The 144,179-nt window shown below is 43.2% G+C and overlaps 3 protein-coding genes across 7 annotated transcripts; 1 reads left to right on the forward strand and 2 right to left on the reverse strand.

Moving 5' to 3' along the window:
- Positions 1-13,569: 13,569 nt before the first annotated feature.
- Positions 13,570-98,729, reverse strand: LOC113922266 (solute carrier family 2, facilitated glucose transporter member 3). Of its 4 annotated transcripts, none has more exons than XM_035729150.1 (11): positions 98,532-98,729; positions 96,867-96,944; positions 25,739-25,831; positions 25,049-25,209; positions 22,796-23,036; positions 22,196-22,358; positions 21,691-21,878; positions 19,112-19,216; positions 18,642-18,743; positions 17,973-18,176; positions 13,570-16,051 (listed from the first exon to the last, which is right to left on the reverse strand). In XM_035729150.1, exons 2-11 carry the CDS (start codon positions 96,885-96,887, stop codon positions 15,836-15,838), a joined length of 1,494 nt encoding a protein of 497 aa, XP_035585043.1. In that variant the 5' UTR covers positions 96,888-96,944; positions 98,532-98,729; the 3' UTR covers positions 13,570-15,835. The 4 variants fall into 4 exon arrangements, with proteins under 4 accessions (XP_035585043.1, XP_035585044.1, XP_035585045.1 ...); XM_035729151.1 differs by having other exon boundaries at positions 15,543-16,051; positions 98,569-98,583; XM_035729152.1 differs by lacking the exons at positions 96,867-96,944; positions 98,532-98,729 and adding an exon at positions 27,428-27,606 and having other exon boundaries at positions 15,543-16,051.
- A 12,479-nt stretch (positions 98,730-111,208) lies between these two features.
- FOXJ2 (forkhead box J2) lies at positions 111,209-130,674 on the forward strand. 2 transcript variants are annotated; one of them, XM_027594356.2, is made up of 11 exons: positions 111,209-112,386; positions 118,312-118,658; positions 119,974-120,048; positions 120,993-121,061; positions 121,235-121,375; positions 121,834-122,032; positions 124,399-124,839; positions 125,216-125,317; positions 125,876-126,085; positions 126,690-126,788; positions 127,926-130,674. In XM_027594356.2, exons 2-11 carry the CDS (start codon positions 118,326-118,328, stop codon positions 128,012-128,014), a joined length of 1,758 nt encoding a protein of 585 aa, XP_027450157.1. In that variant the 5' UTR covers positions 111,209-112,386; positions 118,312-118,325; the 3' UTR covers positions 128,015-130,674. The 2 variants fall into 2 exon arrangements, with proteins under 2 accessions (XP_027450157.1, XP_027450158.1); XM_027594357.2 differs by lacking the exon at positions 111,209-112,386 and adding an exon at positions 117,993-118,086.
- A 735-nt stretch (positions 130,675-131,409) lies between these two features.
- Positions 131,410-139,745, reverse strand: C3AR1 (complement C3a receptor 1). The gene is made up of 2 exons (XM_027591626.2): positions 139,596-139,745; positions 131,410-134,932 (listed from the first exon to the last, which is right to left on the reverse strand). Exon 2 carries the CDS (start codon positions 134,920-134,922, stop codon positions 133,468-133,470), a length of 1,455 nt encoding a protein of 484 aa, XP_027447427.1. The 5' UTR covers positions 134,923-134,932; positions 139,596-139,745; the 3' UTR covers positions 131,410-133,467.
- Between the last annotated feature and the right edge of the window lie 4,434 nt (positions 139,746-144,179).

Consider the following 144,179-nt stretch of genomic DNA (forward strand, 5'->3'; position numbering starts at 1 on the left):
ACCTTGGTCCTGTTCAATAAGTATTTTTGTCCTAGTTTGGAGGAATTCAAGAAACTTGACCTCCAATTACCTGGGGTGATGTTCCTACAATTAATCAAAATAAGAAATGATGAGGGGGCTAGGTTCTTTGACATGACCCCAGTTGGGGACCAAAAGGCATATGCACATAAATAGGTAAAATAGTCATTGAGTGGAGAAGTAACATTTCTAGGATTCTTGACGTGGGCAGCCCCATGCACTGTGGTTCTAAAATCTGCTGCTGAAGTCCTAATGGGGGCTACAGTTCGGTTCGGAGGATATAAGAATTCAAAGGATGAGATTAAGGTGAAAATTTGGAAAGAAATTGGTACGTTTGAAGAGGCGTTATGTGCAAGGGTTGGGTCTCCTTCACCTGAATATATTGATAGGAATGGATATTGCATCTGCCTGGGAAATGCTTCCCCAACTTAGCATTGAAAAACAGAAGGCATGCAAATCCACCCTTCCACCCATATTGATTGGATACACCGGTGGACTAAAATAGTACTTTTTAAAGATTTTATTTTTTATTTATTTGACAGAGAGAGACACAGCAGAAGAGGGAACACAAGCAGGGGGAGCGGGAGAGGGAGAAGCAGGCTTCCCGCCGAGCAGGGAGCCTGACGCGGGGCTCGATCCCAAGACACTGAGATCATGACCTGAACTGAAGGCAGATGCTTAACGACTGAGCCACCCAGGTGCCCCTAAAAGATACTTTTTAAATAAAGATTGAATGATTGATTGATTTTTGAGAGAGAGATAAGAGAGGAGCACGAGTGGAAGGGGCAGAGTAAGAGGGAAAGAGAATCTAAAGCAGACTCTGTGCTGAGCGTGGAGTCCATCTCAGGACTTGATCTCATGACCCCAATCTCAGGACGTGGGCGTAAAGCAAGAGTCCCATGCTCAAGTTACTGTGCCACCCACGCACTCCTAAAATATTATTTTAGGTTTGTTTTTTTTTTAAGATTTTTAATTTATTTATTGAGAGAGAGAGAATGAGAGCACAGAGGGAGAGTCAGAGGGAGCAGATTCCCCACTAAGCAGAGAGTCTGATGTGGGGCTCGATCCCAGGACCAAGGTCATGACCTTAGCTGAAGGCAGATGCTTAACTAGCTGAGCTACCCAGGTGCCCCTAAAATAGTATTTTATTTATTTATTTTTATTTGTTAACATATAATGTACTATTTGTCTCAGGGGTACAGGTCTGATTCATCAGTCTTACATAATTCACAGCACTCACCACAGCACCTACCCTCCCCAATGTCCATCACCCAGCCACCCCATCCCTCCCACCCCCTACCACTCCAGCAACCCTCAGTTTGTTTTCTGAGGTGAAGAGTCTCTCATGGTTTGTCCCCCTCTCTGGTTTTGTCTTGTTTCATTTTCCCTCCCTTCCCTATGATCCTCTGTCTTGTTTCTCAAATTCCTCATATCAGTGAGATCATATGATAATTGTCTTTCTCTCATTGACTTATTTCGCTTAGCATAATACCCTCTAGTTCCATCCACGTCGTTATAAATGGCAAGATTTCATTTTTGATGGCTACATAATATTTCTCTGCGCGCGCGCATGCGTGCACGTGTGTGTGTATCACATCTTCTTTATCCATTCATCTGTTGATGGACATCTAGGCTCTTTCCATAGTTTGACTATTGTAGACATTGCTGCTATAATGGGGTGCAAGTGCCCCTTCAGATCACTACATTTGTATCTTCAGGGTAAATACCAAGTAGTGCAATTGCTGGATCATAGGGTAGCTTAAAATAGTATTTTATTTTATTTTATTTTAAAGATTTTATATATTTATTTGACAGAGAGAGACATAGCAAGAGAGGGAACAGAAGCAGGGGGAATGGGAGAGGGAGAAGCAGGCTTCCTGCAGAGCAGGGAGCCCGATGAGGGGCTCGATCTCAGGACGCTGGGATCATGACCTGAGCTGAAGGCAGACTCCTAACGACTGAGCCACCCAGGGGCCCCTAAAGTAGTATTTTAAAGAGTTCATTACATAAAACATTGCTGAGATACTCTTGCAGTGATGGAATTTATTCCAGTGTTTTAATTTCCAGGCTCTATTAAACCTATTTTTCAATACTAAAGATGCCATTTGCAAAAAGCACCAATAAAAAATGATATGAAATATCTGCTAAGTATTTTATTTGAGAAGTTCTATGAATGATACTATAAAACTCTTCTGAGGGGGCTGCCTGGGTGGCTCAGTTGGTTAAGTATCTGACTCTTGATTTAGGCTCAGGTCATCATCTCAGGGTCCTGGGATCAAGCCCCTAGTCTCGCTCGCTGCTCCTCGCTCCGTGTAGAGTCTGCCTCAGTTTCTCTCTCTCCCCCTCTGCCCCTCCCCTTGCTTGCACTCTCTTTCTCAAATAAATAAAATCTTAAAAAACAAAAGAAAACCCAAAACTCTTCTGAGGAATATACAGGTAGGAAAACTTAATATTGTAAAAATGTTAGTGCCCCTCAAATGAATTTATATTCAATGTTATCCCAATTAAAATACTAGAAGGATGGGTTTCTATTTTTTATTTATAGAAATAAGAAGACTTTTTTTAAAGATTTTTTATTTATTCATCTGAGAGAGACAGAGCGAGTGAGAACACAAGCAGGTGGGAGGGTCAGAGGGAGAAGGAGAAGCAGGCTCCCCGCTGAGCAGGGTGCCTTATATGGGGCTTGATCCCAGGACCCTGGGATCACGTCCCAAGCCAAAGGCAGACAGTCAACAGACTGAGCCACCCAGGCACGCCGGGTTTCTTTTTGGAAGTTGAAAAACTTAATCTGGAAAATTCCAAAAACAGAAAATGAGAAGGGAGTAGCCCAGCAGATATTTTTGAAATATGTAAGCAATTTGGTGCTGCAGAAAAATAGATCAATGAGACAAAGATGGCCCAAAATAGCCACAAATACATATGAAAATTTAATATACAGTAAAATTGGCATTTCAAATCAAAGAATAAAAGGTGGGTTGTTGAGTAAATGATATTGGCTAGTACTGAGGAAAAAACCACAAAGATGAATCCTTATTTCACAGCATACCCACAAATAAATCCATAGAAATCAAAGATTTGAACATAAATGAAAGCTATAAAATTACTAGAAGAAACATTGATAAATATTTTTAATATTTAATACTTATAATACTGGGATGAAAAAGTCTTTTTTAAAGAAGGAATTAATACACAAAGTTTATAAAGGAAAAGATTGTTAAATTTGATTAATAATTTTTAAAAATATATATATTTAAAAATATACGACAAACAGGGGCGCCTGGGTGGCTCAGTAAGTTAGGTGTCTGCCTTCAGCTCAGGTCACGATCCCAGGGTCCTGGAATTGAGCCCCGCATCGGGCTCCCTGCTTGGTGGGAAGCCTGCTTCTCCCTCTCCCACTCCCCCTGCTTGTGTTCCCTCTCTCGCTGTGTCTCTCTCTGTCAAATAAATAAATAAAATCTTTAAAAAATATATATATGACAAACAAAATGTTAATTTCTTTCATATACAGAGAAGAAGGAGAGTCCATGGTAAAGAATTTGAGTATGCAGGTTTTGTATCTGCTTAACCTATGGTTAATTGAAATTGACATGTTGAATTCTCCAACTGTTACGGTTGATTTGCTAATTTTATCAGTTTTGCTTTAGATATATATATATATATATATTTTTTTTTTTAAGAGTTTATTTATTTGTCAGAGAGAGAGAGGGCACAAGCAGGGGGAGCAGCAGGCAGAGGGAGTGGGAGAAGCAGGCTCCCACCTGAGCAAGGAGCCCGATGTGGGACTCGATCCCAGGACCCTGGGATCATGACCTGAGCCTCCTGAGCAGATGCTTAACTGAGTGAGCCACCCAGGTGTCCCTGCTTTATATATTTTGATACCATTTTATTTGTTTTATACATATTTAAAACTTATATGTTCATGGTGAATTGGGTCTTTTGTCTTAATGAAGTGATCTTCCTCTAATCTTCATTATGATTTTGGTCTTAAGGTCTATTTTGGTTATCAAGGTAAGTTAAATAACTCCTTCTTTTTTTTCTTTTTTAAGATTTTATTTTTAAGTATCTCTGTACCCAATGTGGAGCTTAAACTCACAACCCCAAGATCAAGAGTCCCATGTTCCACGGAGTGAGCCAGACTGGCGCCCCTAAATAACTCTCTTTAATTAAAGTTTGCCTGGCATATATTTTTTGATTCCTTTTCTTGTGGGTTTCCAGATTTTAGACTTGAGGTACATCTCTCATTAAAGCCCCCATAAAAATTAGCTGTTTCCAAATTCTTCCAGCTCCACTGGTGCCAAGCCATAGTCACCTGGATAATTGCAGTAGCTTCTAACTGTCCCTCTACATCTATCCTTGCCTAAATTTCTTTCAGGTATATGACTAAGGATGGAATTATCAGAACATTAAGTAGCTGTATTTTACCAGTTACCTTTTTACTTATACAGCCCCCAACTTCACTAGCTTAAAATAACAATTATCATTATTATTATTATTAAAGATTTTATTTATTTATTTGACAGAAAGAGACACAGCGAGAGAGGGAACACAAGCAGGGGAGTGGGAGAGGGAGAAGCAGGCTTCCCATGGAGCAGGGAGTCCAATGTGGGGCTCGATCCCAGGACCCTGGGCTCATGACCCGAGCTGAAGGCAGACGCTTAACGACTGAGCCACCCAGGTGCCCCAAAAATAACAATTATTTATTATCACTCCTGTATCTGTGAATAGGCTAGGAGGGGTCAGCAGATCCAGGCTGGGTTTGGCTAAGCCTCAAGCTACAGATCAAGCTGAGTGAGGCTTCTCTCTGAGGTTTGGACTAAGATATCTCTGCCTGTTTATTTCGGAGGCCTGTCTGAGTTTGCAGCCGTTACCCAGGGAAGTTCTTTCCTGACAATGGCAAATATGCCAGAGGGCAAATGGTAATTGGCATGACCTCTTAAGGCCTGGGCTCAGAACTGACACAGTACTTCTTCTGCCTTATTTTATTGGCCAAGTCATATCATACGGTTGAATCTAAAGTTAAAGGGAAGCATAATAAATAAATAAATAAATAAATAAATAAATAAATAAATAAATAGGGGCATCTTGGTGGCTCAGTCGTTAAGTGTCTGCTTTGGCTTCAGGTCATGATCCCAGGGTCCTGGGATCGAGCCCCATGTCCGGCTCCCTGCTTGGCGGGAAGCATGCTTCTCCCTCTCCCACTCCCCCTGCTTGTGTTCCCTCTCTCACTGTGTCTCTCTGTGTCAAATAAATAAATAAAAATCTTTTATAAAAGAAAGGAAGGGAGCGAGGGAGGGAGGGAGGAAGGAAAGAAAGAGAGAGAGAGAAAGAAAGAGAAAAAGCAAGAAAGAAAGAAAAAAGAAAAGAAAATAGAGGAAAAGAAAAGATGGGTGCCTGGCTGGCTCAGTGGAAGTACCTGCACCTCTTGATTTCGAGTTCAGACCCCAAGTTGGGTGTAGAGAATATAAACAAACAAACAAATAAATGGTAGCAGACCCCTCTCTTTTAGTAGAAGGAACTCATCTTAGTCTGTTTGGGTTGCTATAACAAAAATACCATACTAGGTGACTTATAAAGAATAGGAATTTATTTCTTACCGTTCTGGAGGTTGGGAGGTCCAAGATCAAGCCATCAGCAGCTTCAATATCTGATGAGAGCCAGCTTCCTGGTGCATGGACTGCCACCTTTTTGCTGTAATCTCACATAAGGGAAGGAGCAAGAAAGCTCAGGGGGTGGGGAGCCTCTCTAAGGGCACTAATCCCATTCATGAGAGCTCCACCCTCATGATCGAATCATTTCCCAAAGGCCACAGCTCCTGATGCCATCACCGTGGGGGTTAGGAGTTCAACATAGGAATCTGGGATGGGGGGACACAAACATTCAGACCAAAACAAAACTACAAAACCACTTGGCAGACAACATGGAATTGGGGGCGGGGTGGGGTAGATGAAGAACTCGGGCTATGCACATTCAACTTTCCTAGAAAGCCACTGCTATATAAAGTGGTGGTACAGTTTTATACTCTTCCTAGCAGTTAAGACAGTTTCCATTTCTGCATTCCCACCCAGATTTTGTGTTTACAGATATATAAAGTTTTGCCAGTCTAGTAGGCATGAACAACAAAAAATAGATGACTTAAACTGAGTCAAATTAAAAGCATCTTAACTGCTATACTGTGAGTGTTTGTGTCCCCCTGAATTTATATGTTAAAATCCTAACACCGAATGTGACGGTATTAGTTGTGGGGTCTTTGGGAGATGATAAGGTCTTGAGGACAGAGCCCTCATGAATGAGATTAATGCTCTTAGAAAAGGAGTCCAACGGGGGCCTGGGTGGCTCAGTTGTTAAGCGTCTGCCTTCGGCTCAGGTCATGATCCCGGGGTCCTGGGATCGAGCCCTGCATAGGGCTCCCCGCTCTGTGGGAAGCCTGCTTCTCCCTCTCCACTCCCCCTGCTTGTGTTCCTTCTCTCACTGTGTCTCTGTCAAATAAATAAATAAAATCTTAAAAAAAAAAGTTACCATATGACCCAGCACGTCCTCTCCTAGATACATTACCCAAGAAAAATGAAAACATATGTTCACACACAAAAAAACATTTGTTCACAAATGTTCATAAGCAGCATTATTCACAATAATCCCAAATTGGCAACAACCCATATAGCCATAGACAGCTGAACGGATAATGAAAATGTGGTATGTCCACACCAGGCAATATTTGGCCATAAAAAAGGAGTCAAGTACTAAATAAATGCTATAATATAGATGAACCTTGAAAACATTCTAATTTGTATGAAGCCAGTCTCAAAAGATCACATATTACATGATTCAATTTAGATGAAATTTTAAACATAGGCAAATCTATAGAGAAGAAAGTAGATAAGTGGTTGCCTAGAACCAAGAGGAGGAAAATCAAAGAGGGTAGGGACAGAGGAATAGGGAATGACTTCTAATGGGTACAAGTTTCTTTCTAGGGTGATTTCAGTAGTAGTTGAACAAATCTGTGAAAATCATTGAATTGTACCCTTTCAATGAGTGAACTTTATAATATATGAATTATGGTTTAAGAGACTGGCTTAAAAAACGGTTTAATAAAAAGAAAATGAGGGTCACCTGGGTGGCTCAATCAGACTCTTGACTTTGGCTCAGGTCATGATCTCAGGGTCATGAGATCTAACCCCAAGTTGGGCTCTTCACTCAGTAGGGTGTCTGCTTCTCTCCCTCTCCCACTCCCTCTCCCTCTCCCTCTGCCTCTCCCCACCCCACCCTACTCTCAGAGACACATTCTCTCTCTCTAAAATAAATAAATCTTTTTAAAACGTTAAAGAAATTTGAGACATCCTTAATGGATTATTAGGCAGATATCCAACATAATTCAATAGGTAGATATTTGATTTGTATTTCCCTAAGGATTAATGATGCTGAATTTCTTTTTATGTGCTTATTGGCCATTTGTTTTTTTTTAAGATTTTATTGGTTTATTTGAGAGAGAGAATGAGAAAGAGAGAGCACGAGAGCGGGGAGGGTCAGAGGGAAAATTAGACTGCCCGCTGAGCACGGAGCCCGATGGGGACTCCATCCCAGGACTCCAGGATCATGACCTGAGCCGAAGGTAGTTGCTCAAACAACTGAGCGCCCTGTGCTTATTGGCCATTTGCATATCTTCTTTAGTGAAATGTTTACTGAAGTCTTTGCCTGTGTATTAATTGGATCACTTGAGTTTTAATTTTTTAGTACTTTTATTGCATTATAAGAGTTCTTTAAACAGTCCAGATAGGAATCTCTTACCAGATTTATGATTTGCAAATCCCATTCTGTACGTTGTTTTTTCACTTGATAATGTGCTTTGAAGCACAAAAGTTTTTAATTTTGTTTGTGGGCTTGTAAAATAGTATAACCACTATGGAAAGTAGTATGGAGGTTCCCCCAAAATTTTAAAATACAACAGTATATGATCCAGCAATCTGAGTTATGATATATATCCAAAAGAACTGAAAACAGGTTCTTGAAGAGATTTTTGCATACCCATGTTCATTAGCAGCAGTATTCAGAAAAGCCAATAAGCAGAAGTAACCCAAATATCCATCAATGGCTCAATAGATAAACAGAATGTGGTATATATATCCGAGGGAATATTATTCAGCCTTAAAAAGGAAGGGAATCCTATCATAGCCTGCATCATGGATGAACTGTGAGGACATTATGCTAAGTGACATAAGCCAGGCACAAAAAGACAAATACTGTATGATTCTACTTGTAAGAGGTATCTAAAGTAGTAGAATACAGGGCGCCTAGGTGGCTCAGTGGGTTAAGCATCTGACTTTGCTCTTTTGTTTTTTAACATATTTATTTATTTGACAGAGAGAGACATAGTGAGAGAGGGAACACAAGCAGGGGGAGTGGAAGAGGGAGAAGCTGTCTTCCCACCAAGCACGGAGACAGACGGGGCTCCATCCCAGGACCGTGCGATCCTGACCTGAGCCGAAGGCAGACCCTTAACGACTGAGCTATCCAGGCGCCCCATATGGTAACTATTTTACTTATAAACTCTACTTTTATTTATTTTGTCTTGTTTCTTCGTCAAAACATGTTCTTTTCCAAAATAGTTTTCCTCTGATACATACAAACGGTTTACAGATAAGGAAATGCAAAGAGCTCCTAACACGCAAAAAAATGCTCAATGTCATAATACAAAGTAAACTTAGAAGTATAGGATCCCTTTCTCACTTCAGATTGATAAAGATTAAATACTTGTTGGGGTGCCTGACTAGCTAGCTAAGTGAGTCAGGGGTCAGCCTTCAGCCCAGGTCATGATCCCAGGGTCCTGGGGTGGAGCAGCCATAGTACCGCTGCCGCCCACACCCCAGCAGGAGCCTGCTTCTCCCCCTCCCACTGCCCCTCTCCCCGCCCATGCTCTCTCTTCTCAAATAAATAAATAAAATCTTAAAAAAAAAAAATTAAACACCTTTGGGACGCCTGGGTGGCTCAGTCGGTTAAGCGTCTGCCTTCGGCTCAGGTCATGATCCCAGGGTCCTGGGATCCAGTCCCACATTGGGCTCCTTGCTCAGGGGGAAGCCTGCTTCTCCCTCTGCCTGCCACTCCCCCTGCTTGTGCTTTCTCTCTCCTTAATAACTACATAAAATCTTTTTTTAAAAAAAGATTAAACACCTTTTAATAAAATATTTTGGTAAATATACGTAGAAACTGGCACCTTACACCTTACTGGCTACTTTATTCCAGTTCTTGAGTATAAAGACACAGAGGTACCATGCCAGCTCCAGTTTTGCCAATTCATTCATTGGTCTCAACTTCCTCATTTAAAAAAATGAGATTTGGATTTAAATTCTGAAATATATCTCATGTAACTCACATGATTCAGTTTTATCAATTAACTCACTAAGCCGAGAGTAATCCAGGAAAGGTAGTTAGATCCACTTCATAATAATACAGGTGAGAAACACCTGCATTGGAAGGTTGGCTGGGTTATGATCCGCACTAGAACCAGAAATCGTTGCGAGGATCTTGAACAAAACGCAGTACAGACGACGGGTTTGCGGCCGTCCGCGCCTGCGTAGTGAACGCGCGGCCGAAGCCCCGCCTCCCGCGGGGTCTGCGGTTTCCCGGGCGCCAGGCGGGCCTCCAGCCACGCCGCAGGGGAGGGCTGGGGAAAGGGCGGAGGAAGTGAGCGGTGGGGGCCGCAGGGCCACGCCTGGGGCTGGAGAGGCTCAGGCCGGAAACCTGCGTGCTGGGTGCTCGCTGCGGGCTGCTGTCACGGAGGGAGCGGGGCGGCGACACGAGGGAGGAAGGTGGGCGCTTGGCGCGACCGTGGTCGCCCCTGTGCCGCCGCAACCAGGGCCCGGATCCAGGACACAGAGTTGATACGAGGGGATTCGTTGGGGTCACTCTGGGAGTCGACACTGAAGGAGTTCTCCCTGGTGATAGGATGGCGTAAGGAAGCCCCGGAACGGAGAGCCAGAGCTGGGGGACTGGGGCTCGTCTGCGGCCTGGTCCCCACCTGCGGCCTGGTCCTCAGCATCTCGCAGCGCCAGGCTCCAGGCCCAGGGGCACTCCTTCTACTTCTCCCCTCCTCCCTTTCCCTTTCCTGGCCGGCGGCCCCTAGCCCTTCTTAAGCCGCAGCCATCCAGGTGGAACCTTGGCGAAAGGTTTGGCAACAAACACTTTACGCTCAAAAGAAAAAGAAAGTGGTACGTTTCAACTTGAATTTTATCGAAAGCGCAGGTAGGCTTTGGGAGGTGTGGAAAGAGTAGTTTCTCGCAACCCGGGACCACTTCAGCCAGCCAGCCACCTAACTTTTATTGCGTCAGTTACTGATTTTTTGCCTCTCGGCTCCAAATTCATCCTTCAGTACCTTTTGATAATGGATTCCTTTAAATCATTTCTTCTTGAGTGTTAAGCACAGTGAAGTTTTCTCAGTAGATGGTGCTGTCAGGATACTGTAGGAAGAAGGGGGCGTGTCCTGCTCTTTCCAATGGCCACACCATAGATGACAAAGCATCTGGTGGCACCCTGCCACAGGCATGCACCCAGAAGGCTAGCTCCATCAGTCACCTCACAGCCCCAGCCCATGTCTGGCAATCACCTCCCACAAGGCCCCAAGTACGGCACCCCTTTCCCCCCCATATTGGTGCCCCGACTCCCTCTGTACACTCACATAGCTGGCCACCAGCTGTGGCTCACCTGCACTTGTCTCCTGCTCCCCAGACCACAGCAGCTCTGGCTTGTGCAATCCAGCAAATTTCTCTGTTATCCGGTAGGCTGCAACTATGCCTTTTCCAATAAGATCTGAACGACAGGGGCACCTGGGTGGCTCAGTCGGTAAAGCATCCGCCTTCAGCTGGGGTCATGATCTTGGGGTCCAGGGACTGAGCCCTGCATTGGGCCACCTGATCAGGAGGAGCCTGCCTCTCCCTCTCCTTCTGCTGCTGGCACTCTTTCTCACTATCTCTCCCTCTCAAATAAATAAAATCTTAAAAAAAAAAAAGAAAAGAAAAAGAACTGAGCCTCAGTTTTGGGGAGGTGGCCTTTCTTCCAAGTGTGTCTCTCCTTGGATACTCTCCCTCAGCTGTAGGATACCATATTGAGTTCTCCTATTATTTTCCTTTTTTTTTTTTAATAAACACGATTTTTTTAAAGTAGGCTCCATGCCCAAAGTAGGGCTACAAATCATAACCCCAAGATCAAGAGTCACAAGCTCTTCTGAGTCAGCCAGGTGCCCCAGCTTGACATTCTTTATGTTTCACTTTCTCCGTTTAAACCATTGTGTAGTTTGTCTTTTTTTTTTTTTTTAAAGATTTTATTTATTTGAGAGAGAGAGATACAGTGAGAGAGGGAACACAAGCAGGGTGAGTGGGAGAGGGAGAAGCAGACCTCCCGGTGAGCAGGGAGCCCGACGCGGGGCTCGATCCCAGGACCCTGGGATCATGACCCAAGCCAAAGGCAGACGCTTAACGACTGAGCCACCCTGCGCCCATAGTTTCTGTCTTCTGATGGGAACCAGCCGGACTGATGACAATCAATTGTATGTCCAGCAGTGTTCGAGGCAGGAGTGAAACAGCCAGGGTACTTGCTTTTGAGCTTACATTCTACAGAGGTTGTTAACTAAGACCTAACTCACAAGATAGACTGAGCCATACAAAATTTTGAGGTAGAATATTCTAAACACAAGGGGACAAGTGCAAAGAACCTATTGATAATGAACTTGATATATTTGAGAAACAGCAGGCCCAGTGAGATAGACTTCTGTGAGCAACGAGTAATGAGAGATGAAGTTGAAGAAGCAAACCTTTTAGGTAGAGGAACCAGAAGGTATTTTTAGAGGGGTTTTGATAATGAAAGCAGTGTACACCAGGGTAATAGGAGTCATCTGGGATGTATGGTTACCGAATTTACAGGCCACAGTAAAGGAGTCTGGATGCTATTTTAAGTGTGACAAGATGTATTCGGAAGTCTTTAAGCAGGGGAGTGACATGATATTTTTGACTACTCTGGTTATTGGAGAATGGATTAAAAAAAACAAAAATGGAAAAAGGGATCTAATATCCCCAGAGTTAAGGAGAATATGGTGCAGTCACCAAGCTCTTTCAGGACATTCGGGTTTCATTGTCATTCCTAACATAAGAGTACCAGGGTGAGGATTGTTTGCCCATATGGAAGGCTTTATGAAGCTCATGCCTGTGCTAAATAGAAATAAAAAGTAGCCGCTTTTGGCTTTCAACTCGGGGAGCCAAAGGTGCAACTTTCTTCGGTCGTCCCGAATCCGGGTTCTTACGACACCAGCCACCTCTGCCATGCCGCCTAAGTTTGACCCCAGTGAGATCAGTCGTGTACCTGAGGTGTCCCCGTGGCGAAGTCGGTGCCACGTCTGCCCTGGTCCCGAAGATCAGCCCGCTGGGTCGGTCTCCAAAAAAGGTTGGTGATGACATCACCACGGCAACCGGTGATTGGAGGGGTCTAAGGATTACAGTGAAACTGACCCCTCAGAACAGACAGGCCCAGATCGAAGTGGGACCTTCTGCCTCTGCCCTGATTATCAAAGCCCTCGAGGAACCACCAAGAGACAGAAAGAAGCAGAAAAACATTAAGGACAGTGAAACTGTCACTTTTGATGAGATCGTCAGTATTGCCCGACAGACGCGACACCGATCTTTAGACAGAGAACTCTCTGGAACCATTAAAGAAATCCTGGGGACTGCCCAGTCTGTGGGCTGCAATGTTGATGGCCACCACCCTCATGACATCACAGATGACATCAACAGTGGTACGGTGGAATGCCCAGCTAGTCAACTACAAAGGAAAATGTTTCAATAAAGGATCATTTGATAACCAAAAAATAAAATTAAAAAATACCATTCAAATAGCTTTAGTAAAGATAGGGAGACGTAGGGGAGGGAATATCAGAAGTCCATAAATGTAAAGTCCATAAATGAAGGCATGAAGGTGTTAAGGAGTGATGAAGTGGGTGTGGGTGTTTTCTTGTCTAAACGGGAGCTAAGAAATGATAAACTTAAAAAGGTAACAGGGAACTTGTCCTGGGGTGGGGTGTGGGTGTGAGATCGGTAGGGGGCTTAAGTTTTATTTTCTGTAGTTGAGTGGAAGCTACTGAAGGATCTTAAGTAGGATGGTGATATCAGTGTATGATGGGGGCACCTGGCTGGCTCAGTTGGAGGGATGTGCAGCTCTTGATCTTGGGGTTGTAGGTTCCAGCCCTACGTCGGGTGTAGAGATTACTCAAAAATAAAATCTTAAATACATGTAATATGGATATCCTGACATCAGCATAGGATGAGTTTCAGAGAGCAAAGACCAGAGGGGTAAGGAAGTGAGAGAAAAGAATTCTCACTGGGGAAAGAAAGCAACACACTAAGGCTGTTCATCTCATCTGCATCATGAACAAGTACCACTATTTTCGTATGTATTAGACTTAGGAAGCTTACTCCAGGTAACAACCCAAACCAGGATTTAAAGCTGATTTTGTTGTTACAGGAAGGACAAAACAAACAAACAAACAAACAAACCCAAATCAGCAAGCCCATGATGTCATATGTACATTCAGAATTTTTATTTCAAAACAAAGAACCACAGTAACATTAATAGAAAACCCATTTGGAAATATTCAATCTGGTCACTGAGAAATGGGAAAACTTCCACACAGCATTACTGCCGACCCACTGGTTTTGAGGAACCAGAAGTAGAGGTGCAGTTAAAGTTAGCTGTTGAACCAAGCCCCATTCCATATAAGCTGTTTTTTTCCCCAAAACGCTCAATGACCAGGCGGAACAGTGAGAACTGGTAACTAAAATACTGTCATAGGCAAGGGTTTGGCTAAAGGGTCTGAAGTATGTAAGCACCAAGGAGAGAAAGGGTGATCAAGCAACATATGAAGGAAGACAGAGTAGGTGTCATGGGGCCCAATCTCCATTTATAAAAATACTGGGAAACTAGATGATTGTACAGGTGTCCATGACCTGGGCCAAGTGTACATCCCTCCACCTCATCCGGCTCTCTAAAATGCTCCCGAGTTAGAAGTCTTCAGTTTGTTTCTCACCCCTTAAAAGAAAGGCTCCTTCTCCCCTATGACTCCCCTCCAGGAGGCCACATGTTCTGATCTCACATTCTCCTTTCATACTGCCATTGTCTGGGTCTAGGGGGAGGCAGAGTCCTCCACCCTCAATCTGAAGATTTAAGAAGTTCTCCCCCTAGTTGTCCAACAAGGAAAGGTAGCCAGATGCTTCTGAACTCTGAAGTCTGGAATGAAACTGTAGATGTAAATTCCATCCAGCAGAGGCAGTGTTCTTTATATAGAGAGAGATGAGTTTGAACACATTCTATTCAAAAGGGGGCTGTAGGTACATAAAGGACACAAGTTACCAGTCATCTACTTCCACCAGAGCAAAGTGACAGTGCACATACATTCATACTCTCTCAAGTGTGGGCTACACTGCACATTTACTCGTATTATGCCAAATGTATGGTCCCCTAAGGGCACTTGACGTCATACTATGCAAATATGGCAACAGAACAAGCATGCGATGACCCTTAGCGACAACATACTTCAACTAGATAATAATCGTTCAGGAAAAATCCTCTCCCAGAGCTGAGGTTACAAATTCCAAGTTAGTTGATGAACATTCTCCTCTGAATTCTTTTAAAGCTATGGCTTAAAACAAAATATCAACCACTAAAATCTCCTAAAGAACAAAATGGAGAAATACAGAACCTCTACCAAGAACCACTATTTTGGGTTCCTCATTTGGAAGGTTCTCCCACCAGGCGGGTATTAGGAATACTTTAACCCCCACCCCCCACAGTGAGTCCACTATAAGGGGAAGAAGTTGTTTTGTCCAGTGAGGGGAGAAAGGATATCTAGAAATAACCTTCCCTTCTCTGGACTCCAACCAAAACTAGAACCCATCCACCACCATTAGCTATAATGCCCATCTTAATAACCCTAGATTTCAAGTAACACTACTTATAATTTTAAACAAAGAAAAAAGTTCTAAAGGTAACCAGTAGCTTCTTAAAACAGGCACATCACTTTTCTGAGAAATTAAACTTGAGAGTTTCCACCTGAAGGTTAAGAGGCAATGTGCAAACTTCACACACCCCATCATGTACCCTCTGAGAACACATTATACTTCTCCCTGAATCTTCCCCTTATTGCACCACGACTGCTCCAGTATCAAATCTTCTACCCTAGATCCTCTCTTCAAGCGCCTCCCTCTATCCTCAATTTCGTTCTGTTTTCATTATTTGGTAAAATTATTTTACACTTAAAAAAATAAATATTTATGCAATAATACCAGAAGATAAAATAAATAAAACTCAAGTTAATTTGCTCTGCAGAGCTGTATGGAAGCGAGGGAGGTGCTCTTATGTAATCCCTCTCTGCCCTCCACACTCATAGATCTGCTTCCTGGGAAGTCGGGGGTCGGGGAAACTGCACCTCACTCTTACTCCCCTCCCCTATTGGCCCTGGTGAGGCCCTATTAGAACCCAAGGGAGGAAGAGACGACAATGCTGTCAGATGGCAAGTGGCCAATTCCTCCTGAAATGAAGGTAGGTTCGCTTGGTCTCTCCTAAACAGAAGAGAATGTCCAAGAAATAAAATGTTTCGAAAGCCATTGAAAATACAACTAACTCCTGCACTGGGTTCCTCTGAGTGCGCATGGAGTGTGTGGGATGAGAAAGGAATCAAGTAGCAGCATTCAGAAACAGTCCTGGGTTATAAGCTGATGAGGTCTCTCCCTCATCTGGGGAGAGGTTGCTTTTCCATGTTGGGAGGGAGGCGGGAAGGAGGCATGGCTTAGACGGTGGCAGTTTCCTTCGTGGGCTCGATGCTGTTCATCTCCACGATGGGGCCTTTCTCAGCTCTGTTAGCCTCCCGAGCCTGCCCCTCGAAGGCTCGTGTGATTTCCTCAAAAGTCCGGCCACGAGTCTCAGGGACTTTGAAGAAGGTGAACACCAAGAAGAGAATGAGGAAGCCAGTGAAGATGATAAAAACATAGGCTCCTAAATAGAACTAGTGAAAAGATAAAGAAGAAGGAGTGTCAGTGTAAATTCTGGTCATTGCCAAACCCCCTCCCTTCCCATCCATTTCTAGTAAGCTTCGGGACACAACCCTTCCACACTTAACAAGAACATGTAGTCATCCTCGGTATTTTTTTTTTTAAGATTTTATTTATTTATTTCAGAGAGAGAATGAGAGATAGAAAGCACTAAGAGGGAAGAGGGTCAGAGGGAGAAGCAGACTTCCCTGCTGAGCAGGAAGCCCGATGTGGGACTCGATCCCGGGACTCCAGGATCATGACCTGAGCCAAAGGCAGTCGCTTAACCAACTGAGCCACCCAGGCACCCCATCCTTGATATTTTTTTAAAAAAGATTTCATTTATTTATTTGACAGAGAGACAGAGAGAGGGAACACAAGCAGGGGGAGTGGGAGAGGGAGAGGCAGGCGTCCCTCTGGGCAGGAAGTCTGAGGCTGGGCTCGATCCCAGGACCCTGGGATCATGACCAGAGCCGAAGGCAGACACCTAAGGACTGAACCACCCAGGCGCCCCTTCCTCAGATGTTTAGGATGCCACTGCTCACTTACTATTTTCCCTGCAATTCTGCATCATTCCTTTTCCTATTCGTTAAAGATCCCTGCTTCCAAATACCTATTGAGTATTTTAGGAATTTTTTTTTCCTTTATTTTATTTATTTGTCACAGATAGAGCACAAGCAGGGGAAGAAACATGCTCCCCGCTGAACAAGGAACCACCACATGTGGGGCTCGATCCCAGGACCCCAGGATCAAGACCTGAGCTGAAGGCAGACGCTTAAGTGAGTGAGCCACCCAGGTGCCCCTAGGAGTTTTGATGATTATTTTTAATATCCAGGTTTCTGAAAGACTCACAGAAATAGGAAATGCATTCTAAAAGTCCACTGCAAGTGCCTTTATTTAAGGAACCAGCTCCAGGTCATTTTATAATAGGACCTACCTCACTCATTCATTAACATCCTATGATTATTAGTGAGCCTTAAGGTCATGAAGTCACTAATGCCAGCTCATTCAAATTGTGGATTTTAAATATTGGTCTGGCATCCTTTGGCATTCATCAGGATCAGTGTATCTAGGCAGAACTATGCCTGTATAATCACCTCAGACCAGTGGTCTTTTAAAAGTTCCCAGTATTGGGGTATCTGGCTGCCTCAGTCAGTAGAACATGCGACCCCTCATCTCCTCCAGGTCTTGAGTTTGAGCCCCATGTTGGGGGTAGAGTTTACTTTAAAAAAATAAAAGTTCCAAATGTTGCCCTCCTGCTTCAATCTTTTTTTTTTTTGCTACTGTTCCTTCTTTTTCTATATGCCACTGAAAATAAAAAAAAAATCTGGTTTAAAACACTTGGTATCTGGGGGGGCGCCTGGGTGGCTCAGTTGGTTGAGCGTCTGCCTTCAGCTCAGTTCATAATCCCGGGGTCCTGAGATCGAGCCCCGCATCCAGCTCTCTGCTCAACGGGGAGCCTGCTTCTCCCTCTCCTGCCTGCCACTCCTCTGCCTACTTGTGCTTGCACTCTCTATCTCTCTCTTTCTGCCAAATAAATAAGTAAAATCCTTAAAAAAAAAATAAAAAAGAACACTTGATATCTGGGGCGCCTGGGTGGCTGTTGGTTGAGCGTCCGACTCTTGGTTTCGGCTCAGGAGATCAAGCCGTGGGTCAAGTTCCGTGCTTAGCGCAGTGTCCGCTTGAGATTCTCTCTCTCCCTCTGCTCCTCCCCCTGTCACATTCAATCTCTTTCTCTCTCTAAAGTAAGTAAAATCTTTAAAAAAAAAAAACCACAAAAACAATCTCCACTTGATATCTAACCCTCTGTGGTGTCAGTTACCAAATTTTAAACCTGTCGGCTTAAGTGAGCTGCTTTTGAGATGGACTCGGTGAGTTTTGTTTGAATTTACTTACTGCAGCTGAAGGGAACAGGAGCCCGACCAGGAAGTTGGAGGTCCAGTTGGAACAACCAGCCACGGCCATCGCGGCCGGGCGGGGTCCTTGGCTGAAGAGTTCGGCCACGATAAACCAGGGAATGGGGCCTGGGCCAATTTCAAAGAAGGCCACAAAGACCAAGATAGCTCCAATACAAACAAAGCTCATCCAATTATAGTTATCCTAAATGAGGAGGAACAAAGGAAAGTTAGTAGTCAAGACAGCTTGACCTGGATAGATCTAGCCTCCCAGCGATGAGGACTGACTGATAACGGAAGCTCCCTCTGTCTGGGGTACAATGGAGTTCTTTGACTTAAGAGTCAAAAGGCCTGGGTTTTTGAATCGTAGCCTTGCGCTCACACCATCTGTCATTTTGCACCAAGATCATTTCATCACCTGTAAAATGGGACTAATTCCCTCAAGAATACTTGAAGAATTAAATTACATAAGGTATTTTACAAGCTCTATGTTATACAGATGTTAAGAATTACAGCAGTTTAGTTACCGATCTCTGAGGATTCATTTTTCTTAAATCTCTGGGCATGGGACTTTACGGGTCTCCCACTCACCTCTCCCACCCACGTCAGAGTCACCTGTGACCTATTCTCCCTCCTTCCCCTCCGTTTCCTTCACTCAAAGAGCACGCACCTTTAGTAACAATGAGATGGTCATAAAGATGGAACAAACAGCCATCCCTCCAAGGCCAGTCATATGGAGAGTCCTCCTCCCTGCCCTTTCCACCAGAAACAGCTAAAAGAAGAATAATATAACATAAAATTTCTGCTTTCCCTTTCCTGAAAACTGTATGAACTACCGGAATGTGCCGTACCAATGGCAGGATACTTGGTAGAGTCACACGTGCCCTTTTAGTTGAGTTTCAAGCATCCTACAAATCCCTTTTATACCTCTCTCTTTCCCACCCACTTCATATTTGCTTGAGAGTGAAGACTACTCATACCCATCATTCAATCGCTCTTCTTTCCCAAAGAAGAGTGAAACAACCACAACTGTTTAAATGACGGTAGGGAGGGAGATGGAAGGACACAAACCCCATCTTTGAACATGTGTAGGAAGAACGCCCCTCCCCTGCCCCCAAACTATCACACCATCCAACTTACAGAGACAACAGTGAAGATGGTATTAACTACACCCGCGCCGATGGTGGCATAGATTGGCTCCTGAACACCTGCATCTTTGAAGATTCCTGTTGAATAATAGAACACCTAATAGGAAACAAAAGATGATGCAACTCTGAAACAGCAGCTGGGCACCGCAGTTAAAGAGAACCCTCGGAAAAGTACAAAGTCCCAGGAGGTTAAGGAGTCCTTTCTGGGTTTTTCATTCAATCAGTGTCTTTTCTGCAAAGAAATCTTCTCTATCTTATCTCTATTCTCTTCTTAGTTCTCAGTTCTACCTACTGTTTCCGCTTCTTCTTCAATGTTTATTCCTCCTGTTCATTGAAGTCTCCTCCTTACATCTATTCTATTAACTTAGATATAAAGATTAAGTTTTTTCGGTTTGTTGTAAAGTTTGGTGGTGGTTTTTTGTTTTTTTTTTTTTTTAAAGTACTCTCTACACCCAACATGGGGCTGGAACTCAAGACCCCAAGATCAAGAGTCACGTGATCTTCCAACAAAGCCAGCCAGCAGCAAGTTCCTCAATTAAGCTTCTTCAATGGACAATTCCTCTAACCTTAAAACAGTGATAGGCACACACCGATATCCTACTTCGACAGCGAAGCCAACTGAGGAGGAACCTCAGCCTGCTCATGTTATTAGAAACAGAACTTGGGCTGGAATCCCTAGCCCCAGGTCCTCTCCAAGTGTTCTAGGAAATGACAGCCGCTATCATCTTAATGTAATATGTACTATTAAGTAAGCTACTGTTTATACTATTTTTTATTATTTGCTCGTCAGCATGCTGACATGTAGGGTTGCTACAGCTACCACAGTCAAAGGGATGTCAAAATATTGAACTCAGACCTCAAGGTAATAAGGGAACAGGATCTAGATCCTCTAGGTTCAGTTCCTCAGGTTTGGGTCAAGAGTTTATTATTTCATCCAGAGTGTTTGCCTCTACAGCCGTATTCATCAGACTTTTTGATCAATATATGCGTCGACTCTGGGTTACGTTCTCAAGAAACAACTCTTCAGATACCTACAACCTCGGATAGAAACGATGGATACTTCTGTTTTCTAAAATAAGACTAATAAGGCTGTGCTTTTTCTGGTTTAAAATTATTTTTGGGGTGCCTGGGCTGCTCATTTGGTTAAGCGTCTACCTTCGGCTCAGGTCATGATCCCGGGGTCCCGGTATAGAGCCCCACATTGGGCTCCCTGCTCAATGAGGAGTCTGCTTCTCCCTCTCCTTCTGCCCCCACCCCCGCTCGTGTTCTGTCTCAAATGAATACATGAGATTTTTTATTTTTAAGTAATCCCTATACCCAATGTGGGGATCGAACTCACAACCCCAAGATCAAGAGTCGCATGCTCTCTTGACTAAGCCAGCTAGGCACCCCACAGTGATTCTTAAAATGACAAAATTGGAAACTGGGATCCATCAAAATCATCTCAGAGGTTTCTTTTGAAAACTATTTTTCCTCCCAATTTCTGATATCATAGCCTCTAACCCTTTATGAAAAGCACTGCTTTTTCAAATACAAATAACCTTCTTGTGTGTTAGGGAGAAATGGCCAAGGACCAACTTACTATTTTGAGCATCAAGTGTGTTTGGCAAATGCTTTGCTACAGAATGACCTAATCGTATTGATCAAGACTGATGAAAAACCCTCTGGGCATGAATCAGAACAAGAGTATGCTTCATATCCAAAAATTTTATCTGCAAATGCACAGGAGGTATAGGAATATCCTCTCTTACCACCACTAGAATCCAAAAGCTGGAAGGTAATATCTGCATAGAATTCAAGCTACCTGCCAAATGTCACCTTCCATTTTGCTCCCCACTTCCAACTATCAGAGTCACTATTCCGGTTGTAACAACACAGACAGACTAGGAAGGCCTGCTCTATCTCAAGTTCCCAGTGTATCGTCAGACCTCTTGAATTCATAGCCTACTTATTCCCCAGGGCTTTATAATGATATTTTTTAGGCTGTGAAGTCCTGGAAAAAAGCCACAGCATGTAAATTCTTGGATCGACTTTAGTTGTATGGCCTGCCTTATCACTGATGACATCAGAGAAGACTGATCAGATTTGTAAAAGACAACTGGAAATAAAAAATGAGTGGTCAGAAGGAGGATTAATGAAAAGCAGATAAATGTGTCGTGTCCTACATACTGAAAAAAATTTGAAAGAGGACAATGTTAACCATAAGGTCCAAGACAAAAGGTGATGAATCTTTCATTTTATCATTTATTTTCTCATTTTCCACATAGAAAACATGTACTGCAGATAGAAATTTAAAGAAATAAAAACAGGGGTACCCGTCTGGCTCAGTAGGAAGAGCATGCGACTCTTGATCTCGGGGTTGTGAGTCCGAGCCCCAGGTTGCGTGTAGAGATTATGTAAATAAACTTAAAATACGAAACCAAGTCAAAACCTGGATAATCAGTATTTCTGGAGTGGCTGCTGCGGGGCGAGCATCGTGGGGACTCTGCAGGTGTAAGGAGGTGAGCAGGCCCCTCGGGCAGGTGTGTGAACTGTGTGCGGGACCCCCTGGGACACAGAGTAGCTACTCACAGCATTGATTCCAGACAGCTGCTGGGACAGCTGGAGCATGATGGAAATCATAATGGGCTGCTGGTAGCTGCGTGACCTGAAGAGCTCCAGCACCGTGGCTTGCTTCTCTTGTGCCATCCTGGTGCTCTCATCTTTCATCTCCTGGATGTCCTGAGTCACGTCCTGGGTGCCCCACAATCGCTGGAGGACTGGTCAAACAGACAGACAAACAAAGGAGAAAGATAAGGTGCTGTCCCAACTTCATTTTCCCTATAACACAGCTGGGAAGAAGCCACACTTAGATGAGCCCCGGATATGGCTCATCCATTAGCATCTGTGCCTTAACCTGCTTCTCATTCCACTCTTTAGGGCTGGAACGTTTCTGACTCCAAAGGAATCAGGAGAGTCTCCAGCTTAGATCCAGAGGGGCCAGGAAAGGAGTGGACAGAACACAGATCCAATGCCCTCACCCTGAAACAAACCACAACCCCCAAATTCCCACAGCGAAGGTGTGAAGGATACTCACTGTCCCTAGCACTCTCCTCTTCCTTTCTGTTGATGAGCAAAAATCTAGGACTCTCGGGGCAGAACGGAAGGGCTGCGCTTTGCAGGACAGCTGGAATGATGGTGAAGCCCAAAAGCAGGGGCCAAAGCTCTTCAGTCCCCATGATGACTTTCAGACCAAAGATCTAGAAACCAGATAAAGACGATACTTTATAAAGCTCATACTTTATATAAGCCACAAGTCACTTTAAAAAAACTGGGGGGCTCAGTCGGTTATGCATCTGCCGTTGGCTCAGGTCAGGATCCCAGGGTCCTGGGATCCAGTCTGCACTGGGCTCTCTGCTCAGCAGGGCGTCTGCTTCTCCCTCCACCCCTAGCCCTCCTCCCCTTATGTGTGCTGTCTCTCTCTTGCAAAAATAAATCAGAAAAAATTTTCAGAAAATCATCCCTTCTTTTACCACAGGAAAAGATAAATTCTGTTTCTTCTCCTTTCTCTACCCTGCCTGCTTCTTTAGCCACCTGTGAGCTATAGTAATAATACCTGAAACTGACATATACTTGAATATAGGTCAGATGTTCCTGCCCAGAAACTGACACGCATTCAGTATGAGGTCTAGAGTACCTGAGCCACCAGGATCCCGATGACGATGCCCAGCTGGTTGAGAGTGCCAAAGGCCCCCCGCAGGGCAGTGGGAGAGACCTCGCCGATGTACATGGGCACAAAACCCGTGCAGAGGCCACAGAAGATGCCAATAACCAAGCGGCCCAGGATCAGCATTTCAACCGACCGGGCTATTTTGCAGAACCCCATAAGGCAGCCACCAGCAACAGCCAAGAGGTTGACAATGAGCATTGAATTGCGCCTGAAAAGGTTAAAAAACAAGAGAAGTTAGCAAAATAGGCCAGGCCGAAACTTCTCTCTTTCCTGATCTCTCTACCCTTCTCCAGGCTCATGTTATCTGCTCTTCCGGTTTTAAGTTCCCCTCTTTCTGTTATCAGAACATTTCTAGTTGGGCTAAGATCAATGGTTATTCAACCTCTGTAGGCATAAAACTCACCTAGAGAACTTGTTGAAGATTCTTTTAATTCCCAGCGGTAGCCAGGATTGTAGCAAGCACAAAGGCCAGTACTTCTCAAAGTTGTCCACAAACTAACAGCATCAACTAGAAATCGGCAAGATTAAAACTTTCCCACCCCATCCCAATTTAGTAAATCATTAGGTTTGACTCTGGGACGGAGCCCAGCAATCTGTTCCCAAAAGCGGTCCGGGTGATCTGATTCTGAGGTCCGAGAACCACTGCCCTGGGCAATTGTCATACAGCTGGTCCACGAACACACTCATGAGAAATTTCTGGACCCGTGCTGAAATTTTGATGCTTCTTACTGCATTTTGTTGTAATGTAGTTGCTTAGATGGCACAAACATACTAATGAAAACAGATTTCAGACAGAAGTTTTCTATGCGCAGAAAGGTAGACAGCTTCAGCTCTCCGGCTCTCGGCTACCCTGTGGTGAAGGGCACTTACAATAAGTACTGATAGCCAGTAGAAAATAATAAAAGACTGCGTCTATGTGTTAAACGTGGGAGGCAAAGCCACGGAAACAACTAGAGGAAGACGGAAGAGATTAACAGTGAAAAATCACTGGAGATGTTTGGAAGATACTTCTGGGACTCAGCCCTTGGGTGGCCTGCTGGAATTAGCCGGGGAGTTCTGAAACGCTAGTACTTTTTTTTTTAAATTATGTTATGTTAATCACCATACATTACATCATTAGTTTTTGATGTAGTGTTCCATGATTCATCATTTGCGTATAACACTCAGTGCTCTTTGCAGAACGTGCCCTCTTTAATACCCATCACCAGGCTAACCCATCCTCCCACCCCCCCTCCCCTCTAGAACCCTCAGTATGTTTTTCAGAGTCCATCAGTCTCTCATGGTTCATCTCCCCCTCCGATTCCCCCCCTTCATTCTTCCCCTCCTTTTATTTTCTTCTTTTTTAACATAGAGTGTATTATTTGTGAAACGCTGGTACTTTTAAAAGCTCCCTGGGAGATCCTAAACGTGAAGCCAAAGGAGAGAACCTGGTGTTAAGAGAAAAATTTCATCCCTCATGCTCACTTTTACCCTTCTCTGCATTCCTTTCCTGGTTTCCCTACTTCCTGTATCAGGGTTTTTGCTAATAAAACAAAGATAGGGAGAAAGGTATTGAATTATGGGAGGGCCACATTAAAGTTTCAATTACGTTAGTAGACACAAGTTGGCCTCAAAAATGCAAACACAACAAACACCAAAGATTATCAAGTAAAATGGGTTGCTTTTAAATTTTTTTAGACGTTGAATTCTATTTGTGTTTCCAGAACGTCTAAATTAGCAAATGAAATCGTTTTTTCACCAGTCATTACTGAAAGTATTCTGCTAAGACATTTTATTAAGTCAGCAAGAATGAGAAGACTCAATTTTCTTCTGGGGGGAAAAATGTCAGTTATTTGACCATTATCCACATTTCCCACAGGCCAAGGATTATAAAATGTTTCCTCCCAATCCTGCTTTGTAAACACAAGCATGAAATCCCAAATTTTTCAAGAAAAGCAAACAACTTCTGACCTCATAAATCCAGTAGGCTTCTGAGAAATTCCATAGTGCACTTTATTGCAGAGAGAACTGAATTAGCTTCAGCTGCACTCAAAGGTAATCTCTTGATGGGCAGCCGAGCTCCAAGCAGCCCTGTTCAGTACCAGTTGGCCCAAATTTGCCTCCATGGGAATTTGGGGCGCTCTCATTCAAATGCATCATCACCTCTCCATCCTAATTCCCAATACCTGTTCTCAATGCAACCAGCATAGCCCCCCTCCTTGCCCAGTTTCTGGTCGATACCTGCCAAAGCGGTTGACAAAGAGTCCAACGGAGAAGGAGCCAATCATACCACCAACGGAGAAGATGGCCACAGACAAGGACCAGAGGGAAGTGAGTAACACTTCAGTGGGACGGTCGCTCAACGTCTCCTCCAGGGTGTAATTGAGAAAGTCCTTTATGATCTGCCAATTAAAATGACTGGTGGGCAGACTGTTACAGCTGAATGAGAAGGGGCAAATATCGGGGATCTTCCCCTCCCTAAGAAAACAGCATTACAATGACTGGTAGAGAATCAAGTAAATGAACGGGTGGGGATGGAAGAGATAGAGAACCTTTGGAGGTTCGTGGTAGCTCTGAAAAGAACAATTTTGATTTGTCCTGAAAATCCCAGTAGGTGGTTAGCACTGATGTTCAGTGACTACCCCAGTCCTCCCCTAAGACCCTCCCACCCTCCTTGTAACTAACCCCTGAGGCATAATAAAGGAAGTGTATCAGGATAGCGTGAGGGGAAGCATGGATACAGTCCAGTCAAGGGTATGGGGAGCAAGTGAGCTTTTTGCTTTAATGATTCACTTAGACTTCCCCACCAATGTTATTCTGCCTCTTCAGCCTTCACCAAGCGAGATACCAAGTTTGTCTGAAATTCTTCGTTCTTGAAACCCTACCTAATTTACCTATTCCAAATTCTAACTCTGGTCACCTGGCACTCACCATCTCAGGAGCATTGATGACTCCGGTGTTGTAGCCAAACTGGAAAGAGCCTATTGTAGCAATGGAGATGGCAAAGATCAGAGGCGCTGTGACCTGGGGTTGGGGGGGAGAAGGGAAGAAACAGTCCTTAAAGCTCTCGGCTGATGATTGTCTCTTATTAATTAAGGAGAGATATTAGGAGCACTCGCCCTATGAGTGGTATGAAAAGAACAAAAACTTAACGAAATTTAGGTAACGAATGGGGGAACACAAAAGAACAGGTTATACTGAAGAACTTCTCCGGAGATATACAGACAACCACGTAAACTTGGGAAAAGCGGCACGAAAATTTGGGAAGAAAGTTAAGAGGAACTGGGGTAAGTCGTTTCAAACTTAAAAAAAAGTTGCCCCATGTAAAAGCAAGCTTAGAACTGCAGGGAAAGGGAGCCTTGGGATTCCTAAAAATGGATTCTTTTGGATACAGCTAGATCCAGTGCTGTCTCCTCCTGTACCCCAGATCCCACTGAAGCCCAGAGTGGTGGTGGTGGTCTCTGCACCACTGGGCTGTTGTAGCGCTCTGGATAATGTAATCTACAAAATCTACCCAGGGTATCCTGGTCCCATTTGAAATTCTTCCTGTTTACTTCGTTTTGTACCACTACCCTCACCCACCAGGGGGAGAGCACAAGGTCACTCCCAACCTAACAGACTGGAGATGTGGGGAGAAGGGAGTCATTTCTCACCTTGCTGGGAGTAATTCAAGTGTGTGTTTATCTTAGATTTCCAGCTCAAGGTAAGCTCAAATTTTACGGCTGAGGACATCCTTCCTTACCTTAAACTCCCTCCCCCTTTTAGGTTAGACGGACTGGCCAGCCAGAAGTTTCAGTTCTCCATGTTGACCTCCCACCCCAGACAACTTGGCCTTAAGTACCCGAGTGGCCCCCGCCTGCACACAGCTCTTTCTGTTTAATCCCTTTCTCATCAGTAATGACCTCTTCCTTCTGCCTCGCCTCATCCTTTACTATTCTTGAGGGCCTTTTTCTCCTCCATGTTTTTTCATCCCTTCTCTTACCTTCCTTCATTTTCAAGTAAGCTGACCTTGGTGACAAATGACTTTCTCCCAGCAAATACACTGCATACGTAACACACAGTAACACATTAATGTATCGTGCACTCACAATCACAACCACAATTGGTACAACTGGGATTCTCTCTTAGGCTCCACAGACTTGTATACGTTATAGAATAGATGGCTGGACACTGGCCCATTCCCTCAAACAAATCCCAGGTCCTTTCAAGGTTTAATGCTTCCAGAGGAATCTTCCTGCAGGCTCACGAGACCCACACTTGTAATCAACACAGCCAAGCAGCCTGGAACACTCAACCATCTCACCCCCAGATCCTCAGTAGCATGTGATTATGCTAAAAAACAAAACAAAACCACCAACAACCCTGAGAAACACACCAAACTTCTCCAGGTGACTCTCCCTGTGACAGGAAGGTGAGTGGGACTTGGAGAAGTCCTTTATAGGCTGTGACATCCAAAGAAAACTGGAGGAACCACGGCATCACAGGCTGGAGAAGAAATGAGAAGGCCTGATGGTGGCTAGATGACTTAGAATAAAACAGAGCGCAGCAATCTCCATTAAGATCAGCCTTTCTGAGTGTACCCCAAACAAGCAAAAATAACTGGAATTGTATTACTCTTACCTTCTGTGTCCCCATGGCCCTAAACAAAGATCTACGAGTGGGAATCCCAGAGACACCCCTTCCAGTCAACAAAGCTTCCAAAATGTCCTTCTCGACAGCAAGTTTTATTCCCGGTGCCCAGGACCAACGCACATCTCACGCTCACTCTCCGTTACTGCGCTGGAGCCACGCATTTATAATCTCTGCAAAGGGTGGAGCCTGCAAGGGAGACAAGCCCCCCCCTCCAACCCCACCCTACACCGGCTGGAAGGATCCCGTGAGCTCTCGGAATTTTGTGACCTCAAACTCTGCCCCCGCCCTAGGCAACAACTCCCTCCCCGCCCCCCCCCACCCCCTTTTCAAAACCACATCCTATACCCTGCCCACTCTGGTTTTTTGTTGTTTTTTTTTTTAAACTCGTCCTCCTTCCCTCTTGTAATAGGCGCGATAGCCTCTTAGTTTCACAGATAAAATGCTACCAGAAAAGCTTGGAGGGAGGGCAAATTCACTTCAATTTTGCTCTCGCATCAGCTGGGAATTAAGGCAATCTATAAAGAGATGAGACTAAATGCTGTTTATATAAGATAAAGTTGACTGGGTGCTACTCTCTGAGAGTTAAGATTGTTTGAAGGAGTATAAGCAGAAAGATTCACAATGCTATGAATTATCAGGTGCTTTTTGATTATAGGCTGGGTCTACAATCTTGAAGGGAAAGGAACGGCAGTCTGGAGAAGAAAAGCTAGCAAGGGAAGAATTGGGCCAGTTTTTGGCTCTCCTTGTCCTCTGATGAGCACAGTCTCTCCTGGGAGGAAGAAAACCTCAGTATCTGGGAACCGGACCAACTCCCCTGGATTGCAGGAAGGAGAGAATCAACTGCTTATGGGATACAATTCAAACTCCTTAATATGGCATTCACCCTACCACCTCTTCTGAATCCTACCCATTCTGCAATATTTTGCCTCTAGTCTCAGGTTTATAGCATCTAGAGATGGAACCATGACCAAATTCAGTTAAACCGGTGTTTGCTGCGTGCACACTACATGTCAGTTACTCTCCATGAAGTTGGGAATTCATCAGTAGGTCGGACAAAAAATGTCCTGGCTTTTAGGGAATGCATAGCATTTCCCTTTTATTCTGTTAGGAGTTAGTTGGACAGTTAGGTGATCAGGGTCCCCAATAAGAAAATATGGGGTCAGGGCAGCTAAAATAAAATTGCACTGACATCTTGTTCTGCAGCTTAGACAGAACTACACTATTTTCCTTTGCAGCCTTTGCAGAAATGACTTCTGCAAAACGTCCTAAAATGACAATTAACCACAAAGCACTTGTCCCTATCACGGGCAAGGGACAGTTAAGACATAAGCCCCCAGACATTAAAAAAGACTATCAGCATAGAGACCTTAACCTAATAGGTAGACAGATTTCCTGATCATAGCCTAACTGGCACGACTCAGCACACCCTGATTGCTTAAGATAATTCCGCAAAAGAGCTTACAAAAACCCCTAAACTTAGAAACTCTGGGGGCAACCCATTCAGGGCCCAGCCCCTTCCCTCCCTGGGAGGTTTATACTCTTACTCAATAAACGTTTCTTTGCTGCCCACCAGTCTTTATCTTCGAACCTGCATGACCAAGGACCTCAGGCACTGAGGGGACAAAAATCCTGTAACACTTCTTACAAAATCAAAAAGGGACAAGCCCAACTGATTTTTAACACAACTGGAGAGAATGATCAATAGCCAATTAATTACGGGCTGTGAATTTCTTGAAAGAAGTGTGAGATAAGTATTTGATTACTCAGCCTTAGAAGAAGATTGAGCAAGATGAGTAGGAAAAACAGGTAAGAAAAATGTGAACTGAGGAAGATGAAGGATAATGAAAGGAGAGAGAGGGAGAAGGCCCCAGGGTGAGAGTAAATGAAGAAAACAATTTAGTTCTGATTAAAGATTTGGAAGTGAGAGATAGTATCAAGGCTTTGCTGGGGGGGCGCGGGAGGTGGCCAGGGTTGGGGGAGTGGAGGCAGGGGGAGGGAATTTCAATGGTCAATTTCCTAACGTCATTAATTTGTAGCGTAGCAACAACTTCACTATGTGGCAAGAGGATGAGCAGCGACCCAGCACAGAAATGGGACCGAATTTTCCTAGTCGGTAAACTGGTGGAAGTGCATTTTTCTTTTTGGGTTTGGTTGTGGGCCTAAAGTTCAAACTGATGCTACCGGACCTGAAACAAACCAGATTATGTTGTCTCTCTCTCTTTTTTTAAAAAAATGAGAATATTTTCTCAATCTGTTAGTTGCAAGAACCAAGTATGAGTGAAACGTGACATCCAAGAAAACCTTCCCTGAGGTCACACCTCCCCTCCCCCACCTCATTCCTGTCCTTCCAGGACACACTGAGCCTAGAGGCCCCTTAGTTACCACAGCAACTGAATTTAGCCGCCAAAGGACAAGGAATATCCTGTATGGCTGTGAGGTCCAATAGAAATATAATCCAAGCTATTTATGTAATATAAAATGTGCTAGTAGCCACATTAAAAATTTTAAAAGAAACAAGAGAGGTTAGTTTAAATAATTATTTTATTTGACCCACTAAAGCCCAAATAATATCATTTCAGTATGACATCAATATAACAATTATGACTAAGGTAGTTTATTCGCCCCTTACTAAGTCTTTGAAATTCAGTGTATATTTCACATTTATTAACACATCTCCATTTTTAGACTTTAAGTTTTCTACAGTTAAATATGGCATCTATCAAAACAACAAAGTTGTGTTTGATGGGAAAATATTTTAAATTGCTCTGATTTTAAATTAATAAAAACCAACAATTCAGTTTCTCAGTGGTACTAACCCCATGTAAGTACTCAACAGTCACATGAGCCTTGTGGCTGGACCTTGCTTAGAGTAAGAAGACCATGATGCTCTGTTTTCCTCCAGTCTTTTCTAGGTCCTTTCTTATCTTTGCTTTTATTTATGACTTGTCTCACAGTGTCACTCTTGACTCTAAATCACTTTATCTTTTCTTCCTCCCTCTTCCTAGGTTTAGTAGAATTAGTCTTTATGGTTTGCAAGAGCAAATTACACGAGTAAAAGTACAAAGTTGGTCTGTATTACCCCCTTCATTTACTCAGAGCAGGCTCCAATGTAATTCCAGAACACAGTATCTGCCCCAGTAATTATTCGCCCAAATTAATTTGTGTAAAACAGGATGGAGAAAGACAACACTGAAGGTTAAGTTTTAGATGTGTCAATTCTGTCGGATATTTTCTTGGTGAAAAAGGAGGGAGGGCGAAAGGGAGACAGATCTGAAAGATATTTTGTCTGGCCAACTCAGCCTGAGAAAATTACCTTTCAAACAGTTAAGCAAGTTAATAGGGACAGCATTCTACTTCTAGCAATATATGTACTTTTAAAGGTTACAACTGGAATTCAACTTTGAATCTCAAGCATCTAAAAGCATGCTGAATGTGGTGCGATAAATCCTTCTTGAGTTAAGAGGGATCTGATAAAGTGCTGACCAGAAACCAGTCAGTGCTGGGCTTATCCCCAGAATAAGAGACGCCCAAGTTAAGCAATCCTCACCCTGGGCAATATGTAACAGTTGTGCAATACAACTGATGTTTTAGGGAGATCAGTTGGTTGATTGGGGTCTTCGAGGCACTTTGAGAGCAGGTCTCACTAGAATCCCGGCTCCAGTCAGCCTGGGATTACAACTCTGGTGATTAATCTGGTGATTATGCTACGGGAAGGCCAGCAAGGTAAAGGTCCTACAACATGGGGGTCCTGTATCATTTGAGTCCGGTGAGTTGTTCTTCCATCTTTACTGAAAACAAAAGAAGAAATGTGGTGGATACATTCAAAAATGGAATAGATTGGGAAGAAATGTTATGAAATTCCCACCTAATAGTTTAATGTAGGTTTGCTAAGAAAAAAAGTCATGAATGAATAATGGTCTGAAATCTCTTAGGTCCAAACACAGGTATCTGCAGACCATACATCTCAATCCTAGCTTCTTGCTGCTCTGTGGGAGGATGTTTGCTACTGTGATAACTGAGTAGGAAAACAAACCAAAAATTCCCGAAATCAAGGAATACAGGACTTTAAACACGGAGAGTTAAAGACAGAAAACTGCCTCTTTCATAGAACACTGTAATGGCATTTCAAGGCACACACAAAAAAGCTCATACCTACTTTAAAAATTGCCAGAGTTAATTCTACTCTTTGCTCGCATTTGTAATTTTTCTCATAAAGAACAACTTTTGCTGCATGTTATTTACTAATCTTCCTCTACTGGTTTTGGCGTAGTCAAAATTCATCTTGAATGTGAAAACACCAGGGTAAAGAAAGAAAAAATTTGAGAAATGTTGATTTTCCTGTCTAATTTGGGTTTCAACTGTTCATCACTCCAGTTGATCCTGAAGCTCTCAGACCCGTATCACTTTCTAAGGGGCTCTCCCTCCTCCAATTTCCTTCAAAAATCAATCTATCACGTACCAGTGCTAGATGAATTACATTACATCAAAATCACTATCATATCATTCTCCTACTCATATATCTTCAATGGTTATTGAATAAAGTCTACATCAGTGCCGTCCAACAGAAACGTGAGCCACATAAGAAATTTAAAATTTTCCAGTAGTCCCATTTCAAAAGAGTGAAAAGAAATGAGTTCATTTCAATATTATATTTTATTTAAACTAATATATGCCAAATATTGTCCTTTCAACCTGTACATAATATAAAATTTATTAATTAGAGATTTCTCTCTCTGTCTCTCTCTCTCTCTCTCTTTTTTTTTTTTTTTTGGTACTAGATCTCAAAATTCCAATCTGTATTTTATACTTACAGCACCTCTTAACTGGGACACTAAATTTTCAACATTTAAGATGAAATGTAGTCTGATTAAAACAATGAAGTTGTGTTTAACAAAAACACTTTATAGTACTTCTAATTTTTTTACACTGCTTCAATTTTTTTAAATCACTTCTGTCATTTTCCTTCTCTTTCCTCCTTCCTTCTTCTTTCTTTCCTTTCCTCCTTCGCCCACGTCCTCCTACCTCCCTCTTTCCCTTCCTTCTTCTCTTTCTCTCTCTCCCTCTCTTCCTTCCTTCCTTCCTTTCTTCTTTATGTAAGCTCTATGCCCAACATGGAACTTGAATTTAATACCCCACGATCAAGAGTCGCATGCTCTACCGACGGAGCCAGCCAGGTGCCCCAACACTGCTTCAATTTTTAAAGTGAATAAATTAAAACAAACTAAATGAATTAAAATGGGATGCAATTTATTTATTTATTTATTTTTAAAGATTTTATTTATTTATTTGAGAGAGAGAGAGAATGAGAGATAGAAAGCACGAGAGGGAAGAGGGTCAGAGGGAGAAGCAGACTCCCTGCTGAGCAGGGAGCCCGATGTGGGACTCGATCCCGGGACTCCAGGATCATGACCTGAGCCGCAGGTAAGTCGCTTAACCAACTGAGCCACCCAGGCGCCCCTGGGATGCAATTTATAATTAAACTCCTCAGTCACACTAGTCACATTTTAGGTATATCTCTCTCCTTTGTCCAAGCCGAACTAAAGCAATTGTCAGTGTTCAAACACTGTGCTCAAAGAGCCCTATGTACCTCTACATCTGTACCCTTTATTATATCCTTTATAATAAACTCAGAAATGTGAGTAGTGTTTCTTTGAGTTCTGTCAGCTGCTCTAGCAAATTAATCAAACCCCAGGACAGGGTTGTTGGAACCTCTAATCTCCAGTGGTTGATAACCTGGGCTTGCCACTGGCCGCTGAAGTGGAGGGAGAGGGAGGCAGTCTTGTGGGGCTGGGCCCTTAACCTGAGACACCTGATGCTATCTCAGGGTAGATAGAATTGAGTTGAATTGAGAGGGTATTCGGTTCTCACCAGCTGAGAACTGAGGAATTGCTTGGTGGTGTGAAAAAACACACACTGAAGGCCGCCATAACAATACACCACAGACTGGATGGCTTAAACAACAGAAATTTATTTTCTTAACAATGCTGGAGTCTGGGCATCCAAGATCAAGGTGTTGGCAGGTTTGGTTTCTCCTAAGGATTTTCTCCTTGACTTAGAGATGGTCTTTTTCTCTGTGTGCCTGCATCCCTGGTGTCTCTTGAATAAGGACATCAGTAGGATTGGATTAGGGCCCACCTAAAGGCCTCATTTTAACTTCATCACTTCTTTAAAGGCCCTGTCTCCTAATACAATCACATTCTGAGGAACTGGGCATTAAGCCTCCCATAGGAATTTTGGGGGAACACAAGTCAGCCCATAATACCATTTTATTAAAGACTCATTCTTTTGTACTCTTTCATCTTGAATATCCTTCCCAGCGGACTAACTCCTAGTCATACATACAATAACCACTATCTCTTCCCCTTTGTGAAACATTCCTAGATAAAGCTAAGAAGGTATGGTTTCCTTTGGGCCACAGCGTATCTCAAACATACCTATATTATACATACTTACTAAATCCCATAGCAATTATTTGTTTTGTTTTGTTTTTAAGATTATTTATTTATTTATTTGAAACACACACTGAGAGAGCACAAGTAGGCAGAGTAGAGGGCAGAGGAAGAGGGAGAAGCAGGCTTCCTGCTGAGCAGGGAGCCTGATGTGGGGCTCCATCCCAGGACCCTGGGATTATGACCCGAGCCGAAGACAGACGCTTAACCGACTGAGCTACCCAGGTGCCCCAATAGCAATTATTTGTTTACATATTTGCCTAGCTTTCTAAATTCTGAGCACTCTGAGGGCAGAGATTTTATCATATCCATAGTGCCCAACAAATAGGTGAACAAAAAATGTTGGTTAAATTAGCAGAATAAGGGCGACGGGTGGCTCAGTTGGTTAAAGGACTGCCTTCAGCTCAGGTCATGATCCTGGAGTCCTGGGATAGAGTCCCACATTGGGCTCCCTGCTCAGTGGGGAGTCTGCTTCTCCCTCTGACCCTTCCCCCCTCATGCTCTGTCTCATTCTCTCTCAAATAAATAAATAATCTTTAAAAAAAATTAGCTGAGAGGCGCCTGGGTGGCTCAGTTGGTTGAGCGACTGCCTTTGGTTCAGGTCATGATCCCAGGTTCCTGGGATCAAGCCCTGCATCGGGCTCCGTGCTCGGCCAGAAGCCTGCTTCTCCCTCTCTCAGTACCCCTGCTTGTGTTCCCTTTCACGCTGTCCCTCTCTCTCTCTCTCTCTGTCAATTAAATAAATAAATAAAATCTTTAAAAAAAAATTAGCTGAATAAAACATGTCCAAAGCATATCCTTCGGGCTGTTGAGTATCTAAACAATATATAACCTAATTAGTAATTGTGTAAGTTTTTTTTTTTATATATAATCTCTACACCCAACATGGGGCTCAAACTGACAACCCTGACATCAAGAATCGAATTTTCCACTGACCGAGTCAGCCAGGCACCTTCCTAATTAGTAAATTGTACAACATGATTATAGAAATGATTTGTTAATAAAGGTAGTGATTTGTAGACGTCTGAAAAAAGGTTCCTTAGAAAATGAACTTCTTTTAGGGATATACATGGATGTGGCTTGATAACTTGATGAAGGTGATACAGTTTCCTTTATTTCCCAATAATCGTTCTTTAATGTATTCAAAGATTATAAGTATACTAGCATTCCTGAAGCTTTATTTTTCATTGGTAAAACATAAAGCCAATTTAAAGAAATGTACAATCAGTCTTATGTCTGTTTCCTTGGCACCAGCCATCTCTGAAGCTCTGCCTACTCGGTCCGCTAATAAGCCCTCTGATTGACATTAAAACAAAACAAAACATAAAAACCTCTAGTAGGGGCGCCTGGGTGACTCAGTCGTTGGGCGTCTGCCTTCGGCTCAGGTCATGATTCCAGGCTCCTGGGATCAAGCCCCGTGTCAGGCTCGGTGCTCGGCGGGAAGACTGCTTCTCCCTCTCCCACTCCCCTGCTTGTGTTCCTGCTCTCACTAACTCTCTCTGTCAAATAAATCAATAAAATCTTTAAAAAAAAAAAAACCCTCTAGTACTAGTCTAGACGATGACCAGGTCATTTGTAAGCACACACTGTTGAGGACTGGTTATCCTTAGTCTTTAATACCCCAGGCTATACTCCTAATCTAACTAGGTCTCTTGAAATGGTCAATATCATATCTGTAAGAACATCTAATTTTATGTTTAGGTCTGTTGCCAGTTTCAATGTGGATACTTTCTAAATGTACTTAGCAGAGACAAATCTATTACCATACAATATTATTGTGTATATTATTTAAAAAATGCTGTGCTATTACTAGTTTACAAATTTATTCCCCCAAATACACTGTGAGCTTCCTGAAAACAGTGCCTATACTTTATTTGCTTCAATATTCTGAAGAGTTGATACACTGTTAAGTTATAAGTAAATGTTTTTGAGAGAACTGAAGAAATGAATGGTGATCAGAGAGTCATTTCTCAGGAATCAAATAGAACTGAACATAGTCATTTTGTTTTGTTTTGTTTTGTTAAAGGTTTTATTTTTAAGGACGCATAGGTTGGTCAGTTGTTTAAGCGACTGCCTTCGGCTCAGGTCATAATCCTGGAGTCCTGGAATTGAGTCCTGCATCGGGCTCCCTGCTCAGCGAGGAGCCTGCTTCTCCCTCTAACCCTCCCCTCTCTCATGTACTCTCTCTCTGATTCTCACTCTCTCAAAATAGATAAATAAATCTTTAAAAAAAAAGATTTTATTTTTAAGTAATCTCTACATCCAAAGTGAGACTCAAACTCACAACCTCAAGATCAAGAGTCACATGCTCTACTGACTGAAGCAAGCAGACATCCCGAACGTAGTTTAAATTGTATTTATATCCTGGCCATCTCTCAAAAGATTTTTTTTTATGGGGGGGTACAGTAAGAGAGGGAGAGAGAGAATCTTAAGCAGGCTCTCTGGCCAGCATGTAGCTCAGTGCAGGGGTAGATCTCAGAATCCTGAGATCATGACTTCAGCCGAAATCAAGAGTCTGAACCTTAACCTACTGAGCCACCCAGGCGTCACTCTAAAAAGAATGTGTTAACAAACAAAAGAATAGTGGCCTGTATTCCTTTTCTTTTAGTTTTTTAAGTAGGTTCCATGCTTGGCAATGTGGGGCTTGAACTCACAACCCTGAGGTCAAGACCTGAGGTGATATCCAGAGTCAGACACTTAAGTGACTGAGTCACCCAGGCACCCCACTGGTCTGCATTTGTTTTTTTATCCCCCTATTTTTTAAAAAAATTTATTCATTGGGATGTCTGGGTGGTTCTGTCAGTTAAGCATCTGCCTTTGACTCAGGTCATGATCCCAGAGTCCTGGGATCAAGTTCTGTGTCAGGCTCCTTGCTCAGCAGAGAGTCTGTTTCTCCCTCTCCCTGCTGCTCCCCCTGCCTGTGCATGCTCTCTCTCTCTCTGGCAAATAAATAAATAAAATATTTAAAAACATTTATTTCCTAATCCATCCTAGAGGGAGAGAGAGAGTGTGTGCACAAGCAGGGGAGGGGCGGAAGGGGAAGGGGAGGGACAAGCAGACTCCACGATGAGCACAGAACCCAGTGGGGTGCTCAACCTCATGACCCTGAGATCACTACCCAAGCAGAAACCAAGAGTCAGATGTTCAACTGACCAAGCCACCCAGGCACCCCAGTGGTCTGTATTTCTTAAACAAAAATACTCATTTGATTGTTAATATTTTATATTACCCACCATTAGGATGATTAACGAATTCCCTCTTAACTCGCTCTTTAAGTACAGCATTACCCTCATACCAAAACCAGACCAAAGACATTACAAGACAACTACGGACCAATATCTCTCATGAACATAGATACAAAAGTCCTTAAGAACCTATTAGCAAATATAATACAACAATAAATAAAAAGAATGATTATACATCATCACCAATTGGGATTTATTACAGGTATGCAAGGCCTGTTCAATATTTGAAAATCAATTAATGTAATCCATCATATCAGCAAGTTAAAAAGAAAACTCACATGGTTGTGTCAATAAATGCAGAAAAATTTGACAAAATCCAACACTTTTTTATGATTAAAAATGCTCAGTAAACTAGGAATATAGAGGAGCTTCCTTGATAAAGAAAAAACCTACAACTAATAACATACTGAAATGGTGAAAAATCCAAAGCTTTCCCACTAAAATCAGGAACATGGTAGAAATGTTCGCTCACTACTTCTTTTTAACATTAGCTAGAAGAACTAGCTAATGTAATAAGATAGGAAATGGAAATAAAAGGCATACAGAGGGGCGCCCAGGTGGTTCAGCCGTTAAGAGTCTGCCTTCAGCTCAGGTCATGATTCCAGGGTCCTGGGATCAAGCCCCACATTGGACTCCCTGCTCCACAGGAAGCCTGCTTCTCCCTTTCCCACTCCCCTTGCTTGTGTTTCCTCTCTTGACGTGTCTCTGTCAAATAAATAAAATCTTTTAAAAAATAAAATAAAATTAAATTAAATTAAAGGCATACAGATTAGGAAGAAATAAAACAGTTTGAACATGACAGGATTGTGTATGAGAATAAAATCCAAAGGAATTGACAAAAAATTCCTATAACTAATAAATTATTATAGTAGCAAGGTTGCAAGATACAAAGTTCATATATAAAAGTCAATCACAGTTCTATATACCAGCAAAAAAGGTAGAACTTGATATTAAAAACGCAATACCATTTATATTAACATCCCAAAAGGGAGATGTTTAGATATAAATCTAACAAAATATGTACAAGAGCTACATGAGGAAAATTACAGAATTCTTTTTTTTTTTAAGATTTTATTTATTTATTTGCTAGAGAGAAAGAGAGCATGGGCGAGAGAGAGTGAGCTAGAGTACAAGCCGGGGGAGCTGCAGGCAGAGGGAGAAGCAGGCTCCCTGCTGATCAGGGAGCCCAATGTGGGACTCGATCCCAGGACCCTGGGATCATGACCTGAGCTGAAGACAGCCACTTAACTGACTGAGCTACCCAGGCGTCCCATAAAATTACAAAAGTCTTATGAATAAAATCAGTAGAACTAAATAAATGGAGAGGTAGTCTATGCTTATGGATAGAAAGACTAAATATTTTTAAGATGTTAGTCTTTCCAACGTGAAATATAGATTCAATGCAATCCCATTCAATGTCCCAGTAAGTTACTTTGTGGATATCAAAAAACTGATTCTTGGGGCGCCTGGGTGACTCAGTCGGTTGAGAGTCTGCCTTCAGCTCAGGTCATGATCCCAGTGTCCGGGGATCGAGCCCTGTGTTGCGCTCCCTGCTCAGAGGGGAGCCTGCTTCTCCCTCTCCCGCTCCCCCTGCTTGTGCTCTCTCTGTCAAAAAAAATAAATAAAATCTTAAAAAAAACCAAAAACTGATTCTAAAGTTTATATGAGGTGGCATAAGACCCAGAATAGCCAACACAATACTGAAGGAGAACAACAAATTTGTAGAACTGATATTACCTACCAGACTTTGAGACTTACTATAAAGTCTCAGTAATCAAGACGTGGTATTGATGAAAACAATAGACAAACAGATCAATGGGACAGAATGGAGAGCCCAGAAAGACCCACATGAATACAGCCGACTGTGTTTTTACAAAGAAACAAAGGCAACACAGTGGAGTAGAGATAGTCCCCTTCTCAACAAATGGTGGCAGAACAACAGGACGTATGCCGGCAGAAAAAAAAGAACGAACAAATGAGCAAATGAAAGAAAGAAAGAAAGAAAGAAAGGAAGGAAGGAAGGAAGGAAGAAAAGAAAGAAAGAAGGAAAAAGAATCCAGTAACAGATCTTATACCTTTCATAAAAATTAACTCAAAATGGATCATAGATCTAAATGTAAAACACAAAGATAATAAACTCCTAGAAGAAAAACTAGACTCCCCTGGGTATGGCAATGACTTTTTTAGATGGAACACGAAAGGCACCACCCACGAAAATAATATTTGGTAAGTTGAACTTTATTAAACTTCTGGATTGCCTGGGTGGCTCAGTTGGTTAAGCGACTGCCTTCAGCTCAGGTCATAATCTCAGGGTCCTGGGATCGAGCCCTGCATCGGGCTCCCTGCTCAGTGGGGAGCCTGCTTCTCCCTCTGCCCTCCCCCTGCTTGTACTCTCTCTCTGTCAAATAAATAAAATCTTTAAAAAAAATTAAATTAAATTAAATTTTCTGCTCTGCAAAAGACACTTTCAAGAGAATAAGAGGACAAACCACAGACTGGAAGAAAATATCGGATAAAGGACCATTATCCAAAATATACAAAGAGCTGGTAAAATTGAACAATAAAAAAAAAACGAACCTGATTAAAAAATAGGCCAAGGACCTCAGCAGAAACACTGCCCCAAATAAGATTTATGTATGACAAATAAGCATATGAAAAGTTGCTCCACATCAAATGTCATAAGAGAAATGCAAATTAAAACAACAACAAGGGGCACCTGGGCGGCTCAGTTGGTTGAGGATCTACTTTCAGCTCAGGTGATGATCTTGGGGTCCTGATATCGAGCCCCACATCTGGCTCCCTACTCAGCAGGGCGTCTGCTTCTCCTTCCCTCTCTGCTCCTCCCCCTCTTGTGCACTCACTCTGGCTCTCTCTCAAAATCGTTAAAAAACAAAAAACAACGAGATACCACTTCACACCTATTAGAATGGCCAACATCTGGAACACTGACAATACCAAATGCTGATGAGGATGTGGTGCAACAAGAAATCTCATACATTGCTAGCGGGATTGCAAAAATGGTACAGCCACTTTGGAAGACAGTTTGGTGGTTTCTTACGAAACTAAACATACACCTACCATACAATCCAGCAATCCTGCTCCTTGGTATTTACTCAAATGAGTTGAAAATTTATGTCCACACAAAAACTTGCACACAGATATTTATAGGTTTATTCGTAATTGCCAAATCTTGGAAGAAACCAAGATATCTTTGAATAAGGGAATGTATAAACAAAAGTGTGGTACAATCAAACAATGGAGGGCGCCTGGGTGGCTCAGTTGGTTGGGCGACTGCCTTTGGCTCAGGTCATGACCCTGGAGTCCCTGGATCGAGTCCCGCATCGGGCTCTCTGCTCGGTAGGGAGTCTGCTTGTCCCTCTGACCCTCTTCCCTCTTGTGCTCTCTGTCTCTCATTCTCTCCCTCTCAAATAAATAAATAAAATCTTAAAAAACCCCCAAAACAATGGAATAGTATTCAGTGCTAAAAAGAAATGAGCTATTGAGCTATGAAAAGACATGGAGGACCCTTAAATGCATATTACTAAGTGACAGAAACCAATCTGAAAAAACTACACACTGTATGGTTTCAAGTATGTCACATTCTGCAAAAGGCAAAACTATGGAGATAGTACAAAGATCACTGGTTGCCAGGGACTTGGGGTGGGGGAGGGAGGAGAGATAAATAGGTAGAGCACACAGGATTATTAGGGCAATGCAACAATTCCATATGATGCTGAAATGATGGATACATGTTCTTATACATGTGTCCAAAATCATAAAATGTACAAAGCCAAGAGTGAATCCTACTGTAAAAGTACGGACTTTGGGTGATTATGATGTGTCAATGTACCTTCATCAACTGTAACAAGTGTGCCACTCTGGTGGGAGATGTTTATAATGGGGAATGCTATGCATGTGTGGGGGCAACAGGTATATGGGAAATCTCTGTACCTTCCTCTTAATTTTGCTATGAACCAAAACTGTTCTAAAAATAATAAAATCAGGCACCAGGGTGGAATCGGGTGATTCCACTTAGAGGAGGTATCTAAAGTAGCCTCATTCATAGAAACAGACACTAGATTAGTAACCTGGAGCTCGAGGGAAGGAGAAAAGGGGAGTAGCACTTTAATGGGTATAATGTTTCAGTTTTGCAAGATGAAAAAATTCTGGATATTTGTTTCATAACAATATGAATATTCCTAACACTACTGAACTGTACATTTACAAATAGTTAAGACGGGGCACCTGGGTGGCTCAGTCGTTAGGCGACTGCCTTCGGCTCAGGTCATGATCCCAGGGTCCCAGCATCCAGTCCCGCACCGGGCTCCCTGCTCGGCAGGCAGTCTGCTTCTCCCTCTATCCTCCCCACCTCTCATGCTCTCTCTCAAATAAATAAATAAATAAAATATTTTTTTAAATGGTTAAGATGGTAAATTTTATATTATGTGCTTTAAACCACAATAAGAAAGAATGAAAAAAAACGAATGGGATTTACCTTGCTATGTTTCAGACTTGTTTGGTACTTGTCATCCCTTTCTTCTTTCCAATTTCTCCCCAGGAAAGAGAATGTCTGACACCTGTCCCACTATTGTAGTTTGGAAGCACATAACTTGTTTGGTTTCACAGGTTCATATCTGGAGAGAAATTCTGCCTTAGGATGAATGTATTTGTGTTTTCAAAAAAGTGTTTGCTGTTGAATAGAGGAGATGTCGGCGGAGAGCAAGAGGGGAAACCCATTAGGAAGCTACTGGGCCAGGGTTCCTGGGTGGCTCAGTTGGTTAAGCAACTGCCTTCGGCTCAGGTCATGATCCTGGAGTCTTGGGATCGAGTCCCACATCAGGCTTCCGGCTTGGCGGGAAGTCTGCTTCTACCTCTGACCCTCTCCCCTCTCATGCTGTTTCTCTCTCTCTCTCAAATAAATAAATAAATAAATAAATAAATAAATAAATAAAATCTTAAAAAAAAAAAAAAAAAAGGAAGCTACTGGGCCAGGTGAGAAATGATGAGGACGTGAAGTTGGTAGGACGTGAAGGAGGGTAGTAGTAGTAGTGGAAGCAGTAAGTTGTTGGATTTGAAAGGTATTTTCCAGATAGGGCCAACCAGGGGGCGCCTGGGTGGCTCAGTTGGTTAAGCATAGGACATCGGCTCAGGTCATGATCTCAGGGTCCTAGAATCGAGCCTGGTTTCAAAGCCCAGCAGTGGGCTCTGGGCTCAGCGGGGAGAGTGCATGCCTTTCTGCCCCCACCCCACTCATGCCCTCTCTCTCTCTCTCCCTCACTGAAATAAATAAATAAAAATCTTAAAAACAAAAAATCTAGGCGCACCTGGGTGGCTCAGTTGTTAAGCATCTGCCTTCGGCTCAGGTCATGATCCCAGGGTCCTGGGATCGAGCCCCGCGTTGGGCTCCCTGCTCAACGGGAACCTGCTTCTCCCTCTCCCGCTCCGCCTGCTTGTATTCCCTCTCTTGCTGTGTCTCTCTCCGTCAAATAAATAAATAAAATCTTAAAAAAAAAAAATCTAGATCCAACAGGGTTAACTGATAGTCTACGTGTTGGGTATGAGAGAGGAAAAAAAGGAGTAAAAAATGATCTTCAGGGTTTTGCCTGATCAACTGGGGAATTGGGGTTGCCAATTACTCAATTAGGAAGGCACAGAGAGGAGCAGGTTTGAGGAGTCAAATCAAGAGTTTGTTTTAGACATGTGAAGTCCGAGATATTTTTTTCCTTAAAGATTTTATTTATTTGTCAGAGAGAGAGGGCACACATGCAGGGGGAGCGGCCGGCAGAGGGAGAAGCAGGCTCCCCGCTGAGCAAGGAGCCCAACGTGGGGCTCGATCCCAGAACCCCGCATCACGACCCGAGCCGAAGGCAGACACCTAACCTACTGAGCCACCCAGGCGTCCCTGAAGTCTGAGATATTGTTAAAAATATCTAACAATAGGGCACTCTCCTCTCAGCCTAACATGCTGGGGTTATGAGGACACAAAAGATAGGGTTTCTGTCTTTAAGGTCCCATGGGAGGGGGTGGAGAGAAACCTATAAACCAGTGTTTGGGGGCTTTATTATTAATGTTATTATTAATAGACTTTATTATAGGGAGAGCAATTTTAAATTTACAGATAAACAGAGAAGAAAGTACATACAGGGGCACCTGGTGGCTCAGCCGGTTAAGCGTCTGCCTTCAGCTCAGGTCATGATCCCAGCGTCCTGGGATGGAGCCCTACATAGGGCTCCCTGCTCAGTGGGAAGCCTGCTTCTCCCTCTGCCCCTCCCCCCTGCCCATGCTCTCTGTCTCTGTCTCTCTCTCTCTCTCTCTCTTTGGGGGGAAAAAACTACATAGAGTTCCCATATACCATAGGAGCTTTACTATTATTAACATCTTGCACGAGTGTAGTAATATTTGTACAACTGATAAACCTACACTAACACCTCAGAGTTACCCAGAGTCCACACTTTACATTAAGGTTCACTCGTGGTATTGTAAATTTTATGGGTTTGGACAAAGGTATAATGACATGTGTCCATCATTGCACTAGCATAATGAATAATTTCACTGTCCTAAAAAAACCTCTGTGCTCTGTCTGTTCATGCATCCTCCCTCCAACACCCCAACCCCCGGCAACCAGTGTCTCCATAGTTTTGCCTTTTGCAGAATGCCATATATAGGCATACCTCAGTGGTACTGCAGGTTTGGTTCCAGAACACTGCAATAAAGCAATTATCATAATAAATCAACTCAAATGAATTTTTTTTGGTTTCCTGGTACACAAAAAGTTATGTGTACACTATACTGTAGTCTATTAAATGTGCAATAGGGGTGCCTTATTACTCAGTCCGTTAAGCACTGGACTCTTGATTTTGGCTCAGGTCATGGTTTCAGGGTCCTGGGATGAAGTCCCCTGTCCAGTTCCACAGTCAGCATGGTGTCTGTCTACTTGAGATTCTCTCTCTCTGCCCCTCCCCTGGCTCACACTCTCTCTCTAAAATGAATAAATAAATCTTTAAATGTGCAATAACACTATGTGTAAAAAACAATGTACATCCCTTAATTAAAAAAATATTGCTGAAAAATGCTAACCATTATCTGAGCGTTCAGTGAGTGGTACTCTTTTTGCTGGTGGCGTGTCTTGCCTTGATGTTGATGGCTGATGACTGATTAGGGCAGTGGTTGCTAAACACTGGGGTGGTTGTGGCAACTTCTTTGCTTCTTTCTTCCTTCCTTCCTTCCTTTCTTTCTCTCTCTCTCTCTCTCTCTTTCTTTCTTCAGTAAGCTCTAGGCCCAACATGGGGCTTGAACCCAAGACCCCAGATCAAGAGTCCCATGCTCTACCAACTGTGCCAGCCAGGCACCCAGGACAATTTCTTAAAATAAGAAAACAGTGAAGTCTGCCCCCCTTTGATTGACTTTTCTTTCACAAATGATTTCTCTGCAGTGCGCAATGCTGTTCAATAGCATTTCACTCACAGTAGAACTTCGTTCAAAATTGGAAGTCAATCGAGGTGCCTGGGTGGCTCAGTTGGTTAAGCATCTGCCTTCGGCTTAGGTCATGATCCCGGGGTCCTGGGATAGAGCTCCGCATCAGGCTCCCTGCTCGGCGGGGAGGCTGCTTCTCCCTCTCCCTCTGCCTGCCTCTCTGCCTACTTGTTCTCTCTCTCTATCTCTCTCTGTCAAATAAATAGATAAAATCTTTAAAAAAAATAATTGGAGTCAATCCTCTCAAACCCTGCTGCTGTCTTATCAGCTATGATTATGTAATATTCTAAATCCTTTGATGTCCTTTCTACAATCTTCACAGCATCTTCAGCAGGAGTAGATTCCATCTCAAGAAACCACTTTCTTTGCTCCTCCATAAGAAACAAGTCCTCATCTGTTCAAGTTTGATCATGTGATTGGAGCAATTCAGTCACATCTTTAGGTTCTACTTCCAACTGCAATTCTCTTGCTGTTTCCATCCCATCTGCAGTTCCTTCTCCACTGAAATCGGGAACTTCTCAAAGTCATCAATGAGAGCTGGAATCACCTTCTTCCAAACCCCTGTTCATGTCGATACTGTGACCTCTTCCCATGAATCACGAATGTTCTTAATGGCATCTAAAATGGTGAATCCCTTCCAGAAGGTTTTTGATTTACTTTGCCCAGATGCATCAGAGAAATCACTATCTATGTTAGCTATAGCCTCACAAAATATATTTTTTAAATAATAAAACTTGAAGTAGACTTCTTCTTTGAGCCACAGGCTACAGAATGGATGGTGTATTAGCAGTAATGAAAACAGTGTGAATCTCACCGGACATCGCCATCCGAGCTCTTGGGTGATCAGATGCATTGTCAATGAGCAGTCATATTTGAAAGGAATCTATTCTTCTGGGCAGGAGGTCTCCTCAGTGGGCTTAAAATACTCAGTAAACCATGTTGTAAACAGATGTGCTGTCATCCAGGCTTTGCTGTTCCATTTAGAGAGCACAGGCAGAGTAGACTTAGCAAAATTCTTGAGCATTGTTTTTTCAGATGGTGAATGAGCACTGGCTTCAGCATACTCACCAGCTGCATTACCCTTACAAGAGAGTCAGCCTGTCCTCTGAAACTTTGAAACGAGGCACTGACTTCTCCTTTCTAGCTATGAAAGTCCTAGCTTTTAAAGAAGACACCTTCTTTCAACAGAAAGCCATCGGTCTACATTGAACATCTGTTGGTTAGTGTGGTCACCTTCATTAATGATCTGAGCTCGATCTTCTGGAGAACTTGCTGCAGGTTCTTCTTCTTCCTTTTATTTATTTATTTATTTATTTATTTATTTATTTATTTATTTATTTGACCTTCATGACTTGCTGCGGCTTCTATATCAGCACTTGCTCTTCACCTTGCACTTGTATGTTGTAGAGACAGTTTCTTTCCTTTAACCCCATGAACCAACATCCATTTAGCTTCAGACTTTTCTTCTGCAGCTTTCTCACCTCTTAGCCTCCATAGAATTAAGGAGAGTTGTGGTCTCGTTCTGGATTAGGCTTTGGCGCAAGGGAATATTGTAGCTGGTTTGATCTTCTATCCAGATCACTAAAATGTTTTCTATATCAGTAATAAGGCTGTTTCACTTTCTTTCTTTCTTCCTTCTTTTCTTTTCTTTTTTTTAAAGATTTTATTCATTTGGGAGAGAGAGAGAGCATGTGCAAAAGCAGGGGTAGTGGCAGAGGGAGAGGCAGAACCAGGCTCCCTGCTGTGGGATTCCATCCCAGGACCCTGGGACCATCACCTGAGCCCAAGGCAGACGCTTAACCAACTGAGCCACCCAGGTGCCCCCCATTTCACTTTCTTATCATTTCCTTGTTCACTGGAATAATACTTGCATTTCCTTCAAGAACTTTGCCTTTGTACTCATAATTTGGGTAACTGGTGCAAGAGACATGGCTTTCAGGCCAGTTTGGTTCTCAACATGCCTTCTTCACTAAACGTATTCATTTGTAGCTTTCAAACTAAAGTGAGGGACATATGACGCTTCCTTTCACTTGAACACTTAGAGGTCATTGCAAGGTTATTAAGTGGCCTAATTTCAATATTGGTGGTCCCCTGGAAAAGGGAGGTCTGCGGAGAGAGTAAGCAGAATGAATGGCCAGCTGGTAGAGCAATCAGAACACACACAACATTTATCAAGTTTGCCATCTGGTATAGGTGTGGTTTGTGGCACCTGAAAACAATTAGGATAGTAATAATCAGGGGCGGGCAGTTGGGTGCCTCGGTTAAACGTCCAAGTCTTCATTTCGGCTCAGGTCATGATCTCAGGGTCATGAGATCAAGCCCCACCTCGGGCTCTGTGCTGGGCGTGGAGGTGTGGAGCCTGCTCAAGATTTTCTCTCTTGCTCACTCTACCCCTCCCCACTCACACTTGTGCTCTCTCACTCTAATAGAATAATGATAATAAGAAAAAGAAAAATAGTAACAGCAGAGATCACCGATCACAGATCACCATAACAAATGTACCATCTATGAATAAGTTTGAAATACTGTGAGAATAACTGAAATGTGACATAGACGCCAAATGAGCGAATGGTTGCCAATAGACTTGACTGACCCAGGATTGCTACAATTTGTAAAAAAAAAATGCAGTATCTGTGAAGAGCAATGAAGGAAAGATCAAGAAAATAAAGTATGCCTGTCGTTGGAGTCATAGAGTATGCAGCCTTTTCAGATTGGCTACTTTTACTTAGTAATATGCATTTAAAGTTCCTCCATGTCTTTTCGTGGCTGATACATCATTTCTTTTTTTTTCTTTTCTTTCCTTTTCTTTTAAGATTTTATTTATTTATTTGAGAGAGAGAGAATGAGAGATAGAGAACACGAGAGGGAAGAGGGTCAGAGGGAGAAGCCAACTCCCCGCCGAACAGGGATCCCAATGCAGGACTTGATCCCGGGACTCCAGGATCATGACCTGAGCCAAAGGTCGCTTAACCAACTGAGCCACCCAGGCGCCCTCCTTTTCTTTTTAATAACTCATTTCTTTCTTTCTTTCTTTTTTTTAAAGATTTTATTTATTTATTTGATAGAGAAAGAGACACACACACAGTGAGAAAGGGAACACAAGCAGGGGAACTGGGAGAGGGAGAAGCAGGCTTCCCGCTGAGCAGGGAGCCCGATGTGGGGCTCGATCCCAGGACCCGAGCCAAAGGCAGACGCTTAATAGCTCATTTCTTTTTAGCACTGTATAATATTCCACTGGACGTACCACATCTTGTTATCTATTTACCTACTGAAGGACATCTTGGTTGCTTCCAAGTTTGGGCAATTGTGAATAAAGCCGCTATAAACATTCATGCACAGGTGTGTGGGTGGATGTCAACTTTCAGTTCATTTGGGTAAATAACAAGGAGTGTGACTGCTGGATCATAAACAAGTATTTTACATGCAAACTTCTAATCAATTGTTGATAGAGAACATAGACATTTGTTTGCAAGAAGCACAGAGCTTTCTTTAAGTTCCTTGTTTACTCTGACAGTGCTCTACCATAAATGTCCTTCGTTGTGTTTTTGTGGCTATTAGTCTGACACTATCACCAGGATACCCCTGTCTGGCTCATTTACAGGAAGACAGCTACAGACTACTGATAACTGAACTGACTCATATCCACCCTTTAAAAAAACCATAAGCAAGTGCCAATCTCTGGATGACGATATGGGCAATGCCACTACCGTTCAATACAATGTTTCATATTTAGAGGTTTGCGTTCTTTTAGTAGAGCACTTCCCCAACTTTGGCGACCCTCCCGCCCAGAACAAGCCACCTCCTCAGAAAAAAAAAAACCCATCAAATTCTCTAGGAAAAGGCTGTTGAAGCTCTAGGGTGGTGTTTATTAATATGGGGTTCTAAGATGGACTAGACAGGACACAGATGCCCTGAGAGTCAATGCAAATGTTGTCTTTCATGTGCTCTTCTGCGGGGGCAGGGGGACCACAAGCTCTTGTCACAGTCTCAGAAAGGAGCACAGGACCCAGAAAACAGCCCAAGGGGCTGTCAAAGCTTGGGTGTGGTAGGAAGGGGGAGGAGAAAGAATCTGACCTCTCCGGCGTCATCAGTGGAATTATAGTATGGAAACCGCAGGAGTGGTCGGCCTTCAAGTTAGTTCCCCACCCACTGTTAGCCAGGGTCTGAGCTCCAGGTGCCATCACAAAGAACCAGCCCTTTTGAAGCCAGAGGCTCTAATTCCCTCCCAGCAGGGGGGAGGTTAAGAGGCAGCATTCACAGAGCCATTTATTAGTAGGGGACTTTAGTGAGAAGTACAGCCAACTTCATCACAGGACAGAGTTGGAGGAGACTAAAATTCTTTTTTTTTTAAGATTTTATTTATTTGACACAGAGAGACACAGCGAGAGAGGGAACACAAGCGGGGGAGTGGGAGAGGGAGAAACAGCCCCCCCCCCCAGCAGGGAGCCTGATGAGTGGCTCGATCCCAGGATCTTGGGACCATGACCCGAGCTGAAGGCAGACGCTTAACGAACTGAGCCACCCAGGCGCCCCGAGGGTAAAATTCTTCACCCTAACTCATCCAAATGGCCACTGTGATATTTTAGCTTTTTGCCTTTAGCCACTGGAAAGGGAAGAGATGTGAAGCAGAGCAGATAAAACTCTCTGGAGGTAAACAGAACCGTGTTTCTCCTTATTAAAACTGTCCATGTACTATGTGCACTGGACACATTTTGTCCTGTGTCTTTTATGTGCTATACAGTCTTCTAGCCACTGTACTTATAATCATTTTATGTCTCCTATACATGCTTCATTTACAAGTGCATTGTAATCTTTCTTTAGTGAAAAATCAGCTTCCCTAACTTACATATCTTTTTTTTTTTTTTTTTTTACAAATAGTCGAGGCCGTTGGCCTTGTTTTCAGCCTCAAATTGAATCAGGAAGTCACTGAAATATTTGGATGAGGCGGGCCCAGAAACCCAAGAATCTCCTCTCCTCTGTGCTACCCGGTAGCTTAAGCCCCGCCTGCCTGCGTTTTTAGGAGGCTACGTCAGCGAGTGAGGACGTGCTTTGTAGACCGTCTGCCAAATCTCCAAAGTGACTAGTTCCATCACTCAGGCCGACCAAAGGTTCCTCTTCTGTACTCTTCTGCTTCTCCCCTCCTCCCGCGTAATTTATTTTCATGCTGATGCTACCCAGGGACGCAGGCAATATCTGTATCTCCCTTACTGTCCTGTTTTTTCCTCCTTTTTGGTTGTCCTCCATTTGACGTGAATCTGCACAATCTCATGGGTGTGTAAAACCCTGAATTCTTCTTGAATGGGTGGATGCAGATTTACTGAACGAATCTGTACCTATTTAAAAAATGTGTGGAAGGAATGTTGACTTTGATAGTCTGTCCCTATAATACTGTAAGTTTTTATGTTCAAATGTGGGAGAGGTACTCTGACTAAAATCACAATCTAAAGTTCTTAAATATTAGGTTCCAGGGGGCTTTTTAACCCAATTTGATTCCAATTAAATGTAGATGGCTATTTTAAGATAATTGGAAATCAACAACTTTACACACATTTTTTACAAAATTAAAGGAAAAGAGGTAGTCCATTCAATGTCATCCTCTTGACTTGTGGCCCTTTAAGGGCTTTGGGCCTTAACTTGCTATTCTCTGGCTTTCTCCCCCCTAATACTATGAATAAGCAACAACAGATAAACACACTGACAGCAAGAGTGAAGAAGAAAGACAAATGCCTGGAAAATCGACAATGGGATATGGGTCTGGATTAATTCATTTATTCATTCATACAGATCTACTATGTTGCCAGGCCCAGTTTTAGATATTGGGGATACTGTGGTGAAGGTGGTAGGAGAACTCCATTTTTTGCTTTCAAGGAGCTCAAATTCAAGTGCAGTGGAGTGATGCACATATTTTTACTTTTTATGTCTATGCCTTAAAATATTTTCTTTCTTTTTTTAATATTTTAGTCTTAAGTAATCTCTACACCCAACATAGGGCTCCAACCCATAACCCCAAGATCAAGGGTCACATGCTCCACCGACTGAGTCAGCCAGGCATCCCTAAAAAATTATTTTAAAGCAAGCATAGCTAAGACCACAGATTCTGGACTCAGACATCCTGGGTTTGAGTCCTCGCTCTGCTTGCTACTTAACGCTGTGTGATCTTGGGAAAGTCTTTTAGTGTCACTGTGCTTCCATTTCCTTATATGTAATATGAAGGTAATAAGAGAGTCTACTTCATAAGATTTGTTATGAGGATTAAATTAAATCAGTTAATATGTGTAAAGCACTTAGAATAGTTCCCAGTATTGTCATATAAGTGTCTGTCTAAAAAGAAAAAAGGAACAGACATATCTACCTATTTTCACAGTTGAATATATATGCTCAGAGATAAATTACTGTAGGTCTTGTGTTAATGTCTAGATTCCTGGGGCGCCTAGGTGGTTGAGTGGGTTAAGTGTCTGACTTCAGCTAGGGTTATGATCTCAGGGTCCTGGAATTGAGTCTCCACACTGGGCCCCAGCTCCCCATTCAGCAGGGAGTCTGCTTGTTCCTCCTGCACCTTCCAGCCAGCTGTGTTTGCACGCACTCTTTCTCACATAAACAAATAAAATTTTTTTTTTTTTAAAAGTCTAGATTCTGGGCGCCTGGGTGGCTCAGTCATTAAGCGTCCGCCTTTGGCTCAGGTCATGATCCAAGGGTCCTGGGATTGAGTCCCGCATTGGGCTTCCTGCTCAGTGGGGAGCCTGCTTCTCCCTCTCCAACTCCCTCTGCTTGTGTTCCCTGTCTCTCTGTGTCTCTCTCTCTGAAATAAATAAAATCTTTGAAAAAGAAAAAAAAGTTGGATGCTTAACCAACTGCGCCACTGAGGCGCCCTGTCATCACTTAAAAAAAAGGGGGGGGCGCTTGGATAGCCAGGTCGTTAAGCATCTGCCTTCAGCTCAGGTCATGATCCCAGCGTCCTGGGATTGAGTCCCGCATTGGGCTCCCTGCTCGGCGGGAAGCCTGCGTCTCCCTCTCCCATTCCCCCTTGCTTGTGTTCCCTCTCCCGCTGTGTCTCTCTCTGTCAAATAAATTAAAAAAAAAAAAAAAAAGGCTAGATTCTCATTCTTTTTAAGAACCTAAAGACCTTCCAAAGATTCTCCAGTTGCATGTGAGGAACTCGAATAAATATTCTTCTCTGTAATAACTGAAGCTGTATTTATTAAGTGCCAGGTTCTTATCATGTTTCCTCATTTACAATTCAGAACAGTACTTTAAATTTAGTATTACCATTCTGATTTCCCAAGAGAAATCTGTAAGTAATTAGCTTACCTTACACGGTTTGGGGCAGAACTAGTTGTCCGAATGTACTTTTACAATCTGTTGCTTATATTCCGAGAAAGATATAGGCAATCTTGGTTTAGAAAGAAGTATCTGCGAAAGCCAGTGTTTCCCCATCCGCACCCCCCACCTCTTTCCTCCTAGAAATGGAGCCTGTTTTTCCCCCCTTCTGCAGCCACCGGTCATAAACAGAAAGCATGGCTGGGGTGCAATAAATCTGGAGGCTGATGATACGTGACTGTTCAAGAGTTGTGGGAAAGGGAGCCAACCTCCCCTACCGCTGCAGTAAAGATCCTTATTTTCAGGCTTTGGCGAGAAGATCCTCATAGGTGGAGGGGAGATGAGGAGAGCAGGGAAGGAGGCTCTGTGAGGGAGAGAAAGCTCTTGCTTCTTCTCAGTGCTGTCTCTGCCTACAAATATACCAAAGCGGAAAAAGGCCGCACTTATTTCAGGAATAATGGATTTGGAGAGCCTGTTTTTGTACTACCCGTAAAGTAAGAATAGTTTTTACATTTTTAAGTGGTTGCAAACAAATGTAAAAGAATAGTATTTTGTGGGCGCTTGGGTGGCTCAGTTGGTTAAGCAACTGCCTTCGGCTCAGGTCATGATCCTGGAGTCCTGGGATCGAGTCCCGCATTGGGCTCCCTGCTCAGCAGGGAGTCTGCTTCTCCCTCTGACCCTCCCCCCTCTCATGTGCTCTCTCTCTCTCTCTCTCTCTGTCATTCTCTCTGTCTCAGATAAATAAATAAAATCTTCATAAGAAAAAAAAGAATAGTATTTTGTGACTTGTAAAAATTATATTAAATTCTGGGGCATCTGGCTGGCTCAGTCAGTGGAGCATGTGACTCCTGATCTTGGGGTCGTGAGTTTGAGACCCGTGCTGGGCACAGAGATTACTTCAAAAAAATGATATGAAATTTAAATCTCAGTGTCCATAAGTAAAATTTTGCTGGTACTCATCCACACTCCTTCATTTATATATTGTCAATGGCTGCTTTTGCACTATAATGTCACAGTTGAATAGTCATGTCAAGAGAGTATAGGGCCCTACCAAGGCTAAAATATTTAGTATCTGACCTTTTGTTTTGTTTTAAAGATTTTATTTATTTGACAGAGAGAGAGCTAATATGTACAAGTAGGGGAGCATCAGGCAGAGGGAGAAGTAGTTTCCCTGCTGAGTAAGGAGCCTGATGCAGGACTCGATCCCAGGACTCTGGGATCATGACCTAAGCCAAAGGCAGATGCTTAACTGATTGAGCCACCCAGGCACTCATGTTATCTGACCTTTTTTTAAGCCTTTTTATTTTTAATTAATTTATTTATTTATTTGACAGAGACACAGCAAGAGAGGGAACACAAGCAGGGGTAGTGGGAGAGGGAGAAGCAGGCTCCCCACTGAGCAGGGAGCCGATGAGGGGCTTGATCCCAGGACCCTGGGATCATGACCTGAGCTGAAGGCAGACGCTTCACGAGTGAGCCACCCAGATGCCCTTTATTTTTTTTATTTTTATTTTTTTTAAGATTTTATTTATTTGAGAGAGAGAATGAGAGAGAGAGAGTACAAGAGAGGGGGGAAGGTCAGAGGGAGAAGCAGACTCCCAGCTGAGCAGAGAGCCCCATGCAGGGCTCGAGCCCAGGACCCCGGACCCTGGGATCATAACCTGAGCCGAAGGCAGCCACTAACCGACTGAGCCACCCAGGTGCCCACAAACCCAATGTTTTATTATGTGCACAGAGAGGCCCAATAATGAAATTGAGAATTAAAGAAATAACCAAGGTAGGTAGTTTTTATACTGTTTAGACAGAGACAATAAATCTGAGGAATTGACAATACAAAGAAAACTTAAGTTGGGGAGCTTCAATCAGTAAGAAATTCCAAATAGAATTTGGGCTGGGGTGGTAAATTAGTAGAAAGTAACAAAGGTTGTTTCTTTTTTTCTTTTTTTTTTTTTTTTTTTTTTTTTTTTTTTTTAATTTTTTTATTGTTATGTTAATCACCATATATTACATTATTAGTTTTTGGTGCAGTGTTCCATGATTCATTGTTTGTTCATAACACCCAGTGCTCCATGCAGAACGTGCCCTCCTCAATGCCCATCACCAGGCTAACCCATCCCCCTACCCCCCCCTCCCCTCTAGAACCCTCAGTTTGTTTTTCAGAGTCCATCATCTCTCATGGTTCGTCTCCCTACCTTTGTTACTTCTACAGGCTCCTGGGCTTTACATTTCCAATCTCTGGTGATAAGGATGCCTCCTCACCTCCTGGTACAGGGAGGCTACCTTTCACATGGGAGATTTATTTTCTGCTTGCAGGGGGACAGAGGAATGTCTGAGTGTCCTTTTTGCATAGGCTGTCTCTTAAGTAAATATATATATATATATTTTAAAGATTTTATTTATTTGACAGAGAGAAATACAGTGAGAGAGGGAACACAAGCAGGGGGAGTGGGAGAGGGAGAAGCAGGCTTCCCGTGGAGCAAGGAGCCCGATGTGGGACTCGATTCCTGGACCCTGGGATCATGACCTGAGCCTAAAGCAGACGCTTAACGACTGAGCCACCCAGGCTCCCCTAAACTTTTTTAAAAAGATTTATTTATTTATTTGAGAGAGAGAGAGCCCACGTGCACACACAAGCAGTGGAAGGGCAGAGGGAGAGGGTGAGAGGCAGAAAAGCAGACTCCCTGCTGAGCAGAGCTCAATGCTGGGGGCAGGGGGGTGGTGCTCCATCCTAGGATCCTGAGATCAGGACCTGAACCCAAACCCAGTTGTAGAGGCTTAACTGACTGCGCCACCCAGGGGGCCCCCTTAAGTAACTTTTATTTGGGGCCCCCTGGGTGGCTCAATGGTTAAGCGACTGCCTTCTGCTCAGGTCATGATCCTGGGGTCCTAAGGTCCAGCCCCACATAGGGCTCCCCGCTCAGCGGGGAGTCTGCTTCTCCCTCTGCCTCTCCCCCTGCTCATGCTCTCTCTCAGTCTCAGATGAATAAATAAACTCTTAAAAAACAACAACTTTTATTTAAATTAATCAATATCCCAAAGTGGCACATTTGGGGGCAGCCTGCCCTTGGCCCCTACACCTGCAACGTGCTTTTTCTCCATTTCCCTATACAAGTTTATTCTCTTCTTTGACGCCTCCATCCTTACTACTCTTCCACTCCCAACCTTGCCATACGTTTCTCAGCATCTTGATTAATTCAAAATCATTGCTTTTCTATCTCTTCCCCTAACTGCGAGTTCTCCCTCGTTTTCACACACATTCTGCTACCCAGCTTCCATGTCCCCTCTTTCCCCAGCCTTGCACTCTGCTGTGTTTCTCCTAAGGTCTCGATGCCCCTTTCCACTTTCATTCTTTTCACTGCATACCCTCCTTGGGCAAAACTGGTCCAAGAGCAGGCACGGAGGAAAAGACCGCGTGCAGGTGACTCTGTGGGGCCCAGCCCCTCCGCCCGGATTCCCGGGACGGTGACGGGGGCGGGGGGCAGGATGCCTGCGCGCCGCGGGCGCCATGACACTCCGCACGTCCCGGGCAGTGACGGGAAGGTGACGCTGAGCTCTGAGCCGGCCACCCGGCCACCCGCCGCGCCCGCCCTTCCGCTCCGCGGCCGAGGGCTAGCGGGAACCGCCACCCCATTGGCCAGAGAAAGTTACAATTTCCAGGAATCGGAGGCATCTCTAGAGAGATGCAAAAGTTTATACAAAGGTTTTGCCTCAAGGGCAGACGTTCTTGTTCTGCACAACTAATCCCCAAACATCCCTTTTAGCATCACTCATTGGTTTCAGTCCGCAAGCCCCTACTCCTCCATTTTGCCCCGACAATCATGCCTGTTTACCCTCGTGTCCCATCTGGTCTTTCTTCGTCTCTTATTTTCTCACCTCTTATCTACCCCCCCTTCTCTTTTCTTTCTTTTTTAAGATTTTATTTATTTATTTGACAGAGAGTGAGACAGCGAGAGCAGGAACACAAGCAGGGGGAGTGGGAGAGGGAGAAGCAGGCTTCCCGCGGAGCAGGGAGCCCGATGTGGGACTCGATCCCAGGACCCTGGGATCATGACCTGAGCCGAAGGCTGATGCTTAAGGACTGAGCCACCCAGGCGCCCCCACTTCTCTTTTCTATGTACGGTCCACATTTCACAGGTCACCTGGCCTCGGATCTTTACAAAATCTTCTTCATGCCCCTGCAGCACCTTGATTCTGTTTTTTTATTAAAGTCAATTTCATGTATAAAACAGATACAATTCATACATTTTAGGTGCACGAATCATGACTTCTTTTTTTTTTTTAAAGATTTTATTTATTTTTATTTGAGAGCGAGAGAATGAGAGAGAGCACGAGACGGAAGAGGGTCGGAGGGAGAAACAGACTCCCTGCTGAGCAGGGAGCCCGATGCGGGACTCGATCCCGGGACTCCAGGATCATGACCTGAGCCGAAGGCAGTCGTTTAACCAACTGAGCCACCCAGGCTCCCGAATCATGACTTCTGACAGATATATACACCCAGGCAAACACTGTAGCCCTGTAGATCTGCATCTTAGAAAGTTCCCTTAACATCCTGATCCTTGATGCAGTTACTCTTTCTTCAGTTGTACCTTGTATTTATTCCCAAGCATTATATTTATTAAGTACCTTCTATGAAACAAACACTGATGTTACAGAAATAAATAAGGGCAGCACCGTTTAAAAGGGGAAGCACATACAATGTGACTCATGCTTTCTGCTCTCCCTCCACTTAGTTATATATTTCTAATAATCCCTCCTTTTTAGACCCCCTGACAACTTGGTCACCTGACTAAACCTTCCTGAGAAATAAATGATTTTTTTCCCTCACTTTCCTTTTTTACCTAAGGAAGGCCGAGCGTGAATGCAACACACCAGACACAGAATCGCTGCTGAGTAGAAAGCAAGGTGAGAAGGGTTCCACATTAGGGAGAATTCCCTAGAGGGCTAGGAAGGGGCTTGCCCTAGCCTTGTGGGAATATCTCCCGCACTGTTTCAAAAACAAGTCAAGTCTGGAAATACAGCAGTAAAGGCTACTGGAAGGCTCCTTGGCAGGGGGACAGGAAGTGAATCTCTGGAATGGACTCATAAAAGAAAAGGTCAGCAGGGACAACTGAGTTTAATGAGTCATATTAGAAAAGATGGGAAAGTACGCAACTGACAAGACATAAAGAAAATGTGAAGGCCACACCCCCCAAAGAGTATGATGTATGGGGGAGGGTGAAAAATCAGTCTAAGAAAAGCAGGCTGGGCACCTGGGTGGCTCAGTCAGTTAAGCGACTACCTTCGGCTCAGGTCATGATCCTGGAGTCCTAGGATCGAGTCCTGCATCAGGCTCCCTGCTCAGCAGGGAGTCTGCTTCTCCCTCTGACCCTCCCCCCTCTTGTGCTCTCTCTCTCTCTCTCTCTCATTATCTCTCTCTCAAATAAATAAATAAAATCTTAAAAAAAAAAAAAAAGAAAAGCAGGCTTAGGGGCACCAAGAGAAAAAATAAGAAAAGGAACAATAAAAGCAAAGACTTGTTGCAATGCTGATGTAAACCTGGTCCTCTTCCTCACCAGTGACACAGGGTTTCCACTTCCTTTCATAGGCACATATTACTCAAGTCTAGAAACCAAGAGAGCCGAATGAGGGGATGACCTCTAGATCCACATATCAGATGTTCAAGTCACAAAACCAAGCCTGTTTGATAGGCTGCTAGAAACATTTCAACAAAAAGAATGTGTTTTCTAGTGGGCTCAGAATTGAGGGTGAGTTCTTTTTTTATGCCTTCTTTTTCTTTTTTCTATATAATAAAGCAGGTAAAAATGCACAAAGGTGAGGATCTACATCTGTATGCACCTGTATAACCACTATCCAGATCCAGATCCAGATTCTAGACCACTTGTTGCTCCCCAGAAGGTTTCCTCGTGTCTATACCAGTATATAGCCTCCCTTCCCAGAGGTAACCACTATACTTATGTCATCATTGATTAATTTCGTATATATAAATGGAGTCCTTTCATATAGTATGTACTCTTGTGCTACGAGTTTTTTTTCACTCAACATAGTGTCTGTATTATATAGTGTATATTAGTAGCTCATTTCTTGCTATTGCTGAGTAGTATTACATTTGTGGATATGCCAAAATTTATTTATCCATTCTCCTTTTTCTTTTTTATTTATTTATTTTTTTGGTTTTTTTTTAAAAGATTTTATTTAGTTATTTGAGAGAGAGAGAGAATGAGAGACAGAGAGCACGAGAGGGAAGAGGGTCAGAGGGAGAAGCAGACTCCCCGCTGAGCAGGGAGCCTGATATGGGACTCGATCCCGGGACTCCAGGATCATGAGCTGAGCCGAAGGCAGTCGCTTAACCAACTGAGCCACCCAGGCGCTCTCTTTTTTTTTTTTTAAGATTTTAATTTATTTATTTGACAGACAGAGACACAGCAAGAGAGGGAACACAAGCAGGGGGAGTGGGAGAGGGAGAAGCAGGCTTCCTACTGAGCAGGGAGCCCGATGTGGGGCTCGATTCCAGGTCCCTGGGATCATGACCTGAGCCAAAGGTGGAAGCTTAATGACTGAGCCACCCGGGCGCCCCTATCCATTCTCCTTTTGATGAACACATTACTGTTTCTAGTTTTGAGCTATCACAAACATTCTTGGCATTTGCCATATGTATGAATTTTGTTCTCTTGGTTATATACTTAGGAACAGGATTGCTGGGTTGCTATTTTTGGTCAATAAGTAATCAATTCTAAATAAAAACAAGTGAGCTACATCTGTGTCTTAATATGTGTATGGTATTTTAATAAACAATTTTTATACATTGTTTCAATTGATCTTCAAAACATTTTTGTGAAGTAAGTGGAATAGGTAATATTATCTATCTCCATTTTACAGGTGTAGAAACTGAAACAAGGACAATTTAAATGTCCCGTTTAAAGTCATAAAATTAACACATTCTGAATTAGAACAAGAAACAACATTTTCTGATTCCTAGTCAAATTCATTTTTCTTTTTATATTCCTCTTACTTCACTGGCCTCATGTGAAGGGAGAGGTCACCCAAATGCCCGCTCTGCCCTGGACTGTCCCAATTTTAGCTCCAAAAGGGCCTGGGCAAGTGGGGGACGGTTGGTCACTCTCCAGAACAAAGAAAGTTGTCAAACGGATATCACACACAGCTCGCAAAGGAAAAAACAAACCTGTCTGAGTCAGCTCAATTGTCCTCTTCCAGTCCCAGAGAAAAGGTATTTTTAATCCGAGAGTAATGCAGTTTCCACACATTTATGTCCTACGTATGTCAACTCTTTTCCTTGACTTTGGAAATCATCTAGACTAGTGCTACTCAAATGTGGTCCATGGATCAGCAGCATCATCTCCAGGGAGCCTGCTGGAAATACAGATTCATACCCCTTCCCCAGCCCTCCCCGCAACCCCAGGACTATCCCAGTCTCTATGGGTAGGGCTCAGGAATTTGTGTTTAACAAGCTCTCCAGGTTAGGGTCAAGGGAAGCTATAGGAAAAGGGAGCTTAAAAGTTTGAGAAGCCCTGATCTAGGCAATTTCCTTTAAAGATATACAGATACCTATTTGGTTTTAAAGATCTCTGGGCAGAATGATTCTACTACCTCACATTGTTAGTAAAACAAATTCCATTGTTTGTAAATCCTTCTTTCTTTAAGTTTTGTTTTTTTTTTAAGATCCATTTATTCACTTGAGAGAGTGGGGAGGAGCAGAGGGAGATGGGAGAGAGAAAGAATCTCCAGAAGACTCCCCACTGAGTGTGGAGCTGGACATGGGGCTCAATCCCAGGACCCCAAGACCAAGAGACCAAGACCTGAGCCGAAATCAAGAGTAGGATGCTTAACGGACCGAGCCACACAGGCGCCCCTGTAACACTTCCTTGCTTGCTTATTAAATCTCATATCTAACATTCCGGTCCTACATGAGAGTGCACAATATCATTAAAAATTTTTTTGTCCTTTTTTTTTTAAGATTTTATTTATCTGACACAGAGAGAGAGAGGGGGAGAGAGCAAGCACAAGCAGGGGAGGGACAGGCAGAGGGAGAAGGAGGTTCTCCACTGAGCAAGGAACACAATGAGGGACTCGATCCCAGGATCCCGGGATCATGACCTGATCCGAAGCCAGACACTTAACCAATGGAGCCACCCAGGCACCCCGTTCTTGTCCTTTTTTAAAAAAGATTTTATTTATTTATTTGAGAGAGAGAGAGAGCGCGTCTGTGCTCGGGAACAGGGGGTGGGAGGGGGGACAGAGAGAGAGAGAAACAGACTTCCCACTGAACAGGGAGCCTGATGCCAGACTCAATCCCAGGACCTTGGGAGCATGACCTGAGCCAAGGGCAGGGTATCGATTTAACCACCTTTTTTATTTGTCCTTTTCTGAAAAGGCCATTCCAAGTGTTCTTCATTATCACCTAATGACCACTTAATGACCACTTAATGTCCAGAATGAATCCTAGGTAAAAACTATAGTACATCTAAAGAAAGACCTTGTGGGCGCCTGGGTGGCTCCGTTGGTTAAGCATCTGCCTTCAGCTCAGGTCATGATCCCAAGGTCCTGGGATCGAGTGTGGCATCAGGCTCCCTGCTCAGCAGGAAGTCTGCTTCTCTCTCTACCCGTCTCCCCACTGCTCCTGCTCTCTCTCAGATATATAAATAAAATCTTGATTTTATTTATTTATTTGACAGAGAAAGAAAGCACAAGCAGGGGGAATGGCAGAGGGAGAGGGAGAAGCAGGCTCCCCGCTGAGCAGGAACCTGAAGTGGGGTTTGATCCTGATCTGAGCCGAAAGCAGGCGCTTAACTGAACCACACAGGTGCTCCTAAAAAAATCTTTAAAAAATAAAAATTAATAAATAAATGAGGACCTTGTGGTTCCAATGGGAATATACATGAATCTTTAAGAAAATTACTTTTCAAGTTTAACATTATCAGAAACTATACATGTGTTAAGAATTATGAAGCCTAGAAACAGAGAAAGAAAGACTAGTTAATTTGAATCACTGGGGAGGGATAAACAGATGACGGCTTAGCATAAATAGAAGGAATCTGCTGAATGAGTATGCTAGCAAGGGCTGGGTTTGGCCCCCCAATTTGTGTTCCCTTAGGTTTTTGTGTGACTTCGCTGGAATCCACCCACATAGTTTGTTTCTACTCTGTTCCAAGACACTTGTCCTCAACTCCAATCCACTTTCTCCTTGTCCATCTATTCTAGGCTCTCTCTTCCTTCCCTTTCCCTTCATTCTTCCCCAGGGAGGGGTTGCTGTGGAGATGAAATCATAGTAAGCCAGCTGGTAAGAAAAACTGTGACAGAAGCAGAATGGGAGAGAGGGCAGAGAGGCAAATACAAGATTAAGACAAAAGAAAAAGACACAGACACAGATGAGACTTGAGGCATAGGTAATAAGATGCCATCAACCACTTACTTACAGAGATGGATGGGGACATACTGCCCACAGTTAGAGGTGCACAGCCATAAGCAAAGCCAGGGACCTGAAATACATGTGGAGACGCAGGAGGGGAGACACAGAGTCAGGGGCCGAACCAGATCACACCGGATCCTGGTGAAAACAGCCTCACACAGAACGTCACCGAGAAGAGCGGCAGTTGGACGGGTGTTTCTTTATCCTCCTATGCCTTCCTGAGTCATTCTTACTTCCAAGGAAGGGTCCAGTGGGAGGTTATACAGAGGGTAACCTGACTTCTGTATTGTTTTTCACTTCCTTTTCTTGTTTGTGGTCTTCGGCGAGGCATCTCCCAAAGACAACAAAGGCTAAGTCAGACCTTTCCCTTAGACCTAACTCTTTTGGTCTCTCGACTGTTCCTCCTTCCCTCTTTTCAATATTTGTATCTCAAAATTTCTACAGTTCTTTGTCTTTCTTGCTCTTTCTTCTTTTCTTTCCATTACTCCCAGGTTACAAGCCACCATCTTGATGCTCCTTTTGTCTATCCCATTCTCTTTTCCAATATCTCCCTTTTCCTAAAGTCAGTTTTGTCCCCACACCCTAGCCAGAAACTTGGCTTCTTTCAATTCCATTTTTCATTTTCACCTATTAGCTGCATGCTTACCTGGACCCCTTTATCTTTGGATAAGATAACATCTAATAAAAGCAATAAGAAACGATGGTTTTCTGAATACAGAATTTTTTTTTTTAAGATTTCATTTATTTATTTGACAGAGAGAGCACAAGCAGGGGGAGTGGGAGAGGGAGAAGGAGTTTCCCTGCTGAGCAAGGAGCCCAATGTGGGGCTTGATTCCAGGATCCCGGGATCATGAACTGAACCAAAGGCAAATGCTCAACCAACTGAGCCACCCCGGTACCCCATGGATACAGAAAAATACTTTTTTTTAAGATTTTATTTATTTGACAGAGAGAGGCAGCGAGAGGCAACACAAGCGGGGGGGGTGGGGGGGTGGAAGAGAGAGAAGCAGGCTTCCCGCCAAGCAGGGAGCCTAATGCAGGGCTCAATTCCAGGACCCTGGGGTCATGACCTGAGCCGAAGGCAGATGCTTAACGACTGAGCCACCCAGGTGCCCCTGAATACAGAAAAATTTTAATGAGTTTTTAAAAAGGCAATGTTGAGAAAAATGAAGATATATACATAAATATGTATTCAGAGAGCCTACAAAATGCACAGCGTTCTTCTAAATAATGCAGAAGACCCAAAGTCCCTCCCCTCAAGTTGGTTACAATCTGGCATTGAGGGGACAAGACAAAAAAGTTCTGAAGGCAGCCAAAGTGTTAAGAGATTCTGTTCACGTGGGAAGAATCCAGAGAGCCTTCATGAAGATAGAATTTGGACTAGGTCTGGACAGGTGACTGAGAGAGGAGAGAAGAGAGGCAGAGATTACAGAAGGGCATTTCAGGAAAATGGAATGGCCCCGGCAAAGGTATGGTGGTAGGAAGTTTGGGCAGAAGGTCGGGAAATAGGGCTTTGACCAATTTACCTGAAGAGCAGGGTGCGTATAGGAGTCTAGGGAGAGACAATGCTGGAAAAGCAAGTTCAGGCGATGCTGCCGCAGTCTTTAAATACCACACATGCTACTTTGACTCTATGCCCTTAGGTGGGTAATGAAGTAAAATCTTAACGCATTTTTTCCTTTTTTTACAGGACTATTTGTCCTCCAGAGATACCAGACGTGTCACTTTTAGCTTACACGCTTTGTCCCAACTAAAATACGCTCTCTTCGTTCTGAGCTTTTTCTAATCCCCTCCTTCCGTCGCTTCGCCCAACCGTACCCCTGAACCCCAAACTCTGTTCTTTCATTTCACTATCCTATCCACTGTTTGTCAGAAGGGTTTCTGGAGAGAAACCAACCTGGTGCGGTGGTGGTGGAAAGCAGTTTCTGCAATCCATCTTCTCTCACTTCTATTTTTAGAACAAAGACAAGGCTGAAAATTAGAAAACCCAGGTAACCTCAGCTCAGACTATGGTCCCGACCTGCTCTGCTACAAACTAGCTAGTGATTAGTTACGTCGTTCAACCTGTGTCTCGGTCCGCGCATTCTAAAAGGTGGTATTTTTTAAATTTATTTTTATTTATTTTTTTTAAAGATTTTATTTATTTATGTATTTGACAGAGAGAGACACAGTGAGAGAGGGAACACAAGCAGGGGGAGTGGGGGAGGGAGAAGCAGGCCTCCCGCCGAGCTGGGGGCCCGATGCGGGGCTCCATCCCAGGACCCTGGGATCATGACCTGAGTCGAAGGCAGACGCTTAATGACTGAACCACCCAGGCGCACCTAAAGATTTTATTTATTTACTTGTCAGAGAGAGAGAGAGCACGAGCGGGGAGATGGACACAGGGAGAGGGGGAGAGGGAGAAGCAGACTCCATGCTGAGCAGGAAGCCCGATGCGGGGCTCGATCCCAGGACCCTGCGATCATGACCTGAGCTCAAGGCAGACACTTAACCGACTGAGCCACCCAGGCATCCCTAAAAGGTGGTCTTAAGGCGGAAGGAGAAAGACCTAGCTGTGGCATTCTCTGCAATCTCAAGAGTTCCACAAATATACCGCCCATACAAATACTTAGTGATTTGTTACCCCAAGGAAGAAAGGTGACAAATTATAGAAATATTTTGACTATTAATTAGGTATTCACTTATCATTCCCCTTTAAAATATACACTTGAAATTTCCAGGTTTTTAGAAGTTTCCCTGGTTCATTTATGTGCCTGGTATATATAGATACATTCAATAAATATCTGAATGAAAGAATGAATGAATCAATTTCCAACTCTGAACATAAAGGTATAAGGGGAAGGATTATTTTTACCACCAGATTCTGAGTGGTGACACAGCTGTAATTTGAAAAATTAGAAGCATCTGAAGAGAGCTACCTGGTTGTTCTTTTTGGGCATGGCTGAGGAAAGAATTCATTTCTTCCCTTTTACTTTTTAGTTTCCATCAGCCCTCACCCCTTTCAGGTACTCAGAGAATGAAGCTCTTTACTCCTGTCTCATTATTTCCTCTTTGATCTTGACACCTGCGGTCCATACCAAGAAACGAAACATCCCCAGGAAAAGACAAGCACGTTCCCACCGTAGAGGACGTGCAGTGAAGAGCATTCTTTTGGCTCCCACACCTCTACCTCGAAGTACAAGCAGTGACGGAACAGTGACTTCTGCCCCGCCTGTCTCACCAGTAACACACTAGGGAGCTCGATGAGCATAGCCGCATCCCAAAATAGCTGCATGCCTCACTGGGGCACCTGAAAGATAAGGGCAACAATGCTACTGGTTTACGTTGTATTGTATTTATTTAATATTGAGAGGTGACCGAAGAAAAGCAGGATTATCCTCTTCTCAAGAAACATGACCTTTCTACTGGAAAAAATGAATGAGATATGGGGAAGAGAAACTAAAGGCCAGGAAGGGCAATGAGAAAAGTGAGAGTAAATTTTTCCTTTAAATAAAAAGCATAAAAAATGCCCAAATTTGATCACTGAACACTACTTAATATTCTCTTTTTTTTACACTTGTTAATATTCTAATAATTATGGAGCCTGGGAGACAAAAGTTTATAAGAGCACCTGGCTAGCTCACTTGGAAGAGCATGTGACTCTTGGTCTTGGGTTCATGAGTTTGAGGTCCATGTTGGCTGTAGAGATTACTAAAAAGACAAATAAATAAGGTTAAAAAGCAAAACAAAACAGAGAAAAACCTGGGAGCTATGAAAATTTTTCAAAGTGAGAAAAAGTAGTGCTTCATTATTTTCCCATTAAGTTCTATAAAGATTACTAACAGATGGTTGGCATGCAATAAAAGGAAAGAGGAGTGATTAACTGGATGCAGAATTAATTCATTAAGGTTACATCATGTCAGTTTTTAACCTAAGGTCTTACTAACCTTTTTTCCAATAAGGTTAACCAAAAAAAAAAAGAAAGAAAAGAAAAAAAATCAGAGAAATACCACAGACCAAGGTTTTAAAATCTAGGGTACTATACGCAAATAATGAGTCATGGAACACTACATCAAAAACTAATGATGTAATGTATGGTGATTAACATAACATAATAATAAAAAAATAGGAAAAAAAATCTAGGTACTATTGTGGGCCAGGTAATTCTCTGTTATTGGGTTTAGTCCTGTGCCCTGTGAGACGTTTAGCAGCATTCCTGGTCTCTACCCACTAGATGCCAGTAGCATTTTCTTTGCCACAGTCACAGCAACTAAATATGTCTGTAGAAAAATGCCAAGGGTCCCTGGGGAGCAAAATCACTGCTGAGTGAGAATCATTCCCTTAGGAAATCTCTCATGAGATCCTTGTGTAAAAGACTGCAAGACCGCACCCATTTGGAACTCAACTATTCGGAAAACAAACTTAATTTGTTTTTGTTTTTAAAGGTTTGATTGATTGATTGATCAGAGAGAGCGAGCGTGTGTGTGCACACGCAGGAGTGCACGCTCAGGGGGAGGAGCAGGCAGAGGGAGAAGCCTCCACAGGACTCCATCCCAGGACCCTGGGATCATGACCTGAGCCAGAGGCCGACGCTTAACCATTTGAGTCGCCCAGGCATCCCAAACTAACCTATTTTGTATATAAGCTGTATAAAACAAAGGAAAAAAAAATTTTTCACTAGAGTGCAAAGCCTTCTTCATAGGAGGGCTCTGTTGGCCCCTCTAAGAAACCATACTCTTTCTCTCTTTCTAAATGACTATAAAATATTCCCAACATACAATACAAAATGTTAATAAGTGATACAGAGCCTAAGTTTGTTATCTGATTTCCAAATCAGCAACACTATATTAAAAGAAAATTAGAGGGGCGCCTGGGTGGCTCAGTTGGTTAAGCGACTGCCTTCGGCTCAGGTCATGATCCTGGAGTCTCAGGATCGAGTCCCACATCGGGCTCCCTGCTCAGCAGGGAGTCTGCTTCTCCCTCTGACCCTCTTCCCTCTCGTGCTATCTCTCATTCTCTCTCTCTCAAATAAATAAATAAAATCTTAAAAAAAAATAAAAGAAAATTAGAAGAGATGTCTTATGCCACATGCAAGGGCCCTAACACACTAATGACAGCAAGAAAGGAAACTGACAAATTATAAAAAGTGAACAAACATAGGGGCGCCTGGGTGGCTCAGTTGGTTAAGTGTCTGCCTTTGGCTCACGTCATGATCGCAGGGTCCTGGGATTGAGCTCCCTGCTCAGCAGGGAGTCTGCCTCACCCTCTCCCTCTGCGCCTCCCCCTTACTCTTGCTTTCTAACTCTCTCTCAAATAAATAAATAGCATCTTTTTAAGATAAAGTGAACAAACATGTTTTTGAAAGAATAACAAATCAGAGGGATATTAGTCCTATGTTTGGGATATGTTCTCCGGATCACTTTAGTCCTTGACATCCTACTTTACAAAAGACATGACTCTCCCTGTCTCTTTCTGTCAAATAAATAAAGAAAATCTTTAAAAAAGAAAAATGACATGACTAGGATGATGAAGTATCTTGAGACAAGGTAATGAAGAGCAAGCAGCTGAGGGAACTAGTGTTATTTAGCTTAGAGAATCAGAGTATGGCAGACGACATGATAACTTTCTTCACATATTTGTTGTGCTTCCCAAAATACGCATTTTTCAGTAATCCCAAATTGAAGTAGGTATCCCATTTATATTACATTTTTCATCATCTCAATGTCATAGAAAGAAGTTCCTAGTAATTAAAGCTCTCCAAAAACGGGCTGCCTTGTAAGGTAATGAGTTTCTCACTGCTGATCTGATTGCCAGAGTCATCCGTCTATTGCCTGTCTGCTCGCTCTACTTCTCACTTTCTGCTTGTCTTTTCCTGCTGCCAATGAAATTCTAAATTACCTCCATCCTGAAATACTTTCATTCTTCCTATACCTCAGCTTCTCTAAAGTACTCTGTCAAGGTACTCTTCACTGTTGACTTCCTCCAAAGAGTGATTTATACTCCCTGTTTCTATTTCTTTCCCTCCTATTCAGCATCAACATATTTCAGAATAGCTAGCGGTCTGCATAGAAGTGCAGACCTCTATATGAAATTACATACCTGTCACTAGCAATATCTTTGGTATGACTAGAATTTTATTTATTTTATGAAATAAGGCTATCACCTATGCCTATGACTACATGCTTGTGGGAAGGTATGGTTTCCCTGCAAAAAAGTAGACTTTCTTTCATCTGGAGAAAAGAGGTAGGTCCATAAAAAGGAAACCAGAACTCTTACACATATATATAAGGAAACTGGACCTTGTTCGCTTAGACTTTGATGTGTTTGAGGACCCTCCCAAGAGGTACAAGGTTGGCCTCTGATAAATGGAACTAGGCCAAGAGCTTCTCAGCAAGATAGGTCTTCCATGAACCAGTTCACTGAAGAGAAGTACCTATTAATCCTAAGTTTTGTAATGTTCTTTTTTCTTCTTTTATCTCCTTACCTTTGGAAAGTCTTGCTACAACATTCCAGGCTTCTCTCAGTTGTATTAAGTATTGGAGGGTAGAGACAGAATTAGAGGAAAAGAAAAGCACGCTGCCCTCCTTGTGCTCCTTCCTTGAGGTTACCAAGATGGTAGGTACAGTCTTTAGCAATAATTTCCGAAGAAAAAATGTTTTTGCTTGAAGGTGCAAGCATTCTTCCCCACATTCCATTGCAACCTCTCTGCTGAAGCTTCCGTTTCAATAAAGACATGAATAACCTAACTGTAAAACCAGTGACCTTCTTAGCTATTGTCCAATGGAAACTTTTTTCATCATTTAAACTGTTATGAGCCCCCCAATCTCTCTCAGTTCCCACACCATTTTCTAGGTAGTCTTCAACTCTTCTAATTCTTAGTTCTACTTTTTCTCCCCCTTGGTTCTTCTTCTTCAATGACTCTTAAACACCAGGTTCATCTTCGAACAGCTTCTCGTGTTCTCACCGTCTCTCACAGAAGAAGGGACTTCTAAACTTCGTTTTCACTCCAAACATTTTTTTTTTAAGATTTTATTTATTGATTGTTTTGAGAGAGAGAGAGAGCACAAGACAAGGCGGGGTCAGAGAGAGAAGCAGACTCTCCACCGTCCCACTGTGCAGGGAGCCCGACACAGGGCTCGATCCTGGGACTCTGGGATCATGACCTGAGCCGAAGGCAGATGTTTAACAGACTGAGCCACTCAGGCACCCCAAACAAACTTTTGAATTCCAGACCAAATTTATAATTGCCTGCTATGAATCTCTACCTGGATATCCTATAAGTACCTCAAGCTCAACATGCTCAAAACTGATCTTCCAAATCTGCTTGTGCTTTACCTCCCCTAATTGATTTCTCCGCTTGGATTAATGGCATTACTAATTATCTAGTTCCTAAACTAAAAATTCTGATGCTTCTATCTCCCTCACTTTCAAGCCATCAAGTACTTTCAAATCTGCTTTCAGAAAATGTCCCTTAATACTGGACTAGTGGGTGCCTGGGTGGCTCAGACGGTCGAGCGTCTGCCTTCGGCTCGGGTCGTGATCCCAGGGTCCTGGGATCGAGTCCCGCATCGGGCTCCCTGCTCCTTGGGAGCCTGCTTCTCCCTCTGCTTCTCTCTCTCTCTCTCCCTCTGTCTCTCCTGAATAAATAAATAAAATCTTTAAAAAAAAAAATACTGGACTAGTTAGGGACACCTGGGTGGCTCAGTCGTTAAGTGTCTGCCTTCGGCTCAGGTCATGGTCCCGGGGTCCTGGGATCAAGCCCCGTGTCGGGTTCTCCGCTCAGCGGGGAGCCTGCTTCTCTCTCTCCCTCTGCCTACCTCTCTGCCTATTTGTGCTCTCTCTCTATCTCTCTGTCAAATAAATAAATAAAATCTTAAAAAAAATACTGGACTAGTTATTGAACAAGATCAAATTTTATTTTTTTATTTTTTTAAAGATTTTGTTCATTTATTTGGCAGAGAGAGAGAGAGAGCACAAGCAGGGGGAGCAGCAGGGAGATGCATAACCAACTGAGCCACCCAGATGCCCAAGATCAAATTTTATTTTGAAAATGGTGCTGTTTTGGGCACCTGGATGGCTCAGTTCATTAAGCGTCTGCCTTTGGTTCAGGTCATGATCCCGGGGTCCAGGGATCGAGTCCCGTGTTGGGCTCCCTGCTTCTCCCTTTCCATCTGCCCCTCCCCCTGCTTGTGTTCCCTCTCTCACTGTCTGTCAAATAAATAAATAAAATCTTAAAAGGAAAGAAGGAAAGAAAGAAAGAAAGAAAGAAAGAAAGAAAGAAAGAAAGAAAGAAAGAAAGAAAGAAAGAAAGAAAGAGAAAGAAAGAAAGAAAGAAAGGAAAGGGTGCTGTTTACAACTGAATATCCATGAACATAAGAATGAAGTTGGACCCCTTCCTCACACTAAACATAAAAATTACCTCAAAATGGTTCACAGATCTAAATGTAAACCTTTTTGACCTGGGTCAGGTGAAGCTTTTTATAATATCAAAATTACAAGTAATGAAAGAAAAATGAGATAAATTGGACTTCATCAACATAAAACTTTTTTGTTTGAAAGGATACCATCAAGAAAGTAAAAGAACCACCTATATAGTGTGAGAAAATACAATTCATATATCTGATAAAGAACGTATCTAGAATATATAAGAATTTACAACTTGGGGGGCACCTGGGTGGCTTAGTCGGTTGAGCGTCTGACTCTTGACCTCAGCTCACTCAGGTCTTGACTCAGGGTTGTGAGGTCAAGCCCCACGTTGCTCCATGCCCAGCATGGAGCCTACTTAAAAAAAAAAAAAAACCAAAAAACCCAAAAAACAGAATGTACAACTTGGGGCACCTGGCTGGCTCAGTCAGTAGAGCATGTGACTCGTGATCTTGGGGTTGTGAGTTTGAGCCCCACATTGGGCATAGAGCTCACGCCCCCAAAAAATTTTTACAACTTAACAAAAAGATAATCCAATTTAAAAATGAGCAAAGGACTTGAATAGACATGTCTCCAAAGAAGATACACAAATGGCCAATACGCAAAAAACATCTTTAGTGTTTGAGGAAATGCAAATTGAACTCATATTGAGATACTGAGATGCCAATTTACATGGACCAGAATAGCTATAAGAAAAAAGACAAAATAACAATTGGTGTTCCAAGGATATGGAGAAATGAGAACCTTCACAATTACTGGTGGAGTGTAATGTAGAGTGGTGTGGTGCTTTGGAAAACAGTTAAATACAGAGTTACTCTATGACCTAGCAATTTCACTCCAATGTATATTCCCAAGGGAACTGAAAACCTATGTCCACATAAAAACATGCACAAGAATGTTCATAACAGCATTATTCATTATAGTCAAAAATGGGAGAAACCTCGGGCGCCTGTGTGGCTCAATCGTTAAGCATCTGCCTTTGGCTCAGGTCATGATCCCAGGGGGCTGGGATCAAGCCCCACATTAGGCTCCCTGGTCGGCCAGGAGCCTGCTTCTCCCTCTCCCGCTCCCCCTGCTTGTGCTCCCTCTCTTGCTGTCTCTCTCCCTGTGTCAAATAATTAAATAAAGTCTTTAAAAAAAAATGAAGAAACCCAAATGTTCGTTAAGTGATCAATGGATAAATAAATGCACTATAATCATCACATAATTAAATATTATTTACTCATAGAAAGGGATGAAGTACATGTTACAACATGGATGAACCTTCAAACATCATGCTAAGTAAAAGAGGCCAGTCACAAAAGGTCATATATTTTATGATTCCCTTCATGAAATGTCCAGAATAGGCAAATCCACAGGGACAGAAAGTAGAGTGGCGGTTGCCAACGGCTGGGAGAGGTTAAGGAGGAATGCAGAGAGACTGCTAATGATTATGGGGCTTCTTCTGGGGTGATAAAATGTTCTAAAATTGATTAACGGTTGCAGATCCCTGTGAGTATATTAAAAACCCTTGAATTGTAACGCTTTAGGTGAAATCTATGCCCCATGCTCATAGTCACTGCTTTAATGTGCAGTGAATACTAACTAGTCTCATTTTCTTCAATTTCCCCAGGTATAATCATAAACGTCACAACACTATAGTTGCCTTTTTAAAAAGATTTTATTTATGTATTTATTTATTCGAGAGAGAGAGCTTTGGCGGGAGGGGGGGCGAGGAGCAGAGGGAGAGGGACAAGCGGACTGAGCTGAGCGCAGAGCCCGACTCGGGCCTTGATCCCATGATCCCGAGATCATGACCTGAGCCAAAATCAAGAGTCAGACACTTAACCCATTGAGCCACCCACGTGCCCCTATAGCTGCTTTTTCAAATACAAATATTTGGGGCACCTGGGTGGCTCAGTTGTTAAGAGTCTGCCTTCGGTTCAGCTCATGATCCCAGGGTCCTGGGATCGAGCCCCACATCAGGCTCTCTGCTCCGCGGGAAGCCCGCTTCTCCCTCTCCCACTCCCCCTGCTTGTGTTTCCTCTCTCGCTGTGTCTCTATCTATGAAATAAATAAAATCTTTAAAAAAATAAAAAAATACAAATCTGTTCTAAGGAAAACATGTAACATGAAAATTATAAAGGGTAAACCTTATAAATATGACCACATAAAATTAAAACTTTCTATTGTGATAAAACACCATCAAATTAAAAAAAATTGGCAAAGGGGCGCCTGGGTGGCTTGGTTGGGTGACTGCCTTCGGCTCGGGTCATGATCCTGAAGTCCTGGGATCGAGTCCCGCATCGGGCTCCCTGCTCAGCGGGGAGTCTGCTTCTCCCTCTGACCCTCCCCTCTCTCATGTGCGCTCTCTCTCTCTCTCATTCTCGCTCTCTCAAATAAATAAATAAATAAAATCTTTAAAAAAATTGGCAAAGAAGCATGCAACTCATAGAACAAAGGCTTAATTTTCATAATATACAAAGAAATCTTTCAGAGCAATAAAAAAAGCAAACAATAAAAGACAGTAATATGCCAAGCACAGGAACAAGCATTCGTATAGGAAGAATCAGTAATGGCCCAAACAAAAAGACATTCAAATTTAGTAACAAAACAAAGGAAAACAAAAAGGGTTTTTGTTTTGTTTTGTTTTGTTTTGTTTTCTCCTATAGGGATTGGTAAAAATTATGACAACCTGACGACCGACAATACCGAGGCCTGGCTGAAGTTTTAGAAAATAGACACCTGGAGTAAATGTAAAATTTGTAAACCTTTTTAGATAGCAGCTTGACAGTATCTACTAAAATTTGAATATTTATACTTTTTGACCCATGATTTTTACTGTGCAGGGATTCTACAAGATACTGCCATAGTATATACAGATTAAAGTATAAAGATGATCACTGTAGCATGGAGTTGGAGGAAAAGTCTAGAAACAAGACAAATGTCTAAGGAAATTTATTTTTATTTTTATTTTTTTTAAGATTTTATTTCATTTATTTGACAGAGAGAATGACAGCGAGAGAGGGAACAGAAGCAGGGGGAGTGGGAGCCACCAAGGCGCCCCTAGGAAATTTATGTTTTTTTAAATGTTGCCTAGCGTGCCTGGTTGGCTCAGTAGGTTAAGCGTCTGCCTTCAGTTCAGATCATGATCCCAGACTCTTGGGATCAAGTCCCACATTGGGCTCCCTGCTCAGCTGGGAGCCTGCTTCACCCTCTGCCTCTGCCCCTCCCCCTGCTTGTGCTCTCCCCTTTCTGCCAAATAAATAAATAAAAATCTTTAATCTCACCTTGCACTATTACACCCCCTTACTTATCAGTTACAACATTGATATTTTTTTCAGTTTCCCAGGAAATACTCTGTTGCTTAGGGCCCTATAAATATGTTCCCTCTGCCAAGAATGCTCTTTTCTTCCACAGCTAGCATATTCTTTTAGGTCCCAGCTTCAATGTCACTACTAAGAAAGGCCTTCCCTGCTCACTCTTCCTAAAGAAGATCCTTCTTTGTTAATTTCTGTTTTAAGTGCTTGTTGCTTCCTTCAATGCCCCACTTGGTATCTCCTGTGGCGTGGGCTTTCAATAACTATAGAATGAATAAATGTATAGTTATCAATAAAATACTATGTCATTATTAAAAATAATAAAATTTAAACTATATATATTGACCTGAAAACATGTCTAGGTATATGTTTCTTCACTGTCTATTTTACTCTTTTTTTTCAAGTAAGTGCTATACCCAACGTGGGGCTCGAACTTAAGACCCTGCGATCAAGAGCCTCATGCTACATTGGCTGAGCCAGCTGGGCGCCCCTCTTCACTGTATTTAATATATGTTCATTGTAAAAAAAATGATATATGTTAAAATATATATATATTTATTTATTTTTAAGATTTTATTTATTTATTTGACAGAGAGAGACACAGCGAGAGAGGGAACACAAGCAGGGGGAGTGGGAGAGGCAGAAGCAGGCTTCCCAGGGAGCAGGGAGCCCGATGTGGGGCTCGATCCCAGGATGCTGGGATCTTGACCTGAGCTGAAGGCAGACACCTAACGACTGAGCCATCCAGGTGCCCCTAAAATATATATTTAAAATAATATATGTTCATTGTAAAAAAAAGTAAAAAGTACACTATATTTGTGTACTTTTTATATTTAAAAGTAAAAAGTTAAAGACTTGCACTGCATTCCTATTCAATTTCAAGATTAACTGGTTAAACTCTGGGGGTGTGTATACACAATACATGACACACACATATATGTACAGATATTACAGATGAATACATACACATGCTCTCTGTATATATGTATAATTTAAAAATGGTGTTATATAAATACATATATCATTTCACCATTCTGATATTTTTTCACTCAACAATGTATCACGAACATTCTTTTATATCAGTACATTTCCATATGCTACACAGTGGCCCATGATATGGTGGTGGACACCATAATTTATTATCCATTTAGGATGCATTGCTATTGCAAATAATGCTGCAATAAACATCTTTGTCCATTTATCCTTGTGAACTTCTGAGAGAATTTTGTAGGAAAAATTTATAGATAGGAAATTGCTACTTGAAAGGTAGTTATATTTTAAATTTTGAAAAGAATTGGTAGATTCCCCTTTCCGAAAGTACTAATTTTATTCCCACCAAGTGTGTAGAGTATCTTATTATATTTCCACCCAAACTAAATATTAATCATTCTTTTTTTTTCCCCCTGAGAGAGAGCTAGCACACATACAAAGGGGGGAGGAGCAGAGGGAGAGAGAGAATCTTAAACAGGCTCCTCACAGAACCCAATGCAACACGAGGCTCAATCTCATGACCCTGAGATCATGACCTGAGCCAAAATCAAGAGTTGGACACTCAACTGACTGAGCCACCCAGATATGCCCCTTGATCATTCTTTTAAATTTGTCCAGTCTCATAGGTAAAAATAGGATATCATTTCTATATTGATTATTATTAATGAAGTAGAATACATTTAATATGCTCATGTTTTTGTTGTAGTTGATTATGTTTATGTGATCTGCCTCCTCATAGAAGATAGTCACTAGGGGCACCTGGGTGGCTCAGTCGGTTAACCAACTGCCTTCGGCTCAGGTAATGATCTCAGGGTCCTCGGATTGAGCCCCATGTTGAGCCCCACGTCCAGCCCTACGTCTGGTTCCCTGCTCAACAGGAGTCTGCTTTTCCGTCTCCTTCTGCCCCTTCTCCCCTCTCCACCACCCCCACCCAGTGTGCACGCATGCGCTCTCTCTCAAATAAATAAATTAAAATCTTAAAAAAAAAGAAGATACTATTACTTCCAAAAGGGCAAAGTATGGTTAGAATGATTTCATTCTTATGAATGAATGAGTTATATATAAACACATTACACACATGTACATGTGCACAGGAAAAAATATGGAGCACTATACCAAATGGTTAACTCTAGTGAGTGGGATTATAAAAACCTTGCAGTACTTTATCTGACATATATTTTTCTGGAATAAATGAAGAAAGAAAAAAAAGTATTAAGCATGCTCTGTTTGGTAGTAACAAATAATAGAGAAAAACATTTTTATTTTTATTTTTATTTTTTGAGAAAAACATTTTTAAACACTGATCTAATTATATCACTGTTGTGTTCAAAATTCTTCAATGATTGCTTCCTGCAGTATAAAATTCATATTGATTAATGGAGCACTCCAAACCTTACACAACTGACCTTTATTTTCATCCTCCTCATTCACTCCTACCTAATCTGATCACACAGACTACCTCTGTACTTTTTTAAAAAAAATTATTTATTTATTTATTTATTTATTTATTTATTTATTTATTTAAGAGAGAGAAAGAGAGGGTGCAGGGGGAGGGGCAGAGGGAGAGGCAGATAAGCAGACTCCCTGTTGAGTGGGGAGCCTCATGCGGGGCTCGATCCCAGGACCCCAAGATCATGACCTGAGCCAAAATTAAGAGTCGGACGCTTAACTGACTGAGCTGCCCAGGCGTCCCACTTCTGTACTCTTTGTTTCATATTTTCTCTCTCTATAATATAGTTATTTACTGTTTCTGCCAGTTGCCATACCTTTAAGGCCCAGCTCAAATGTCCCTCCATTTGTGCTCTTTTCTTTTTTTTTAAAGATTTTATTTATTTATTTGAGAGAGAGAGAATGAGAGAGAGAGCACATGAGAGGGGGGAGGGTCAGAGGGAGAAGCAGACTCCCGGCCGAGCAGGGGGCCCAATGTGGGACTCGATCCCGGGACTCTAGGATCATGACCTGAGCCGAAGGCAGTCACTTAACCAACTGAGCCACGCAGGTGCCTCACTTGTGCTCTTTTCAATACTCAGAAACAATTAATTATGCTCTCCTGAGGACTTACACAGTACTTTTTTTTTTTACAGTTCTATTATAGGCCTAGCCATAACCTTGTTATGTATGAAACTTGAATGCACATAGTCATTTCTTTAGTTTCCCTTCATTTTCTCCGAGCACTGATTAAAGGGCCTAGTATTATAAAGGAGCAGTTATGTGGGGCAGAATGGCAATAGACCAGGTCACTACAGAATTATCAGTCTTAAGAGAGATAGAAGCATAAGAGACCTATGAGACTCATAAATCCCATGGTGACCCCACAGAAGACGGTGCAGATTGTGTCTGCACCCCCCAGATTACCACGTGCATGGGAGTTTATGTGAATGCTTCCCCCACACCCCAGCCGTGCATGACTTCCTGTCTCATGTAGGGACTTGGGGGAAAGATATAAATTCAGGCAGAAGGAAGGGTGTGGCAGTGTCCGGGAAGGCTTCCTCTTTGAGAAGTTAAGTTGAGAAAGACCTGAAGGCTTGCTACTAGTTGCCCGGACAATATAGGGGGGAGGGAGATAGGAGAAAATAGTGTTCTGGGTTGAGGGTACAGTGTAAGAAGGAGCTTGAAGGATAGAGTATGGTATGTTTGTGATCCTGCAGAAATTTCTGCATAGAAGTATAGAGGGCCAAGGGATGCGAACAGGCTGGGAAGCAAGAAGGGATCATAACACAAACAGCCTAATATGTTAGGTTAAGGAGTTTGGACTTTCTTCTGAGTACCACAGAGAGCTAGCAGGTTTAGCACACTAATAACATGAGCATGAATTTTAGAAAGATTACTGACTAAGATTACTAAAACTCTATAGGGGCTTTTATACAAAAGATGACAATGACTTGAACAGAGGTCCTGGCAGTGGGCTCAGAATACCACGTATCGAAAAGACTCAAAACATAAACCTCATGCAAACCTGTTTTCAAGTAAATTTCCTTGAGAGACAGATCTTATGATTTCTTGTTTGATTTGGTTTTTCTTAAACTTCAGACGGCAAAAATAAGATACAGAAATAGTTGTGACAAAGCAGGAAAAGTAATACAGAACCTGCCCTGGGGGTATTCAGTCAATAAACATTTACTGATCAACTATTTTATATTGAGTCTTTGGCACAATTCTCTGTAAACCCATAGACAAAATTCTTATGACTTCAAGCCACTGGTAAGCTTCTAGATATGTGCTAGCTGATCATGGAGAAGAGCTTTTCTGAGAGCTGGTGGCCCTCCTTGCAGAAGAAAGTCTTTTAGAAAATATTTCAGCTAATCTCAGTTTGTTTCTCCAGAACAGAGACAAGGTTACATAATCATTAGAAGATCAGGTGCTGACTAACGGCATTTACTCCCCTTTAGCATTCATGACCTTGAGTTCTATTGGTTTGGGAAGAATAACCTCTCATTTATCCACTACAAAGAGCCTGTGTGGATTGACCTCTCCCTCTCTCTCTCTCATGTTGGAAAGAGCTATTCTTCCCTCTGGGGCGCCACACTTTCACCATGGGGATTTCCCCACATCTGGGGCATGTTTATTTTCGTCTCTAATTGTTCCATATCACTTTCTTTCTCCTGCTTGGCTTTTATCATTGCCACTTTGGAGTCATAGATAACACTTTATAACCTAAGAACAAAAACTATTTGGAATGTTGGGTACTCAGGGAGAGATGTCTGGGAGGGAGCCTAGGCAAGAGAAGGGGAAAGGTGAGGCACGCTGACACCCCCTGGCAGTAGGTAGGGGAATCTCCATCTGCAAAGTCCTGGAGACAATGGTTCTTGCTTATGGGTCAGAGTCAGGTTCTGAAAACTCAAAAAATTAGACAATCTCTAAGATCTCTTCCCATTTAAAAATTTTACAATTCTCAATGTGAGATTTCACCAACATATCTATTCATAAGGCTTATAGGTAAAGAGAAATAAATCATTCTTCACTGAAATTAGGATTGAGGACTTGAGACTCTGAAAAATCTGGGAATAATAGAAGTTAAATTTCTGGGATTTCATACAGTTCCTTCAGTAGATTCCTGTAAAAGTTATCCAAAACATTTAACAACCTTTTGCCTCTAACTTTCAGCTCCTCTTAGAATCCAATCACCAGTGACACAAAATTACAGGCATACCTTGTTTTATTGCACTTTGCTTTGCTTGCTTTACTGTGCTTTGCAGATATCGCATTTTTTATAAATTTAAGGTTTGTGGCAATCCTGTGTTGAGCAAGTCTATCAGCAACGTTTTTCCAACAGCATTTGCTCACTTGGTATCTCTGGAACATTTTGTAATTCTCACAATATTTCAAAACTTTTCATTATTATTATATTTGTTATGGCAATCTATGATCAGTGGTCTTTGATGTTACTATTGTAACTGTTTTGGGGTGCCCCCGAATGTGCCCATATAAGATGATGAACTTACTGGATAAATGTTAGTGTGTCCTGAGTGCCCCACTACCTGGCCATTCCCCTGACTCTCTCCCTCCCCTCAGGCCTCCCTATTTCCTGAGACATAACAATACTGAAATTAGATCACTTAATAACCCTATGATAGTCTCTAAGTGTTCAAGTGAAAGGAAGAGTTGTAAATCTCTTACTTTAAATCAAAGCTAGAAATGATTAAGCTTAGTGAGGAAGGCATGTTGAAAGCTGAGATAGGCCTCTGGCACCAGTTAGCCAAGTTGTGAATACAAAGGAAAAGTTCTTGAAGGAAGTGAAAAGTGTTATTCTAGTGAACAGAGAAATGATAAGGAAATGCAACAGCCTCATTGCTGATATGGAAAAAATTTCAGTGGTCTGGATAGAAGATCAAACCAGCCACAACATTCCCTTGAGCCAAAGCCTAATCCAGAGCAATGCCCTAAATCTCTTCAATTCTAGGAAGACTTGAGAGAGATGAGGAAGCTGCAGGAGAAGAGTTTGAAGCTAGCAGAGATTGGTTCATGGGGTTCAAGGAAAGAAGCCGTCTCTATAACATACAAGTGCAAGGCGAAGCAGCAAGTGCTGATGTAGAAGCTGCAGCAAGTTCTCCAGAAGATCTAGCTCAGATCATTAACAAAGGTGGCTACACTAAACAGATGTTAAATGTAGACAGACTGCCTTTTATTGAAAGATGGTGTGGGGAAGCCTCTGTGGCTCAGTCGGCTAAGCGTCTGCCTTTGGCTCAGGTCATGCTCACCAGGGACCTTGCTTTTCCCTCTGCCTGCCGCTCCCCCTGCTGTGCTCTCTCTCTCTCTCTCTGTCAAATAAATAAATAAATAAATAAATAAATAAATAAATAAATACAAACAAGCTTAGAAAGAAAGGACAGAAGAAAGAGAGAGAGAGAGAGAGAAAGAAAAAGAAAGAAAGAAAGAGAAAGAAAGAAAGAAAGAAAGAAAGAAAGAAAGAAAGAAAGAAAGAAAGAAAGAAAAGAAAGAAAGAAAGAAAGAGAAAGAAAGAAAGAAAGAAAGAAAGACAGACAGAAAGAAAGAAAGCAAGAATGAAAGAAAGAAAGAAAGCAAGAAAGAGACAGAAAGACAGGAAGAAAGAAAAAGAAAGAAAGATGTCATCTAAGACTTTCATAGCTAGAAAGGAGAAGTCAGTGCCTGGCTTCAAAGTTTCAGAGGAGAGGCTGACTCTCTTGTAAGGGCTAATGCAGCTGGTGAGTAAGCTGAAGCCAATGCTCATTGACCATCTGAACAAACAATGCTCAAGAATTTTGCTAAGTCTACTCTGCCTGTGCTCTCTAAATGGAACAGCAAAGCCTGGATGACAGCACATCTGTTTACAACATGGTTTACTGAGTATTTTAAGCCCACTGTTGAGACCTACTGCCCAGAAGAAAAGATTCCTTTCAAATATGAAAGCTCATTGACAATGCATCTGATCATCCAAGAGCTCGGATGGCGATGTCCGGTGAGATTCACACTGTTTTCATTACTGCTAATACACCATCCATTCTGTAGCCTGTGGATCAAAGAATAAGTCTACTTCAAGTCTTATTATTATTATTATTTAATATTTATTTATTTGAGAGAGAGAGTGTACATGTATGGGGGGAGGGGCAGAGGGAGAGCAAAAGAGAGAAGTTCAAGCAGACTCCCTGCTGAGCACAGAGCCAGATGCGGGGCTTAATCCCAGGACCCTGAGATCATGACCTAAGCCAAAATCAAGAGTTGGATGCTTAACCAACTGAGCCACCCATGCACCCCTCAAGTCTTATTATTTAAGAAGTACATTTTGTGAGGCTAACATAGCTAACATAGATAGTGATTCCTCTGATGGATCTGGGCAAAGCAAATAAAAAATTTTGTGGAAGGGATTTACCATTTTAAGATTTATTTATTTATTTTGCTGGGGGAGAAAGAGAGAGAGACCATGAATCTGTGTGTGAGCAGGGGGAAGGGCAAAGGGAGAGGGACAGAATCCTTAAGCAGACTCCCTGCTGAGCACAGAGCCTGATGCAGGGCTTGATCCCACAACCCTGAGATCATGACTTGAGCTGAAATCAAGAGTTGGACGCTTAACCAACTGAGACACGCAGGTGTCCCAGGGATTCACCACTTCAGATGCCATTAAGAACATTCATGATTCGGGGTGCCTGGGTGGCTCAGTCGGTTAAGCATATGCCCTCTCCCTCTGCCTGCCGCTTCGCCTGCCTGTGCTCTCTCTCTGTCAAATAAACGACATCTTAAAAAAAAAAAAGAACATTTGTGATTCATGGGAAGAGGTCACAGTATCAACATGAACAGGAGTTTGAAAGAAGATGATTTCAGCTCTCACTGATGACTGAGAAGTTCACGATCTCAGTGGAGAAGGAACTGCACATGGGATGGAAACAGCAAGAGAATTGCAGTTGGAAATGGAGCCTGAAGATGTGACTGAATTGCTCCAATCACATGGTCAAACTTGAACAGATGAGGACTTGCTCCTTATGGAGGAGCAAAGAAAGTGGTTTCTTGAGATGGCATCTACTCCTGTTGAAGATGTTGTGAAGATTGTAGAAATGACAACAAAGGATTTAGAATATTACATAATCTTAGCTGATAAGACAGCAGCAGGGTTTGACCTCTCAAACCTGACTCGTTTTTTTTTTTTTAAGATTTTATCTATTTATTTGACAGAGAGATAGAGAGAGAGAACAAGTAGGCAGAGAGGCAGGCAGAGGGAGAGGGAGAAGCAGGCTCCCCACCAAGCAGGAAGTCCGATGCGGAGCTCGATCCTAGGACCCCGGGATCATGACCTGAGCCGAAGGCAGACACTTAACCGACTGAGCCACCCAGGTGCCCCAATTGACTCCAATTTTGAAAGAAGTTCTACTGTGAGTGAAATGCTATCGAACAGCATTGCGCACTACAGAGAAATCATTTGTGAAAGGAAGAGTCAATCAAAGGGGGGCAGACTTCACTGTTTTCTTATTTTAAGAAATTGTCCTGGGGTGCCTGGCTGGCACAGTTGGTAGAGCATGGGACTCTTGATCTGGGGTCTTGGGTTCAAGCCCCATGTTGGGCCTAGAGCTTACTTAAGAAAAAAAGAAAGAAAGAAATTGCCACAACCACCCCAGTCTTTAGCAACCACCACTCTGATCAGTCATCAGTCATTAATCTCAAGGCAAGACCCTCCACTAGCGAAAAGATTACCACTGGTTGAAAACTCAGATGATGGTTAGCATTTTTAAGCAATAAAGTATTTTTAAATTAAGATATGTACATTGTGGACACATGGGTGGCTCAGTCGGTTAAGCACCTGACTTTGGCTCAGGTCATGATCTCGGAGTCCTGGGATCAAGTTCCGCCATCGGCTCCCTGCTCAGCAGGGAGTCTGTTTCTCCCTCCGCCTCTGCCTGTTGCTCCCCCTGTATGTGCACTCTCTCTCTGACAAATAAATAAAATCTTATATAAAAAAAGATATGTACATTGTTCTTAAATTTAGCATGATGCCAGTGCACACTTAATAGACTATGGTATAGTATACACATAACTTTTGTATGCACTGGGAAGCCATAAAATTCATTTGACTTGCTTTATTGTGATATGTTTTACTGTGCTGGTCTGGAACTGAACCTGCACTATCTCTGGGATATGTCTGTATTAGCTAGGCAATTTGTTTAAGAAGTGAAATGGGTTTTGAAGAGAATTCATTCTTAACATGAGGGATGAAAGAAACAGGTGAGTTGCCAGATTTAGCAAAAAACAAACAGAACACCATTAAAATTGAATTTCAAATGAATGATGAATACTTTTTATACTATTAATACGTCCATGCAATGTTTGAGACATACTGATACCAAAAAACTATTTTATCTAGCAACCCAAACCAGGTAGCTAAAGTTCCATCTCATAGGTTGTCAGGAGGATTAAATCAGATAAAGTGGCAAAGTACCTAATATAATGTCAATAAATAAAAGTTCTTTTTGCCTCTCCTTATGCTGAGGAATATGATACTAATAACTTTCAATTATTCATGTGTAGATTGTCCAGTCACCCAGCATACTGCTGGTTCATTTCTGCTCCCCCATCCATTTACCTCAGCTACAGAAATGAAACATATGAAAAAATACTTAGTATTGAGTTAAACACAATTATAAAAGGAAATCTGAGGGGCACCTGGGTGGCTCAGTTAAGCATCCGCTTTAGGCTCAGGTCTTGGGATCAGGCCCTACATTGGGCTCCCTGCTGGGAGTCTGCTTCTCCCTCTCCCTCTCCCTCTCCCTCTGCCCCTCCCCCTGCCTGTGCTTCCCCCCCACAAATAAATAAATAAAATCTTTAAAAATAAATAAATAAAAGGAAATCTGCTACTGGATAGTGGTCATAAATATTGTGGTTTAAGCATACAATAGCTTCCAATAGCACAAACAATCAGCTTTGTACTAGACAGCTTCAGGTGTTAGAAAGAATTTATGGTATAAGTGCAAAAGCCTATTACAAACAGTATACCTTGGCTAAGTTCTGCTTTGAGGTTTAGATACATAACATCAGTGCTAGGCACTGAATTAGGGGAGGACTGAGTATGTTAAAGTTCTTTGGAAATTGTAAAGCTCTGAGCTGTTGGTGCTGAGTCCCATAAAGCACTGGAAGTGAGGATTCCTTGAACCAGAGGTCAGGAAATAGCTCACCTCACAGGCAGTCATTCCTCAGAGGCATTTCTCTTCATATGTAGCTTCAGAAATCAGAGCATCATTTGCACAGCAAAATGACTTCATCTCTTCCCGGGGTATTTCCTTAACTCCCACTCTGGACATTAGGCAACCCATCTTTACCTCCTCTTAAGATAGTTATGTCAATTGCAGTTTCATGAGAATTGCAGTTCCTATTTTCTGATGACAGGGCTTTGGGGTTTTGTTTGTTTATTTGAAGATCCATTGTCAACATCCCTCACCAGAATGTTAAATTTGTTACAGTTGATGAACCTACACTGGCACATCATTATCACTCAACATCCATAGTTTATGTTAGGGTTTACTCTTGGTGTTGTACATTCTATGTGTCTGGACAAACCTATAAATGACTTGTATCTCCCATTACAGTATCATGCAGTATAGTTTCAGTGCCTTAAAAATCCTCTATATTCCACCTACTCATCCCTTCCTTCCCCTCCAACCCACTTTTAATGAAATAATTTTCCAGATCTTCAACTTTCATGTGTTTTCTTTCATGAAACAGCTTTTCTTCAGAATGTGCTGGGTTTGGGCGCCTGGGTGTCTCAGTCGGTTAAGTGTCTGCCTTCAGCTCGGGTCGTGATCTCAGGGTCTTGGGATCAAGTCCCACATCTCTCCGGCTCCTTGCTCAGTAGGGAGTCTGCTTCTCCCTCTCACTCTCCCTTTGTCCTCTCTCTCTCAAATAAATAAATAAAATCTTAAAAAAAAAAATGTGCCGGGATTGCTCTTTTTTCTTTCCCACTTTTCACTGCTTTCTCCTCCTTTGCAAAAGAAAAACATACCTCTAACCCATCTTAAATTTTTACTGTGGTGCAATAGGCAAAATCTGAGAGTGCATAGCTCCTGAGGGACAGAGCTGTGGCAGTCATTACGGCATTGATGGGAAATATTAAAGCAGGCAATGCCTTATTTCATCCAGCGTTACTGAGTGTGATCATCCATGGATGGACAACATCAGCATCTCCTGGGAGCTTGGAAGACAAGCAAATTTTCAGCTCCACCCTAGACCTGCAGAGTCAGAATGCCTGCAGGGTGGGACCAAGAATTCTGTATTAACAAGACTTCCAAGTGACTCTTACGTGTGCTAAAGTTTTATTTATGTATTTATTTATAAATACAATTTAGTTATTTTTTTAAAGATTTTATTTATTTATTTGAGAGAGAGTGTGAGCAGGGTGGAGAAGCAGAGGGAGAGGGAGAAGCAGACTCTTCGCTGGGCAGGGAGCTCCATCCCAGGAGCCTGGGATCATGACCCAAGCCAAAGGCAGACACTTAACTTGACTGAGCCACCCAGGTGCCCCAGTGTGCTAAAGTTTTAGAAGCATCAACTGGTAAAGAAACCCTATGCAAAGTCCCATAGCTCTTGTCTGTCTGAGAATTAAGAAGGAAGATGGTTGACACAGGGATATAAATTAACATTTTTACTTGAAATAAAAAAACCTCAGACTTTCTTTACGGAAAGTATGAATGAGCTTACTGGTTTGCCATTTGGTTTGTATTTCTACAAACTCAGTGAGCTATGTCTCTATCTAAAGGCTTCCAGACACAAAAATTTACAAAGCCTATGTGTATGGCTGTGCCGTTGAGGGGGGAAGTGGAGGCCGAAACCCGACTGTGCAGCTTCCTAGGGTGAGTAAAGGCTGAACTACAGTCTGCAGTACACTGGCCAGGCCCTGCTCTTCTGCCAAAAGAAGGGCCATCTCTTTCTTTTTACAAGGGCACCATCCCTAGAAAACCTGTTCTTCCTGCTTTTTCCCAGAGGGACATCTTTTCCAAATTTGCACAAAGGCACTGGGAAGTCTAGCAATGGCCCTCAAAGCACATATTTAACATATTAGACTGCAGAAAATTAATCCCTGGAAGCTATTTAAACATTAAAAATTTTTATTTTAGGGGCACCTGGGTGGCTCAGTCGTTAAGCGTCTGCCTTCGGCTCAGGTCATGACCCCAGGGTCCTGGGATCGAGCCCCGCATCGGGCTCCCTGCCCCACGGGAAGCCTGCTTCTCCCTCCCCCACTCCCCCTGCTTGTGTTCCTGCTCTCGCTGTGTCTCTCTCTGTCAAATAAATAAATAAAATCTTTAAAAAATATTTTTTTATTTTAGACATTAACTTAAAAATGCGTGAGGTAGGGTATATAGTTTTTCAAAATTATTCAAAATTGCGAGTAAGTACGTAAAAAACAAAAAAAGAAGAAGAAGGAGAAGATCACGGCTTCTGTCCTTCTTGCAGTATTGCTCTGGTGCCCACTTCCCACTGTAATACCGCAGGCCCGCAAGTCTCTTCCTTCCTCTGTGGTTCCTTTTTTGGCTTTTACTTCTTCTTATGTATACTTGACACACAATGTGACATTAACTTCCGGGTGTACTACACAGTGATTCCACAAGTCTGGATGGCACGCTACACTCACAGTAAGCATAGTTACCATCTGTCACCGTACAACACTATTATAATATCATCAACTATATTCCCTAATGCCGTGCCTTTCATCCCCACGACTTATTCATTCCATACCGGGAAGCCTGTATCTCCCACTCTCCTTCACCCATTTTGCCCATTCTCATACTCTCCTCCCTTCTGACAACCAAAAGTGTGTTCTCTATATTTATGGGGCCCTTTCTGCCTTTTTTTTTTGGTTCATGTGTTTGTTCATTTGTATGTTAGATTCCATATATAAGTGAAATCATATGGTATTTGTCCTTATTTCACTAAGTATAATACCCTCTAGTTCCCTCCATGTTGTCACAAATGGCAAAGATTTTATTCTTTTTTATGGCTAATATTTCATTATATATACACACACCACATCTTCATTTGCAAATATCTTTTCCCATTCAGTAGGTCGCCTTCTTGTTTTGTTGATGATTTTCTTCTCTGTGTGAATCTTTTTATTTTGGTGTAGTCCCAATGGTTTATTTTTGCTTTTGTTTCCCTGGCCTAGGAAAATGTGGCTAAGGCTGATGTCAAGAGATTATTGCCTATGTCGTCCTCCAGGAGTTTTATGGCTTCAAGTCTCACATTTAGGACTTTAATCCATTGAGTTTATTTTTGTGTGAGATGTAAGAAAGCGTGGCCTTTTTGCACATCATACCCTTATGTTGAGACAGCTTCCTCTCATCTTCTTCCTGATCCGTTGCCTAAATGTTCTCAGGTTTATTTTCTTCTCTCGAGGGCTCTGCCACTTAATTGCTAGGACCATGACAACATTTCGAGCCTTGCTAAAGACACCAATCCACACGTCGCTTGCCTCACCTCAGCTATGGGAGGGTGCTCAAGGATATACACTGCCACCTGGTGGCCTACTATGAAAGAGATCTGGCGACGCCAGGGCGCCATTAACAATCTAGCAACCAGGCTGAAGGCGGATGCGCAGAAGCACCAGTCGTGGGCGGAAGAGACAAGAGAATAGCGAAAACTCCCTCTTCTTTCATAATAACATTTTCTCTGCCTGGAAAGATCTTTCCAAAAATTTCTCTCAAAATTCTCTCACCTTTCAAAGTCCAGCGTAAATGCCACTTTTTCCATGATCCCCCTTCTGAACTTCAAGTTAGAGTATCTCACTACTGTTGAAGTACTGCCGACTGATTCGGCATCTCACTTGTAATTCTTACCGAGCTCCACATTGCCTATTCCAAACGATTTCTCAAAAACTCAGATCCTTTGAGGTACATGCCATCAGGATACTGTAATCTGTTGATATCCTGGGTTACTTCCCCTCTTTCCTTGGAAATTTTAAGACCTGATTCATTCTCTTGGTTACACCAATCCCATCATCATCATTCCTAGTGACTTTGTCATCCATGGAAACAGTGTGCTGGCCTCTCAACTCCTTGTCCACTCATTTCCAGTCATCTTGTTTTCAGCCCACCTCGGTCACTTACTGCCATGGGGAGCCCCCCAGTCCGGGTCATTAATAATAAATGCATTCCTTCCAAAACCTGTTTCTTGCATCTCAGGCTAACCATCACCTCCTCTGCAACAATTTCTTAATAGATGTCAGATCTCTAAGCCATCAACCCTATCAAGTTTTCACTGCTGATCACTGCTCTATTTTTGCTTCCCACATCACCCAACTTAAATTATTTCACTCATCACTCTACACACTCCTCTGCACAAATTTGCAATTCCCTGGCACTTCCTCCCCTCCTGTTGTATTCCTTGGTGAAATCCCAACCCTTGGTTAATTCCAACCCTACTTACTCTGCTTGCTTGCACTCACTAACTAAGCAAACATAGGTGGGGAAAAATCCACTACCGTGCTAACTGGTCTCACATTAGATTTAGGTGATAATCTCAAGTGGGCTCTCAGCACTGCTCTGGAAAGCTTTATTTTCCAAAATCAATTAACTCTCTATTCTCCAAGAAAACAATTTCACACCTTTTCCTTGCGCTTGAAATTTCTAAGATCTCTTCTTCCTTTTTCACTCTCAATTGAAAATCTCATTTATAACTTCATTGGAAACCTAGAGAAGAGAAATTCCTCATTTTCTTACTTCACTACCAAAACTACTAGTTTGACTATTGTCAGTATCCACACACTCAGCTTCCCTGCTGTTAAAATGGATGATGTGTCTCTTGTTCCCATCTGTTAAGGCCAGCCCCTCCACTAGAAAACTGGATTCCTTTCCTTCTTGTCTTACTCAAGGATTTTTTTTTTAAAGATTTTTTATTTATTCATTTGAGAGAGAGAGAGCATACGAGCGAGGCACAAACGGGGGGGGGAGGGTCAGAGGGAGAGGGAGAAGCAGACTCGACACTAAACAGGGAGCCTGATGATGCAGGGCTCGATTCCAGGATTCCAAGGATCATGGCCTGAGCCAAAGGCAGATGCTTAACCGACTGAGACACCCAGGTGCCCCCATATCAAGACCTTCCCTTAGATAAAGACAAAATTCAGAAAAGTGGACACTTCAGACATGGTGAGAAGCTAGAGGAGAATCTTATACTACCTATAAAACTCTATTTCTTAAGCAGGGAGACGGAGGTTAGATGTTCATTTAAAAAATTCTTGTTTTGGGGCGCCTGGGTGGCTCAGTCATTGAGTGTCTGCCTTGGGCTCAGGTCATGATCCCAGGGTCCTGGGATCGAGCCCCGCATTGGGCTCTGTGCTCCGCGGGAAGCCTGCTTTTCCCTCTCCTATTCTGCCTGCTAGTGTTCCCTCTCCTGCTGTGTCTCTCTCTCTCTGTCAAATTAAAAAAAAAAAAAAAATTCTTGCCTTTTTTACAAAGATGCTGCTGAAAGTGAATAAGGAAGCCCCTGACCCTCCCAAAGCTGAAGCCAAAAGCAAAGGTTTTAAAGGCCAAAAAAGCAGTGCTAAAAGGTGCCACACACCACGACTCCAAAGGCAGCCCAAACATCCTCAGAAGAGCATCCCCAGGAGAAACAAGCTTGACCACTATGCCATCATCAACTCCCCCCGACCACTGACTCAGCCATGAAGAAAGAAGACCACAATATTCTTGCATTCACTGTGGAGTGGATGTCAAAGCCACCAAGCAGCAGACCAAATGGGCTGTGAGGAAGCTCTGTGACACGGACACAGCCAAAGCCAATACCCTGATCAGGCCTAATGGAGAGAAGGTATATGTTCAACTGCCTCTTGACTGTGATGCTTTGGATGTTGCCAAAGAAACTGGGATCATCTAAACTGAGTCCAGCTGGCTAATTCTAAATATATTTTTTAACCATAAAAAAATTCTTTTTTTTTTTTTTCTTAAGATTTTCATTTATTTATTTGGCAGAGAGAGACAAAGTGAGAGAGGGAACACAAGCAGGGGGAGTGGGAGAGGGAGAAGCAGGCTTCCTGCAGAGCAGGGAGCCCGACGCGGGGCTCGATCCCATGACCCTGGGATCGTGACCTGAGCAGAAGGCCGACGCTCAACGACTGAGCCATCCAGGCGCCCCTACCATAAAAAATTTTTTAAACAATTCTTTTTTTTTTTTTAAGATTTATTTATTTGAGAGAGTGAGAATGAGAGAGAGAGAGCACAAGAGAGGGGGGAGGGGCAGAGGGAGAAGCAGGCTCCTCACCGAGCAGGGAGCCCGATGTGGGACTCGATCCCGGGACTCCGGGATCATGACCTGAGCCGAAGGCAGTCGCTTAACCGACTGAGCCACCCAGGCGCCCTACCATAAAAAATTCTTAAAACACATATATTCCTTTATAGAAAGGAAAGAATTCTTCTCTCTCTATAGGAAGGAAGGAAGTCCCTCTCAAGATGAGCACCCCATATCTGGGCTCCCTTTAAAGTAAAATTCCTCCCATTCCTTAAGTCATCTCTATTAAACCTACTCCAGTAGGCTTTTGTCCTTCCTGCTCTATCTGAACAACTTCTGTCAAGGTCATCAACAAACTCAATCTTATCAAATCCAATGGCCAATTCTCTCTTTCCTTCCCAACCACTCAAAAACCTCTGACAAAACTAATCACTCAAATAAGTTTCTTCCCTTGACGTTTGATACATCTGTCTGTCCTGGTTTCTAGTTCCTGCCTTTTCTCACCATTTCTAAATGCTGGACTGTCTCCAGTGTCCAATCCTTAAAACCCTTTTCTACATACACTCATGCCCTGGCTTGTCACCTCCAGACCCGTGGCTTTAAATACCATTTATATCAAATTTCAATCTCCAGTTGGGACCCGGTCTCTAAGCTATAGAATTGGGTGTCTCGCCAAGGAGGGCTAATGGGAATCTGAAACCCGGGAGTGCTCCACGCTCTTGCTCACTTCTCCACTGACTTGTGCTTCCTCCAGTTTTCCTACCTCAATCACTTAAGCTAAAAACAAAGGAACTAGGATTGAATTCTGTATTACATTCTCACCCTCTGCCCAATTCATCAGCAAGTCCTGCCTGCCGAACTCACTGCTTTTACTACCGGTTACTACCATCTGTACTCAAGCCAACATGATCTCTACCAATATGCCAGTAACAGATCTGTCTGCTTCTATACAGTTTATTGTCCAACCACCAGGTTTTAGTGACCTCTTAAAAACATAAATCTGACTTATTTCTCCCCTGGTCAAAACCCTTCCAGTGGCCTTTTATCATATTAAAAAAAAAAAATCAAACATCTCACCACGGTCCACTAGGCCCTAGGTGATCCGGCCCTGGGCTGCCTCCCCAATCTTATTTCCTACTCTTCTCCTTGATACATTACCCTCCTTCCTTGCAGTTCTTATAATGGTCTTTGGTCCAAATGCCGCCTACCACCTGTTTCTTGTGTTTTGTTTTTGTAGTTTGTTTTCTTAACTTTTTGAGGTAATTATAGATTCACATTTAGTTGTAAGAAATAATACACAGATCCCATATATTCCTTACCCAGTTTCCCCTAATGGCAACATCTTGCATAACATAGTGCAATATCATGACCAGGAAATTGATATTGATAAATCTACTCACCCTACGGCCAGTTATCACTCTCCCGATCCCAACCAGTAGCAACCATTAGTCTGTCCTCCACCTCCGTATTTTTATCATTTATTTTTTTAAAGATTTTATTTATTTATTCATGAGAGACATAGAGAGAGAGAGAGACAGAGGCAGAGGGAGAAGCAGGCTCCCCAAGGAGCAGGGAGCCCGATGCGGGACTCGATCCCAGGACCCTGGGATCATGACCTGAGCCGAAGGCAGACGCTTAACCATCTGAGCCACCCAGGCGCCTTATATTTTTATCATTTAAAAAAATGTTATATAAATGGGACCTATTTTAGTTTGGGCTGCTATAACAGAGTACCATAGACCGGGTGCCTTAAACAATTTATTTCTCAGTTCTGAAGGCTAGGAAGTCTAAGATTAGGGTGCCAGCATGGTTGGGTTCTGGTGAAGGTCTTCTTCCTCGTTTACAGATAGTCGCCTTCTCGTTGTAGCCTCACATGGCAGAGAGAAAGCACACAAAGTAGCTCTCTGGCCTCTTCTTACAAAGGCACAAATCCCGTTCATGAGGGCTCCACCCTTATAACCTAATAGCCTCTCATAGGCCCCACCTCCAAGTGCCATCAGACTGGGGATTAGATTTCAACATAATGAATCTGGGGGGGGGATACAAACATTCAGTCCACAAGATCATATCATATATAACCTTTTAAAATTGCCTCTTTTCACTCAGTATAATTCCCTTGAGATCCATCCAAGTTGTTGTATGTAGCAATAGTCTATTCCTTTTTTTTTTTTTAAGTAATCTCTATGCACCCAACATGGGGCTCGAACTCACAATCCCGAGATCAAGACTTTCATGCTCTATCAGCGGAGCCAGCCAGGTACCCCTTTTGCTCATTCTTTAAAAAAAGGTTGAGGCTTTTTAAATAACAGTTTTATTGACATAAAACTCACATATTATACAATTCACCATCAAAGTGTACAATTCAGTGGTTTCTAGTATATTCAGAGTTGTTTTTGCCTTCATAGGTTTGTGTATTCTAGACGTTTCATATAAATGGAATTATACAATATGTGGACTTTTGTCACTGGCTTCATAAACTCAGTACAATGTTCTCAAGGTTCATCCATATTGTAGCATGTACCAGCACTGTTTCCTTTTATTATTAAATAATATTCCATTGTACGGATATACCACATTTTATTTATCCAATCATCAATTGATGGACATTTGGGTTGTTTCCACTATCGTGAATAATGCTACTATGAACACTCAACTTTAAGTTTTTGTGTAAACATACATTTTCAGTTCTCTTGGGTATATAGCTAGGAGCGGCACTGCTGGGGCATATGGTGATTCTATGTTTAATGTTTTGAGGAACTGCTAGCCTATTTTCCAAAGCAGCTATACCATTTTATATTCCTACCAGCAATGTATAAAGGGTTTCAATTTCTTCATCCTTGCCAACACTTTTCAGTGTCTGTATTTTCAATTATAGACAACTGGTGAGCATGAAATAATATCTCACTGTGGATGTGATTTGCATTTCCCTAAGGGCTAGTGATATTGAGCATCTTTTCATGTGCTTATTAGTTCTTTATCTTCTGAGAAATGTCCACACAGATCATTGGCCATTTTTTAATTGCATTGTCTTTTTATTATTGAATTGTAATTAGTTTTTGTATATTCTAGATACAAGTCCCTTTACCGTACACATGATTTGCAAATATTATCTCCCATTCTGAGGGTTGTCTTTTCACTTTCTTGATGGTGTCCTTTGAAGCACAAGTGTTTAACCTTGATTATATCCAATATACCTATTTTTTCATTTGTTATTCATGATTTTGCTACCTTATCTAAGAAACCGTAGCCTAATGAAAGATCACAAAGGTTTACATATATGTTTTCTTCTAAAAATTTTATGGTTTTAGGGGTGCCTGGGTGGCTCAGTCCATGGAGCGGCCAACTCTTGATTTCGGCTCAGGTCCAGGTGTCACTCTTGATCTCAGGGTCCGGGGATCTGTGCTCGGTGGGGAATCTGCTTAAGAACTGCCCCCCTCCCTCTCCCTCTGCTCCTTGCTCACCTCTCTCTCTCAAATAAATAAATAAATCTTTAAAAAAAAAGTTTTATGGTTTCAGATATTACATTTAGGTGTGTGATCCATTTTGAGTTAATTTTTGTAAATGGTGTGAGGTAAGGGTCTAACTTCACTCTTTGGCACATGGCTATCCAGTTGTCCCTGCACCATTTGTTGAAAAGCCTATTCTTTCCTCACTGAATGCTCCTGGCATCCTTGTTGAAAGTTGAACAGAGGCATATGGGAGTTTCCTTCAGGACTCTCAATTCTATTTTATTCAGCTATGTCTAATGTTATGCTAATACCACCCTGTTTTGACTATAGTTACTGTTGAGTTTTGAGAGGGCTTTTTGTCAATACGTGGTTTGCAAATATTTTCTCTGTAGCCTGTCTCTTTACCATCTTCACTGGGTGTTTTGCAGAACAGAAGCTTTTAATTTTGGTCAGGCCGAATTATCTTTTTTTTTATGCTTTATGCTTTTGATGTCAAGCCGCTTCCTGTGTTTATAAATAAAGTTTCATTATAACACACCCATCCTCATTTGTTTACATAATGTCTGTGGCTGCTTTAACATGACAGCAGAGTTGAATAGTTGTTAACAGAGACATAGGGCCTACAAAGCCTAAAATACTACCTGGCTCCTTACAGAAAACTTTGTGGACTCCTTGCTCTAATCTGCTAAGCCTTTCTACCCTAGCACCTTTACATCTACTCTTCCCTCTATCGGAAACACTTTCTTCAGATCTTCTCATGGCTGGCTCTTTATTGTCACTCAGGTTCCTGCTCAAATTCATGTTGCACAGGCCTTCTTTGACCACATTATTTATGCAACCCTACCTTCCCATCCCAACATGTATGCCTTTACCTTGCTTTATTTTTCTTAATAGAATGTATCACTTCCTTTGCCAGAATATAAGCTACTTGAGGTGAGTCCTTGGCACCAACAGTACCTACCATAGGTACTATTTGAAATATTTGAATGAATAACCGAATCACAGAGAACTACCCATTTTTGAGAAAAACAATCCTGTTATTCCATAAATTATTTCATTAGGGGAGCAATACTTGAATAAAAGAACTATGTATCTGATTCCCATCATAATTTGTATAAGTGATGTTTGTGTGTCATTTTACCTCTGTGGTATTCCCTAACATAGCAAGCTAAGGAGTTACAGAGCGCTGGAGGGCAAGGATCTTTGGATGTCTTTAGATTTAGTTTTCTTTTTCTTTTTCTTAAGATTTTATTTATTTATTTGTCAGAGAGAGAGAGCATGAGCAGGGGGAGCGGCAGACAGAGGGAGAAGCAGGCTCCCCGCTGAGCAGGGAGCCCAATGCTGGGCTCGATCTCAAGACCCTGGGATCATGACCTGAGCCTAAGGCAGAAGCTCACCAGACTGAGCCACCCAGGTGCCCCTAGATTTAATTTTCTAACTCTATATTCCTTCCTGATCTCCTCTTGAACCTAAACTACAATCTAACAGGTGAATACTAATGTAGGTTATCTTTTTCACACTGTGATTGCTTTCTCCCCATTGTTTTTGAATTCTGAAACTCTTGATCTACAAGGACCATGCAAAACAAAAGAAAAGAAAGAGGGCTTTGGTATAAAGACATTGATCACAGGCCAGCTCCAGCATGCTCTAGCTGTGTGACCTTGAAAATTTATCTCAAGGGGCGCCTGGGTGGCTCAGTTGGTTAAGCGACTGCCTTCGGCTCAGGTCATGATCCTGGAGTCCCAGGATCGAGTCCCGCATCGGGCTCCCTGCTCGGCAGGGAGTCTGCTTCTCCCTCTGACCCTATCCCCTCTGATGTGCTCTCTCTCTCTCATTCTCTCTCTCAAATAAATAAATAAAATCTTTAAAAAAAAAAAAGAAAATTTATCTCAAGATCTTAAACCTTGAATTCGGTCCGCCTCACAAACCAATGTATGTAAATAACTGGAAGTTCCCAATTATTTAATATTTTCTATATGCCTAGCTTCTGGCACAAAGCTCCTAAAACCCTTGTGATTTTCTAAGGGATAAGAACACTAGGAGTATCTCTTGTTCTATTATTTGTCTTTGACCCCGTCCCTGACACAGAGATCCTAAGACCCTTATAAATTCCTAAGTGATGAGAGCGCTAGGAGCATCTTTTGTTCTAATCAGGTGACTCATTACATTAATGAGAGGACTCCTGGATGGGGGCTGGTCACCAGAAAGACCAAGCCATGGTTAGAAGCTTGGCGATTCACCCCACGTCCTCACCCTCCAGAGCAGGGAGAGGGGCAAGAAATTGATCCTACTTACGTGAGGAAGCTCCATAAACTCCCAATAGTAGGGCTTTCAGAGAGCTTTCAGGCTGGTGAACACATGCATACTGGGAGGGCGACTCACCCCAAGTCCAGGAGGATAGAAGCTCCTGCACTTGGGAAGCCCCCAGACTTGCCCTACGTATCTCTTCATCTGACTGTTCATCTGCACCCTTTATCGTAGTCTTTAATAAGCTGGTAAATATAAGTAAGTGTTCCTGAGTTCTGTGAGCCACTCCAGCAAAGTAGTCAAACCCAAAGGAGGGGTTGTTGGAATCCCCGATCTAGGGCCAGCTGGTTAGAAGTATGGGTATAACCGGGGCTTGCAACTGGTATCTGAAGTGTGTGAGTGTGTTGGCGGGAGGGATAGTCTAGTAGGACCGAGCCCCTAACCTGTGGAATCTGATTCTATCTCCAGGTAGATAGTGTCCTAATTGAATAAAATTATAGGACAACTAAGTGGTGTTACAGAAGATTGCTTGGTGTGAGGAAAAACCTCGACATATTTGGTGACTAGAACTGAAGTGTTTTGTGTGAGTGGGAAACAAGACCCAAAGGAAAGAATCACAGTAGGGAAGAACTGGATTTTTCCCTACATAGCCAAATACTCGGCCAAGTGCTTAGAATATATGATCTAATTTAATTGTTACAATAATAGACAAAGAGACATGTCATGCAAAAAGCTAATTATACTGTGGCTAACAGATATGAAACAGGACAAACTTTCATAGCCATTTGTATCTGGCTATGTCAAAATGACCTTGTCAAAAGTAACGACAGCAACAACCATCTTAAACCTTTACTTATCCTTAATTACTACCAAGATTCAGGAGACTTTGTATTATTGGGATGTTTCATAGATATGGACTTCTTTTAAAATAAAAACAACAATGATATATTGGTATCTTAACAACGATAGGTCGGCATAATTAGAAGCTCACAAATAACAGAGGTAGACAATTCTGTGATTTTTGAAATGGAAAACAAAGTACAGGGTCTAATCTAATTATTAAATAAATATACAGCAGGGGGGAGTAGATAGGGGTCTGGGATGGCAGGGGCACGGTGGCTTTGTGTTTCATATCTTGCTCTTATACTGCTTCCTCTAACATCTTTCCAAAATAGTCTTAACAATTGTCATGTAAATGTATCATCTTTTAAAATGTACTGACTTTTAAATTTTTCCAAAATGTTCATCTTTTGGAAAATATGCTAAGGAAGAGCAATTGCTCCCCCAGCTTTTCTTCCCTTAGTATGACCATTAAACAGTTCAGGAAAAAAATCGGGCAGTCTGAGACGCCAGCCATTCAAGATACCAATGATTTCCCAGAAACAACTTTAAAGTTTTTCTGGATGTGATCACATGTGGTAAACCACTGACTTCAGGCAACATGTGATTTTAGCCACCCAATGATGTCTACCCTACCCCATCTCATTCCAAAGGGTTAATGCCTTTTGGGAGATTCTTATCACAATGCTTCTAAGGTAATAGGGACTCAGTTACACTCTAGAGTCTGCTCTATAAGAAGACTTCTTCCTATTGTGAATTCATCTATTACTCTGTATTACTCTTCACACCTACACAGCCATGCTTCTTTTCGAGGATGGTCCCCCAAGACCAGTTATGTATAATTTTACCAAGACCTGTTTGCAATTACAATGCTGAACACGGCTATTTTATCATTCTTATTACTCTTGATAATATGAAAGCACAAAACACCCTAAGGGGCAAATACTAGTTAATTGTGAAAAGACAACGTGAGAATGTACCAAGTCCACTGGCTGCAATAGTCTCTCCCACCACCACTTATGTATGTCATACATGATCAAGATAACAAAAGTTTAAGAAGATGACAGGTATCATGATTATTAACACAACCATGACAAAACAGTTTGATACCAATCTGACATAAATTCTTAATACTCACAACCTGTTCGTTGCGCTCCATCTCTCTGCTATACTAAGAATTGACTCTCCCTCCAACTCCTCTTCAAGGTACTGCTTCCTGTAAACTGTAATTGGCTAGTTATTTATTCGCTCTATCTACTTAAACTCTTCAAAAGCTTAAGTATGACTTAGTCCACCAGTGGGCACACTAATAAATACTTGTGGAAGAATGTGAAACCTTCACAGAATTCTAATGGTGTCTTAGATTAACTCAATTCTGGGGTCGTCAACAAAGCTCTTTCCACTTGTTCAGTAGCCAGTGGGAAGAATTTTATCAAGTTAAGGGTTCTGGGGAGAGAAAAGGGACAGAGCTGGATATGGTGAAAATGGAACCCCTATATTTTGAGTCATTGCTCTGTCATCAACTAGTGGTTTCCCCATTAGCAAAATAAGCAGGGGTTAGGTAATCTTGCTGTTACCAAATTCTGGGACTTAATGTGGCTTATTTTGCCATATAAAATTTAAAATATTGGAAATAAGCCACCTTTGGCCTAAAGTGCTTCAGTGAGCTGTAGTGGAGTCCGAAATCATGATTCTGCTTAACCAGTTATCAAGTCCTGAATCTGTTCCCTCCTCTCCTGAAGTGGATGCACGGTTGTGGGGATCAGCTGAGATGTTGTATGCTGAAGCACCAGTGTTATTTCCTGAGTTTATCAGGAGGAGGCAGAGAATTAGAACAGACCATTCCTCTGACTATTGCACAGACTCTGTTACTCCTCCTTTCCATTTCTCTCTTCAAACTTCTCACCCCAGTCTCATCTCCCTCCTTTCCTGTCTGCAACTCCTTGTCTTCTAGGTCATCCTCATTTAGGAGATGGGGGGAGGGGACAAATCGAGAAACAAACAAAAACAGTCCATAACTCTTTAAACTCGAGTAAATACTTTTGTTAAAAAGGGAGATGCTACTTGGTTATTTATGAAATTAATTCAGATAAGTTCTTCTTCCATTTGAAAACAAGTGGAAATTCTCAATTTAGTCTATGTATTGAACTGGGACAAAATTAATAGTATTTTGCCAAGGACACCGGGCCTTACTCCCCTTCTCTGACACTTCAGGAATAAAGCATTAAATGAATGGATGATCCATAACTTTCTAAGAAAATTCCAGTTTTCATCTTGCAAAAACCTACAAAACTAATCTCATCTGCTTAACAGTTAACCCCTGCTAGACATCCTTCAAGTTCCCTCCGCCTGGACCATTCTTCATGGCTTCCTCACTTCTTTCAGGTCTCTGGTCAAAAGACACTTCCTGGGAAAGGACCTCTCAGACCCACCCCATCCCTCTCGCCCACCCCCACCCCCGATTTAATATACCATTCCTTCTCCCTCGCCCACCTTAATACACCAGTCGCCTCCCCATCTCTTACTGTGTATTCTCTTCATAAGATTTATCACCGTTTGGCATTTTATTATCTATCCGTGTGTTTTCCTTGCTGTCTCTTCGCTAGAGTATAAGCTCCGGGAGGGCAGGGCCATTGTCTGGTACGCAGTGGGATCCCCAGCTTTTAGAGCAGGGACTGAGGCACAATAGGTGCTAGGGAAATAACCAATATTGTCTCCAGTACTCAGAGGCGACGTGCCGGTTTCTCCAGAGCCGCAGGACCCGCTCTCCCTCAGCCCAGCCCAACTCTGGGTCTCCATCCACCTGGACCCGATCCCAGCTCGCGGGCTGGTCCTCCCACCTGCCGGCCACTGGGACAGCTCAGCGTGTCCACCACCCGGACCCGGCAACTGCAGTTGGGCCCTGCGGCTCCGCTCAACCGTCCGTCTCCGGGGCCCCCCACGCTTCTCCGCTGTCCCAGGTCGCCGCGCTCGGGAGTGGCAATAACGGCGCCACTGCCTTCCGCGGGGCGCGCTCCGCAGCCGTTAGGGCCCCGCGCTGCGGCCAAATGCCAAGGATTCTTTTGGAACGGATCCGCTGATGTGGTAGTAAAACGTGACTCGTTTATCCGGCTCCCTCCGGAAGGGAGACGCGCGCTCCCCCCCGCGGGCTGCGCGGGGGTCCGGCTCGCGAGTCCCGACCACGGCGACCCCAGCCCCACTTCTCACCCACACACCAGACTGACCCCCGCGGGCGGCCGCCGCACGACCCCTCCGGCGTCTTCGGACGCAGGCGGCTGGGAACCCTTTACGGGGAAACAGTGCTGGGCCCCACCATCCTCCAAGTCGCCGTTAGGAGGGTGTTAACATTTCCGCTTTAAGAGATACCCGTCCCCCTCACCGCCCTCTCGCCCCCGAGAAGGCGCCCCCAGAAAGCCCCGCGGGGCGGGCCGGAGTGGGTGCCGGGAAGGCGGACGGGGGTGCGGGGGGGGGGGGGCAATTCCTGGTAGCTCTAGGCCCCTGTGGCGGTTTTCTGATGAAAAACCCAACTGTCTTTCTTTCCACCTCCCAGAAAGGACTCTTTGGAGTTTCTATTAAAAGTCGTCCCCTGCCGCCCTGTTGGTGCTCTCCAGGGGAGGGGAGGGCCCAAGAGAACACAAAAGTGTTTTGGAGAGATTGCTCTTCTCCGAACCTAACTTGGAATTATTTGGAGCCTCACCATGATGGCTTGGCCTTTAGTAAAGAGGCGAGGCCATAGTGACGGTTTTTTGTTGTTGTTTTTGTTTTTTGTTTTTTGTTTTTTTTTAAGATCTAACCTGAACTTCTCAAAAGAGATCGCCCCAGTGAACAAGAAACACATGAAAAGGTATGCAATTGAATTGGTCATCAGGGAACTCCAAATTAAAACTACATGAGATTCCACAGCAGGCCCACCAGAATGGTTAAAAGGAAGGAGGAGGAAAAGGAGAGAAAGAAGGAATGCCAAACGTGGGAGGGGATACGAGGCACCCAAGACTCTCATACACTGTTAATTAGGGGTATACATTGATAAATTGGTGCCATCACTTGGGAAAACTAGCAATATCTATTAAAACAACATAGGCCTACCCTGTGACCCAACAATTTCATTCCAAGCTATTTCAACAGAAATGCATATACATGTTCGCCAAAACATAGGTACTAGCATGTTCATCTCAGCAGTATTCATAATAGCTCCAAAACTGGAAATATATAATCCAATGTTCATTGAAAGAAGAATGGATGAATACACGGTGGTATATTCACTCAACGAAATAGGATACAGCAATGAGAGCAGATGTATTAAGGTGATATGCAACGATAGGGATGAATCACAAAGTTTAGTGAAAGAAACCAGGGTGCAAAAGAGAATGTATTGAAAGATTCTATTTATATAAAGGTCAAAAACAGCAAAACTAATCTATGGTGTCATAAATCCAGATTGTGCTTACCCGTTGGGGGATTGTGACTGGAAGGGACAGCAGGGCTTCTGGGGTGTGTTCTGTCACTTGGTCTGGGTGCTGTTAACTTTATAAAAACAATCATCCGATAAAACATTTTTCCTGATGTGTTTTACCTTAAAAAGTTTTCAGTTAAGAACAAAAAAGACTGACATATTAATTTGTCCAACTTCTCTGCTCAGTTCTACCTGCATCCCTTTGACAATCATTATAAGGCTCTCACTGTGAGGTCCTGGAAAGATATATCTGCCTTCCAGGATTTTATAAGCACATAAAAGTCATTGCTGGGGAATAGTCTTTGATACTATGCTAATTGTTAGGGAAATCCAAAATAATTACTCTGGGAGAAAGTTGGGGAAAAGAATATGCATCTAGGCAGAGTTTCTGAGTTAGAAGGGATCTTAAGATCCTTATAATTTCTTGTCAACAGGTGCTAGCGTGATCAACTATCTCAGTTATCCCAGGACTAAGGGGTTTCCCTGGGACAGTCCTGGGCAACCTGGGATGGGTAGTCACTCTAACAGGGGCTGAGCCTGATTCATCTTTGTTTTTTTGTTTTATTTCGTTTCTTCTTCTTTTTTTTTTTTTTAAAGATTTTATCCATTTCTTAGAGAGCACAAGCACGGTAAGTGGCAGGCAGAGGGAGCGGGAGAAGCCGACTCCCTGATGAGCAGGGAGCCCGATGTAGGGCTCCATCTCAGGATCCCGGGATCGTGACCTGAGCTGAAGGCAGACATTCAACGGACTGACCACCCAGGTGCCCCTATTTTGTTTTGTTTCTTGAGAAGGGAGGAGGAGCAGGAGGAGAGGGAGAGAGAGAATCTTCAAGAAAACTCCCCACTGAGCTTGGAGCCCCACCAACGTTCGATTTCACGACCCTGAGATCATGACCTGATCCAAAGTCAAGAGTTGAACGCTTAACTGACTCTACCACCCAGGCGCCCCCTGATTCATCTTTGAACCTGAAGTTTCTAACACAGAGTCTGGCACATAGAAGATGCTCAATAAGCTCGATGAATATTTGTTGAAATAAAATGGGGGGCAAATGGTAACAAATAAAGGCACCCTATCAGGTGATACCAGTTATTTTGTGAATGGCAGGAAATTGCAGGTCAGGTAGGGATTAGGACTGAGGAGGGCCTTGAATGCCACACTGAATAGTTTGGATTATATTTTATTGACAATTGGTAGCCATGGAATGCTTTTGAACAAAAAGTGACATGAAAAAACATTCTGTGCTTTATTCAATGTGGGCCACTGAAGGGGATGAGTTGACATAAGTAGACTCTACAAGCCAAAGTCCAGGTCGAGGGTTATTAGGAGTCCAGAAAAAAAGTTGAAGAATAGACTTTTAGAACTGTAAGAGAACTAAGAGTTCTATTAGTCTAATGCCTTTTTAAATAAGTTTTTTTTTCTAGTCTATGTTCCTTTTACAAACTGTTTCTTCCACACCTTCCCTTCTCCTTTCTTAAATGTTTTGTTTGTAATATTAATTTTAGTTAGCAGTAGATGAAGGCCCAGTGGTAAAGCGACCTGTTCAAGGCTATTTGGCAAGTCTGAAACAGACTAGACAAGAAGCTGAGTTTCTTCCCCGCTATGGCTGTGACCTTATACTACTTCGTGGTTTCAGAGCGATGACACACTGGAACAGTGTTTCCTTGGGCAAGGAAAAACAAGGTCGTATTTTTTTTTTTTTGAAGTGAAATGTATCCAGTTCTTAAATTCTGAGAGTATAACCTTCCCATCGTTTTGGTATTAAAAATGTTCATTCTCAGGGCACTTGGGCGGCTCAGTCAGTTAAGCGTCTGCCTTCGGCTTTGGTCATGATCCCAGGGTCCTGGGATCAAGTCCTACGTCGGCTCTCCGCTCAGCTGGGAGCCTGCTTCTCTCTGCGTGCCGCTCCCCCTGTTCGAGCTCTCTCTCTCTGTCAAAAAAAATAAAATCTTTAAACAAAATTCCTTTAAAAAATGTTAATTCTCCAATGAAATGATGTTCATGGTAGATGGTAGCTGGTAATGTCTTTATGTGACTATATAAAAAATTCTTTGCTCCCCATTATATCTCTATTGGTTTATAAAATAAAAAAGTGTGAAACAGACTTTCGCTTCATTCTTGTGCTGCTTCTGGCTCAGAATCCTTTCATTCTACTTATTACCAAGGACATTTTATTTTATTTTTTAAAGATTTTTTTTATTTATTTGACAGAGAGAGACACAGCAAGAGAGGGAACACAAGCAGGAGGGAGTGGGAGAGGGAGAAGCAGACTTCAGGAGGAGCAGGGAGCCTGATGCGGGGCTCTATCCCAGGACCCTGGGATCATGACCTGAGCTGAAGGCAGACGCTTAAGGACTGAGCCACCCAGGTGCCCCTATTTTTTTGGAAAGATTTTTAATTTATTTGAGACAGAGAGAGTGCACACACATGAGTGGGGAGAAGGGCAGAGAGACAAGCAGACTCCTTGATGAGTGAGGAGCCCAATGCAGGACTTGCTCCCAGGACCCCAAGATCATGACATGAGCCGAAGTCAGATGCTTAACCAACTGAGCCACCCAGGTGCCCCTTTTTATTATTTTTAATGATTTTATTTTTGGAGCTCCTGGGTGGCTCAGTTGGTTAAGCGTCTGCCTTCCACTCAGGTTTTGATCCTAGGGTCCTGGGAGCGAGCCCCAGGTCACGCTCCCTGCCCAGCGGGGGGTCTGCTTCTCCCCCTCCCTCTGCTGTTCCCCCCACTCATGCTCTCTCTCTCTCAAATAAATAAAATCTTTTTAAAAAATGAAGATTTTATTTTTAAGTAATCTCTACACCTAATGTGGGGCTTGAACTCACACCTCTCTGATTCAGAGTCAGTGCTCCACTGACTGATCCTTGAGGGGGTGGGGGGTGGGCAGAGCATGAGGAGGGGGAAGGGCAGAGGGAGAAGGAGAAGCAGGCTCCCCTCTGAGCAGGGACCCTGACACAGGGCTCGATCCCAGGACCCCAGGGCGATGACCTGAGCCAAAGGCAGCCACCTAACCCACTGAGCCACCCAGGCGCCCCTCCCTCCTTTTTATATACTTTCCTCTCCTTAGAGAGCCTGGAAAACCAAAACCTCAATTTCCTAGATTTTCTTGTAGCTAGGATTCTAGTTGTGAGTTTTGATTCATCAATAATGTGCACATCCAAGAGACCTGAGAAGTGGAAGTGAGGCAGGGGCCCTCTCCTGGCTGCTTTGGTAGCTGCTGCTGGCCAGCATGGTCATGGGATGTTGGGGTTTTCCGCAGCGTGTCCCAGCAATCATTTACAAGCTTCGTGGCCACTGAAGGCTGCTGAGGCAGTGTTTGCAACAGTAGCTTCCTGATACCCGGATCTTGAGGAAGGCACTGTGTTCTTGAACTCAACAGTTTCAGCAACAGTCTTGATTCCTCCCCTTTCTGCAGCTTTCCCTGGTGGGTGAGTTTAGTAGTCCTGTTTTTTTGGTCTTTTTTTTTTTTTTAAGATTTTTAAATTTATTTCACAGAGACAGAGTGAGAGAGGGAACACAAGCAGGCGGAGTGGGAGAGGGAGAAGCAGGCTTCCCGCCGATCAGGGAGCCCAATGTGGGGCTCCATCCCAGGACCCTGGGAGCATGACCTGAGCCAAAGGCAGACACTTAACCGACTGAGCCATCCAGGCACCCGGCAATGTATACCTTATTATGCTAGAATTATTTGTAGTTTAGAAATAACTTTCCTATGGTACTTTTATTATTGCAAATAAAGCTGCCCCCTGCTCCTCCCCTTATTTCAAACTATTGTCATAAGTATACTTAAGAGCCAGTATGATATACTCTCTCATAAACGATCTGGCCTAGAAGATTCTAGAAAATTATAAAGGGGGAATCATTCTGGATAAATAAAAGGTACTTGAATCTTGACCAACAGCCCATGCAGTGTCCTGCAGTGGGAATAGTTACAACACTTTTGGGAAGTTTTTGCACTGTTTCCTCAATTTCAGAGCAGTTTTTAGACCATGTTCAAGCATTGGTGAAATCTTGCTGGAAAGCAAGTGATTCCGTAATTTCTGGTATAGCTGATTATCTCTCAATACTCTCAAATAGTTAAGTTCTTCCTACCCTTGACTCTCAGATTGTAGGTGAAACAACTTATTTTCCATTCATTGGATGTAGAGGCCATCTTTTTTACTAATTCCATCTAACTTTTCAATTTTTTCTAGGAATGTAGGTTAAGGGGAAATCTGCTTGCAAATTTTAAAGGCCTCAGGGTGTTAGGTTTGGGAAGCAGGACTACCTCTCATTTTATGGCTGGATTAACCCAGGTGGTAAGTGTGAAACATTTTGGGTAGGTTTGGGAAGCAGGTCTACCTCTCATTTTATGGCTGGATTAACCCAGGTGGTAAGTGTGAAACATTTTCCAGGATTATGAAATTGACATAGATACTTTATTTTTTAAATATTTATTTATAGATACTGTATTTTTAAAAAGGATTTTATTTATTTATTTGTGAGAGAGCACAAGGGGGGTAGGGGTTGTGCACAGGGAGAGGGAGAAGCAGGCTCCCCCCTGAGCAGGGAGTACCCCCACGGGGCTCCATCCCAGAACTGCGGATCATGACCTGAGCCAAACACAGGCTCAAGGAGCCAAACGCAGGCTCAAGGAGCCAAATGCAAACTCAAGGGACTGAGCCACCCACGCGCCCCTATTTTGATATAGATACTTTAAAAAATATATTCTAAAGGTCTGGCATCTTTAGAATTTGTCCTTTATACTATAAAAAAAAGTCTTCTCGGGCGCCTGGGTGGCTCAGTTGGTTAAGCGACTGCCTTCGGCTCAGGTCATGATCCTGGAGTTGCGAGATCGAGTCCCCGAATCGGGCTCCCTGTTAAGCGGGGAGTCTGCTTCTCCCTCTGACCCTCTTCTCTCTCGTGCTATCTCTCATTCTCTCTCTCTCAAATAAATAAATAAAATCTTAAAAAAAAAAGTCTTCTATTCTTGTTTGGTTCAGATCTCGGACCATGTGTGTGACACTACCAGGCATCAGAGGTACAACGATGAACAAAACATATTCCCTACCTAAGGTTTCTGTATATGATTAATGCTCTTATTCAGACAAATCGTTTCAGGTCTCTACACCTCCGCCCACTCTTTTCAATTATTTTATGAATGATTCTTTAGGAACCCAACTGCTTGGATACTATGGTCCCGGGTCTATCCTTAGGTTTCTCTATTAGAGCCTCAGTTTCCCTATCCTTCCCTAGGGAGCGTTAAACCCCATGTTTTTCCTTTCCTCTATCTCATTCTTTTAGGTAATGTAAGTAAATGGGAAGCCTGGGACCAAAGGCTCATAAGAATTTAATTACCATGTGTATTCCAGAAAGCCAGGGTACGCTCTGACTTCGTTGAGTAAACAGGAAATTATCGATCCTATGCAGGAAATGACCGTGTTTGAGGGCAACGAAGGTGCCGCGGATTTCCCTCTTTCCTTCAGTTCCCTTCTAAATTTATTTCCGGGTTTTAATCAAGTTGGTTCTTCAGTACAATAACAGAGTCCAGCTGGCTCTTCCCAGTCCCACCCTAGACATCGTCCCTGAGAAAATGGCCAATAGGCCCTTCCCTTTAGTGGACATTTTTATGCCTCGTTTTACCTTATTGCAAACCTCAACCAATCAGTAGTTGCGGTAGGAGGTACCAAAATAATCTTCACTTCCTCTCCAAATAGCCACCCCCTCGCTTTCGTCATCCTGATGGATTACTGATGTAGCCAATTAACAAGCAACCTTGGGCCCAGCCTACCTTAAACCCAATCAATTAAAACGAAGACGGGGAATTGGGGCGGAGAATGGAAAACTTGCCCCCTCTTTTGGAAATGGTTTGAAAAGGCGCGTCCGGATTTCGTTAACTTACAGTTTTCGACCGAGAATCACTGCATACTGTGTATCTCAAATGCCCCAGTTCTGTTCTCTTCGACCCCACCCCAAGATGAGCCCCACCCCTCACATATATCCCCCCCGCCCTCCAATTTCAGGCGGGCACGCCCCCATCCTGAATCCTCCGGAAAAGAACCAGACCAAATAACTGGTGCTTTACACGTTCCTCTCGGGCGGGTAGAGTAGGGGAAGGACTGACCCTGCGGCCTCAGGCGCCAATCTTTCCATTCAGTGCGTCTCTCCTCCCTTCCCCACGTTCCCGGGTCGGAGCTGACACGGGAGTGGGAGGAGCTGAGTGCCCGGCTGGGGGAGAGGCTAAGGCTTCTTAAGGTGGAATGGAGCTGTTGGGAGGCTGGGCCTCAAAACAAGTCCTGCTTTCCAACCTCGTTGATCAGTTTTTCATCTCTAGTCCCCTAACTTTAGTTCTAGACTTAGTTTTAGGGAGAACAAACAGGTTAGGTAGAGGATATAAAGTTAGCGTAGAAAACAAAATAATAAAGTTATGGAGAGGAAATCCGTACCATGGAATTTTTCTTTTATGATTTAATCTCTGCTGTGTTCCATTCTGTTATCCCTAGATACCCTTTAAAGTAGCAGCTAGAATTTCTTCTGATGTGCAAACGTGAGCTCAAATTTTGTCTAATAAATATTTCCAAATGAATCATTTGTATGTTCGTTTATTCCCTACCCACTAGATCTGACTGCAGCCACGAAGGGAAGCAAAAATCCTGAGCTTAGTGGCTGTGGGTTACTTCCTACACCTTTTACCAGCAGGTCCCCTGGAAGACTGGAAGAGTGGAGGTGGTGTGTTGCACAGCCTTGCAGTCTTGGCTCTAGTTAAATCTTCTCATTTGTAAAATGGGGATAATAATACCTACTTCCGAGGTTTAGTGTCAGTACTAAGACATAGCCGCAATGAAAACATTGTAATCTGAGAAGTGTAAGCAAACATAAATAATACAGTATTGTAAATACAAAGTATGTAATAATAGTAAACACTTACATAATCCTTACTATGTTCTAGCATTTTTAAATTTTAATTTTTTAAAAAAAGATTTTATTTATTTATTTTGACAGAGAGGGAGACAGCAAGAGAGGGAACACAAGCAGGGAGAGTGGGAGAGGGAGAGGCAGGCTTCCCGCAGAGCAGGGAGCCCGATGATGTGGGGCTGGATGCCAGGACCCTGGGATCATGACCTGAGCCTAAGGCAGATGCCTAACGACTGAGCCACCCAGGCGCCCCTTCTAGCATTTTTTTAAACAGTATTTTTTAAGTAAACTCTACCCCTAACATGGGGCTTTAACTCAGGACCCCAAGATCAAGAGTCCCATGCTCTACTGACTGAGCCAGGCAGGTGCCCCTTAAAAAACTATTTTGTAGTTTCAAACACATACACATGTAGAGAGAAGAGCATTTTATTTATTTATTTTTGAAAGATTTTATTTTTAAGCACCTCTACATCCGAGGTGGGGCTCGAACTCACCACCCCCAGATCAAGAGTCATATGCTCCACTGACTCAGCCAGGAGCCCTGAGAATAGTATTTAAAAAAACAAAACATGTTATAATAAACAACACTTGGTCGATCTTTTATCATCTATACCTCTTTCCCCTGTCACTTGATTATTTTGAAGGGGATTTCAGGCATTTCATGATTAAATACTGCAGTATCCATTTTTAAAAGATAAAGATCCTTAAATAATAACGCAGTACCATTAACACATCTAATATAACAATAATTCTTTGATATCACCAGAGTCAAGATTGAAATTTTACTGATTGTTTTGTAATATATTTTCCAGTTGCTTTGTTCAAATCAGGATTCCCCCCCCCCCAAAATGTCCACATTTTATATCTGATGGATATGTCTCTTGGTCCATATACATTGCATTTGCTTGGTATTATTCTTAAGCCTCTTTCAAGCTTCAGGCTCTTTTTCTCTGTGCACTTATCTAAATGCATTACATGCATGAAGTCACATAGTTTTTCCACAATACTGTGAAGTAGGTACTATTAATATCCCCATTTTACTACTGATGAGGAAACAGAACAGTTAAGTGATTTAAGTTCTCACAGTTATTAAGCACAAAAGCTGGGATTTGGATACACAAATCATATTCACTGTGTTTTATATATAATACATAAGTCTTTAATAAATGCTTCCAAAATGGTATTGTGACATATTAGTCACCAGTAGTATGAAGAAGCGTTTTGCTCAAGGTAGACTAACACTTGTGAATTATGTGGTATGTTCTATTTTAGAAAAGGGTGAATCTTTACATTTTGGTTTCTTGCATGTTTGAGTGACTCCCTCTCTCTCTTTCTCTAGATCTATATGTTTGTGAGCTCTACACCCAATGTGGGGCTCAAACTCACAACCTCAAGATCAAAAGTGGCATGCTCTACTGATTGAGCCAGTCAGGTGCCCCTCAGTGACTATATTTTTATGCTGCTCCATATCTCCCTTCTTAATCCAAAGTACTCAGAGAATGAATGCAAGTGCTTCTCCCTGTCTTAAGGCGAAAACAAAACAAACGCAGGCTTATTGATCAGTTTTTTCTTTTAATTTAAAAATTACATAAGCAAAACCCATATGAACACTAATTATAGATATAGTAGAAAATGAGGTAAATTATCTTCAAGCTCACATCTTTGGTGTATATCCACTTGTGTGTGTGTGTCTACTCAAATATATACATACACATAAGTATATATTTTAAAAAGCAATTACATGATTATGTTATACAAATTGTTTTGTTTTGTTCTTAAAGATTTTATTTATTTGAAAAAGAGAGACACAGCGAGAGAAGGAACAAAAGCAGGGACAGAGGGAGAGGGAGAAGCAGGCTTCCCGCTGAGCAGGGAGCCAGATGCTGGGCTCGATCCCAGGACCCTGGGATCATGACCTGAGCCGAAGGCAAAAACTTAACGACTGAGCCACCCAGGTGCCCCTATATTATACAAACTTTTTAAACATGATTTTTCTCACTGGAATATATTCAGATATATGAAAAAATTTGGTTCTTTTAAAACAATGTACACCTATTGCAAAATATCTAAATGGTAAAGAAGATATAAAAAGAAAATCAACTCTTCATTATATAGACATACCATTACTTATTTAACAGTTACCCTGTTATGGTTATTTAAGCAAATTTTCTCATTTTCTACAGTTACAAATAATGCAGCAAATATCTTGCATATACCAAATAATTTCTTGAGCTTTTATTTTTTCTAAATTTCCAGGAAAAGAGGGTCTAATCCTTCCCTAGCTTTCCCATTTTCAGTACTACCTCTCTACCCTGCCCCCCAAATTCCACATACATACAAATATGTCAAAAATGATTGACAAATGAAACATAACAAAACATCTAACACGTAGCAGGAAGCATTTGATGCCAAATTATCCATGTGTGGGAAAACAAGTTAATATTTCAAAGAGGGGGAAAATACAGCTTTAAATCTGGATAGTGGAAGGGTAGGGTGAAAGAAAAGGCTCAATTGCGCTTCACTTCCTTTACGTTTAAGGATTTTTTTTCATATATACATGTTTGTGATATAGATAGATCACAACCAACCAATTGACCTTTCTGCTTTCTATTTACATAAAGGAAATGCCATCTATTTTCTTTTTTATTTGAATATAGTTGCACACAATGTTATGTTAGTTTCAGGTGTACAACCGTAGTGATTGGACAAGTTTATCCATTATGCTATGTTCATCACAAATGTAGCTACCATCTGTCCCCATACATCTCTATTACAGTAAGTTTAAGGATGGTTTTTAATTCTGACAGTTCAGGGCAATGGAATAGAAGTTAAGAGTTGGGTCTTTGGAGTTACTTCAATTTGTTAGTTTAAGTGCTGACTTTGCTACTTACTAATCATGTGAAGTTAGACACCGTCATAATCTCTAAGTCAGTTTTCTCATCTGTAAAATAGGTCTTGTAATAGCAGTACTTTATGGGATTGCTAGAAGAATTAAATGTGATAACACATGCAGAGTTCTTAGCTTAATGCCTGGCACACTGTGAATATAATGTAATTTTATACATGTATAACTTAAATTATCATATATTTAGCCAGAAGATAAAAAACTTTACTATCTGAATGTGAAATGTAGTCATCAAGCTGTAAGCTTGAATATAGTCTTTTTTTTTTGAGCAATTCAAGTATTTCATGGATGATATTTTTTGCTTTCATATTATTTTATATGATAGAAAGTAGAATAGTTTGAGAAACGTTTAACAGGTCAGAGGATGAAATAGATAAGAATTTCCAGAGGAATAATGTGACTGGAGGAGGAAAAGTAGAGGTGGGCTCCCTGGTGGCATTTTCTGTCTCTGGATGGGGGTTATTCTGGAAAGGGCAGAGAATAACATTCTTTACTGTGTGTCACTCAGGATAACATATGTTACAAGATCGTCAAGTGAACTGAACGAGAAGTCATGTTTCGCATCCTTTGTATACTGTACAGTTTAAAAAGTATTTTCACATAAATTATCTCATGTGGTCCTTGCAACAGCCCTAGTGGGTAGTCAGGGCGACCATCAAGGTCCCCTCCTCGCTATGATTCCACAGAAAAGGGGCCTTGCACAAGTTTATACAGAGTTTAGTCTAGAGTTTTCCCGGTTACATGCTCCTTTATCTCTTTACACATCCACTCCTTCAACAAGCATTTACTGAACTACAGGATGATGTCAGGATAACAGATTAACTCCGTCCCAACGCCATAACCCTTTATACACTCTCTCCGGGGGAACGGGAAACCCATCAAAGACGTTCCGGAGAAAACCCCTCGGGGCTGTAGTGTATAGGACACCCCAGAATGCGCGTGTGAAATCGCGGCGGACAGTGTCGGCCGTGACCCGGGAACCGTCCCGGTAGCAGGGAGGCTTGCCGTCCCGCGCCGCCCGCCAGTGGCTCGCTGCCGGGCGGCCCGGGGGCTGCAGGTGAGCGAGCGGCGGCGCGTCCCCTGGTTGCGGGTCGCGCGGCTCTCCCGGCGCCGCGCCCCCCGGCGGCACGGCCTGCGGCTCAGCGCCGCCCGCTCCTCCTTAACCGGCGCGGGGAGGAGGCGGCGGCGGCGGCGGCGGCGGCGGCGGCGGCCGGGCGGGCGGGGGAGGGGGAGGGGCGCGGAGCGCGGCGCGGAGGCCGGGGAGGAGCCGGGGCCTGCAGCGGAGCCGAGCCGAGCCCGAGCCCGAGCCCGAGCCCTGACACTGTCCGTCCGCCTCCTTGCTCCCCGGGAGCCCGGACTGGCCGGAGCCCGAGAGGTGGCAGCGCCGGGGGCCTCACGCGCCGAAGCGAGCGGACCGGACGGGACTGGACTAGAGGAGGCGCTGCCGCCACAGTAGCCGGGGACGGGAGTCGGGAGCCGCGGCCTCCCGGACCCTGCTGCCCAGGCCAGCTCAGGGAGAGCGGAGAGTAGGAAAACCCCACCCTCGGGGGCACCCCCGGAGCGGAGGCGGGAGCGGGGACGGGAGCAGCCTCTCTCGCCGCTGGAGAGGAGACCCTTACCACTCGGGCGAGGGGAAGAGGAGACCCCCGCAGGGGAGAGTCTCTCCTAGAGGCGAGGAAAACCCCCATCCTGGCCCGGGAATAGAGCTCCAGAAGTAGAAAGGGGTGATCTTACTAAAGGAAGCAGACAGAGTGAGACCGCCCCAGCGTGCCTCCACCCCTCCAAACGCACACTCTGAGCAGTTCAGGACTTTTTGAGGCCAAGAGAAAGGGGGAAATGCCTATGGAGTAGGCGCCCTCCATCCTATCCAGTACTCACAGGGGAGAGGAGTCCTTACATTCAGAAGCAGAGGACACTCCAGGGAAAGAAGAGGAGTCGGCTTTCAGCCTTTCAGGAGAGGGGAAGAACTCTCCTCTCAACTTCCTTGTACCTAGACAGTGGAACAGGGCAGAGTCCCTCCGCTCAGATCTCCAGCAGACAGAAAGAGCCCTCCACTCCCGAAAGATCCAGTTTGGGGGGGAGGGGGACTCCCCCAAGGGGGAGGAGACAACTCCTGGTTGGGAGAGGCTCCTCCCCTCCTCCCCAGGGTTACAGGCAGGGTGTGGGGGGTGTGCCACCTTCCCCAGGTAGGACCTCCTTCTCCTCCTCCCCCCCCCTTCTCCCCCCAACGCTCCTCATCCTCAGGGGACCCAGTTCCCCACCCCAGCTTGGGATGCTCAGCCAAGTACAGGAAGAGCCACTGAGGATGAGACTCTTCATCCGCCTTTGAAGAGGGGAGTCCCTCCAACCCCAAACTCCAGTACCAGGTGGTTCCCTCCCTTTGCTGGGGGAACCTTGGAGACAGGTTAGTGCTTTCTTTCACCTTCTCTGTCCTCTTTAGGTACTAGTGGGTGTAGGGGCTGAGATGGTGGCTCTTGGGTTTCATCACTGGGGAAGGTAGAGTAGTAACTCAGAGAATCCTCTGGGGAATGTGCTCTGAGGAAGCTCCTGGATTCAAACTTAATATCTTGCTGCAGAAGCTCTGAGAAATGGGTTTCTTGGTGTTTGGGGACTAGATGGCTGGGATTCATTTGAAGACCCTAGGGACATGTATGTTTTCATGCTGAGGGCAAGGGAATATCAGCGAACGCCTGCATTTTCAGAACTCCATCCATACTGTGTAATAATGATGGGACACATCCCAACCAGACTCCCATAGTGTTCTCCATTCTTGGGCTTTTTTACTTCACTAAAATCATCGTGGCATTTCATGGCCTAGACTTGTCTAGGGCTTCTAATGATCTTACCTTTTCTTACCTTGTAAGCCTGTGTCAGCTTAATGTCCACCAGAGCTGTTCTCTCCAACCCACTGTGATTACTGTCTCCTTGACAAGAAAATCAGTCTGTCCCCACTCACCCTTCCTCAGACACCAGGAGGCCTCCTCTCGAGGCATACCCATTCCTGGATGGAAGCATGGCTCTATCAAAATCCAAAGGGAAAATGGAGATCCCACCTGTCCCAAGGCAAGAAGAAAGGGTGTAGGGGAAGGCTAACTCCTGGGTTGAAGTGCTTCCTTAATGCTGGCCCGGTACCACTGCCCTCATGCCCTACACAGCTCCTGTCCACAGCTCCTGTCCTTCACGGACAGTTCCTCAGGAAAAAGCAGATCCTAGATAGGAAGAGAGGGGTGTTGCTGCTCAGCCTCCTTCCAGTCTTCCATCGAAATAAGTTGACCCCCCTCCCCCACTCCCACTGGGAGATTTGACCGGTGATGAATTTTCTTTCAGAAAAGCACCTAATGGTTTCATCTTTTCCCTTCCCGTTTCTTGTTCAGTTCTGTGTCTCTGGAATCTTGTATTTAAGCTTTCTTTCGTGAGATATGGAGCAGGAATCCTCAAAGCCCAGAATCGTCAGAAAAGGCAAGAAATAGGTGCCCGGAAATCCTTCTAGCTGAGGCCGGGCTGTATGTGTTTAAGCAGTGTGTCTTTCCACCTGGGATCACCAGCTGGGGGCCTGCCTTACCGCCTTGCCATTAGTACATTCCTCATCTGTGTGCACCTCACAGCAAAACCAAGTGGGAGGCTTCATCTTTCGTGGGTTTTTATGTTTCCTTCTTCTTTCTCTGTCTGGGCCATGGTGGGCTGCCTGAGTCCCTACGTACGTCCACTTGGTCCTGGAAACTACCTGTTAGTGGTGGTATGTGAGGCAGGGTTATGATCCCGGTCTGCACACTGTGCTGGAGAGTGGCATGCATCTGTTTCTTAATTCAGGTGAATGTGGCTTATCTCTGTTTTGAGTGGGTTTGTGTGTGGAGACAGTTACATCTGTGCTTTTCAGACTAAGCCTCCAGTTACCCAGAATCCTATGTTTCTGGTAGGCCTCTAGAAGCAGGTGCCCCTGCACAAGGACCTGGAGAGAGTGCTGGTAAGGCTGCCCTGCTTGGAGGAAGGGCTTGGCCTGCCCTGGCCAGTGGGAACCCTCACGAATGGCTGCATGAAAGTCACTTCTTGTGGCAGGGCAGCTCAGTGTCAGGCTGGGGCCACTTCTTCTAGAACTAGCAAGAGAGTTTCATTTCTGGTATCTCTGGTCTCAAAAGCATGAGGATCCTTGGCTCTTACCTCTAGAACTCCCTCCCCCACTTTGTGAAAAGAGCTGACTCTGGTGTAATAGCAACCCATTTCTCCCAAAGTACTTTCCCAGATGGTGGAATGCAACTTGTTGAGTGGCTCAGAGTGAACTGTATCACAGTGGCTCCAGGTGGACCCCCCACCACACAGTGTAACCGACCCTGCTGGGACGGAGTTTCCCTAATTCTCCTTGCCTCTGTGGAATCCGCTAGAAGCAGATGGCTGTTGGGTTGGATTAAGTATGGCTGTTGGGTTGGAAAACTGTGCTGTTTTCCAGATCATGTCTTATGACTAGACCTGGTCCCTGCTGAAAAATAAGAGATGATATCCCCTCGTTCCTTCATCTTTGGCATCTACTTGGTCCTGGCATTGGTCAGTAGTGGGGTGACATTATCCCCAAAGTAAAAGTTGGAGATTCTGACATCCTGAAAGCTATTGCAGACTCAGTTCAGGTTTTGTGACGTACACCATTGCAGGCTTGCTGTTTCCAGTCTGACCTCTGTGGTCTGCTTTCTCATTTCTAATATTCTCTGTTTTTCCCCATTCAAAAATAATAATAGCTGCACTTACCTAAGGCTTACTAAACACCTTAAAAATATTAACTCAAGGCAATCCTCACAACAACCCTGTGCAGGTACAGTTATCATCTGTATTTTATAGATGAAGAAACTACAACACAGAGAGGTTAAGTAACTTGCCCGAGCTTGCACAGCCAGTAAGTAGTGGAGCCAGGATTGAAACCCAGGCGGCCTGACTGGTGATTGGTAATGTGGTAAACTTAACCACTGCTCTATTAGTTTTGGCATTCTTTTCAAAGCAGGAAGTTATCACTCCTTAGTACCTGACCTTGGCACCATACAGAGAACAATTCCTGGCCTTTCAAATAAAGTGGGAAGAAAACCGTGCCTGTTATTTTGGATCTTACACATCTCATCCAGGATCAGTCTTCCACTCCAACAGAATGTCTTTCTGTTTTTCTCCGCCTTTCTCCCAGTACTATAGTCTTCATTAGACGTCCTGTGGATGTGATGGAGCCTGCCCTTTGGCTGCCTTTCCCAGTTTCTATGGGTATTTCCTTTCAGTCTTCCAGCACGCAGAGAAGAATGTGGCCTGACTCAGGTTCTGCCCAAGCCCAGTGGCACGAGGCCCACCTGGAGGGAGATGTCTGGGTAACTAGGTTGGTTGGACTGAGAAATGGAAGTACCTCTTGTTTGCCTTTCTAATAATAGCCCTGGACATTAGCCTCGTGCCATTATTTTGGGGAGCATGGAATGTGTGGCAGCCACGAGCTCATTAAGCTTCATTCACTTCCCTCCGGGGATGAAGCTTTGGCAGTGTTTATGACTTCATCCCTTTTATTGAAGGGGGAAACTGAGGCATCAAGACTTCAGGGAGCAGGGGTTGGCTAGGGACACTTAGTGAGTCAGTGTCAAGGTTGGGAATAGAACTGAGGGACCTCATCTCTGAGGTTCTATGCACTGGGCTGCCCTTCAAGAATGGGGAAGTGACGGGGGTGAGGAAGTGGGGTAAAGGGAGAAGGGTGCCAAAAAATCAGAAGGACCTTCTGCAGCAAGCTTCTTGTAGCTGATAAGATGAGGATGTATTTTGAGTGCCGGGCGGTATCTGGAGGGCTGACTGGGAGGGTGCTGAAGAAAGGTTAACTTTAAGCTCTCCTAACCTGGTGCTGGGGTAAGGAGAGGGAAGAGCATAGAACAACTAGCAAAGGCTGAGAGTGCTTCTCTTTCCGGAATTCACAGCAATTGGCACGTGCCAGATGGGTTCTGTAAACCACTTGAAATCTACTCTCATGTCCCTGTCCAGTGTTGGGAGACTTTCAGATGAAGTGTCCACGGAAGGCTTCTGTGTTCTTAAGATGAGGTTTCCTAGGCACCTTTAGCAGGAGATAATAGGGAATTCTTTATAGACCTCCCCTTCTGGGGAGGACCCAGGAGAACCCTGGTCACTGAGAACCTGCTTATTGTCAAGTTACTTTTCGGCTGGGATAACCCAGCTATAGGACCAATTATTGCCCAAAGCCCCCTGCTTTCTTTACCCCAGGTGCTGTGGCATTTTGACTTTGGCTGTGCTAGGAGGTCTGAGGCTTCTTGGAATGATTAAATGGCCCTATTAGCTTCCAAGTTTCCATGATATTATAACGCAAGATGGTTGTGGTGGGCTGTAAAGGAGGGTGGTGGGGAGAAAAGCTAAGGATAAAGGGGAAACCCCTTCATGATGCTATTTATAAACATAGCTTTTTTTTTTTTTTTTTTCCTTTCTCCTGTCAAGCAAGCAATTCTTGGGTTTCGATTGGGTCTCATGCTGCTCAGGCCCTGAGGCACGAAGGTGTTTCCCTTCAGCCTTGTGGAGTGGGTGTGTTGCTGGCGAGGAGGACCGTGCAGGGTACATGTGTGTACATGCCAAGATTGTGTGGGTGGGGACCTGGGGGGAGAGGCACATGAGTGAGAATGCTGACCCTTAGGAGAAAGGGTAAATCTCAAGGGGAGGAGAGTCCCCGCTACAGGAGACAGAGTGAGCTGACAGCCTGCAAAATGTGTTGGCAGTCAGGAGAGAGGGGTAGGCAGTCATAGCTGGGATTGAGCTTTTAACTGCAAAGGATGTGGATTTGTGTGTAGTTGAATCCATAACGTTTGTGCATATTATCTGGGTGCGGATTTAGGAATGACATCCGCGATGTGTTTCTGTCCAGGATTCTGCATTCTGAGGCATGCTAGCCCTGGCTGCTCCCGAGAAATGCCCTGGTGGGACGGTCAGCGGGGGTTCGAGAGGGAAATACTGGCTGGACGCTCCCGGCTGAGCAGGCACAAACCTGCCAAGCAGTGAGTGCTTAGGGGGTTGCCGGCATGGGCTCTCAGGGAGCGCCAAATGGCTACCAAGCGCTTCCTGCCAGCCCTTCTAGACCCTGCAATAACAGAGAGCACCGGGCGTTCCTCACCTTCCCCCACCAACACGTCACTCTGGCTACACCTCTCTGCCAGCAAGAGCGCCCAGGCTGTGTGGGTGGTAGCAGGGTGTGCAAACATCAGGCGTGGGCGGTTTGGCAGCGCCAGGAGTTTGCATGGAGGGGCAGCGAGCCTGCGTGCCTGGCTGGGAAGGAAGGAGAGAGGAGGAGGGCGGGAGAAGGGGAGCCAGCTCTTAGCCCCAGAGTGGCTATTTTTAGCCAGGCTATCTGATTGTTACCGGTGTGCACACAGCTGGGTGTCGTGTCGCCGTGTCGTCCCCCGCCCCCGCCGCTCAGTGAAGCCCAGCGGGCCGAGAGGTGGGAGGTCCTTGCCGAGGACTTCTTCCTGGTGTTGGTGTCTGTGGGCGGGAGCTTGCCAGGGGTAGCTTTAAAGGTGTGAGGGCAGCTGTAACTCAGGATCTGTTACCTCTGTGTGTGACTTTGTGCTCTGCTGGTAATGTACATGTATCTCATTGTGATCTCTGGGTATGGGGGCCACTGTTGATGTGTGTGTCTTGCGTCTGTCCTTTGCTGGTTGTCATTTGTAATTTATGCTTAGGGTGAATCGAATATGCCTCACGTGCACATATATGGGATAAAAAGGGTGTGTGCTCAAATACATCTAATATGAAACATCTGTAAAAGTGTTGGTGTGTGCTTCATTAGTGTATATTTGTGTTTACTCAGACTGTTTTTCTTTACATGTTCACTTGTGCTGTCTGTCTGTGGATGTTGTATGTAAATAAAACAAGTGTCACATAATTGGAGAGTAGACTTTGGCTGATTTTACCTGGTATATTAAGTTTTTAAAAAAATTATATAGTTTAAAATATTATGTGGTAGGGCTTTAACTAAGGAGGATTGAGGGAATAGCTCAGTTGGCCGGGGGGGGGGGGGGGGGGGGGGGGGCGTTGACTTCTCTTTTAGTCCTGACTGAAGGGAGAGTCCTGTTGCCTATGTTGTACATTGAGATGTAGGGTAAGTACCCATCTGTCACCTGGTAGATGATTGGTGATATATTGTTTGGGGGCTTTGGGAACACTTGGTTGAGGGCTGTCCTGTGACAGTCTCCAGTGGGAATTATAATGGGAAGAAACTCTACTTCCCTTAAAGCACTAAGATTTGAATATTATTTGCCACTGGTAACCGGCTATAACACTCATCTGTTCTATTTTCCTCTCCCCTTTGTTCTCTTCTCTGCAGAACCCAGAAGTACCATGGCTTCTGACCTAGAGAGTAGCCTCACCTCCATAGACTGGCTCCCCCAGCTGACCCTTCGAGCTACCATTGAGAAGCTTGGGAGTGCCTCTCAGGCCGGGCCTCCAGGTGGCAGCCGCAAGTGTCCCCCAGGCTCACCCACAGATCCAAATGCCACCCTGAGCAAAGATGAGGCAGCTGTGCACCAGGATGGCAAGCCACGGTACAGCTATGCCACCCTCATCACCTATGCCATCAACTCCTCTCCAGCCAAGAAGATGACCCTTAGTGAGATTTACCGCTGGATCTGTGATAACTTCCCCTATTACAAGAATGCTGGCATTGGCTGGAAGGTGGGACGGCTTCTATAACCTGTGCTTGTTTTTAGCCGTTGACAGCCTTTTTCTCTACTCTTGTTTCTTCCTATAACCTGGTCTAGTTCACTCTGACCTGTTTCAGAGATGTGTGAACTTAAAATCTTATATCTCCCATCCCCTACTCTTTTTCAGAGTTGAACAACTTTCATAAGGTATTATCAGGGAAACTTCAGTGATATCGAGCCACTAAGTGTAGTTATGAGGATGGCAGGATGCTGTTGTTCATCATACCCTCTTACCTTCTGAGTCCTCAAAAAGGAGATTCATTCATTTCACAAATACTTATTGCCACTCTACTATGTTCAAGTCACTGTGCAAGGCATGGCATTGCCTCTTCCTACCTAGAGGTAGGAGTCTCATCAGATTTCCAAAGCTTCATTGCACATAGTCCTCATCTTTTGAAAAATTGTATACCAATAATAATAATAATAATAATAATAATAATAGTAATAATAATAATAAGGTCCTTCACCAACAGCTCATCCACCAAGCAAGTAGATAGAGGATAAGTTGTTTGGCTGGCAATAAAGGAAGAAGGAAACTCCTCTGCCAAGCAAAGAAGGAAGACTGATGTCCTCCATCTTTTGGAGCAGCAACCCATTGGCCAATTGTTGACTAGGAATGGGGATTTAATGTAGTTCTTTCGCTCTGTAAATCACCAGTTGATACACAAACCAGATGATGAGCTGGAGACTACTAGAAGCCTTCAGCTTTTCCTTCATGAATATGTCCCTGCTAACTATCACAACCCCCAACCTCATCCAACATACATATGCAACATTATTTCTTTCCTCCAAATGTAACATTCCCGTGGGCTGTTGAGAAAACAAAGGTGAATTTGTGCCTTTGCTTTGCTCCTAATTTGTATTTTGTTTTTATTTATATAAATAGTCTTAAAGTATTATTCTTTTATGGGAGATCTGATTAAATTGAGACACTGCGCAGATGTGATTTTGAGGTATTTATATGCCTGTTGTCAGCTGGGTGGAAAGATTGGGAAACTATATAACCAGAAAGATTATATAGTTGGTTTTTTTGTATATACAAGAAGAACCTGGTAGTCAAATTTATAGGCATTACCTCCCATCATTTTAATTTCTGCATTTTCTGATCTCAGTGCTCTTGCTATCTGCTAGGTAAGTTCCTCCATCAGTATAGTTAAGAGGTACTAAGTTTGCCTGACACTTGAACTTTATTGTATGTTATGTTCTTTTGTGTCCCTCTGTGCCCTATTGGAAAATTTTCTGCTTTACACAATGCTCAAACCTAACTTGCTCTTCTGCTTCCCTAGAATTCAATTCGGCACAACCTTTCTCTCAACAAGTGTTTCCGGAAGGTGCCTAGACCTCGGGATGACCCTGGGAAGGTGAGACGCTCCTGTAAGCACTGAGAGGGGGAGCAGGAAGGAGAGGGGAGTAGTTGACAGCCTAGAGTCCTGTGGCTGTTTTAATTACCCAGAAGAGGAAATCATGTTAATTAGAGAAGCAGCTTTATTTTTTCTCAAAGGAAGAGCTTGGCTATCACGCTTGTGGGCCCCCACTAGTATGAGTGACTAAGAAAGATTGTGAAATCTTTTTTTTTTTTTAAATAGAATTATTTATGGTAGAGTTGACTTTCATGCCCCCTTTCTTATGTGTGACACTCTTTCTAGATGTGAAAGGTAGGCTAAATAACCTTTGTAGGAACTTTTCTGTACAAAAATCCTATGACTTTTATCTTCAAAAGGGAAAAGAGATAAATCAATTTCTTCATTCGATAGATGTGGACGCTGGAGTTCAGGAGAGAGCCTCGCCTCAGATCACACAGAAGGGGAGGGTTGTGTCTGGGCATTTCCAGCTCTTTGAAGTAGATACCAGAACAATCGAGACCTCTGTTTGGACCACAGGTCATACCTCTGACATACTCATTGAACTTTTAGGACAAATTTACTCCTCAAAAATAGCCAGTACCCTCAGGATTCTGTGTGATTCTCCAGTTATTTTTCTTTTTTTTTTTTAAGATTTTATTTCTTTATTTGAGAGAGAGAGAATGAGAGCCAGAAAGCACGAGAGGGAAGAGGGTCAGAGGGAGAAGCAGACTCCCCGCCGAGCAGGGAGCCCGATGTGGGACTCGATCCCGGGACTCCAGGATCATGACCTGAGCCGAAGGCAGTTGCCCAACCAACTGAGCCACCCAGGCGCCCTCCAGTTATTTTTCTTAATATAACTTTTTTTTTTTTGGTGAAAATCCTCCCAAATATCTACTTTTCCAGAGGTGGGAATTTCCATATATAATGATTTTGTTTTCTATGGGGATGGGTTCTCCTTCCAGGGCTCTTATTGGACAATTGACACCTGCCCTGACATCTCCCGAAAGAGAAGACACCCTCCAGATGATGATGTAAGTCCCCACTTCATGGGGAGATGCCATTTCTGAGGCAGCTGCTCAGGCCACATCCTGTCCTGTAGTTTTGGTCCTTTCCTGTGTTTGGGGCAAAGGATGAGGTGAAACCATGGGTCTCGGGAGGATGTTTAGTTTCTGCTTCTAGATTTCTGTTCTTTTACAACCCTCAGCTATCCCAAGACTCACCAGAACAGGAGGCAAGCAAGAGCCCACGGGGAGGCGTTCCAGGGGGTGGAGAAGCCTCACTACCTTCCGAGGGGAATCCTCAGATGTCCCTTCAAAGCCCCACATCTATTACCAGCTACAGCCAGGTGAGCAGTAGAGGTGTCAGGGTGCACAGGGACAGACGGACGGACAGGTGGGTGGGTGGCTGAACAGATTCATAGATCTGCCAGTTCAGAATTCTGTATTGAGTACCTGTGATGTAGTAGGCAGATACATTGGGAAAGAAGGGGAAAGCAGAAGAGGGAAGCTGAGAGAGAGACATAACAGAACTTTGAGAAGGATCAGAGGGAAGAAAAGTGGTGAGAAGAGAAGGGGAGCCAAAAAGGTTATGAGAACGGAAGGTGGACAGAGTGTGGGAAAAAGGCTCGAGGTACATCCCCATAGGAATAAATGAGACAGATGGGGGGAGATGATGTTCACTCACTGACAAGTTAAGAGAGGATGAAGACAAGCCAGAGAGCTTGGTGAGCATGAAAGGGCTGTGTTCCTGATTTAGCACATGGATCGAGTCTCTCTCTTACCTCTCTCTTACTCCTTTTTGCAGGGCACGGGATCTGTGGATGGGGGAGTGGTGGCAGGAGGGGTTCCAAGCCGAGAAAGCGCCGAGGGTCCTCCTCCCCTGTATAACACCAACCATGACTTCAAATTCTCCTACTCAGAGATCAATTTTCAGGATCTAAGCTGGTCCTTTCGCAACCTCTACAAATCCATGCTGGAGAAATCCTCTTCCTCCTCTCAGCATGGTGAGCCTGCGGTTGGGGTGGGGGCACGAACGTCCTTATACTCCTGAAAGGGTGGTAACATTCTCTTCTCTCCCTTCTGTCTTGTTTTTCACATGAGGAGAGGTTGATCACTGGTCAGGGGAAGCATCTCAGATACCAAAATTGTTTGGAGTCAAGCTCTTCTGGCTTAGTTCTGAAGGACAGCCGTTTCGAGAGGCAGGCTGGGTTATTAGCTTCAGAAAGTGAGTTGGAGGGATCCCCCTTCCAGAACTAAGGGCAGTGACTTGATGGCTGCAAGCAGGTCATTTAGAGGCTGGCCACTAGGGGACAGCAGTGTTTCCTTTCCCTCAGAATCTGCTTCGTTGTGAGACATAAAATTTAATTTTTTAGCATTTTTACATTTATGTTGATTTTTATTTAAAAAAAGGATGTATTTATTTATTTGAAAGAGAGAGCGAGCAGGTGGGAGGGGGCAGAGAGGGAGGGGCAGAGGGAGAGAATCTTCAAAAAGACACCCCACGAAGAGCAGAGCCTACCTCGGGGCTCGATCTCACCACCCTGAGATCATGAGATCATGACCTGAGCTGAAATCAAGAGTCAGATGCTCAACCAACTAAGCCACCCAGATGCCCCGTGTTGATTTTTATTAGAAGAAAATCTCAAACAGATGGAAAAATAGAGAAAATAGTATAATAAACCCTCAGGTTTCCAACTTTTAAGACGGCCCAATTTTAACAGGTACCAATATTCTGTTCAGCTCGTTTCATTTACCACCCACTTTTTTTTTTTTTAATTGGAGTAATTTAATGCAATTCCCAGGAATGTCATCCCACCTATAGATACTACTTCAATGTGCAGTCTTAATGATAAAGACTTGGTTATCCACTGCCATTATTACTCTTAACACATTTAATAATACTTCCTTAATATCAGTTTATATTTTGTCCATACTCAAATTTCCCGAATTACTGTGTGAGATAATCTAAAGTTCTTATTGGAAGGCTCCTTAAGAGATCATCTGGTCCAGCCCTCTGCAACTCCTGTTTGTTTCTGTTGTTAAAGAAATTAGAGGTGGGGGTCGACTTCGGGTGGGGCATCAGAGCCTCTTCGGTGTAGCCACCTTGTACAGGCCACGGGATGAATGGGATGATGAAAAATGATTAGAAGCCACCTTTCGGAAAATTTATATTAACTGCCATGGATTTCTTCTTTTATATCTCGGGGGATTTAGATCTGGAGTTATGCTCCAAGATGGTAGCCTTTGCTTGACGAATGAATCCAAGTTGGGATTGGTTGATCAGAAGTGGGGAGCAGGCAGGGGCTCTCAGAGACAAAATGAAAAATCAGATTGAATGAGGATTCAGGTGTTCACTCAAGTTTAATGCCTACCTAGCCTCAGTCTCTAGCTCTTCCCTGCCCAGTGTGTGTGAGAAATTCATCCATCCTTACTCTATGCCTCACCCAACTCCATTTGTTGGTAGTGAATCCAAGAAGGTGGTAACAGCAGAAGAGTGTAGACACAGTAAGCAAAGAGAGTAGGTGCCCAGTGGCTTTATTTTATTTGTAATTTACCTTTTATTTATTTATTTGAGAGAGAGAGAGCATGAGCAGGGGAGAGAGAGAGAAGCAGGCTCCCTGCTGAGCAGGGAGCCCAACGTGGGGCTGGATCCCAGCACCCTGGGATCATGACCAGAGCCGAAGGCAGATGCCCAGCCAACTGAGCCACCCAGGCGCCCCTGTAATTTACTTTTTAAACTTCCCTTGATAATCTGACTGCTTTTGACACTGTGATTCCAGGCCTACCCCCAGATCCCTGAGGAATAGCATAAAAAGGTACATGCTGACCTTTTTGCTAAAATTTGAGCAGTTGCCCCACTGTCAAGGCCCTCCATCTGTCTGTTGTATCTACAGAGGTGGGGGAGTCTTGGGGGGCGGAGGGAGCCGAGAGGATCCTTGCCTTCTCAGAACACCCTTACCCTTTGAAGTCTGGGTCTTTTCCCCCCAAAGCCTCCCAACTCAACCCTGCCGAAGTCCTGTTTAGTGAAAAATGCATTGGGGTGTCCAGTAAGGTCAGTCGGTTAAGGGTATGACTCTTGGTTTTCTGCTCAGGTCATGATCTTAGGGCCCTGGAGTGGAGCCCGGTGCTGGGCTTCATGCTCATCGCAGAGTCTGCTTGAGGATTCGCTCTGCTCCTCCCCTTGCTCGCCATGCTCTCTCTCTCTCAAATAAATAAATATATCAAGGAAGGAAGGAGGAGGGGAGGGGAAGGAAGGAGGGAAGGAGGGAGGGAAGGAAGGAAGGAAGAAAGAAAAGAAAGAAAGAAAAAGAAAAAGAAAAGAAAGAAATGCATTGCCCAATTCACTTGGCTGCCTCCTCCTGCCCTGCAGGCTTCTCCTCTCTCCTGGGGGACATGCCGCCCTCTAACAACTACTACATGTACCAGCAGCCGCCGCCGCCGCCCCAGCAGCCGCCGCCCCCCCAGCAGCCGCCGCCCCAGCAGCCGCCGCCGCAGCCGGCCCCCGCCCAGGGCCCCTCCGCTGTAGGGGGTGCGCCTCCACTGCACACCCCAAGCCCGGATGGTTGTACCCCAGCCGGGGGGAAGCCGGCTGGGGCCGAAGGCTATGGGCCTCCCTCGGTGATGGCCATGCACCCACCCCCACTGCAGCATGGAGGCTACCACCCACATCAGCACCATCCCCACCCCCACCCTGCCCAGCAGCCGCCGCCGCCACCACCGCCGCCGCCGCCGCCACCGCCGCCGCCGCCGCCGCCGCCGCCGACTCAGCAGCAGGCGCAGGGCCAGGCTCCTATCAACAGTACTGGCTTCGGTGAGTAAGGAGGGCGCACTGACCCGCTTGTTCTGACTGGGGCCTGGAGATGCAGTTGGTTAGGCAGTTAACAGTGGGCGTCTAGCCTCAGCGCGCCCAGCAGAGCTCCTCTGAACCAGCGGAAGTTGCTCCTTAGAGCTCTGTGTTATGGAATTCTTGGACCACCTGCCGTTGCTTTACATATTCTCCTGCCTAGGAGCTAGGCTGCCTCTCTCTAAAGCATCCATAGCTTTACTAGTCCTCCATCTCCCGGGAGGGAGATTTTAAGATTATCCTGGTAATGTAATTGATAAGCTTGCACTTAGTCGGCTGTCAGTTGGCTGCCGGTTTACATTTCACCCCCTTTTTATTATCCACTCTCCCCACCTCTTTATAGCCTTTCCTCCTGACTGGTGCTCCAATATCGACTCCTTAAAGGAAAGCTTTAAGATGGTGAATCGCCTCAACTGGTCCAGCATTGAGCAGTCACAGTTCTCAGGTGAGTGATGAGAGGAAGATGACCCCAAAGAAAAGGAGGACATTGTGAGTGGGAAGCCCAATAGAAACCAGCACCAGAAGGGGTTGGCTCGGTGAAGTTTGAGGATGGAGGATTCCACGGTTTTCCCTCCATATTTCACAAGGTGGATGATGCCGATGTTATTGTCAGATTAATTTTAATTAACTTTGCCTTAACTCACTCAAAATATGACCGTGTTTTATCCTACCCTGTTCTGTCCCTGAGTGAGAAGGCTCTCAGGAATTCAGAAACGACCGCTACTTTGTAGTTCTGTTACCATTTACTGGCTAAGCCACTCACTCCCTTTGAAATTTTGTTTTCTTTGCCAGCAAGATGGAAATTGTAATAAGAATTTAGGAAGGGACCAACAGAAGAAGAGTTTGAACACGTAGAGCTCTAGGAGATGTCAGTTGTTATTGGCAATGAATCTAGTCAGTGATGTTGATTTATGATGTGGTGGGAGCAGTGAGATGGGGGTAGAGACTGTAGGGGCTTCGGGACCCCTGCAAAGGGTAGCACTTCTTGCTTCTCTGTTTGTAGAACTGATGGAGAGTCTGCGACAGGCAGAGCAGAAGAACTGGAGCCTCGACCAGCATCACATTGCCAATCTGTGTGACTCTCTCAACCACTTCCTTACCCAGACTGGTCACGTGCCCCCCCAAGGGGGCTCCCACCGGCCACCAGCCTCTGCCCGTATTGCTGACTCCTGTGCCCTTACCAGTGGTAAACAAGAGCCAGCCATGAACCAAGGTAGTGAACCAAGCAAGTTGCCAAGGAGGTGGAGGCTCTCGTGAGAAGAGAGGGGGAGGAAAGGGCAGAAGAGAGCTGAGAAAAGTCATCTGATGAGCAGTGACCCAGACTGAGCCGCGGGACTGGTTTGTCTGCTACGTTGGCTGAACATCTAGTGTATCAGTCAAGTCCTATACTGAAAAACTGTATGAGTCCCTTTTCCACCTTAATTTGGGAGATCAAAAATCCTTATGAAAAGGGAGGAGAAAGTGCCCATTCCAGATGTGTGTCGCAGTCACCCCTACCTGGATCATGTCAGATGGGGTTGTGATTCTCTACGGTTACACTATCTTTTAAACCAGTGAAATGAGAGAGATTCAATGATTATGTTTCTGTATTAGTCATCCTTCGACTAGCCATGATATTTCACAATTCTAGGGACCAGTAGGGTCTCTTTTTGCCCTAAGTGGTGAGGACTGATAGTTTCTGCTGAAGCTACAGAAGAGAGCAAGGAAGGGAGGCGACATTAAGGGGAGAAAGAGTATTTCTTTTCCCCTCTATATTGGGCCCCACCTCATTGAGTAGAATGAGGTATACTCAAGTAACTCTTATCTTGCTTTGGCAGTGAACTCTTATGTGCACCCACAAGCCCCCCACCTCTACCCTGGCCCATCACCAATGTACCCAATCCCCACCCAGGACTCAGCAGGATACAATCGCCCAGGTAAGAGCCCGGAAGCTTGTTTCTCCAACAACCCAATACTCTCTCCCCTGACAAGTTGTTTTTGCTTTCCTCTGGCTCTGAGCCTACTTTCTCTTCCCTTCTGCTTGCCCCTGCTGGGAGTGCGTGAACCTTCATGGTTCCTAAGGCTGGAGGGTGGGCCCCTTGCCAGGGAGGTACATGTCATAGGAGACTAAAGAAGGCTGATTTACTTTGAGCATAACTTGTGCCTGCAATAATAAAAGGGAGTAAAAGCAGGGGTGCCTGAGTGGCTTAGTCGGTTGAATGTCTGACTTTGGCTCAGGTCATCTCGGGGTCCTGGGGTCAAGCCCCACATTGGGCTCTGCGCTCAGCGGGGAGTCTGCTTCTCTCACTCTCCCTCTGCCTCTCCCTCTGCTTGTGGTCTCTCTCTCTCTCTGTCTCCCTCAGATTGATAAATAAAATCTTTAAAAAAAAAAAAAAAGGAAGTAAGAGCATGCACAAGGATGTAGAACACTTATGTCCAGCTTTGGAATCTAGATGGAAGATATGCTCAGGCAGATACAATGAACATGTTATACAGACATACCTGCCTTGTGCCCATGTCTGCTTTCCTGTCACCTGACTCCTATATCAGGGGTCTGGGATTGAACTACCTCTGATGGGGGTGGGGGGAGTTGGAGGAAGACCCTAACTTGCCGTGGATAGTATAAAATGAACAGATCATTTGCTTTTAAATACATTTTAGAAAGATCGCCATTATTATCCTGCCTAACCACAAGTGTTTTGCATTTTTTGGGTGACATCAGACTCTTTGTCCATGTGTTCCTTATCCGTGTAATATATCTACAAATTTCTCTACTGTGATTTCATATAATAGTATGTTGTGTATGTTTTTTTCATTATTACATGGTCTTCGTAAGTATAATTCTTAGTGGCTGCATAGTGTTAAATCGCCATGCGACCTCTGTTTACTCTGGTTTATTTCCTGAGACCCCGCTGAAGTGGCGGCTAGCAACAAAAACAACCCTGGCCTCATACGGACCATGGTTTCACCAGCCCTTCCTCACGGTAGTATTTGGGGCTGAGCACTGCCTACCTAGAGCGGTAGAATAACTTCCCAACCGCTGCCCTTTTAATTTCTTTCTCTCTTCCTGACAGCACACCATATGGTCCCTCGGCCACCGGTTCCCCCTGCGGGCACCAACGAGGAGATCCCTGATGACTTCGACTGGGACTTGATCACTTAGGGCATCACGGAGCACAGCCCTGAGCCTGAGGCTGGGCAGCAAAGTCTGGCAGTGGGGCAAGAACGGCCCTGGCCCACCCCTTCCTCCTTGCTGTATATACTTATATAGCCTCTTTTTTTCTTGCTCTGTCAGAGAAGCCACCGCGAGATGCTGCCGAAGATAACCCCCCCTTTCCTGCCTCCTTCTTCCTCTTCCTTCTTGTTTTTTTCCGAATTCTTTTATTATTATTCTTATTACGGTATTATTATTATTATTGTTATTATTATTATTGGTTATATGCTGTCCCCAGTCTTCTGCCCCTCCTCCGTGGACCGTGTCCACCCCTTGCTAATTTAAAACCATCTGGTCGGAAGGTGAGGCCTTGATGGCAGCAGAAAAAGGTTTCAGACTTTGATTTACCTTTCTCCTTGAGAAACTCAATGCTAATCTCACCTTTGGGCCCTAAATTGTTTTCTGTTCCTGTCAGTTCAGTCCAGTACTAGAGAAGCCACATTCTCAAGTAAAAGGGATCTAAAACATTGCTTGGCAGCCATGAACTTGCAGGTTTTACTCAATGGTGCTAATTTTGTCCTCTGAGCTCTTCCTTGTCCCTTTATATCTTCAGTCCTTACTCTGCTGATGCTCACTCCCCATCTAGGGAAAGAGTGATGGTGGTGGTGCAGGAGGGTGACCATAAAATCCTAGTGGAATGAGACGTCTGGGTTGGGTGGAGTCAAGTACTGTAGAGGGGCGATGGAATATAAAACAGTTTCTATATGCTACTAGAAACTTCCATTGGCTTATTCCTTGCCCTTAGTCTATTGGAGATAGAGTTGGTCTTGGCCAGAACTCTGCTTCTGTGGTAGGGATGAGGGCACCTATTCAGCATAGGTTCAGCTTTTAGGAGATGGTTTCAACTTAACCCTTTTGAGTTTTTAAAGATAATTCTCTCTGGAAATTAACTGTGGCTCATATTTGTATTTACAAATTATCCTTCAGTCCCCCTTTCCCATTTGGCAAATATTATTTTGTTCTCCGTCAGTTGTTGGCTCAAATCTTCCTCCCCTTTTATCTTCTTCCCCTGTTTTATGGATCTCAAGAAAGAAAAAGAAGCCATTATCACTCTTTTAGTTTCATCACGTCCTAGGACAAGATGGGAACCTCTTTCCCACTGATCATAGCAGAACCAAACCTATAGCCTTGGTGGTAGGAGGGTGGGGGAAAGGGAAAAGGAGCTGGCATTCACATGGGTAGGGGATATTTCAGTTATTTAATTGTGTAGGCAAATGCTTCTCTCGGAATTCAGATCATTGGGGCTGAAGCTTGCCATTCGGCTTTCGAGGAGTGAAGGAAATTGGTAGACGGGAGTGAATAATCTAGAGAGGAGAGTTTACGAGGGCCAAGGGAGACCCCCCCCCCGAAAAAGGTACAGGGACAACTTCTCTCCTTTAAGGAGGAGTGGACATGAGTTACTGCTGCAAAGTACTTAGTGTATGTTTAATGTTAATTGTTGAATATTAGTTACGAGAGGGAAGAACAACTTACTTCTGTTTTTATTTCACTGGATGTTCACTCTCTGAAAGCTACAGGACAAATATGTAAGGCATGGACAAGGCCACTCTCCGTGATTTCTGCTTTTCGTTCGTATTCTTTTATTTACCCATGATTTCCAGGAGATCTAGCTTTCTGCTCTTCTGCTTTTCACCCCTTCCTTTCTTTGTAAGGGGGTTATATATGAGAGTTTGTTGAAGAAGGCTGAAGCAAAGGGGCAAGAAAGGGCGGTTAACTAAAGAGCACTTTATTTCTGTGAAGTTCTTTGTAAGAAATGGGGGTATGAGTGGCTTTGAGTCCCCCGTTGTTGGGCAGTCAGTGGGGTTGCAGTATGACATAATATTTCCCACTGGGGAAGGAAGACTTTCTCTTAGAGGGTGGCGAAATGCCTTTGCCCTGTGTCCCTAATTCTAGGCATCTCTTCCTGATTCCTACCAGTCAGGGTGCCTCCTACACACAGCTTTCCCTTTGTTCTCCCCAAGATTCCCCTCTTTACAAATGATCACTTCTCTTCTCTAAACCCCTTTTCTACTCAGATCCATACAGGATTTGCGAGGGTAGACTAAATTGTACATGTAAATGTCCCTTGTTTATAATTCATCTATGTCTTCTGAAAACTAGTCTCATGAAGACTCTGGTGGGCAGCCGGAGTAACTGAAGTTTGGGGCTAGGGCTGGAGATTGGCCATCAGGCCTCCTGGGATTTTAGCTCCCTTCCATTACACTCAGCCTTGCTAAATGGCACAGGACAAAGCTGACCCTCTTTGGGCCTCAGTTTCCCTTCCCCTCCATGAAATGGAAAGAATACTACTTTTTCTTGTTGGTCCAGCATTGCTGGGCTCGAAGTATAGTCATTGTCCTATTGGGTGATGTGTGCAAAGCTGCAGGAGGTCGCTGCCTACAAGAGGAAATGAGGGAGAAATAGGAGGAGAGGGACAGATGGAGCAGTTAACGTGGTATATAGATCCACTCATCCTTGCTTTCCTCTCTTCGACCCCCAGGTTTCTGGTTTGGTGAGTCCTTTGTACCACCCATAATGCTTTGCATTGGTGCAGGCTGGCAAGGGGGTGTATGATCTCACAAGTTGTTGTTGTGTTTTGCATGCTTTCTTAATAAAAAAAAAAAAAAAAGGAATGTTTTTGGTTTTATCTTACTGGGGCTGGTCTCAAATTTCTTTTTGCCAGGGTAGGAAGGCAGAAAAGGGGAAGCATTTGTCTTCAATTGGCCTTGTACCCCTTCCCTGCCTCCCACCCCTGGGTCCGACTAGTTGGTCTTGAAATTGTTTTGTAAGATTGATGGTAAAGAAGAATTAAAAAAAACATGCATTGAACATTGCTTTTTTTTCCCAAATGCTATTAAATATAGTGAAATATTGTTGGGAGAGGCAGTCATCCCTTGTAGCTCCGTGTATGGCCTAGGCCACCTTGCCTGTGTTCTGGGGTATTTCAGGGATTGGAGATACTACAATTTCGGGAGGAGTTGGATCTCCATCTGGGACTTCCTGTGAATACTCACAGGTACTTACCAGAGTTTTTCATAAGAAATGAGGGAATTCCAGTTGTAGGATTTTTTTTTCAGAATACTTTTCCAGGGATGGAGATCTCAAAGGGAATCCAGAAATAGCAACATTGAACCTTTATAACTATGCCATTCACCCTAATATCCTGTACACTAAGTGCAGGAGTTTGGGACTTACACCCAGGGTCTTGTGAGATATGTTGGGACTTCCAAGAGCCTAGCTAATTGCCATTATAGCAAGCCTCCAGCTACCCACTATGAGATTAATTTGCTGTATATTTAGAGATTATGACATATTCTGAATGTCAAACAATTAAGAGGATCCATGAATCTCAGTCTTGCAAGGAACCACAAGAAAGAAAGCATTTATTCATATTAAATATATAAGAAGATTACATTGGAAGGTGACAGTGCGAATTTTACATCATGTCAGACATTGTTACCTCACAATTGAAAGACTTCCCAGTGATTTGCAATTTTTCTACATAGTACTTTATTACTTGTTTATAGTCTAGAGCCTCACCTCAATCACTGAACAAATAATCGTGGCTTGCAAGTCTAAAATCTCTCATTTTCTCTCTTTTTTTTAGATTAAATAATTATATTCCGCTTAGGTGAGGCTATATTGTAGTACAAACAAACCTGAGATTTTAGAAGTTTAACACAATAAAGTTTATATACACAGACAAAAGAGAAGGTGTTAGAGTTAAATAATGTTTGTTTTTTTAATGAAAGGATGGAAGGAAAGCTATATGTATGGTTAGAATGGATCCACAGAATAGAAGAAAGTGTGTGGTGTTGAGCAAATTGAAGTATGATGATTAATGAATATTAGGATGATGGATAAGCAAAAAATACGAATGTGGATAAATTCATCTTTCAAGACAAGTGATCTTATCATGTATATGAAAACTAGTTGCATAATCACATGATTTATGGTAAATATCAGAAGAAATGTCTAAAATTGTTGCAAGTATTATTTCTGGGAGATGGGAGTGGGAGGAGAGATTGGTCGGGCAGAGAGGGGCAGGAAACGTCTTATATTTCATTATAAGCCTTGGGTTCTCTTTAAACTATATGCATCTATATTGCTTTAGGAAAGATAAAAATTAATTTTAAAAACCTAAAGATATACCTGGTGAATGATACATATGTGTAGCCATGCTTTACAAAGTTGGATGGTGGGCGCCTGGGTGGCTCAGTTGGTTAAGCGTCTGCCTTCGGCTCGGGTCATGATCCTGGAGTCCCGGGATCGAGTCCCGCATCGGGCTCCCTGCTCAGCAGGGAGTCTGCTTCTCCCTCTGACCCTCCCCCCTCTTGGGCTCTCTCTCTCTCACTCTCTCGCAAATAAAAAAATAAAAACTTAAAAAAAAAACAAAAACAAAGTTGGATGGTATTCCTGGAGGGTACTCAGTCACTATGCAGTGAATTCAAGGATTACTGCTCCATCCTCCACCCTCTTTCTCTTCTCATTGGAAATGAGTGTCTTAGGGAATATTAGTTTCAAGCAAGAGGAGAAGAACGATTTGAATCTTATGAAATTAGAGGTTATTAGATGCACAAAGTCTAATATGGAAGACGATTTAGAGCCAGGAGAGGAATAACCCTAAAGGAGCTTAGGAAAGGGAATGGACAAGAGATGGTTCTATCAATGGGCAGATTGAGTAAACAAATAGAAAACTCCCCAAACTGCAGCTTACATGCCATTTTATGAGTCACTTTTCAGATGCCTTAGCAGCCCATCTTTACACAGTAGATGCCTCTTTAGTTGTAATAATGGAAACTTGGAATTCCCATGTCCTGTATCCAGGAGTATTGCAAATAGCAGACATCTGACGTTGTACTCTGCTCCAGGCTCAGTCTCATAACTGCTTGTTTTCATTGACTTTTTCTTTTTGCACCTTCTTTTCATTGAAAAACATCACCACCACCACAACAAAGCCATAAAGAAATGATCATTTTTCACTCAGGTAAGACTAGATGAAACGGTTTTAAATTGAATCTGGGAGGGGATTTGTACAATACTAAAGAAAAAAATGCATGATGGAAAAATCATTTTAAAACAGACTAGGTTCTCATTGATCTCAATGGCTTAGTTTGGGATAAAAATAGACTAATTTATACACTGATTCTCTAATTGTATCATTTATTAGAAACGAGAGTTTGTTAAAACACTTGCTGGGGCCCACCCCCAGAGATTCTGATTCAGCAAGTTTCTAGGTGATTCTAACAAGTTACCAGGTGACACTGATACCACTAGTCTCGGACCATACTTTTGAGAACCTATGGATTGATTCTTTGATGATTTCTGAAATCCCCTGCTCAGGATATCCCTCGTTGTTTTAGAAACATTTTGCACTGGGTGAATACCTAAGAACCTCTGCTTGGGTCAACGGCTCCATATCATCACACATTTGTACTGACGCTGTTTCTTTCCAAAAAGACTTTGCTTTGGGGACAGCTGGTAGAGTGTGTGAGGTCTTCACTGAAAGCTGCCTCCAGAATGCCCTTCATGGACTGCTTTGCTTTCTTCCTGAAATCTTTTCCTAGGAGGGCATAGAGGAAGGGATTAAAGCAACTATTGGCAGATGCTAGAGCAATGGACACGTGGTCCCAAGACAGCAGAGCTTCTCCAAAGGGAGTTTCTGGGCCAAAAAACAGTGACAGGACTCCAACGACGTGGTATGGAGCCCAGCAGACACAGAAGACAACCACCACAGCCATGGCCACTCGCAAGGTTTTGATCCGAGTCTTGGTGAAGCGGCCCCGTCGCATTCGGAAGATAATGAGGCCATAGCAGTTCAACATGACAATAAAGGGCAGAAGGAAACCCACCACTAGCCTAGTGATGGTTATTGCCATCAGGGGTGTTAGTACTTGATTGTCATATGAAAACTGGCCTAAATCATCATCCTGGAAATCTTGGGATAGCTCGTATGCGTATAAGGAATTGGTGGAAGTACCAGAGTAAAGCTCTGCATCAGTAGAGAGAAAAGTATCAGAGTTATCTGGTGGGTCAATTCTGTGATCTTCAATGGGAAACCCACTGGGGATTATAGATGAGACCTCATCAGGAGGTTTAAATAAATTATAATATGGATGTTGACTAGATAATTTGGCTGAATCCATAGGGAGTGACTCTCCAGAAGGTCTTTGAAATGTTTGAGAATAGAGGATAGTGGTGGCTGTCCAAGGAAGATCATTTGTTTGTAAAGAGAAAGACTCTAATCTATCATCCATTTCTCCAGGCATCTGAACAATGGAGTTGTCAAGAGACCCATTTTCCAGGAGATCAATGGTGAAGTCTGAATAATCTAATGAGCTGTAGAGACCAAAATTGTAGCCACACATATAATGGTTGTCTACAGTGAATGTTTCCCGGTACATGAACACAGGTATACACATTACAAAAGCCACCACCCATATACATCCACAGATAGCAAAGGCTGTCCCCACATTGCGGTGATTCTGGCACCAGATTGGCTTGAGGACCAAGAGACAACGATCCAGGCTAATGGCAGTCAGCAGGAAGACGCTGGCAAACATGTTGAGGATGATGATGGAAGGGAGGAGCTTGCAGAGGAGCCAGCCATAGGGCCAGTGTCCTTGGAGAGCCAAGTGAGCCAGGGAGAAGGGCAAGGAGAGGCAGCAGAGGAAGTCCGCCAGTGTGAGATGGAGAAACCAAACCGTGTTCACTGTCCGCTGCATCTTGAAGCCAGCCACCCACAGCACTAGGCTGTTGCCTGGCACTCCCAATAAGAAAGTGAGGCTGAGAATGATCATGGAGAGAATGACTTGGGGTTCATACCAGGGCTGTGAGGGTAGGTCAGTTGAATTGTTATCAGCAGAGAAAGCCTCCATTGCTAAACTTCTATAAAAATATAAACAAAAATATTAAAACTATCTTTTTGTTTTTAAAAAGCATATCCTTAAAATTATAACCCTCTGTAGAACTACAAAGGCCCCTGTTTTATTTTTATTTTTTATTGATTTTATTTATTTATTCGTCAGAGAGAGAGAGAGAGAGCCAGCACAGGCAGGGGTAGAGGGAGAGGGAAAAGCAGACTCTCCGTCAAGCAGGGAGCCTGGCGCGGGACTCGACCCCAGGACTCCGGGATCATGACCCGAGCCGAAGACAGACGCTTAACCTACTGAGCCACGCAGGTGCCCCCGAAGGCCCCTGTTTTAATTTGTATTCCTTGACTTCACTTCACAATGGACCACACAGAAACATTCTGTGATCGTTAAAATCTGCCATATCAATTTAAATGTGTATCAAAATCATAATTTCATTTGGAAGTCCTCTATCAGTGTATATTTCTCCTCTTTCTCGCACTTCCAATGTCTCAGTCTGCCCTGGTTCCTTTCCTCACCCGGTGTTCCCTATTAAATAACTGGGGGCACCTGGGTGCCTCAGTTGGTTAAGGTCTGCCTTCGCCTCGGGTCATGATCCCAGGGTCCTGGAATCAAGCCCCACATCGGGCTCCCTGCTCAGCAGGGAGCCTGCTTCTCCCTCTCTTCCTTGCTTATGCTCTCTCTCACTATCTCTGCCTCTTTCAAATAAATAAAATCTTTTTTAAAGAAAATAAAGACATAACTGAGTCTATACCTTTTTTTGTGTAGTGAGTCATTTGAAAGTCTGGTGGAGGGAATGGATGGACCTTCTGCCCTCACAGAAACGAGAATATGTAAACTTAAAATCTTACATACCGTTTGAGTGGTGATGGAGCTTCATAAAGCCCTTTCATGGGTCTAAAGCTGGGAACCTCTGCTCTAGAAGTTATTGTTTGTCCATTTAGCTTATTTGTTTTGTTTTGTTTTGGTTTGGTTTGGTTTGGTTTTAAAGATTATTTATTTATTTGACAGAGAGAGAGAGAGAGCGTGCGTGCACAAATAGGGGGAGTGGCAGGCAGAGGGAGAAACAGGCTCGCCCTGAGCAAGAAGCCTGACTGAGCCACCCAGGCGCCCCCAGTTATGGCTTCAGATACAACCTCATCTTTTCCTTTTGCTTTCAGATTTCTCAAGAGTTGTTTACCCTCTCAGCATTGATTCCCTCATCACCCGTCATTTCTTTCTTGTTTGTTTTTTTCAGTGTTATTCATAAATATATACACATATATTCATATATATACATATGTGTATATATGTATGCATATTTTTCTTGATCAAAATGTAACAAAATTTGATTATTCTGTGCATATTTAAAAATTCTTTAATTATGGCAAAATACACATAACACAAAATTTACCATTCTAACCATTTTTTAAGTATAAAGTTCAGCAGTGTTAAGTATATTCACATTATTGTACAATTAATCTCTACCACTTTTTCACCTTGTAAAACTGAAACTCTAATTCTATGCGACACAGCTCCGCCCGCACTTCCCTCTTCCCTCAGCCCCTGGCAAACTACCAGGCTATTTTCTGTTACTATGTATTTGACTACTCTGGACATCTCATACAAATGGAAATCATACATTTGTCTTCTGGTGTCTGGCTTATTTCATTCAGCATAATGTTCTCAAGGCTCATCCATGTTGTAGCATATGTCAGAATGTCTTTCCTTTTTAAGGCTAAATAATACTCCATTGTATGTAAACACCATATTGTTTATTCCACTCATCTCTTGATGGACATCTGAATTGCTTTCATCTTTTAGCTCTTGTGAATAATGCTGCTATGAACTGGCATGCATATTGTTGTATAAACTGCTTTCCTTTTTCAGCAAGTCTCCACATTATGCAGTAAGATTGTACCTTAAGGAATACTCAGTCTTCATCTAGTTTTTTTCCAACCGTCCCCAAAACATTTTCTATAGCTGATTTGTCCACAGTTATAGCCAGTCTAGGATCACACTTTGCATCAGAATGTTATGTTTCTTAAGTCTCTCTCTCTCTCTTTTTAGCATAGTTTGTCTTTTTCAAGGATGCTAGCTTGTTTCAGGGTCTGTTGTTCTCACCACTCACTTTTTACCCTTTGTAATTTGTAATGTTTTAACCCCTTGTAATTTGTCTTCTGCCCTATCACGGTGCTAAAATTACCTCTAAATAACAAATCCAAACATGGTTCTCACTGTCTGCATCCACCACTACATTCTCTTGGCCTCTGTGACATTACCCTCCCCTAATTCCGAAGACTCCCGTAAATGCACCCTACCCTATAGCTTTCTTGAACAATTCACTATTCTGGCTAATGCTGTTTACTTCTGTCTGGAATTACGTCCTTCACCTTAAACTCCTTTGTCCTGCATCCTTAATCTCTGCCTCTTGAAATCCTAGCCATTCTTCAAACAAGCTCAAATATTATTCTTCCTTGAAATCTCCTCTTATAGTCTCAATCAGAAATTAGTTCTTTAACCTCTTAAATTTGTATGTATATGTGTTGAACCTCCTTTCATATTCTCTGTGCAGTGATGCATTTTGTCTTGTGTTATAATTATTACCAGGGCTATTTTATCTATTACTCTGGCCTTAAATTTCATGATGGTAAAAATGAGTCTAGTTCTTAAGTGCTTGTTCTACTGAAGTTAGCACAATGCCTTATATGACATAAGGATCAAAGATTACTTCAGTGGATGGATGTTCATTTGGGGGGTTTGGTTTTCAACTAATTTTAAAATTCTTATTCTTATCCATTTAATCCATTAAATATGCTGTCTCTTCTAACTTCTCTTTTTTCAGTTTCCAATTCTTACTGGCTGTAATAGCATTTTGTGTTTCCTTTCATAGAGTCCCAAAATATTTTCGTGACTTGGAATTAGTTCTGCTGAGCTAACCAAATGCTGTCGTAGGGCCTTACATGATTAGCAGAAGTTAAAATAACCGAGTCAACAAAATAATAAAAAAGAAGAAGTGGTTCTCCTTCTCCTTCTCTGTAGCCTTATTCACGCAAATATTCAAGTCTTATTAGGATCCTTTCTTTCTTTGTTGTGCACGGCAGCTACCATGATCCACTGTCCTGCTCCAATACATGTAGTCATATGGAGACCCATAAAACATTGAGAGGAGGATAGAATCAGAGAAGCTAGGACTAAAAGGAAACATAGCAATTATCTCTCTTGTCTCTAGTTTTATTTTGCAGTTTTTGACATGGAAACTCGGCAAATTAGGGACCGTCACATATTCACAACTAGGAGGGTTCTAAGATCTTAAGTCCAATGTCTGTCATGCCAATACTCTTTCCACTACAAAGAACCACAGAACTAAAAAGGCTTTGGTTTTTTTTTTTTTTTTAGATTTTATTTATTTATCTGACAGAGAGAGGCACAGCGAGAGAAGGAGCACAAGCAGGGAGAGTGGGAGAGGGAGAAGCAGGCTTCCTGCTGAGCGGGGAGCCCGATGCAGGGCTCGATCCCAGGACCCTGGGATCATGACCTGAGCCGAAGGCAGACGCTTATCGACTGAGCCACCCGGGTGCCCCCAGGCTTTGGTATTGTTAATAAAGGGAAAGGTACGGAGAACTGCACAGACTGAAGTGATAAAGACTGAAAAGAGGGGTACCTGGGCTCAGTCTGTTAAGTGACTGACTCTGATTTTGGCTCAGGTCATGATCTTAGGGTCATAAGATCGAGCCCCGAGTTGGGCTCTGTTCTCAGCACAGAGTCTGCTGGAGATTCTCTCCCTGTGCCCCTGCCCACCCCACCTTGTGCTCTCTCTCTTCTCTCTCTAAAATAAATAAATAAATCTTAAAAAAAAGATTGAAAAGGGTAAAATTCCAATATAAATAGAGTCATTGGTGTGAGCTATAGTTTAAATATCACATATCATCTGTTTTGAAATGAAAGTATGTATGAATCAGTCTTAAAAGCTTTTCAGAATGGACAAGATCACTTTTTACATTTCTCCAAGTGTTTTGGCTGAAAGATACCTCTACATTTAAGATTGGCAGAATTCTTTCTTTCTTTCTTTCTTTCTTTCTTTCTTTCTTTCTTTCTTTCTTTCTTTCTTTTTTAGTTTTCAATACTAAATCGGCCAAAAGTAATTAAAAGGACAAAGAAAATCCTGAAACTAAAGTTCAATTATAATAGGAAAAGAAAGTAGATTCCAGAATCAAATACTAACAATAGGGCAACAGAGTCAGTAACAATAAGGAATAAACAAAAGAATAAAAGAAAAAAAAAGAGGAAAATGGAATGAGAAAAAATATATATACATAAAGGCAACTGATTTGAAGAGCAAAACTATTGTGAAAAGCTGGAACAAAGTTCAGAAAGAGAAACAGCCAATTTAAGAGAGGAAAAAAATGGCATGAAAATTCACTATTAGTTCTAGAATGAAAATATGAAGAATGAAGATAAATAGAAGGTGAGATATTTAGAAAAAGGTGGATGTGGAGACAAAACAAAAGAAATAAAATTTGGGGAAGGAAGGCGGGGAAGAGAAGATAATGACCCTCAAACCATTACTGGTAATAAGCAGAAGTAGCACGAGTTATCAGGTGGAAGTAGGGTTTCTTACCAAAAACCTGAGACAGTAGCTGAAGGCCTCAGCACCAGTCTGGAGGTCCCCACAAATCCTGTGTGGTTCTCACACTTACCTACAATCAAGTTTGTGAAGTATGTGTAGGAAATCTGCTGAGTGCTTTCTCTTCCCTCTTTCTTCGTTTCTGATGATGATAGATGAAACTCCACACTTTTGACTGCTATCTGACTTTACAGGATGAGTTTTGAAGTGAACCACTCCTCAGTGTTTCAGATAAGACAAGTGAAAAAAGCAGAAGTGGGAGGGGATAATTCTGGGATGTTTTCTGCAGGACACAGACTACGGCTAAGGAGAGAGTACTTCTGTACATAAGCTTCTCACTTGATAAGTTTTTGCTTGCATTTTAGAAATGCACACAAATGACCCTACGTAATGTGAGGGTGGAGGTGCTGAGTGATTGGGATGCATGACCTGCACAATCCCAGGTAAGAATCTCAAATAGGATCTCTTAAATGCTTACTATATGTAAAGAAACATGCCATACGATAATCAGATTAATTAAGCTATGTTCTAATATTGAGAGATTCACAATATAGTAGGAGTATGCACCCCTACACACACAAAAAAACGCCTATGATACAACCAAGACTATAATGGCAGAAGTACCAATAGACGTAAAATAGTAGAGATCCCAGCGTCCTGGGATGGAGTCCCGCATCGGGCTCTCTGCTCTGCAGGAAGCCTGCTTTTCCCTCTCCCACTCCCCCTGCTTGTGTTCCTGCTCTCGCTATCTCTCTCTCTGTCAAATAAATAGATAAAATCTTTAAAAAAAAAAAAGAAGTAAAATAGTAGAACATAACAGGGAAGGCTACATTTAGCCTGGGGCAAACTAAGAAAGTCTTAAGGTAGAAGTAAGATCTGGGCAGGTCCTTAAAGAATTTTTTTTTAAAGATTTAAATTTTTAAAAAATATTTTTATGTATTTATTTTAATTATTTTTTTAAAGATTTTATTTATTTATTTATTTATTTGACAGAGAGAGCACGAGAGAGCACAAGCAGGGGAAGCAGCAGGCAGAGGGAGAGGGAGACACAGGCTCCCTGCTGAGCAGGGAGCCCAACCCAGGACCCTGGGATCATGACAGGAGCCAAAGGTAGATGCTTAACGACTGAGCCACCCAGGCGCCCGTTTTTAAAAAGATTTTATTTATTTATTTTATTGGAGAGAGAGAGCGAGCTTGAACAGGGGGAGGGGCAGAGGGAGAGAGAGAATCCCAAGCAGACTCCATGCTCAGCATGGAGCCCGACACAGGTCTCAATCTCATGACCCTGAGATCTTGACCTGAGCTGGAACCAAGAGTTGGACACTTAACCGACTGAGCCACCCAGGCACCCTTGAGCAGGTCCTTAAAGACTTCTATAGATAGGAGAAGCTCACATGCTGTTTAGAGTTTTTAAGTGGAGCAAAATGAGAGGCAGGTCAGTGGGAGAATGCTTCAGGTATTGGGGATGGGCAGAATAGTCAATCAATTAGATTGTTTCATCAGGAAGGAGTGTAGAAGATTGAAGCAATGACTGCTGCTTAAAGTACACCTCTTAAAGAATTCTCACTCACATTATTCTTTTATACGTACACATATGAAATAAAATTCACTTGGGTCAAATGTATTTGAACACTGTTGCCTGGGGTAAAGGCTTCAGTCCATATTAATCACCTTATTGTCCAAACAATATCTGCTCCTTCTCTTGTTTGCAGAGAAATCACCGCGAACTATTTTTTAAGGCAGAAAGACCCAAGAAAAATGACAAGAGTTGAGAATGATTGATTGACTGCTTGATGTCTATTGTTATCTAATGACAGGAGTAGTACATATAAGAAAGATTAATTGAAATAATACAAAAGTATAAAGGGTAAAAGAATGAAAATTTTTATTTCCAATTCCACTGCCTGGAAGTAACTAGTTTTAATAGGTTAGCATTCATTCTTTGTGAATTTGTTCTAAGTATAACACAAATCTTTTAAAAAAGTAGTTTCAAACAAAAATGGGATTATAATTTACATGTGATTTTATGACCTCCTTTTTTTGCTTAACAATATGTTGGAGCATATTTCCATGTTAGTGCATATAATTCTATTAATTATATTCTGTTTTTTTATCTAGTATTTGGAAACATGGAATAATGAAGGTATTCAGAAAGCACAAATACTAAGCATACAAAAGATAGTATTATCATGTGTGCATATATACACATTTTATATATATCTACATATATACATTAAATAATTCACTCCCATGTTAAAAAAAAAAAACCTTAAATATAGAAGGACTAAAATGAACACTAAAATTTCCAGAACGCCTAGCTATCCTATTTTTACTCCCTGGAGGTAATCTCTTTCATAAATATAAATGCAATTTCATTACATATGTTGTCTTTGCTTTTTCTATTTATCTTTTCATATCAGGACATAGTAGTCCACATCATACTGTTTAAATTGCTCCGTATTATGCCATTTAATCAATTATTCCTCTGTTGACGGATAGTCTGTTTTTATCAATATTTTTTTAAAGATTTATTTATTTTAGAGAGAGAGAGAGAGCTCAAACATGAGCAGGGGGAGGGGCAGAGGGGAAGGGAGAAGGAAAGAGAATCTCAAGCAGACTACCTGCTGAGCGCAGAGCCCTATGCAGGGCTCAATCTCACGACCCTGAGATCATGACCTGAGCTGAAATGAAGAGTCAGACGCTCAATGACTGAGTCACCCAGGTGCTCTGGTTTTATCAACTTTTAAAGCAGTTACAAGCAATGCTCCAATGAGTACTTTTGTATTTTACACATCTATGAATATTTCTGTAGAATAGATTCCTAGAGTTAAATCGCTAAATCTAAGAGTATGTGCATTTACATTTTTGAAAGATATATAATTTCCTACTAAAGAGATTCCATCAATTTATACTTCCACTAACAGTGGTGAAAACATCTTTTCCACTTGCAAAAGATAAGGTCTTTATCATTAAGTTCAGTATCATAAACATGTACTCTACTCTTACTACAGACACTATGCTTTGTGCTGTAGGAGATACAGAAGAAATGAGAGATGTACATCATTATACCATAATAAGGGCTGCTGGGTCACTCTGGAAAAGAGTATGGAGGTTCCTCAAAAAGTTGAAAATAGAGCTACCCTACGACCCGGCAGTTGCGCTAGTGGGTATTTACCCCAAAGATACACATGTAGTGATCTGAAAGGGCATGTGCACCCCAATATTTATAGCAGCAATGTCCACAATAGTCAAACTATGGAAAGAGCCTAGATGTCTGTTGACAGATGAATGGATAAAGAAGATGTGGTATATATACACAATGGAATATTATGCAGCCATCAAAAATGAAATCTTGCCATTTGCAACGATGTGGATGGAACTAGAGGGTATTATGCTAAGTAAAGTCAATCAGAGAGAGACAATATCATATGATCTCCCTCATATGTATGTGGAATTTGAGAAACAAGGCAGAGGATCATAGGGGAAGAGAGGAAAAAATGACACAAGATGAAACCAGAGAGGGAGACAAACCATAACAGACTCTTAATCTCAGGAAACAAACTGAGGGTTGCGGGAGTGGAGGGGGGTGGGCAGGATGGGGTGGCTGGGTGATGGGCATTGGGAGGGTATGTACTATGGTGAGCGCTGTGAATTGTGTAAGACTGATGGATCACAGACCTGTACCCCTGAAAAAAATAATACATTATATGTTTTTAAAAATTTTTTTAAATTTTATTTATTTTTGAGAGAGAGAGAATGACAGAGAGAGAGAGAATGAGAGGGGTGAGGGTCAGAGGGAGAAGCAGACTCCCTGCTAAGCAGGGAGCCTGATGCAGGACTCGATCCCGGGACTCCAGGATCATGACCTGAGCCGAAGGCAGTCGCTTAACCAACTGAGCCACCCAGGCACCCCTAACACATTATATGTTAATAAAAAATATTTTAAAAAATCTTTCTATAAAAAAATAAAATAAAATGTTTTATCTGGTAAAAAAAAGGGGGGGCTGCTGGGAGGTTCCCAATGTGCCCAGAAACATGGAAGAGAGAAAGGCTAATTCTTACAATATAATTCTTACAAAGGCAAACAGATGCACTGAAGAGGTAGCACTTGAGCTAGGCTTTAAAGATGGGTAGAAATTTTACAGGCCCTGGTAGTGCAGAAAAAATAACATTTTATCTGTTTCTCTGCCCTAGGAGGTCATGACTTTGTTTAGTTGAAAAGGATGTTGACTTTTGAATATAATTCAAAGAATTAAGAGTCTTTAAGGTTGTTTCTCAAGTGGATTCAGTTTCACTGGCTCCTGTCCTTCTAAAGATTATAAAGTAATTAAAACCAGGTAGAGAACTTCCAGCTGTGATCTTTAGATTGCAGATCAGGAAGGAAATTATTGAAAACATCTTGTAAATGGTAGTCCTGCTTCTGGATGACTTCTGTCCCTTCTTAGAAAGTACTAGCTGTTTTGTGGTGTAATGTTGAAAATTGGGGAGATTTATGTGGTTATCTTCTGTTTTGTTCCTTTTTTTCTTTAACATTTTATTTATTTGAGAGATTGAGCATGAGCAGAAGAAGGCGCAGAAGGAGAGGGACAAGCAGACTCCCCACTGAGCATGGAGCCCAACCCAGGGCTTGACGCAGGGCTTGATTTCAGGACACTGA

This window comes from Zalophus californianus, chromosome 9, assembly GCF_009762305.2.
Source record: "Zalophus californianus isolate mZalCal1 chromosome 9, mZalCal1.pri.v2, whole genome shotgun sequence".
NCBI classification, from domain to species: Eukaryota; Metazoa; Chordata; class Mammalia; order Carnivora; family Otariidae; genus Zalophus; species Zalophus californianus.

Coding starts and splice junctions, on each gene's coding strand:
- LOC113922266 (XM_035729150.1), bottom strand. CDS start 96,887: ATGGAGCGCAACGAACAGGTT. Junction 23,037..25,048: donor TTTGTCAACCGCTTTGGCAG/GTATCGACCAGA, acceptor TAACCTTTTCAG/GCGCAATTCAATGCTCATTG. Junction 18,177..18,641: donor CCATCTCATTGTTACTAAAG/GTGCGTGCTCTT, acceptor CTCCTCATTTAG/GATAACTATAATTGGATGAG.
- FOXJ2 (XM_027594356.2), top strand. CDS start 118,326: ATGGCTTCTGACCTAGAGAGTAGCCTCACCTCCATAGACTGGCTCCCC. Junction 118,659..119,973: donor ATGCTGGCATTGGCTGGAAG/GTGGGACGGCTT, acceptor CTGCTTCCCTAG/AATTCAATTCGGCACAACCT. Junction 121,376..121,833: donor CTATTACCAGCTACAGCCAG/GTGAGCAGTAGA, acceptor TCCTTTTTGCAG/GGCACGGGATCTGTGGATGG.
- C3AR1 (XM_027591626.2), bottom strand. CDS start 134,922: ATGGAGGCTTTCTCTGCTGATAACAATTCAACTGACCTACCCTCACAG.